The 144,179-nt window shown below is 33.8% G+C and overlaps 6 protein-coding genes, 2 long non-coding RNA genes and 11 other non-coding genes across 20 annotated transcripts; 12 read left to right on the plus strand and 7 right to left on the minus strand.

Annotated features, from left to right (window-relative positions):
* Positions 1-14,329: 14,329 nt before the first annotated feature.
* Positions 14,330-15,777, minus strand: LOC135130320 (2-acylglycerol O-acyltransferase 2-like). Its single transcript, XM_064057684.1, has 3 exons — positions 15,590-15,777; positions 14,560-15,415; positions 14,330-14,500 (listed from the first exon to the last, which is right to left on the minus strand). The coding sequence occupies exons 1-3, from the start codon at positions 15,596-15,598 to the stop codon at positions 14,343-14,345; spliced, it is 1,023 nt and encodes a 340-aa protein (XP_063913754.1). The 5' UTR covers positions 15,599-15,777; the 3' UTR covers positions 14,330-14,342.
* Positions 15,778-16,194: 417 nt separating this feature from the next.
* On the minus strand, positions 16,195-17,923 carry LOC135130581 (2-acylglycerol O-acyltransferase 2-like). Its single transcript, XM_064057984.1, has 3 exons — positions 17,593-17,923; positions 17,380-17,525; positions 16,195-16,332 (listed from the first exon to the last, which is right to left on the minus strand). Exons 1-3 carry the CDS (start codon positions 17,921-17,923, stop codon positions 16,195-16,197), a joined length of 615 nt encoding a protein of 204 aa, XP_063914054.1.
* Positions 17,924-22,306: 4,383 nt separating this feature from the next.
* Positions 22,307-23,765, minus strand: LOC135130623 (uracil phosphoribosyltransferase homolog). The gene is made up of 5 exons (XM_064058024.1): positions 23,659-23,765; positions 23,406-23,588; positions 23,045-23,357; positions 22,839-22,994; positions 22,307-22,781 (listed from the first exon to the last, which is right to left on the minus strand). Exons 2-5 carry the CDS (start codon positions 23,522-23,524, stop codon positions 22,707-22,709), a joined length of 663 nt encoding a protein of 220 aa, XP_063914094.1. The 5' UTR covers positions 23,525-23,588; positions 23,659-23,765; the 3' UTR covers positions 22,307-22,706.
* Positions 23,766-23,813: 48 nt separating this feature from the next.
* On the plus strand, positions 23,814-25,108 carry LOC135130620 (SET domain-containing protein 4). The gene has a single exon (XM_064058020.1). It carries the CDS (start codon positions 23,814-23,816, stop codon positions 25,086-25,088), a length of 1,275 nt encoding a protein of 424 aa, XP_063914090.1. The 3' UTR covers positions 25,089-25,108.
* Positions 25,109-30,770: 5,662 nt separating this feature from the next.
* Positions 30,771-93,825, minus strand: LOC135130104 (radial spoke head protein 3 homolog B). Of its 2 annotated transcripts, XM_064057428.1 has the most exons (8): positions 92,835-93,825; positions 62,738-62,825; positions 62,483-62,533; positions 38,513-38,812; positions 38,092-38,458; positions 37,940-38,026; positions 31,350-31,596; positions 30,771-30,906 (listed from the first exon to the last, which is right to left on the minus strand). In XM_064057428.1, exons 1-7 carry the CDS (start codon positions 93,548-93,550, stop codon positions 31,370-31,372), a joined length of 1,836 nt encoding a protein of 611 aa, XP_063913498.1. In that variant the 5' UTR covers positions 93,551-93,825; the 3' UTR covers positions 30,771-30,906; positions 31,350-31,369. The 2 variants fall into 2 exon arrangements, with proteins under 2 accessions (XP_063913498.1, XP_063913499.1); XM_064057429.1 differs by lacking the exon at positions 62,483-62,533.
* Positions 44,490-44,560, plus strand: Trnag-gcc (transfer RNA glycine (anticodon GCC)). The gene has a single exon. It is a non-coding gene; the product is annotated as a tRNA-Gly (tRNA).
* Trnag-gcc (transfer RNA glycine (anticodon GCC)) lies at positions 51,050-51,120 on the plus strand. Its single transcript has one exon. It is a non-coding gene; the product is annotated as a tRNA-Gly (tRNA).
* On the plus strand, positions 51,185-51,255 carry Trnag-gcc (transfer RNA glycine (anticodon GCC)). The gene has a single exon. It is a non-coding gene; the product is annotated as a tRNA-Gly (tRNA).
* Trnag-gcc (transfer RNA glycine (anticodon GCC)) lies at positions 52,212-52,282 on the plus strand. Its single transcript has one exon. It is a non-coding gene; the product is annotated as a tRNA-Gly (tRNA).
* Positions 52,347-52,417, plus strand: Trnag-gcc (transfer RNA glycine (anticodon GCC)). Its single transcript has one exon. It is a non-coding gene; the product is annotated as a tRNA-Gly (tRNA).
* Positions 55,320-55,390, plus strand: Trnag-gcc (transfer RNA glycine (anticodon GCC)). The gene has a single exon. It is a non-coding gene; the product is annotated as a tRNA-Gly (tRNA).
* Trnag-gcc (transfer RNA glycine (anticodon GCC)) lies at positions 55,456-55,526 on the plus strand. Its single transcript has one exon. It is a non-coding gene; the product is annotated as a tRNA-Gly (tRNA).
* Positions 56,639-56,709, plus strand: Trnag-gcc (transfer RNA glycine (anticodon GCC)). Its single transcript has one exon. It is a non-coding gene; the product is annotated as a tRNA-Gly (tRNA).
* Trnag-gcc (transfer RNA glycine (anticodon GCC)) lies at positions 60,447-60,517 on the plus strand. The gene has a single exon. It is a non-coding gene; the product is annotated as a tRNA-Gly (tRNA).
* On the plus strand, positions 62,236-62,306 carry Trnag-gcc (transfer RNA glycine (anticodon GCC)). The gene has a single exon. It is a non-coding gene; the product is annotated as a tRNA-Gly (tRNA).
* Trnas-aga (transfer RNA serine (anticodon AGA)) lies at positions 63,344-63,425 on the minus strand. Its single transcript has one exon. It is a non-coding gene; the product is annotated as a tRNA-Ser (tRNA).
* Positions 75,452-77,811, minus strand: LOC135130207 (uncharacterized). Its single transcript, XM_064057563.1, has 2 exons — positions 77,639-77,811; positions 75,452-77,589 (listed from the first exon to the last, which is right to left on the minus strand). Exon 2 carries the CDS (start codon positions 76,789-76,791, stop codon positions 75,463-75,465), a length of 1,329 nt encoding a protein of 442 aa, XP_063913633.1. The 5' UTR covers positions 76,792-77,589; positions 77,639-77,811; the 3' UTR covers positions 75,452-75,462.
* Positions 93,826-125,384: 31,559 nt separating the features above from the next.
* On the minus strand, positions 125,385-125,987 carry LOC135130269 (uncharacterized). The gene is made up of 2 exons (XR_010280716.1): positions 125,867-125,987; positions 125,385-125,812 (listed from the first exon to the last, which is right to left on the minus strand). It is a non-coding gene; the product is annotated as an uncharacterized LOC135130269 (long non-coding RNA).
* Positions 125,988-130,922: 4,935 nt separating this feature from the next.
* Positions 130,923-131,433, plus strand: LOC135130691 (uncharacterized). The gene is made up of 4 exons (XR_010280832.1): positions 130,923-130,971; positions 131,024-131,128; positions 131,177-131,332; positions 131,381-131,433. It is a non-coding gene; the product is annotated as an uncharacterized LOC135130691 (long non-coding RNA).
* The last annotated feature ends 12,746 nt before the right edge of the window (positions 131,434-144,179 follow it).

The raw sequence follows: 144,179 nt of genomic DNA on the forward strand, positions 1-144,179 counted from the left end.
GATTTTTGGTCCAATCTACACTCCAGACTATGCATCCATATTCAAGAAATGGACGACAATATTGACAGAAAAGGCGAACAAATGCGGCTGGGGATAGTGTTTTAAAGGCCTTTGAGATTAGAAATAGCATTGATCTTGCTTTCTTACATATTGAAGTTATATGTAGTGACCACGACATATAATGAGACATAGTGACACCTAAATCACAATAAGAATCGGAACTGGTTAAAATTACAGAATTAATGGTATAATTCAATTTAAGATTATTCTTTCCCAAATGTAGGAGCAAGCATTTAGTCTCATTTAGTGGCAACTGCCAACTAGCACACCAGAGGGAGATCTGATCCAGATCGTTTTGCAACCGTGCATAATCGGAAAGTGGATTACCATATAATTTACTATCGTCCGCAAAAGAAGAAATTTTGCATTTAACGCCCAGAGGAAGGTCGGCAACATAAATTAGAAATAGTAATGGTCCAAGGACGGAACCTTGTGGGACCCCACTAGAAACCGCAGTAAAATCTGAGAAATGATCCCCAACACGTACACAAAATTTACGATCAGAAAGGTATGCTTTAATCCAGGATAAAAGTTGGCCACGGAAGCCAGTATGATCAAGCTTAAGCAGCAAAGCAGCATGTGGGACTTTATCAAATGCTTTCGAGAAATCTAAATATATGACATCAATCGGATGATTATTGTTGAGAGCAAGGGTCCAATCATTAATGCAGATTAAAAGATTAGTAACGACTGATCTGCCTGGCATAAATCCATGTTGCGTTTTAGGTATTATATTATGTTGAGCGCAAAATCTATACCTACATATTAGTAACAATTATGCGTTCCATAATTTTAGTAACAATAGGGGTTAAACTAATGGGTCTATAATTATTAACGTCAAGTTTATCACCTTTCTTAAATATAGGAGTGACTGAGGCGGTTTTTCAAACAACTGGCAAACAACCCTCATTAAAAGATTTTTGCATGATTAAAGACAGTGAAGGTAATGACAAGGATCGAGAGCAACTCTTGAGTAGTAGCGGCGAGAGAAGATCAAGCCTTGGAGATGTTGATATTTTTATCTTATTCAAGAGATCTTCAACCGTTTTGGAATCAAAGATTATTGAAGTAAGCGAGTCAACAATTCTCATAGATAAAATGTTAGGGTAACTCACAGACTTGGAAATACTGGTGTAAGATTTGGTAAATGCGTCAACAAACATATTATCAATGAGGGCCTTATCATCTGTAACCTTTCCGTCATTCGTTCTAAGTATAGGATGAGAAACTTTGGAACTTAAAGACGACCTCACATACTCAAAAAATTTGTTTTTGTTATATGATATGAGATTTTCCTCGTATGTTTTTTTTTTATTAAAGATCGTTTTAGATAATTCATTGGAAAATGCTCTGTGAGCTCTGTAATCGACTACGGAGCCAGTTTTTTTTAATTTGTGCCATAATTTGCGTTTAACTTTAATGAGGTTGAAAACATGATCATCAATCCAAGGTTTAACAGGGTTGTAGGTAAATGGTTTTAGCTTATTGTTGGAAATAACAGAGGAATTAACGATACTAACAAAATACCACCAGCAATGAGGAAGAGTCTGTTGTGAGAACGAAGTCTCCCAGCAAACCGCTTTATATCTCGCTCCACTTTAGGAAAATGTATCACTCGTTTATACCCAGTCACTTTCTGTTTATTGCTATAGCTGATGGTCTGCATGGTGGCTTTAACGACAACATGATCAGATTTACCAATAGGAGGATCACAATCGAGAGTGGAAATCAAATTGGGATCACTAGTTAGTAATAAATCAAGAGTTGAGGGAGTATCTCAGTCTCTGTGTCTAGTAGGTCTGTCTATAAGTTGAGATAAATTGTTATTATGAAGAAATTCAATAAATTTAGAAGGACCTACAGAATCCGAACAGGTACCAGTATCCCATTTAATCATAGGGAAGTTGAAGTCTTCAAATATGAAATGATTATGACAATTTGACTGTAATAATTCATTATGGATGTTATTATATAAAATGGCGTCATCTTCAGCAGTAGCGTATTTGGGACGATAGACACAGACAGGGTAGAAGATTTGCATAATATCGATAATGCTTCAGTAGCAGGTGAGGAAATATTAACAGTTGACACCAAAAAAGACGAGATAATATCATTATTCAAATAGGCACAAACACCACCACCATACTATACCCAGGAATGGTTATAATTGGATCAGTATAATCAAGATGAAGCCACGTTTCGGAGATTAGAATTATTGAAGGTTTAGAAAGTTGAATATATGCTAGAAATTCGTTATATTTAGCTGGAAGAGAACAAAGATTAGTATAAGTAAGTGTCAATTCAGTAACACTAACAGCAGTTAGTTTTTTGGAATATTAATAATTTTGGGAACACCCTTGATGAATTTGATAGTGATATCGTTTTCACTCTTTTCCTGACGACTCTTCAGTTCAGTTCTCAGAGATTTAAGGTAAGATAATTGTTTTGGAGTTTTATCAACTACGAATTGCAATTTACAGAACTCCATATTGGATTAACATGTCACCCTCTTTATCAGAATGGTTCTAGCCACTTGCGAGTTGGTAAACATTATTTTTAAAGCTCTAGGCTTCTTAGCTGACGTGGAGAAATTGCCCATCCTGCTAAAAGAGGCGACGGTAGAAAGATCGATGGCAAAACAGTCTAATAGTCTGGAAACAACTGCCTTGTCAAGCTTGGTGTTGTCTGTATCAGTGATACCATAGATAATAATGTTATTGGATCTGCGAGCTTGTTGATTAAATGATTCCAATGCGTCAGTGACACCATCAACACGTACCAAAAGGTCTTTATTGACCGACTGAAGGTCAGCAATTGATTTTTCGTCGACAGTCAGTTGCTCAGTATGAGTTTGTAAAATTTTTGTTTGCGCTACAAGTGTTGCATTGCATTTAGCAACATCATTAAATAGTGCCCGATCTTATTCATGATAGTATGGAAATGAGTAGTATTTAACGGCTCAGGTGTTGAGGTCTACGAATGCTTATCTCCAGAACCACTATCGGAGCACTTCTTACAAAGCCATGAGGAGTTACCATCAGTGAATCTTTGGAAATCAAATTTTGCGATGTTGGCACAGGCCGCGTGAGAGATTTTTTTACAAGCAAAACATGTTATTCGCGCCTCCCGAGATCCAAATTTTCTATTACAACTAGAGCAGTTATCAGCCATTGCAAGGAAACAAAGAGAAACAAAGTAAACAATAATCCGTGCTAGCAAAAATTACAGGAATAGATCTAACGTAATACAAGGTACTATAAATTACACGTCCCTCGTATAAGGTGTTAGAAAAACAGCTATATAGGCTATCAACTGAACGCAAGCAAAGAAACTAATAGTGGAAGGTAAAAAGCCTCAAGGCTGAGGACAATAAACACAACCGATCTAAACAAAATACACTTATCTTGAGCAAAATGGAAAGCGTAGTAACTTCAACAGACCATCCAGACCACGATAGTATATTTCTTCAAGAAATTTGATTAATTTTCGTAAGATAACCAGCAATATAATCACAAAATCACAGAGCACAAAATCGCACGTCTACGCACTCTCAAACTCGGTGAGCAGAAATCAAGAAATATTGCACACAATTTTTTTTAAATAATTGTCACAAAAATCAAAGCGGATTCATAAATCACTAGTATGGAAATATTTTATAAAATGTAAATAGGAGTTACTATAAAAAAAAAATAATTTACGTCATTTAATTGTTAGTCGGAATGACTAGACAAATTTTGGCTAGTGTTTTTATTTTACCATCTGCACGATATTCTTACACCAAACATAAAATTTGACAGCAATCGGTCTAGTAGAGTTTCGGAGATAACAATCCAACAAAAATCGACACAAACAAGCGACAGAGAGGAATACGCAAAAAGAAGACCTGCTTATTCGAACTCTTGAGATCTGGAGGTCATGAAACGTCGGCAACATATGACTACCCGTCCGATGGTCCATATTACAATACTTCCATCACTTACCTTTATAAAGTAAAAATTGATGTTATACAATGCTTGTCTGTTTATACCAGGTCAGGTCAAGACAGACTGAATCAGGTCATCTTAGTAATTTTTTTTTTCTCTTTCTTTTTGTGTATTGTGTGTATTTTCTATATTTAAGGACAATAGTTGCTGCGATTTCTTTGGTTGTTTAAGAGACACATTGCCATGTTGGAAGAAAGGGAGCAAAAAAAGTAAGATACAGTAATAAAATACAGGATGTTAATTGATAAAACTGAAATATCGATCTTTGAAAATCGTGAAGTTTTTGAATTTTTTTATAAACACGCTGTGTATCGAAATTTCATTTAATTTAATTAACAACCCTATTGCGAATTTTTTTATCGTGGCAACGTCACGTCGGAATTTAAAAAATAAACTGCTGTTATAAAGCCTAGGAAGAGGCTGATGAGATTATATAAAAATCAAATTTTATAATTTATATCAACTTTGAAAATTTACTGATGTCCACATTATGATGAATAAGTAATTTCCGAATAGTACGGCCAGATCTGATGAGTCATCAGATCTGGCCGTGATTTCCAGAATCGTCCATTAAAATATGGAAATTTTTAGAAATCGTCAAAAATTTACATTTCGTCCAGATTCTTTCGAAAATGTTGCTCCGTGACCATCACCATGCTATATTTTTAGAATCAGCATGTCGAGATCTACGTCCTTGAATTTATTCAGAATTTTTAGACAACTTTTGTAAAAGTGAAATTTTTCCAATGGTCCCCCCTTCTTCGAATTTCGACCAAAATTTCACATTTTCGAAACTTAACTAAATACATTTTCTTGTGGATTTCGAACTCTAGAACTGATTTCCGGCCTCGATTCTTTGATGACTTCAACCGTTTTTCCAGAATCGTCCGTTAAAATATGGAAATTTTTAGAAATCGTCAAAAATTTACATTTCGTGCAGATTCTTTCGAAAATGTTGCTCCGTGACCATCAACATGCTATATTTTTGGAATCAACATGTCGAGAGCTACGTCCCTGAATTTTTTCAGAATTTTTAGACAACTTTTGTAAAAGTTGAATTTTTCCAATGGTCCCCACTTCTTCGAATTTCGGCCAAAATTTCACATTTTCGAAACCTAACTAAATACATTTTCTTGTAGATCTCGAGCTCTAGAACTCATTTCCGGCCTCGATTCTTTGATGATTTCAACCGTTTTTCCAGAATCGTCCGTTAAAATATCGAAATTTTTTGAAATCGTCAAGAATTTACATTTCGTCCAGGTTCCTTCCAAAATGTTGCTCCGTGATCATCAACATGCTATACTTTTGGAATCAGCATGTCGAGATCTACGTCCTTGAATTTATTCAGAATTTTTAGACAACTTTTGTAAAAGTGAAATTTTTCCCACTTCTTCGAATTTCGGCCAAAATTTCACATTTTCGAAACCTAACTAAATACATTTTCTTGTGGATTTCGAGCTCTAAAACTCATTACCGGCGTTAATTCTTTGATGATTTCAGCCGTTTTTCCAGAATCGTCCGTTAAAATATCGAAATTTTTTGAAATCGTCAAAAATTTATATTTCGTCCAGATTCTTTCGAAAATGTTGCTCCGTGACCATCAACATGCTACATTTTTGGAATCAACATGTCGAGAACTACGTCCCTGAATTTTTTCAGAATTTTTAGACAACTTTTGTAAAAGTTGAATTTTTCCAATGGTCCCCACTTCTTCGAATTTCGGCCAAAATTTCACATTTTCGAAACCTAACTAAATACATTTTCTTGTAGATTTCGAGCTCTAGAACTCATTTCCGGCCTCGATTCTTTGATGATTTCAACCGTTTTTCCAGAATCGTCCGTTAAAATATCGAAATTTTTTGAAATCGTCAAAAATTTACATTTCGTCCAGCTTCCTTCCAAAATGTTGCTCCGTGACCATCAACATGCTATATTTTTGGAATCAGCATGTCGAGATCTACATCCGTGAATTTTTTCAGAATTTTTAGACAACTTTTGTAAAAGTAAAATTTTTCCAATGGTCCCCCCTTCTTCGAATTTCGACCAAAATTTCACATTTTCGAAACCTAACTAAATACATTTTCTTGTGGATTTCGAACTCTAGAACTGATTTCCGGCCTCGATTCTTTTATGACTTCAACCGTTTTTCCAGAATCGTCCGTTAAAATATCGAAATTTTTAGAAATCGTCAAAAATTTACATTTCGTCCATATTCCTTCAAAAATGTTGCTCCGTGACCATCAACATGCTATATTTTTGGAATCAGCATGTCGAGATCTACGTCCCTGAATTTTTTTTCAATTTTTAGACAACTTTTGTAAATGTGAAATTTTTCCAATGGTCCCTCCTTTGAATTTCGGCCAAAATTTCACATTTTCGAAACCTAACTAAATACATTTTCTTGTAGATTTCGAGCTCTAGAACTCATTTCCGGCCTCGTTTCTTTGATGACTTCAACCGTTTTTCCAGAATTGTCCGATAAAATATCAAAATTTTTAGAAATCGTGAAAAATTTACATTTCGTCCAGATTCTTTCGAAAATGTTGCTCCATGACCATCAACATGCTATATTTTGGGAATCAGCAGGTCGAGATCTACGTCCCTGGTCAGTGATGAGGCTTTATAGGATTCAGAAGTTTCAGAAAAATGAACCAGCAACATCTTCAGAAGAAACATTCTTAATACCTTTGTCCTCACACCACTTCAAAAATTGTTAATGAGCCTTTTTATACACATTTTTCGATTTCTCTGGAACAAATTGGTCGTTATATTTTTAGCTCTTGCAGTAATGGCCAAAGGTACATCAAACTCTTCTGCAGTGTTCATTTTTTCCATGTTTGAATGATTTTATTCATAAAACTAACTTCAATTGAATATTTCGAGTGTTGGGATTTTTTTCAAAAAACATCGAAAAACCATAAATATAGGACATGACGATTTATAAAATTTAAATAGTGTTTAGTAAAATTAGACGTCATCAAATTGCTGATGGGGATGATTAGACAAATTTTGGTTAGTATATTACTCAATCAAAATTCGGCTATAGTCTTATAAAAATGTTTCTTATTTTATCTTTTGTTTCTGTAACCTGAAATGTGTTAAGAGCTGCAAATAATTTAACTAATGTCTAAAATTCCAAGTAATGTAATCTTGAATAACAAAAATACATACTTTTTACCGCTGCAGTTTCAGATAATTGTTCTCTCCAAGTTAGAATTTAACATTAATAAAAACAACTTCTAATAAACTCCTGTCATCATGATCCCATTTGGCCTTATATTATTAGAAATTATACAAACACTACCGAAAAAGGCAATTTGTCACCGACCACATGTCGTAATTTCCTCCAAAACCGCGTTAATACGAATTGATGAAGATGTAATGCAAATTGGTCAATAATGCGATCTGGCAACAAAATCCAAAGCAAACACACCTCTAATCTGGGTGTACACATGCAAGCTGCTAACCTCCCGCTATAAATAAATCGCATTAAGATTAAAATTAGGAATCAATCGAGCTTGAACTAGTTACCCTCAGAACGAGGGGTACGACCGGACAAAGACTCGTCGGCATGAAGTGTGGCTAAATGAACATTTAATATGGGGTGAATTACAAAGGCAAGTGTTCACCATTCGTACTGAATGAGATACTATATTAAATTATGCTGCATTGTCGGCGAAATTTGGTTGTAAGCGAGAGCAAATTGATTGAAGGATGAGTTTTGGGCTATTTTTTAAACGGTGTGGTTGGAGTGTGAAGAAGAGATTTCAACGATGAGGCAAGACGCAGAAAAGTTGACTCGATCTTTATATAGTAGGGTTGGTCATGAAAATCTAGTGTTTGTTGGTATTCGATGCAGATGAATAAAAATTCCCTGAACTTTTTTCATTAGGTTATGTTTCATTGAATTAAAACAGGTATTCGACTTTTTGTAAGTGTTTATTTCATATGTAAGGAACAAACACTAAAATTTCACTTAAACATTGTTTTTATATGAATGGGGGTTCTACATACGACTATTGTCGCATGTCACATTTAGCATCTCATTTTTAATTCTCAATCATCAGTTCGTTCTGCTCGCCCACTCTTCTTAGAAATGGAAATTTAGACCTTTGTGAATAACCTATTTCCATATCTTCCAACTTTTTTTTCACTTTTCTAAGATTACTAAAAGGGTTGGTAAAAGACAACAACCTTGTTCTAGTGCTTTGATGGGTTTAGCTCTTCTGAAACATTTTTCCGGCCTTAAATTGAATGATTTATCTATATAGCTATTACTAATGCTTACGTAAGTGCTCTTTATTTGCTTTTACTAAGTACTTCCAAACGCTTATTAATAAGAACGTTACTATACGCCTTCTCTAGGTCCATGAAGAGTCACAAAAAAAAATGAAAATGTTTAAAATTTGGTGCAAACTAACAACGTGGATGATCTAACTAAAATTATACTTATTTTGTTGTACGTCAGGTAGTTTTTCACATACTACCTTGGTAAATTTAGAACGAAAGATGCGTAAAAATATCACTCCCCGACAGGCTACAATTCACTCCATTTCTATTATTTCGCTATGAAAATCTATATCATCACCGTCGTTTTCAAATTCAGATTCTGAATCAGATTCACCTAGCGAAATAATGAATGGAGGTATAGATTCGTACGAAAGATTTCCCATATTTTTTTCTCAATCTGCTAAAATAAGTTTTTCACAATGTTTACAAAAATTTTGCCACATGCTTGGAGTACATTTAGAAAGCGCCTCAAGCCATAAATTCACCACCCTACTTTTTAATGAAGGTTGAGCATTTATATGCTTGTTGTAATAGTTCTTACAAAATCCCCACGCCATTTCAATTGGATTATATTGACAATGGTACGGAGGTAATCTAAGAACTTCATGGCCACTTTCTCTTAATGTCTTGTCTACCAAATATCTTTCTTTTCTATTATTTCTGAAGGGTTTAATTAAATCCCACAACCGTTTCTTCGAATATTTTTTGTCAAATTCAACACTATGTTTAAAGATCCATTCCTGCCTTTCACATTTTCTACTAGAAAAAGTGGGTGGTTTACCCAACTGAACCGAATGATACGGTGCATCGTCTAAAACCACCACACATTTTTGGTTCAACTTTGCCAAAGCAGGAATGAGCTGATTAACCACCCAATTTTGAAAAATTGTCCCGTCCATCGTTTTATGATAGTCTCTATTGTTATTTTTTGAATTTAAAAAATTGTTACAACCATCCAAGAACCCCGTTGAACAACTCGTGTGGAGAATAGTAAACCTTGATCCTTCACTTTTAATTTTGGTGGGATTGCTTTTTAGATCAGTATCGTGCACCCAGCGTCGAATGGACGAACCATTTTGATAGATCCATGTTTCATCCAAATACACGAAAGTCAAATTTTCACAAGAATTTAGAAACTGTAAATATGTTCTCAAAAAAGTAATTTTGGATGCAACGACAACAGACTGCTGACAGACAAAAAACTAAAGCATCAAATCAGTTTATCCAACTCAAAGAAAAAATATCACTGCCTACTTTACTATATAAAGATCCTGAATGGATAATACTGGATGATGGAAATCAAAGAAGAAAGACTTTTGCAATTAACTTGTGCATAATCCTGTTTTACAATAATTAATATCAAACAAATCCGTCCGCGCACCATATATTTTTTCGCTTATTATAAACTAAGCAGATTAATTTAACCACTCCATTCACATGTTAATTTTGATTAGCTCCTCCGAACTCATATTTTGCTCTCTTAAATCACAACAATGGACTCAATTACGGCTTACACAATCTCGAGCGTCATCTCGACGGGTCAGCAGGGCATGAAGATATCACCGATTCTGGGGGAAGCACCTGTAAGTTTCCGAGTGTGTCGAGGGGCGGCGCATCTGGCATCTGTCAGCGGCGCATTGCATACACAAACAAGAGTAATGGCAATGGCAATATCGTCTAATATCGCCCTCGAATCTGCGCGGACCACTGATTGTGGGGGGCGGAGTGCTTTGGGAAAATGACACGTGCTAGGGAAAGACCGCACGTGCCGCAGAAACGCCGCAAGGTGCTGACACCATACGTCGACAAGTGTATAATGTAATGGGACATGGTGTTGGGAGGGATTTAGGAAGCTGGACGGATTATGGAATGGTTTAATAAAGTGGAACGGGCATTTCGGCTTTTTTTCGAAGTTGGTAAAATCCAGATAGCCAATAATAAAAAATACATGATTCTTAACGTTCTTAAGGTCACTAGAGGTGTTGTTGTAATTTAAAAGAAAAGTTTACTCACTTTTCAAACAACTGTTGGTCTAACCGTATTTATATTGCCAAAAGTTTTGAAAAGGTACCTATTACACAGTCTTACATTTTGCCCTCCTTGTAACAAGCAAGATGGAAGACTAGAAAGTAACGGTTTCTTGAATTCTGAGGTATTTATTATACTATTAAATTGTGTCTGGGCCGTCAATAACCCACTTGTTTGGTGCGGTTTTGTTCAAAGAATACCGCAAATATGATATTTGATCAGGAAAGTTAAGGTCAGGTCAGGTCAGGTCAGGTTAAGTCAAGTCAGATCAGGTCCGGTCAGGTCAGGTCAGTTCACGTCTGATCAGGTAACGTCAGGTCAGAAAATTGTAAATGTCTTTTCTAACTACTTGTAGTGTTCATAGTTGTTCAGAGTGTAACAAACAAAAATGGTGTTATACTTGGTAATGTTTTAAAGTTTTGTGTAAGCGATACTGAGGTGCCAAAGTACAGGTAAAGAAACATATAATTTTACCTCCAAGGTTTCAAGTGACTTTTTCCATGACAAAATTTGTTTATGACGTTATCAATATTTTAGTAAGAACACGTAACATCCAGTGACGGCCAAAATAAAGTTGGACTCCTCTTTAAAGGAGAGAATGACACTTAAACGTCTATGCAAATTTGAAATTTACACAGAGGAAAGAAAGTGTCCTACTTTATTTTGACTGCCACTATATATCAATTTCAGTAGATGCAGTGTAATGATGATGATAACAATAATAATAATAATAACAGTTCTGTATTCTCAAATTTTCGGAAAAGTGTATTGAAGCGTTTTTGATTTAACTCATATTTTTGAGTCTTCTAATACAAGCAGTTCTAAATTTACAAACTTCCTACAGGGCTTTCATAAATGATTCTAATAGCGTAGTTGGTCATGGAATTAAAAAATCCTGCTTTGCTGAAATTATGCCCGTGATTATGCATCATTATGACAGTTCTCACTTGTCACGTTAATGTCTAATGTCGTTTGTAACCTGTCACTTAAAGTCGTCGTCTTTATTGTTTTAATGTTTTTCAAGTGATCAATTCTCGTTGATCCAAGCTCAAAATAACGAAACAGTCATTTTCAGAACTCTTGGTGGTTGCGTACGAAAATTTTGTTTTTGTGCTAGGAAGCGAAGACTGTGAAAATGGTTTATTCTGTTGAACAAGACACTTTCATCCTTATGGGACCTCGTAAACGAAGAGTGTGTGTATTCTGTAACCACTTCTAAGCAATTAATAATTCAAGAAACATCGTTAAAGGCTCACATTAGAAATGTAATCAACAGATTTGTTCGAACTGGCAGTATCAACAAAGAGAAATGTCGTGGAAGACTTCATCTGAGGAAATTGTTGATGATTTAAGACGACTTGAGCAGAATTGAACAACTGAACAAACTACACGTTTTTGTCTTTAACTAATCTGTCATTGTACATTAAACGTGCATTTGTGAAAACCATGAAAGATGATAATTTGTTAAGTGTCCGAATCAAAGGTAAATAATATAATTGTTGTTTGTCAGTTGTTACAGCGCAATGGAATAGAAATACTTACCAATACTAGAGAACCAAGATCTTCAGTAGTCAAGATTATCGTGCCATTGAATTAATTAGTTGTTCTTCAAAATATTAAACATTTTTGAAGAGGTAAGTGTTTCCTTCAGATTTTTTAACGGTAATATTTTTGAATACCACAATTTTTTTTTATTGTATTTATATGCTGTTTGCTAGTTACCACGGTTGGATTCTATATTGTTTATACAAAATTAACCAAATTTTTGTTATCCGTAAAAATTGAAGCTGTCACTTCTGTAGTCCTCTCTTTGTGTTTTACCTACTACAATAATTTCAAAGAAGTTACATTAACAAAATTTTTAAGTGACTCTCTTTTTTTTGAGAGAATATAACCAGTGGCGTAGCTAACTTTCACTGCGCCCCCTCGGAATTTATAGTAAGCGCCCCCATACACCAAATTTAAAAAGTAGTACTCGTTTGGACATATTAAAAAAATATATCGGTTACGTTACGGTCTGCGCATTGCGGGGTCTGCGGGGGTGCTATTTATGCCACTGAATATAGCATATTACATATTTTTCTAAAACCTATCGTTTTCCCCCAAAGTCACAATTTTATATCGTAAAGTGAACATAAAATTTTAAGTCATATTTTTTCTACTCATAATCCTGAACTTTTTGTTTACAGTGCTTTGCGCAAAAAAAAAAAACTCATTGTCTGTTTGTATAATTTTTCCGCAGGCTTAATTATTTCTTTGTTCTGCGAAAACTGGCAAGTGCTAGTTTTCGAAAACTTTGTGTTATCATTCATTTTGATAACTGAAAATAACGGAAATTGTAAATTAGCAACCGTATGTTCAGTTCTAAAAATATGTATACTAAACTCACTTGACATACGCCTATATTGTAAGCTTTATTTGCTCTAAAAAATACTACCCTTTTAAAAACATATCTCACATGGTAATTTATTATAGAAAAATAAGTATTTTACAATTAAGCTCCGCCCCTCGGCTTACGACGAATAAAAGAATTATCACAATTGTAATAGGGCGGGCGGGCGGGGTTTATATTTTGCCTTTTTTTCTTAATATACATAGCCATCTTACAAGAAACTTAAAACATGATTAAATGGTTTTTGCCCAGAAATATGGATTTTGCAATTATGGGGCAAAATCGATATTTCCTTATACAATTTTTCCATTTTAAACACATTTTAAGTTTCATGTTACGAAAAAAAGTCTATACATATTAAAACAAAAAGGCAAAATATAAGCCCACCCACCCGCCCTATCTCGATTGTGATGAATTTTTTTTTTTTTCGCCGTGAACCAAGGGGACGGAGCTTAACTGCAAAGTACTTATTTCTTTACAAGAAACTAAAAGCATGTTTTTAAGTACCGTATTGTTCAAAGAATACTATATAAATTAAGAAAAAAAAAATATAAACCCCGTCCACCTACCCCATCTCAATTGTGATGATTTTTTTATTCTAAGAAACTTAAAACACATTTAAAATGGTAAATTTTTGTAAGGAAAATTGGATTTTGGAATTAGGCTCCGCCCCTAGGTCTGCCAACGAAAGAAAACTTCATTACTACTTAGATCAGGCCTAAATGTTTGGCTTTAATTTTTTCTTAATATACGTAGTATTCTTTGAATAACACGCTACTCAAAAAATGCCTTACATGGTAATTTCTTGTAAAGAAACAATAAGAATTTTGCATTTAAATTCCGCTCCTTTGGTTCTCGACGATTAAAAAAAATCATCACAATTGAGATAGGGTGGGTGGGCGGGGCTTATATTTTTCTTTTTTTCGTAGAATGTGTAGACTTATTTTGACAACAAGAAACTTAATCAACACTTTTTGAGCAATCAACTTAAATCCTCTATTTTTCTTCTACAACCCCTTTAAGTACGGCAAAAGTTGAATACCAAAGTTACTATCAACGGCAACGTGGCAACGGAGTTTATAAATGACAATTTTCAGCTCTAAAAGGAACGTAAGGGGAACTTCAACGTCAACAGCAAGGTTATAAATCCCACGGCTAACGTCAGCAAAAAAAGATGTACAACTGGGGTAGTTCCAAATCTGACAAAAATCTACGATGAATTTTAGTCTAACGTGTCTAAGATTCTTCATGTGAAAGGAGCTTTTCGAAATTAAAATTGATAAAATTGTGCTTTAGGTCCACAATGATCTAAGCGCGACTAAACAAACTTTCCATTTTGTCAATTGAAAAAGAGAGGAAAGTAAAGTTTGATAACGTCATAGAATTTTTTGCCAAAGTAAAGACCCGTAAGAACGTTTAGTATTAGTTGTTTAACTATAATATATAGGTATGTTCCCTCCCAATGTACATAGTATTTACAGTGCTTCAAACGAAATTTCAAAGATACGAGTAAGTACCAAAAAACGTATAATTAAATAGTTATTTATTACTTTTTAATACTATGGATATTCTTTAGTATTTTAAAAGATTCATTCTAACTCTAGAATTTTCGCTTCTGGATTCACCAAGTAGTCATATTTGTACGTGTCAAAAAGATTTACTAATTGTTTTATGAATTTCTGATGTAACTCGTCAATTTCTTTTTGAGTTGGATTTTCGACCCTAGCAACATCTATCGGTTGTCCCACTAAAAAAAAAAAATAAATAAATAAAAGTACTTTAACATAGCAGCCTACACCAACTTACCAACAATGAAAAGTGGTTTTCGTCGTGGAATCAATCCAAAAGACGTCTGAAAAAATCCACTTCCAAGAGGCAAAGCAACAGTAAAACGGAATAGTTTTTTGACAAATAGCTGAAACCTACATATTAAAGGATTTTGAACTTGATCAAACAGGTCTACTTCTCCGAATGTAAAAACTGGTACCAAAGATGCCCCAGTTTTCAAAGCTAGTTTAACAAAGCCTTTTCTGTTTTTAAGCACTAGTCTATATTGCCCTGGTCGTGCGTATATTGCTTCAGCTGCTCCACCAGGATACAAAATAACTCCATGTCCTCCTTCGGGTTTAGTTAATACGTGAGTCAAAGATTTAACCGAGCAAGAAATCCATCCTTTACCCAGGCCTATTTCTCTGGAAATAGGTAACCTGAAGTACATATCCAGTCCTGCAATTTTCATTCTCAGTTCTGGATATAGTTTTTGCAATATATTTCCTGGACATAGTAACGATGAGAACGGAGCGCAAGGTATTACACCATGAGGGAAGCAACAAAAAAGAAAATTTTTGTTTGGATTTAGTTTAAAACCTGGCACTAGGACGGTACGTGTTGGGAAGTAATTCCGTAAATGCCGCCACCAACTCCATTTTTGCATCCAATCGGAGGTTCGCCCGCCATTTTCACAAGTTTTTCTGTCCAAGTATACCCAGCTTATGTATACTAAGGTTAGCCACCAAAACCGTGTAAACAATAGATATACACCAAACAGTGCACCTAAGTACCCTCCATAAGAAAACGTAGCGAAATATGCCGCAGCAGCCAAAGCTTCTTTCCGTCGGGTTAAAGGTTCAGTTAAGGGAATTAACTCAATTCCTAATATTTGCTGCAAAACAGCCATAGTATTAGTTTATTTGATTTTATTTGTGTTTCTGAGGGCTTGATTATTTTAATTTTGCTATACATATACCCCAAATTAATAACGTAGTTTAAAATATATCTCAGGACAACTTAACGTTAGTTTTACGAAAGGCTGACAACTATTTATAATTGTGCTTACCATTGTCATAAGCAATTAAAAGAAATATACTTTTCTAGGACTTCACGTTAACGCGGTACTTTACTGTCGGGTTCACCGCACTTAAATGATGTTGAAGAATGAGATACTACACGTTTTTGTCTTTAACTAATTTGTCATAGTACATTATAAAGGTAGTTTGGCTTGAGCTGCTTCAGTTAAAAAGTTGTACTAGGTGTATGTCAAGTAAATTTAGTATGCACCATTATCAGAATTTGAGTGTTTTAAATGATGTGACGTAAGTATTTAAAACTATGCTAATTGTTGTAGACTGCCTTATTTATTTGGAGCATTGTTTTATATTTATCAACATGGAAAAAGTCTAGAGTCACATTTATACTAATTACACGACTTAAGAAAGATACACAGTATCCCTATCCGTGACTAGAATCGTACTTGATTTTTTTTTATGTGGCTACTCGTGTGCTTTGTTAAATGCCCATGATAAATACTGGTTGACTTGAACTTGTACGTAAATGAACTTGGTACTGACATTGTTTCAAACAAAATTTCAAAGATAGATACTAAAAATCATATAATATATTTATTATGTTTTCAATACTCTATTCTTTAGTATTTTAACAGGTTCATTCTAACTCTAGAATTTTCGCTTCTGGATCCACCAAGTAGTCATATTTGTATGTGTCAAACAAATTTACTAATTGTTTTATGAATTTCTGATGCAACTCGTCAGTTAAAGGGATTAATTCCATTCCCAATATTTGCTGCAAAAGAGCTATACATTAATAAATTCGTGTGGTTTTATTTAGTTTTTCAGAGAAGGTGGCTATTCTAATTTTAAAGAAAATTCTAGCGTCCTTTTCTGTGTTCTTTCCTTGTCGTAATCATGAATAAATCCTTAATGACGCACTGAAAGTTGTTGACTTTAGTTCAGACAGTTATTATCTAGTAGATAACTACGTCTAGATAACGAACACTAAAAATTCATTTCTAGTATCAGTGTCGCAAAAAAATACATCCTGTTGTTTATGTCATGACAAAGCAAAAAAATAAACAAACACCCAAACATCAAATCGTTTCTCCTAAATTTTGTCCTCCAGCAGGTTGTAACTCTTCTATTACTAGACACATCAAAATTACTGTAAAAGTTAAATTTAACGAGATGTAACGCCTGTCTCTAATATTACAAATATCTATGACTATACATAATTTTATTTCAACAAATCCTTTCGTAATCCCACTCCAGACACGACTCAAAGTTGTAAACCACTGGTTTTCAAGATGCAGTGCATAAGATAATAATTATTGATGTTATCTACAATTTTACTTACCATTTTTTTCGTAATCAAGACAGATACGTTGACTTCGGACTTCAAGTTGATATTGTGGGATTTTATTTCTGGGTTTAGCGTTTTTAAAAGTGTTGAACACTGGGTCATGTACGTTTATTCCTTTATTACTCAATTTGTTGTTGTACATTCAATGTGCATTTACGAAAACGATAAAAGAGATTAATTTATTTATCCGGACCAATGGTAAATACATATGTTAATTGCTGTTTACTTCACTTCTTACTTGACTTGACATAAACAAATTGTTTTGTAAAGAAGAAAGAAATCAAGTAGTTGTTCTCATTAACGAATCCAAATTTTGCAGTTTTCGTAATTTCTGCTGGATTTCGAGTTTATTTTTGACCATCTTCTAATTTAACTGGAAGATTTGTAAAACACAACTTTATTTCTTCATGTAATAAACAAACCAACAATTTTAGTAGTACACTTGGAAATATATATCATAGCTTACATTATTACCAAAGAGTCGTCATCCGGTTTTTCCAAAAACTTGTCCTTGTGTAAATCAAACAAATCCTTCAGTTCTTGGACAAATTTCGCATGCAGGCTGTCAATTTCTTCATTCGTTGGATTCTCTACCTTTTCAACCTCGATCGCCTTCCCCACTAAATGAACCCAACGTTAATAAAAATACAACTGTCAACGGTACCTTTCTTGGAACCAACCCATAACGAAAAAGGAACCCCGTTCCGTAAAAAATGACAGGTGCAATCCCGACATACTTCCTTATAAACTCTTGAATAGATCTTAATTTTTCGCATATAACTTGTTCAAAAAGGTCTGGTTCACCGAACGCTATAACCAGTACTAACGGGGATCCATGTCTTAAAGCCATCTTAATAAACCCCTTTCGCTCTTTTATGAGAAAAGTATACTTCTGAGGACGACCATAATACGCTTCCATTGCTCCTCCAGGGCTTAGAACCACTATCCTGCCACCTTCTGGTCTACTCAGTATATAATTAAGCGATTTGGCTGTACTCGATGTTAACCCCATCCCCATAATGACCTCCCTCCAGAAGGGGGTGAAGAGAAGAATGCGCAAAATAACTAAGTTGTACTTGGAATTGAGGATAGAAGTGCTGAAAATCGCTCACACCACTCGTGAGCCCAATATAGACGGCATTTGGTATAATTCCATGTGGGAAAAAACAGAAAAGGTAGTTAATAATGTATTTTAAAATATAATACGAGTGTGGCGATTAAAATTAAAAAAGTTTTTTCCACCAACTATGGACTTCCTGTTGAAGAAAATGACAATGACAATGACAACTTTCAAACAAGAAATAATTTTAAAATTTTTATCTAAAAATTTGTATTTACAAAATACAAAATCTATTCCTATTTTACGTGAAAGATGTACCGTATGAGTCATAAAATCTTTCCCCTAGGTTAGCAATAAACATAAAAGAGTTGATTAATCTATACTATTTATAGAAAAAAATCTTGTTCAACTTTTTATGATTTTTAAGTTTCTACTGTATAGGTATTTAACTTGTGAAATACATACCTGCTTATATAAACGCAGTATTCTAATGAACAGACAAATTTTCAGATTGATAAAATCAGCACAAACTGTAACCACTTGTATATTGCTACAAATACAGCAACTAAACTAAATGTAAAATTTTCAGTTGCCAACTTATTTTATTAGGATCCTATGACCAATCACTGTGTAGACCAAAGGTAAATAAAATCTGCATTTCTGTGAAAATTAGCTAAACAATTTCTAGTAAAAGCATCTTTTGAATCATAGCAGTTGGCCTTTTCACTTTAATGCCTTTATTTATGAGTGATGGCGTTAAGCTCTTTAGGCCTATACCTGCTCTTATCCCCAATAAACCAGAAAATTACTCAGCTTGAAAAATATTTCTGAATCTATTTTTTCGGCATGTGTTTTAGAGTTTATTTATTATCCGATTTTGATTTTTCAAAAACATACCTCCTCCAGAGTAAATTTCCTACAGATGCCTGTAAGTAAAATTTTGAAATTTTCCTTACAAGTCGTAAATAATAAAAACACTCAAAATTTCAGGATTTGTAAAGCTTAAAAAGTATGTTCAAATATAGTTTTTTGAAAAAACTAAAAAGCAGATCTATAGAGTTTTTTCCGTAGATTATTGTTATGATTGGACCAATGGTTTTCCGTAAAACACGTGCCCCGTTTTACATTAATTTCCCTATGCCGAAATCTACTTCAGCTCCCCCTTAAATGATGTTGAAGAATAAGGTACTACACTTGAACAATGGGTCCAAAGTATTGACGAAAGAATGTTACAGAACATTTTTGAAATTAAAAAGAGAGTGAACATGTGCCTTGAACAAAATAATGAACATTTTCAACATTTACTGTGATGTTTAACCGCAATAAATTTGTTTTTTTTTATCGTAACGAATTAGTTTTATTTTTTAAAAACATAAGAAGCATTTAGGCAACCAGTTATACACATGTGTGTCAATTTATATGTAGTATATAATATAGGAGTAATATGTATAAAATAATATAATTTTATTATCCTTTATAAATGACGACGTTCAAAATTTCAGGTCAGGTCAGGTAACGTCAAGTCAAAAAAATTAACTCTTTTTTGTACCATGCTGTTAGATACCTGAAGCCTAATTAATCCGACGCGAGGTTCAGGTACTGGTTTGCCGCTTTACGTGCAAGAATCCGTTCTCTAGTAATTACATTTTTTGTCGCCTTTTTTTGTCGCATTTTTTGTGGCCTTATTTGAGATAATTTATTGTAGCTCTCTTTATCCTTTTTCTGTGGCCCTTTTTGCGTTGTATAGGCTTTTTGCGGTCGTATTTTAATTTTGTTTTTTTCTCGCCGGGTTTTTATTTTTTTCTGGATCGTTTTTTGTATCTTTTGTCTCTCTTTCATTACCCTTATTTTTGTCGCTTTTCAGTACCCTATTTTTTATTGTCTTGTTTCATCTTTTTTGTCGCATTTTTTGTTACGTTTTTTTTATGCAGGTTTTTTGATAACTTTTTGACGCTTTTTTGTGGTCTTTTGTGCTTTTCTATGTTCTTTTTTTGTTCCCTATTTTTTATTGTTCATTCTCATTATTTTGTTGTGTTTTTATCACGTTTTTTCAACTACATTTTGGCGCTTTTTTGTTGTCTTGTTGTTTCTTGTAACTATGTTGCATTTATTATGGCCTTTTTTAAGTGTTTCTGTGTTGGTTAATATCTGCTTCATTGTCTCATTTTTTCATGTTGTATTTGTGCCTTTGCCAGAGTTTCTTTTTGTTTTTTTTTACATTTCTTTGTCGACTTGTTTTGGTGCTTTTACGTTTTTTGGCCATTATTTAAAATAGTAATAAGTAGTTTATTCTATGCTTGAGCCTTTTTACGGGTAATTAGTTTTTGTAGCCTTTTTTATCGCATTTTTTGAAATCTTTTGTCGCTTTCTTTAGCCTTTCTTTATTCCCTTTTTTGTCGCCTTTTTGCGGTTTTGATCCTTTTTATTATATCCTTTTTATAGTCTTACTTCAGCTTTTTGTTGTTCTTTTTCTCATTTGGTTTATGGTTCTTTCTCACGCGTTTTTTGTAGAATTTTTTCTCCCTCTTTCATCAACTTTGTTTTTGTCACGTTTTTGATCCCCTATTTCTTGTTGTTTGACATTTGTTGTGGTCTTTCTTGTGTTTTTTTCTCGCTATTTGTGCGTCTTATTTTTTTTTATTTTACTCCCGTGCCATTTACAGTTAATTATAATTTTTTCGCATTTGTTTTTTTTTTGAGAATTCTGTTGTCGTCTTAATTTTGCTTTTATTGTCTCCTTTTTATAATAATCCTTTTTTTTTCGTGTTGTTTTTGTTCCTTTTTTACTTTCTTTTTGTCTCTTTTTGTCGCTTTTTTTTAAGATTTTTTTTTTCGTTTTCTTTCCTTATTTTAATATTTTTCTGTGGCCTTTTTGGTCTCTTTTTGTGGTTACCTTTTCCGCTTTTTAACGCCTTTTTTAACTATTTTCCACTTTCCTTTTGATCTTTTTCCCGCGCATCTTTCGTAGCCTCCGTCTCTCATAATTGTTTTCACGATTTTTAAATTGCCATTTTTACTTCTCGAGCGTAAACTAAGGTAATCGAGTGAATCGGACGAATTGCCATTTTTATATATTCTCGACGTTTCATGGCCCCTAGAGTACAAAAAAAAATAGTCTCCAGTTTCCGTTTGTCTGTCTGTCTGCCTGTCTGGTGTCTGTATCCATTTTTATTAGGTAATTTCCGAAACTGCTGGACCGAGTGATATCAAATGTTGTCTGTATATTAGAAATACCATATAAATGGTTAGTTACTAACCGAAATTCTGCTAATCATTTCCACCAAAAATTTGATGACCTCATTTCAAAACATTCAATGTTTATTTGATTTAACTGTTATACAAAAAAAAAAGAGTGCGTCTACCCAGGGACGCACGGATGGAGTTTTAACTCGTTGTCAATTTACACATAAATTAGACATGTATACGCGGCCGAGTCATTAATTGTCTCTTAAAAAATAACCAAAAATATGTTGCATTTGTATTTTTATTTTTTAATTGTTGTTTATTATAAAATATACTTTTTTTATTTATTTATCATATACAGTATGTTCCCGGATTTAGTTCACAAGAGGAAAAAAAGCTGTATTTTCTATTTTACAAAAAAATGACATAAACCTTCTCGGGGCTTCCATTTCTTTTTGTTTTAAGAAGGTGAAACCTCACGAAAAAGTAAAATTCTGCAAAATCAAATTTTATCATTTTTCAGAAAAGCGGGGGAAGTTCTGTCGAAACAACTTTCGACCAATTTCTTGTTACTTATTTTTTATTTTTCTTTTTTCCGGTTTTTATTTTGTTATACTTTATCGTCTCATTTTAGTCGTGTTTTTTTCGTCTCGTTTTTCTGGCTTTTATTCGCCTTTTTTGTTATTGTCTTTTCTTTTTAACATTTTTTCCGGCGACTTCCGTTTGACTTTGATTTATTAAATACGACACTGCTAATATAAAACTTTAAAAATCTGGATGTCTACTCGGGCAAAATATTAAAGAGTCTTTATAAACCATGTGGAAAGTATTTTATTTTATAAAAGTTAAGTAGTATTTACTATGCAACATTTTCAGATGACGTCACCAAATTATTGGGTGAGGATGATTAGACAGATTTTGGTTAGAATTCTTAAAATACAAAATTTCACAACCACCAGTGTAGTTTCGGAGATTATGTGTCGAATAAAATAGGCAACAAACCAGAGACAGATGATAAACGACAACAGAGGATAACGAGTGCATGAAACGTCAAGAAAATATGAAAGTGCCACTACAATACTTTCCCAGCTTACGCTCTGGAAATTATTACGGCTTTTACGAGCAAATAAAAAGTCTAGTCTACTTTTTTTAAATGCTTTATTAACATAACCTATTAATACAGCACATCTTAACTTAAAGTAATATCTACATGAACACAAAAACACAAATAAATTAATCACCTGGTTTGATTCCACCAATCTACGTCTCAATTAATATTGCCAAAAAATAAATTAACTTCATAAACCACACAACTATGGTAGCAATATAAACAAATAGGTACCTACATATATAAAAAAAAAAATCTTATTAAGTACTGTTCCAAGTTAGAAATGTTATAAAAAGTTATGTACGTTTTCTACAATGCGCGATGTTTTAGAATAAAATGTTTAAATAAATTAGAAACCATCTCAGTATACTGACTTGTTAATGAAATGTACACACTAATAATTTAATAATCACATATGTTCAAGGTGGTTTGACTGTCACTGGATTGGTTTTAGTCGGTACCAAAGTACTTCTGTCCAAAATGGTTGGGCGCCACTGGATGGACCTCAGACGTCAGCATTTTCAGCTGAAACAACGAAAAATAGGGTTATGATTTTTAAAAACTATACAACCAAGTACATACCTTTGGGAAAGATTCTAGGACAGTTTGGACAGCAGCAGGCGTGCAAAATAAATTACTTAAAATAATATTATCTTCTTTGACCTTATGCTCCTTTAATACTGTTACGGCCTTACTGACCGTGTTGCCCGTGGACATAATCGGGTACATTAATAATACCTGTCACAAAAAAATTAGAACCTCATTTATACCTCGGTTGTAGTACTGACGTGTCGTTGAGCGATGTCCTCCGGAAACCTAGCATAAACCACCTTCGCTTCGTGCGTGTCGGCGTCCGACTCCACCAAGATCTTCCCTATCCTAATACTGCGACAACAGTCCCTCAACCCCTGCTCCATCGCCTCCCCGGACCGCACAATCGAAACCCCACAATTCCCAGACTTATACTTCAACCCGTCATAAGTAGCATTAGTAGGCGTTTTCACCTTGCAGTCAGTAAAAGGCAACTGATTTAGGCTTTCCTCAATAACCAGACGGATTAGTCGATCAGCCGAAAACTTAAAATCACTTCGAGACGTCTCCCTTAAGTAAACAAAGTCAGTCAAAGTCATTACACGAAATCAGCTAAACCTGTCACGGAGAATCGTTTGAAGCTCTTTAATTTGGTTATTGCAGTACAAGATTTTTAAGTTCTTGTACTGACTAATGTACTCAGCCCCATCAATCAAATCCAGTTCTACATTGCCCATGCTTTATTATTATGATGCTCTACACCACTGAAAGTGAGGTTAGGAAAGCGTGACACAGAGAATGCTGAAAGTAGAGATTATCCGAGTTTTGTGTCTAGTTAATGATGGAAATGGGTAAAAGCGGTACGGTTTACCTTTACTGATGAAAGTGTGTGTTGTGTGACGAAACGTTAGCAGGAAATGTGTGAAATGTGCACGGCAAGCGGAAAGTGAGGTTATATCTAGACGTCAAATACGGAAAAAGCAGTGGCGGCGCACTCGTTGGGGGTAATCAATCGATATTGTGACAATGGGCCGGACTCAGCGCACACGTTCCAGAAAAAAATCGTCCCAATTCGTCCAAAACATGGATCACGAGGAAACTCTAATTAATTTAAGGAAATTCTTGGCACGCAATGGTTGTAACGACGAAGTCGATTTGAAACTGCGCAATTTCCCACAAACGGGGAGAGGGGTGGCCACCACGAAGAACCTTCACGAAAATGACATTTTAATTAGAGTCCCTTATGACTTAATGATTACTTACACCACCCTCAAACGTCTGAATTTTTTACAAATTTTCACCCCCTCGAGTAAATTAACAATTCAAGATCTATTGACCACATTTCTAATCTTTGAACGCCACAAAAACGATTCTTTTTGGAGGGATTACATCACTTCTTTACCGTCCCACCCACCCTGGTTGCCCGCCCTCTTGTCCGAGCACCATTGTGAATTGCTTCCGGTTGATCTAAGATTAGCGGCGAAGAAATCACGGAGACTTCTGGAAGAGAGTTGGTCAAGAGTAAAAGGATCGATAAAGCAGGGTTGGACTTGCAGTTGCTGTGGTATGAAGGTGGATCGCGTGTTCGACTTGCATTCATTTACTTGGGGGTTTATTTTGGTCAATACCCGAGCCGTCTACGTCGACCCGGGGGTTGTCGGTGAGGGCGGCGGCGGCGTTTTATCAGATGAACCTTGTATGGCGCTTTGTCCATTCCTGGATATGTTTAATCACAGCGACAAGGCCAAATGTTCAGCTGAGTTGAAATACGAAGAAGGGAAGTTATTTTACCAGCTGACCACTCTGACGAGTTACAAGAAGTATGAGCAAGTGTTCATTTCGTATGGAGGTCATGATAACGTAAAGTTGTTGATGGAGTATGGGTTTTTTATTCCTGGAAATTGTAATGACTGTATTTCGATTCAAAGCGAGGAGGTTTTTAGAGTGCTAAGGTTAGGACTTGGCGAAGGACAGTATAGGTTTATTAATAGGCATGATTTGAATAAAGAGTTGTTTGTAGGTGAATCAGGGCCGTCTTTTAATTTAAAAGGGTTTCTTTTTGTAGCTTCAAGTAGTGCGAGTGAAGTGAAGGACTTTGCTTCTGTGGTCTATACGGACAGTTATCCAGAGGAGTTCTTGAAGAGTGAAATGAAAGATATGTGTCGTAAATTACTTTTGTGTGAAATGGCGAAGGTCGAGGAAAGTTTAAGGGGTTTAAAAGTGTTGAAAGTGAATTCTGTTATTATTGATTTTTTAAATTGTAGGCATGATTTTATAAAGAAACTTTGTGAAATGTTGTGATAATACATTTATTAACGTTTTTTCTGTTCATTTTGCATAAATCTTAATTTTAACGGCGTACTTAATCAAGTTGTTACCCACGACAGTCACGCTATTTATTGCAATCATTATAATATTCGTTTTTTAAGAAAAGTCGTGACAATACTTTAAATTTTAAACTTGTTTTAAATAATCACAGTAAGACCATTTTTTGGATTATCATAAGAATTTTTATCTTTGTTTTAACTCCAAAATATGTGGGAAAGTTCTAAAGGTAATTAGACTGAAATTCCCGTGCCCCTGAAGAACTAACACCAAACAGATATAGTTTATTAGATAAATTATAAAAATCGATTTTGCGAATTTATTTTATTTGTTGATAACCTCTAGAAGTTAAAATATTTTGTGGATTGTGGATAGGGGACCAAATGAAAGTGGATAAAACTAGCGTGAAAAAAAGCGTTGAAAGAGGGAGGAAAAAAAAAGGGTGCAGAAAAAGCAACAAAAAAAAAACAAAAAGAAGATGAAAAAGACAATAAAAAATCTGAAAAAAGGCTCCAAAAAATGCAAATAAAAATTATAATTACCTGTGAGAACGCTCGAGCCCACAATAACTACTTTTGTCTTAAAAAAAGCACAGAAGTGACCAGAAAAACAGTCATAAACGGCAACAAAAAAAATCTAGAAAAAACGCAAACAAAACAAAACGAAAAATCACGACAAGAGGAAGGGAAAACAAGGCGACAAAAAAGGGTCAAAAGAAAACTAAAAAGAAGGTGAAAAAAGAAGACACGGAAAAGTTGACCATCAAAAGGGCATAAAAAAAAACAATTATTTATACAAAAGCTCCGAGCGTAAAATAAACTAATATTATTTTACAAAAGCGTCAAATAAAACATAGAAAGGCGCCAAATGGAAGTTACCAAAAAAGAATGTTAAAAAGAAAAGACAATAAAAAAAATCATCAAAAAAGTCGAAGAAAAGGGAGAAAAACGAGACGAAAAAATGCGACTCAAGAAAGACAAAAACAAGGCACAAAAAATGAGAAAAAAAAATAAGAAAGAAGAAGAAGAAAAAACGCGACAGAAAAAACAGCACAAGAACGGGAAAAAAGTTGACAAACAAAAGCTAATGATATACCTGTAAAATGGCAGAGCGTAAAATAAAGTAAAAATCGTAATGATAAAAACGAGACGGACACGTACAAGAACAAAAAGGTAATAAAAAGATAACAAAAAATTGCATAAAAAAAAAGGCACTCTAAACATCGTGGAAATCAATAATGAGAGAAGGAGGCTACAAAAGACGCGTCGGAAAACGACTAAAAAGAAGATGGAAAAAAGTTAAAAAAAGCGTCAAAGAAAAGCAAAAAGGTACAAAAAATTGCTAGAAAAAGGCGATCAAAACACAAGCGAAAAACGGTATCCAAAAAAAAACAGACGAAAAAGGTCACAAAAAAGTGATAAAAAAGGGAAAACAAAGCTAAAAAAAAAGATCTCAAAAAGGCCACAAAAAATGCGGCAAAAAAGGCGGTAAAACAACAACTAATCACTTCTAAAAAAACTGTGAATAAATACCACAAAAAGCGCCAAAACAAGTCGACAAAAAAATGCGAAAAAGAGACATAAAGAAATGTAGAAAAACGCGACAAAAACAACGCAAAATAAGGATCAAAAGAAGAGACAATGAAAGCAGAAACAAGGGGACAAAAAATATCAAAAAACCATATACTTATATTAAAAAAGTGCCAAAAGCGACTACAAAAAAAAGTCGAAAAGCATGATAACGAGACGAACACGTACAACAACAAAAAAGGAAACAAAAGGTAATAAAAAGATAAAGAACAAAAAATTGCATAAAAAAGGCACTCAGAAGGTCGTGGAAAATAATGATGAGAGAAGGAGGTTACAAAATACACATCGGGAAATGTTAAAAAAAAAGGTGTAAGAAAGTTAAAAAAGGGGCCAAAAAAATATAAATGTAAAAAAATTGCTAGAAAAACAAAAGCGGACAAAGTAACCAAAAAAAAGAGACCAAAGAGGCAACAAAAAAGTGATAAAAAATGGAAAACAAAGCAAAAGAAATCTCAAAAAGGCCAAAAATACGACAAAAAAAGCCGGTAAAAAACTAATTACTTCTAAAAGAGCTCAAGCATACAATGAATTACTATTTTACAAAAACTGCTAATAAAGACCACAAAAAGCGCCAAAACAAGTGCACCAAAAATGCGAAAAAGGGCAAAAAAAAACGTTAAAAAACGCGACAAAAACAACACGAAAAAAGGGATCAAAAAAAGGAGACAATAAAAGCAGAAAGAAGGGAGAAAGAAAATATCAAGAAAACCACATAACAAATGCGACGAAAATAAAATTAATTGTAAATGGCCTGAAAATAAAAAATTATTTACAATAAACATGACCACAAAAAACGAAAAAAAGAATAAAAATTAGGAAACGAAAAAGGAGGAAAAAGTACAAGAAAGACCACAAAAAATGGGAAAAAATTTTTACAAAAAAATATAACAATAATTTTTTTTTTTAAAATCGGAAAAGATCGATACAAAACAAGATGAAATAAAGCAATAAAAAATAGGGGACCAAAAAAAATCGCAAAAAAGGTGATGAAAGAGGAAGAAAAAAAGGCTACAAAAAAAAACGAATTAAAAAACGAAAACAGGCGAAAATAAGGCTACAAAATGTTTAAAAAAAAGGCGACAAAAAAATGCAAAAAAAGGCGATAAGAAAAGGGATAAAGCAAGGCTAAAGAAAACGACAAAAATACGCCAAAAAAACGAAATCCATCTAAAAAGGCTCAAGCATAGAATAAACTATCACTATTTTCCAAAAATGACCGAAAAAGACCACAAAAAGGGTCAAAACAAGTCGACAAAAAAATACAAAAAACAGACAAAAAGAAACGGAAAACAAATAAAAAACACGACAAAACAACACGAAACAAAGATTAATAAAAGAGAAAATAAAAGCAGAATAAGCGAAAAAAAAAAACTCAAAAAAATCATAACAAATGCAACAAAAATATAACTAACTGTAAATGGCCCGAGAGTAAAATAAATTATTTACAAAAAAACAACAAGACAACAAAACGAGCGCAAAAAAGACAATTGAAAAAACAAGATAAAAACAAGACAAAAAGAGAACAAAAATAAACGGAAAATGGGAATAAAAATTAGAGAAAAGCAATGGACAAAAAAAAAAGCACAAGAAAGACTACAATAAAATGTCAAAACAAATTTACCGAAAAAAAGTAAAAAAATCGGAAAAAATCGGTACAAAGCAAGATGAAATAAAGCAATAAAAAATAGAAAACCAAAAAACGACAAAAACAAAGGTGATGAAAAAAGGAGAAAAAAGGCTACAGAAAAACGCATTAGAAAAAATCGAAAGTAAGCAAGAAAACAGATAACAAAAAGTTAAAATAAGGCGACAAAAAAGCTATGAAAAAAGACTACTAAAAAACGCAAAAAAGCGACAAGAAACTGGATAAAGTAAGAGTAAAGAAACCGACAAAAAAGATTTCAAAAAAAGGCACAAAAAATTCAACAAAAATAAAACGCAAAAACTAATTATCCGTAAAAAATGCTCGCATAGAATAAACTCAGTATTACTATTTTACAAGAAGGACCAAAAAAGACTGCAAAAAAGCGCCATAACAAGTCGACAAAAAAATGCAAAAAAATAGACAAAAGGAAATGGAAAAATAAAAAAACGCGAGAAAAACAAACCTGAAAACGATTGCAAAAAAGCGACAATAACAGCAGAAATAAGCCGACAAAAAAGAAACTCAAAAAAAATATAACAAATGCGAAAAATCTATAATTAACTGTAAATGGACCGAAAGTAAAATAAATGATTTGCAAAAAAGCATGGCAACAAATAAAGCACCAAAAAGTAGTTAAAAAGGGGTGATAAAAGCAAAACAAAAAAACTCAACAAAAAAAAAGGGAAAAAGGAATAAAATTAGGAAATAAAAAGGGCAAGAAAAGAAGCGGACAAAAAAATGTCAAAAAAATTTTACCAAAAAGAAGAACAAAAAAAGTAAAAGAAATCGAAAAAAATGGCTACAAAACGAGATGAAATAAAGAAAAATAAAATAGGGGACCAAAAAAACGGCAAAAAAAAGAATAAAGTGCCAAAAAAGATTAAAAAAGCACAAAAAATGCCACAAAAAAAGACAGTAAAAAACAAATTATCTGTAAAAAGGCTGAAGCATAGAATAAATTACTAGTATTTTAAATAATGGCCAAAAATACAAAAAAGCGCCAAAACAATTCGACAAAGACAGTACGAAAAAAACGAGACAATAAAAGACAAATCTCCAAAAAGGGCCATAAAAAATGCTACTAACATATTATAATAAATTGAAATGGCCCGAGCGTACTTGCAAAAAAGACAACAAAAAAAAGCACCAAAAAGTAGTTGAAAAAACGTGATAAAAATATAACAAAATAATGAAAAAGAACAATAAAAAGTAGGGAACAAAAAAAGATATAAAAAAAGTACCACAGACCACAAAAAAGTGACAAAAACATCATGAAACAAGATAATAAAAAATAGGGGACCAAAAGGTGACAAAAATTTAGGTAATGAACGAGAGAAAAAAAAAGTCTAGAACAAAACGCCTCACAAACAACAAAAATAGACGAGAAAAAAGACAATAACAAAAATTAAAATAAGGCGACACAGAAAGCTATAAAACGCAAAAAGTTCGACAACAAGAGGATAAAGAAAGACTCAAGAAAGCGACAAAAAACGATCTCAAAAAAGAGGATAAAATGATATAATCACCAGAAAACGGATTCTTGCGCGTAAGGCGGCAAACCAGCAATTGAACCTCGCGTCGGATCAATTTACATTCAGGTGGCTAACAGTACTATACAAAAAAAGGTTAAAAAAGACAACAAAAAAGCAACAAAAAGTTCCAAAAATGAGGTAAAAAAAACAACAGAAATCAATCAAAAACGACACAAACAAAAACAACAAAAACAAATAAAATACGAATACACTGATTTAGATCTTAAGTACTTTGTGTATTTTAGATACGATTTATACAGCAAAATTTTGAAATAACGTCACGAGCAGATAAAAAAAAATTGATTAGCGATTTATCAACGATCACTTTAAAACATTTTGTGGATTTCAGAACAGCCGGTTTTATTGTTTAATAGTTAAATTGATAAGTTTGGTGCACTTTTTTTTTCCAAAAATGTATAAATCGAGGTATAATATATAAAAATAAGGGCACACTAATAAATCATATCTACAGAAGTATGAAATTCAATTTTAGTAGGATTTGCTTACCAAAATTTTTAGATGACGCCATTAAAGTATTGGTGGGGTTAATCAGTCAAATTTTGGGTAGTGCTTCATCATCTTACACGTTATTGCTATAACACACCAAAAATTTGGGGGGAAATGAGAGTTCTAGTGTTCCACGCTCTAGAGAATATAAAACATCTAGGAAACCTGAAATTAACAATATGTCAAATGGACTTAATTTTACTCGGGAGTTCAAGGAGAGAAAATCAATTTTGAAGAAAATAGATTTTTTTAGAAAAAAAAGACTTTTATTGGTGTTTTTGATGCAGAACCCATATTTTTCCTCCCAATGTACATTTTTACCACTATTTCTTTTGTGTTAAAATTATAAACACCCGATTTGTAAGATTATTTAAAACCACCGACCTAATAAACAATAGATTTATTGATCTCCAACATGTACAATAGTATTTATACAGTAGTAAAACAATAAGTGTAAAGTGTGCATCTAATAAATCCAAAAATTGAAACTTCATCCGACCTCCAAACTACCCCCGGCATTCCTGAAACCAAAACACAAAAATCAAAACACCAAATAACAACCACCCTTACTACGATTTCAATAACAAAACCGCACCGCTGCGCCCACTTGTCCCGTCGAATTAAAACTACCCGAACAGAAGAATTTAATATAATCAACCCCTCGTGTTTTCAATCACATCAAGGGTGGCTCTGCGGATCACCGCGCGACTGAAGCGGGTGTGCATCCGAGGGGTGATTAGACGCGCTTGCACAGGTGTCCCTCGACGGTTCCAGTGGTCCCCGAGTTTCCCCTTGTCGATGTGGCCGCACCCCCGCATTTTTGGGACCGCAGACGGCGCGCGTGCATGCAGGAAATGTCACGGTTCGCGAAAATCGCGGAACGATTCTCGGGTGTTGTGTAATAATAATTTGTTTTGAATGGGTTTGTTAAGGGTGGTAATGGGGGTGTTGTGGTGATACCCACCGTTAATTAGTTTTGGATTGTCACTGTTGTGGTGGTTGTTGTTGTTGCTGCTGTTGTTGTTGTTGTTGTTGTTGTTGTTGTTCAGCAGCCACTTGTTCGGATATTTCTTTTTGTAGTTTGAGATGGTCGGCGAGGAAAATATCTCCTTGGGTTGGGCCTTCTTCTTCTTCGCTGGGTGGAGAACGCGGGGTCTTGTTCAGGGCTTTGTAGATTTCGGCTCGGTTTTCGAGGATTTCGCGGACGATGTCTGTAAAACGAACGAAAAATAATAGATGAAAACAATTTTTGAACATTTTTTTTAACCAAACTGGAATTTTTAGATTTTATTTTGAGTTGCCAATACGAAACATACCACATACTAAAGTATGTAGCGGAGGTTCTAGCTCACTTTGTGGGAGGAAAATATGATTTCGTACAATTACTCGGCTTTTGATCACATGATTCTGCGCATGTGTGGCTTAAGTACTCAGAAAAGTTAGGTTATAAATATAACCTTTTAATAATAACAATGAAAAATTCTGATTTAATTTAAATGTCACTAGCAACTACGTCAATTTCGACAACCGGAAGTACGGTGAGATGACGGTTCTACCAACTTCAAGCAAAATTTATGGATATTTGTTATCTTATTGGTATAACGTCAATTTTTTTTTTAATCGGGAAGCTAAATTTCAGGCCATATTGGAGGAAATTTTGACGAGGTTAAAGTGTTGTCAAATTCGTTTAAATGTAAAAGAACTTGAACGTCGTATTTATACGTAAAAATGAAATTTAATATTTTTTCCGATAAATAAATAAATAATAATAATAATAATTAAAAAACGTCAAATCTAGTTACTGCCAACGAATTGATATACTTTGACAAAGTAAAAAAAAATTCTAACAGTTTTATATTTATGTTAATTTTTATGAGGCATACAACCTCCGAAACTACTGGACCGATTGTTGTCAAATTATATGTGTATGTTAGAACTATCGTGTAGATGGTAAACGCTAACTAAAATTTGCCTAATCATCCCGACTCAACCCCTAACAATTTGAGGACATAATCTCAACTTCTCTTGGTAAACATCATTTAAATTTTATAAAATAACGTACTCCTATACATTTGGTTTATGAATTCGTCTTGATTTTTTACCTTAGACATCTAGATTTTCGCAAAAAAAATAAGAACTCTTACGTGTAGTAAACTCTGTGGCCGTGCCATAGACTAATAAATGTCCCTTTTTTCATTTCTCAAAATTATTAAATTTCTAAAAAAATTCTCGAATTTTGTTAAACATACACTAGAATACAAGAAAATTTAAAATTTTCGTAATATTTATTGTCTTCTCAGGTTTCAAATTTTTAAAATTTTCATTTAATTTACACTTAACTCATATTTTTTTTAATTTTAGAGCTTCACATTTCTGTGACATTCATATGTAAGATAAATATTTTAGAAAATTTAAGCTTTTCAAAATTTTCGTCTGTAATTAAAAAAACACTTTCGCCGTTAAAATAAACACAAAGTTCAACTGAATTCAAAGAAAATTTTGATCTTTAGTTAGCAGTCTTCAAAATCGTGAAGATGAAAATTTTTGAATTTTTTAAATATGAAGTATAACAGAAGAATTTACGAAAGAGTCAAATTTCCCTAACATTCGTATTCAACAGATAAATTATAAATTATGAGAAATGAGTGATTACGAAATTTTTCGATGAAATAAAAAAACTTTGAATTTTATAAGTTTTCAAAATATCTGAACATTTACATATTTTGGTTTTCATAGTCTAAGCATTGTTGTTTTTCAAATTTTCAAAATTGTCGAAATTCTCATAAAATTTTTAAATTGAAAAACCTTCTTTTAATTAATTTCTTTCACTTTTGGAGCTTCACAGTTTCGTAATATTTAAATGCAAAGGTTTCTAATCAATATTTCAGGAATCTTTGACTTTCAACATTTTCATCAAATTTGAAAAAAAAAACGCTTCCTTTTATGAGCAGCACAAAGTTCAAATTTGAAGAAAGGTCTTTTTTGTTTTCAAAATTATGATTCATAATTTTTTAAATTTTCGTAATATTTATTATCTTATAAATTTTGGGAAAATGCGATTTTCAAATTTTCAGAATTGCCGAAATTGTCACGTTTCAAATTTTTAAAATTTTTGATTAAATTTACACCAAACTCATAAGAAATGTTTTTAATTTTAGAGCTTCGCAATTCTGTGACATTCATATGTAAGACAAATATTTCAGAGAATTTAAGCTTTTCAAAATTTTCGTATGTAATTAAAAAAACACTTTCGCCGTTAAAATAAACACAAAGTTCAACTGAATTCAAAGAAAATTTTGATTTTTAGTTAGCAGTCTTCAAAATCGTGAAGATGAAAATTTTTGACTTTTTTAAATATGAAGTACAACAGAAGAATTTACGGAAGAGTCAAATTTCCCTAACATTCGTATTCAACAGATAAAATATAAATTTTGAGAAATGAGTGATTACGAAATTTTTCGATGAAATAAAAAAAACTTTGAATTTTATAAGTTTTCAAAATATCTGAACATTTACATATTTTGGTTTTCGTAGCCTAAGCATTATTGTTTTTCAAATTTTCAAAATTGTCGAAATTCTCATAAAATTTTTAAATTGAAAAATCTTCTTTTAATTAATTTCTTTCACTTTTGGAGCTTCACAGCTTCGTAATATTTAAATGCGAAGGTTTCTAATCAATATTTCAGGAATCTTTGACTTTCAAAATTTTCATCACAATTAAATAAAAACGCTTCCTTTTATGAGCAGCACAAAGTTCAAATTTGAAGAAAGGTCTTTTTTGTTTTCAAAATTATGATTCTTGATTTTTAAATGTTTTGAAATTTTTAAAGTACGCGTAAGAGAAGTTTTGAAAATACTTGAATACTTGCATATTTCGCCTTTCGTAGCCTAAGCATTATTTTTTTTTTAAATTTTCAAAACTGATAAAATCATCAAAACATTTTTAATTTTTGGAATCTTCATTCAGTTATTTTTTTTCTTTTAGAGTTTCACAGTTCCATAATATTCATATGCAAGGCTTTCTGACAAGCATTTCAGGAATCGTAACGTTTTCATTTTATTGGAAAATTTATGGCTTGCAAATTTTCTGATGAAAATTAAAAAAAAGATATTTTTGTCTTTTAATTAGTGAAAAATTTAAAGAGAAAATTTTCAAACTATAGGAAGATTTACATATTTTGATTTGCGTGACCTAAAAGCTGTTGTTTTTTCAAATTTTCAAAATTGCTAAAATTCTCATCAAAATTTTTAATTTTTAAAATCTTCATTGAAGACTTTCATAATTCCATAATATTCATTAAGCAAGGTTTTCTAATATATATAATTTCAGGAATCTTAAGAATTTCAAAATTTTCATGGAAACAAAAAAACTTCGTTTTGTGAGCAACACAAAGTTCAAATTTGATGAAAAGTTTAACATACAAGGTTTGAAATTTTTTTTAATTTTCATAATTATGACTCTTAAATTTTTTGAAATTTCTATAGTGATTCTTAAAAAAAATCATATTTTCGTAATATTTGTCTTCATTATCATAACTTATAATTTTTTTCTCAAATTGCCTCTTGAAATTAAAAAAAAAAACTATTTTATTAGCCTTTTAATCAGGATAAATGTAAAATCTGAAGTGAATTTTGAATTTAATAAATTCCCAAAATACATGAATATCTGCATATTTTCCACTTCATAGCCTAAGCACTGTTGTCATATTTTCAAAATTTTCGAATTTCCCATAAGATTTTCATTCAATTTAGACCTAAGTCTTTATAATTTTGTCACTTTAGAGGTTCACAATTTCATAAAATTCACGTGAAGGTTTTCTGATAAATATTCCAGGAGTATATTAAGATATTCTAAATTTTCATCGAAAATCAAAAAGTGTTTTCTTCCAACTTTTACAAGGTTTAGTTTTCAAAATTGATTCTTCAAATTTTTCAAATTTTATAACAATCGTGTTCGATATCATAAATTTTGTGCATAACAACATGTTTGCCCTTTAATTAAATTAGCGCTACTATAAAATCTGAAGACAATTTTAAACTTTAATAAGAGTTTTCCAAATGTCTGAATATTTGCAGATTTTAATTTTTTTTTTAATTTGGAAACAAATTTTCAGATTTTCAAAATTTTTATATCCATTATAATGTAACAAAGTTTCGTATTTTTGGAATATTCGTCTTCATTATTATCGAAATATTTTGAGAAATTTATGATTTATATTTTTTTATGAAACAAAAAACACTTTTTGCTTTTTGATCAGTGGTTAGTGCAAATTTTAAATCTGAACACGATTTTCAATGTTTATCAGTTTACTGACTTCATCTGTATTTTTTCCCATGTTTTCAAAATTATCGAAATTTTCAAAAATAAGTATAAATTTTTTTTAAATCTTTAAAATTATTCCAAACTAATAAGATTTTCTTTGGCATTCGAGGTGTTAACATTCCATAATTTTCATATATATTGAACGAAGGTAACGATGAATTCGAGAGTTTAAAAAATTTCAAAATTTGCGAAGAAAAAATCACCAAAAATTACTTTTATCATATTTTCAAAATCGTCGAAATTTTCAAAAATATTTCAATTGTTAAAATCTTCTTTGAAAATAAGCCAAAATGATCAAATTTTCTCTGATTTTTGAGTTTCAAAATTCCGTAACACTCCTAAGTTAACAAAAATAAAAATGTGTTTTCTTCCAACTTTTTTTACAAGGTTTAGTTTTCAAGATTGATTCTTCAAATTTTTTAAACTTTAAAAATGCACGCCGAAATGTAAGAAATTTTCAGATTTTATAATTGTAACATTCGTGTTCGATGTCATAAATTTTGTACACAAAAAACATTTTTTGCGCTTTAATTAGCGCTACTTTAAAATTTGAAGATAATTTTAAACTTTAATAAGAGTTTTCCAAATGCCTGAATATTTGTACATTTTATTTATTTATTTTTTTAATTTGGAAACAAATTTTCAGATTCTCAAAATTTTCATAGAAAGTAAAAAAAATGTTCGTTAAACCTACACTATATCTATTAGAATGTAACAAAGTTTCGTATTTTTGGAATATTCGTGTTCATTATTATCTAAAAATTTTGGGAAATTTATGCTTTATATTTTTTTTATGAAACAAAAAACACTTTTTGCTTTTTGATCAATGGTCAGTGCAAATCTTAAATCTGAACAAGATTTTCAATGTTTGCAAGTTTACTGACTTCATCTGTATTTTGTCCCATGTTTTCGGAATTTTCAAAAATATATATATTTTTTTTAATCTACGTTAAAATTACTCCAATCTAATAAGAATTTCTTTGGTATTCGAGGTTTAACATTCCATAATTTTCATATGTACTGCCTTGCAAGGTAACGATGAATTCGAGAGTTTAAAAAAATCACAATTTTCGAAGAAAAAAAAAACGCCAAAAATTACCTTCTTCATATTTTCAAAATCGTCGAAATTTTCAAAAATATTTCAATTGTTAAAATCTTCTTTGAAAATACGCCAAAATGATCTAATTTTCTCTGATTTTTGAGTTTCAAAATTCCGTAACACTCCTAAATTAACAAAAAATTCGGGAAAATTTCAAAAATTACAAAAAATTACATCGGAATTTTGAAAAACATTAAGATTTAAAAATTTTTTCAAAGATCCGCCCCATTATTTAGATTTTCTTTAGTTATAGAGTTTCAAATTTCAGTAGTGTTCATATGCATTATCTAGTAAGATAACCACTTTGGGGTTTTAAAATTTTCAAAATATTCTTTGAAAATGTAAAAAAGCCCTTCCTTTTGAATTCTGAGAACAACTTTGGTTTTTGTTTCATAAAGACTTCCTACACAAGAAAAATTGGTCGAAGGTTATGTCGACAGAACTTCCCTCGCTATGGAATTTTTTTATACTTTAGAGGTCATGACACGTCGCGAAAAGTTCCGCCTATGGACTCGATCACCATACTTCCTTGGCTTACGCTCGGACATTATTTCTACATTTTTTATAATTAATATTGCACGTGTACAACGTGTCGGAATTGACATACGTGTCTCTGCTGAAATATTAATCCAATGGGAAAACTCACTAGAAATATTGTGATTTTTCAAAGACAGTTTTCAATTTTAATCACCTGGGTAAATAATGTTGGGTTTTTAATAGGGCTATATTAAATGCATAAAGGACAAATTTCTAGCTATTTTACTTAACCTTAAGTTAAGTTTCTGTAAAATATGAAATCTCCAACTCTAAACATGGTTGAACTATGAATTCTCAAATATGACCGTTCTTCTCACAAAAATGAAAATATTTGGAAAATTGCTGATGAAAAACGCTGTACTCTGAAAAAATATATAGGACATTTCATTAAATAAAAAACTTTTATATCAAATCTTTAAAATTCTGAAAAATTTAAGATCTTTTTTAATAGTATATTTTTTAATAGTATATTATAAATGCGTCATTTTCTGTTAATAAACTGTTCGCGCATCCTGTAAAACCCAAGAAGCCCAAATTATCATTACTCCTCCTTCTAAATAAATTCCATCAAACTACATATAATTGATCTGATTACCTGTAAGTACGTCCCTGCTGCTCACGATCTCCTTCAGCTCGTGCGTGACCTCCTTCATCAACCACGGCATGAACGACTCGTCAACATCTAAAATTAAGGACAAATACACATAATCTATCATCAAACTTTGAAACTTTCCCCATTAGTTATACCTTGTCTGATGTTGCACACAAGGAACCCTTCGTCCTCCAGTCCCTCCAAAACGGACGGAAGCAAATCGGCAATATAACCCTGCATCAAAACGGACGCCGCTATTCTTTCTTCCATTTCTTTCTGCAACCTCACTCCTTCTTCGTACTCTTTCATTCTCCTCTCCTTCTCCTTCTCCAATCGCTTTTCCCGTTCTTCCAGCCGCTGCGTCTCAGCTGTCTCCACAGACCTGATCTCCAAGAACCGCCTCTGCTGTTCCCTCAAAGCCGCCAATTCTTCTTCTTCCAACACTTCGATCAAGGCTTGTTCGATCGTCTTCCCGACGAGGACTTCCAGGATCGGCGTTACTTCCATGTCGAAGTCGAAGAGCTGTTATATCAAAAATTATTTATTCATCAAAGAATAAGATAATCCAGAACTTACATCCCCTGGATCAATCTGCGTCGTCGCATCGATTCCGATTTTTGCAGGGACGTAATAAGGAGACAGAGGCCGCTCGTACAGCAGTTCCGTCTGCGTGCAGATATCCGACGTCGGCGGATTCTCGAAGATCTCCTCCAGGTACTGTTCCGTCTGGACCGGTTCGTGTTTTCTCCCTGGCACCGGGGGCGGCGACCCGAGACGCAGTTGGGCGGCTCTGACTTGTTGGTTCTTGGCTTTCCTGCGGGCGAGGGCTCGCCGCCTCGCTTCCGCCGCCCGAGCCGCCGCTGACTCGCCGTCCCCCTAAACGGACGGATTGTTTTAATGATGGGTGACTCGTTCTATTTTTAAGTGGTGTGGCGGGTATAGATCGAACAGAAGCGATGGGTTTGTGGGGATTTTCCTAAAGCTGTGGAGGCGGGGCGGCGGCGGTTTTTATTTACAGTGGACAGTAGAATGTCGATTAGTTGGGTTGATGATGGTAATGTTGTCTTGGAGGAGTTTATTGTGGGGTTTGATGTGTGTGAAGAGTTTAAAGTAGCGACTGGGCAGCCATTAAAGTAGTTGTCATAATGGAAGGGAAATCGATAGTGGTGGATATTTACAAAAGCATAAACGATAATATTTTAGGAAAAATTGATGTTTTGACAAAATTTTCTTGTTGATCGTGGACTATTTATAGGAACTGGTAGAAGCCACTATAAAACTAAAGACACTAAAGTTGAATTATGTTAACATTTAACAAAAAAGAAGTAATCTAATAGTATTAAATTACAAATTGTATTAAAATAAAATTTTATAAACTACAAGTTACAAAGCTCATAATCAAAAATTATAGACCTTCTGTCTAAGCTTGGAAGTCGGCAAACGATGAACAGGGGTCGATTCGCCTTAATTTGTAACGATTTTAGCTGAGATGGGTATAAGAGTGACGTCCAGTAAAACAATATTAACTTGTGTTTTTAGATCGGTATACATCATGAAATTATTTTCTGTCAGAATTTGGTCGAGTAAATACAATTAGTACAACCCTGAAATTTACGCAGATTTTATTTAAATAACCCAAATATATTTTGTTACATCAACGACTAACGCACTTTAAAAAAACTTAATTTGACTAAAATTATTTTGACAGAACTTTCGTGGCTTTTGAAACACAAATTTTGAATTAATTTTACAGTTTAATAAAGGTTTATTGATCAATGTTTCAGGAAGACAAACATTTATTTTTACTATATTATTTTGTTCTGTGAGTTGAAAAACAGCTTTTTCAAAAAATTATAAACTTTTTTATAAAGAAGCGTGCTAAGCGTATGTTTCAAATGAGTTTTCCTTTTAGTAAATTTTTTCATGAGGTTATCAACATTTTTGCAAGGATATGTATATCAATTTGGGTAGGTGTAATGTAATATTTTTAATAATAACAATATTTCCAAATTTTCAGCAAAATGGAATTTCTCATTTAATTAATAAAATTTTCATTAATTTTGTGGGTCACCCTGTATAAGCAATTCTAAAAAATATTAATGTAATGATAAATCACAAGTATAGAGTCATCATATTTTGCAAGACTTCAGAGCGTTCAGTTTTACAGTTTCATCAGAATTAAATTGTAAAATGTTATTATACAATTTTGATTTTTTTTTCAAAACTCTTGAAATCTCGGGTAAAAAACGAACACGCATTCATAAACTACACGTGTAGGACTATTATGTTATTTTATACAATTTAAAACCCATTTACAATGTACAGTTTTTGTGAGAATGATTATCGTTTTACCAGCTACATGATGTTTATATTGCACATATAAAATATGACAACGATTGGTCCAGTAGTTTCAGAGATAATCTGTTTAATAAAAATTGACACAGACGATGGACAGACAGACAGACAGAGAGACGGATGTTTTTGTACTCTGGGGGTCATAAAGCATAGAGAAAATCTAAAAGTAACCGGCGTAATTAAATGTAAAATCAAAAAAATTAGACAGAACTTCCCTGGCCCCTTAAATACAGGCAAAAAAATACAGATTCTTTGAAAGTAATAAAATTTAATGTTGCAAATTTAATTTTTTGTTATTATAACAACTATAATTTAAATCAAGATATGCGTGGACTGTTGAAGTATAGCTAAAGAGCATGCTTTGTGCATTTTTCAAGTGAGTTTTTCCATAAGAAAATTTTATAATGACACTTTATCAAAGACCATAAATCCATTTTAATAGTTGCAATGTAATACTGTTATTGGTATACAGAACTGTATACACAAATTTTCGAGAAAATGGAGTCGTTCAATAAAATAAATTTCCTCATTCATTAGTTTTTTCAGTCACCCTCTATATCTAATTCTTAAAAATATGAATGTATTCATAAAACATACGTATATTTTTTATGACGTCATCAATTTTTTGGGAAGAGATAAACAGATAAATTTCGATTAACGATTCATAATTCTTATGATAATCTTACAATGTTTGTAATATTTTACAAAATTCGCATTAACGGTTTGAAAGTTGTTATACAATTTTCATTTTAGCATCTACATGATATTCCTAACATACATATAAAATCGGACGACAATCGGTCCAGTAGTTTCATAAATTATCTGTCCAATAAAAATTGACACAGACAGAAACGCAAAATCACGTTTTTACAGTCTAGCGGTTTGAAATGTCGAGAAAACATGAAAATGGAAAATCACAAATACAAAAAATTGGTCGAAGATTATTTCAACAGGGCTTCCATCGCACTTCTCTGAAAAATCATCTTTTTTTGCGATTTTTGTTTTCTGATAATCTCTATAAAGTAAAAAGCAGTGGCGTAAATAATGCTCTCACAGCTGATTTGACTTGAATTTTTCCTTCAATTTTTTATTCATTTTTTCAAGTTTTCAATTTTGAATTTTTCCGTTTGTAGTTTTTCTTTTCAATTTTTTATTTTCTTTATTTTTACAATTTTCAATGTTCCGATTTTGTAATTTCTTGTTTTTATCACGCTTTTATTAGCTTGGGTTGTATGTATCTATGTATGTATGTATGTAACGGAATCTTTGAGCTTAATTTTCATCGGTTTCTAAAAGTCTGATCATCTTGAAACTTTGCACACGTCTCAAGGATCGATGACAATGCAATAATTTGATAACAGTTTCCCATTATCCTTATTAGGACCGCCAGGATCCTCGATCCTACGGAGACCACTGAGTGGTTCTTTCTAGAAAAATCTAAATAAGTAATTAATTCCCCAATTTATGAATTTGTCGCAGACTAAAAAATGAAAAATAAATAATAGTTTAAAAAACTAAAAAAACACGCTTTTATTGCTAATCGAACTAAAAACTAGAAAATAATTTTTAATGACAGAGTTTAATATTACAGTAGTAGAAGATCAAACAATCAATCATAATAAATCACCTCAAATTAAAATTATAATAAAATTTAAGTTATTAACAGAAAAATTCAATTCAGAGTAAAAAGCGTGGGGTGCATTTTACTGCGGTTCATAACCATCCTCTCATAGATAGTTGCCAATAGAATGATTGTAATATTTAAAATATCAAGCACCCCACGCTTTTTACTCTGAATTGAATTATTCTGTTAATAACTTAAATTTTATTATAATTTTAATTTGAGGTGATTTATTATGATTGATTGTTTGATCTTCTACTACTGTAATATTAAACTCTGTCATTAAAAATTATTTTCTAGTTTTTAGTTCGATTAGCAATAAAAGCGTGTTTTTTTAGTTTTTTAAACTATTATTTATTTCAATTTCACTTTTTTACAATTTATCGTTTCGTCAGTTTTTCATTTTGCAGTTGTTCAATTTTTCGTTTTTTTTTTTAATTTTACGATATCTTTTAATGTTATCATTTTTAAATTTTCCAGTTTTCCGATTTTCCAACTTCTGAACGTTTGAATTTTCAGATTTTGCAATTTTTGGATTTGAAATTTCACGAGTTTTCAATTTTAATTTTGAATTTTTAGATTTTTCAGTCTTTCATTTCTTCAGTTTTTCGAAAAAAACCTGCCAAAATTATTGAATAATAGAGTGACTTTATGTTTTTTATGATAATATCTCTCGTTCTTTGCGCCAAAAATTTGTTGAAAGAAGACTACGTATATAAAAAAAAAACAAAAATTAAGCCCCACCCACCCGCCCCAATCTCAATTGTGATTAGTTTCATATGGTAATTTCTTGTAGAGAAATGAGGATTTTGCAAGGAAATTCCGCCCTTCAGTTCACGATGAATAAAACATTCATCACAATTGAAAAGGGGTGGGTGGGCGGGGCTTATATTTTGTCCATTTTTCTTAATATACGAAGTCTTGTTTTCCCAACAAGAAACTATTGAAAGAAAGCTCTATATATTAAAAAAAAACAAAAATAAAAATAAATACACTTTTGTGTGATTTATTCACAACAAGCTTTACACGCACATGCATAAAGTTAAAAAGTACATTACTAGGGCACAAATACTAAACTAGGGTTAATAATGCTACTTTGGGTATTTAAATAGGATTAAACAGGCCACATGCTGTAAGATAGACGGAAATGGGAGACCTACTTTTACATCGACAAAACACAAATTTGGTTATTTATCAAATCGATCAAATCGATCTTGTTACATTATTGAGTTTAAAGCCAACTTTTTTCCTTTTTTACGAGTGGAAGAAAGTTGAAATCTGTAGTCAAAATAATTTGACAATAATCCAAAAATACCACGAAAGCTATAATTTGTATTTTCTCAATATTATAAAAATCAACAGTAATAACCAAAAACGTTGACTTTTTCTAATTTGGGTAGCGCATCTAAATAAAGTACCTACTTCTTTAACTTCTCAAGTGTAAGCTAATTGTTGCCAAATTTTATACGTATCGTGTACGTGGTAAAACGCTAAGCAAAATTTGTTTGAACACACCGGTCCCACCAACAATTTGATGACGTCATTTAAAAATTTTGCATGGTAAATGCTATTAAACTTTATAAAATAAGGCATCCCGAGTTTCGCAAATAAATCAAAATTTAATAATAACAATATTTTGTACTAATATAAGAAGAACTTTCAGCAAGCGCTCAGATCTCACTTGTTACCATGAAACAAACATGTCTATAGGGGGATACAAATTACAGTTCATAACAGTTAAAGCAAAAAGCCGCATTTCGTAGCCCACTACAACCTGAAAAGTTTTCGAGCACACGGTACTCCTTGACATGAATAACTCAATTTCGCTTAATTTAAGATATATACGTAATATACATACGTATTATACTCGTATATGGATTTTTGTATGTAATGGGAGAATCATTTTTTTTTATTACTTACTGAAATAGTACGTTAAGTGGAAGAAACTGACAACACGGTCAATAATAATGTCAGTAATTGAACAGAAACTCGGTTTGTAGGACACAATGTTTAATCGAAAGGAACATTATTTGTTGTCTTGAACACAAAATACGGAGTCATACCAGAAACTAGAACAAGGTTTTTCTCTATTATCAATAACAAGGCTTGCCAAAAATTTTTTTCCTAATTACTACATAGACACATTTTTCCAGAAGATAATTAATGCTTTTTAAATAAAATTAATGATATTTACACGTTCTAGTCATCCGAAAATGATGAAAAAAGAGAATTTATAAACTAGCCCCTTTTTCGTAAAACAATGTATTAAAGAATCAATAAATGCGAAGGTGATTTATAGACTCACCTACTGCGTAGTCAGCAAAACTAAAATAACTCCGTTATGGACATGACAAGACAAAATTAAATTGATAAAGAAGAATGTAGATGACACAGACTGATATGCCGTAATGCATAAAAAGAGTTTATACTTCACAAGTTTATTATTTATTAAAGCTGAATAAAGCGTCCGGACAAGCCAGACGTGTATGGGTAAACGAACATAAATCAGTTAACTGGTTGTCCTAGATTCTTGAACAATTATTTGCGCGAAGATGAGCGATGATCAATGTACCATCAGCATCGGTGGTTCAGTGGTAGAATGCTCGCCTGCCACGCGGGCGGCCCGGGTTCGATTCCCGGCCGATGCAATTCTTTTGTACATTTTTACAATCTATTCTATACTTATACAGGGTGCCGCATCCAAGTCTGGATATAGGGAATTAACATGGGAATTTGTTTTTATTTTTTGATATCTCCCCAGATCACTTTAAAGCTATTATTGAGTGATGCATTTGTGGAGGTCGAAGAGGACTATCGGCCAGTATTTTTTTCAAATCGTTGCATTGCGCTCATTCACTGTAAAAAGGTTTTAAAAATCGTATTTTGAAATTCGCGCCCGATCCGATTTCTCACGAAATGTTCCGTCGCACCGTCGAAGTTCGGCGATCGCGTCTTTGGAATATCCATGCAAAATTCAAATGTCAAAGTGAAATTAGAAATTATTCTCAGAAATCAACGAACAACTCAAACTGAATTATTTTATCCAGTGTGATGATTATTGTAGGACAAATTAAGCGGAATAAATGAACAAATTGATCCATTCATTCGTCATAGTGCGCGACCCCGTCAAACGAGCCATCTCGAACTACACTCAGACCGTATCCAAAAAGCCCGAGATGAAGACTTCGAGCATCTGGTCTTCCTCAAAACCCCATCGGCAGGATTGTAACATGTCCTGGGAGCCCTCAAGCTAGGAATGTATTCGCGCTGCCTCACTCAGTAATCACTGAACGACTCAAATTGAATTATTTTATCCAATATGACGATTATTGTAGGTCAATTTAAACGGAATAAATGCACAAGCTGCACAGAATATTTTATTAGGTTATGTTGCTGGTGCTGGTCGAGTCTTTATTACTAAAATCTCATTAAAATCCCATGTTCTACTGAGATTAGATGAAAAAGCGAGGGCCCGCTTTTCTTATTGTGTGATGATAAGATTTACCATCAAAACAGCTGGCGCTTTTGAAGAGAACCTTTTAATGAACCATTTAGATAACTACAAATAACAAAACTTAACAATTGTTGATGAATGAAGTAATGAAACATTGTACGAATCTGGAGAAGTATTGCACTATTTTCAAGAATTGCTCAAAAAGACTGCTCTCAGCAGCTGTACAGTAAGTAAGCCGATCTTCAAAACTTCTACGCGTGTTGATCAGCATTTGCGTTGCAATCTGAAGACAATATTTGCTGGACTGCTTGTTTCAGCGCGTCTCTGTTTGTATAGCTGGTATTGTTTGAATACAGATGGTCATGAAGAAATCTCAAAAGAAAAAATTCCCAGGGATTTAGATCCGGCGAATGCACAGACCAATGGGGCGGTGCAAACTTTCCATTCCAACATTGCGGGAAAATACTGGTTCAAATAAACGACATTTATGCGTGCTGTATGGCTGGAGATTTGGTCCTAGATGTAAAAGACTTGCTGCAGATGCCGCACCCTTCGAGTAGTTGCTGAGCTAGCATATTGTCCCACTTATGAGCATTCAAACTAGATTCGATGAAAAAAGGTGCAATGACATGATGTCCTAGAAGCCCCAGTTATACACTGACAGTTGCACGCCATTGATAACGATAGTCATGGACCACGTGAGGATTGTGTTATGCTCAAATTTGATCGTTCTGACGATTATAACTTCCGCTGACCAAATGAACATTCGTCAGTAAAACAAATGTTCCTCAAAAACTCTCCATCAGCCTGGATTCTCTTAAGCATTCCTTCGTAAAACTCCCAACGTGGGAAGTAGTCCTCAGGCTTCAATTTTTTGTCATGATGTTTTTTGAAACTCTTCTATCCAATCTCTTTAAGATCCCTAGAAAACGTTGTGCCCACCTGATTTTATTGACTTTTTATCACCTTTGAAAATAAATGTAACTTTGTTTTGTGAAATATTATTTTTATTTTTGTTGTTGTTAACACAATAAACTAATAAAACAGTAACACAAAAGTTTCTGAATCCAAAAACACATTCGTAATAGAGAAAAATACTTTAAAATGTTGATGAGTCAATGTTCTAGATTTCTCTCTCAAAAATTTCTTGTAACGAACATGCTTCCAGGTGGCAAAAATTCCAGCCCTGCTTAACGAATGTAAACCCAATTGACTTCCAATCTTTAGTGATTCGAAAAAAAAGTGTGAAATTTTCCCAAATTACCTACTAATTAAATTAACCGTTGAAGAACAAGCAGGCCCTCGCTTTTTCATCTAATCGCAGTAGAACATAGCATAACCTAATAAAATCTTTTGTACAGTTTGTGCATTTATTCCGTTTAAACTTACCTACAATAATCATCACACTGGATAAAATAATTCAGTTTGAGTTGTTCGTTGATTTCTGAGAATAATTTCTAATTTCACTTTGACATTTGAATTTTGCATGGATATTTCAAAGACGCGATCGCCGAACTTCGACGGTGCGACGGAACATTTCGTAACAAATCGGATCGGGCGCTAATTTCAAAATACGATTTTTAAAACCTTTTTACAGTAAATGAGCGCGATGCAATGATTTGAAAAAAATACTGGCCGATAGCCCCCTTCGACCTCTACAAAGGCATCACTCAATAATAGCTTTAAAGTGATCTGGGGAGATATTATAAAATAAAAACCAATTCACATGTTAATTCCCTATATCCAGACTTGGATGCGGCACCCTGTATAACAAAGCTGAAGTGTTTGTTTAATTCAACGCGCTAATCTCAGAAACTACTGGTTCGAATTCAAAAAATCTTTTTGTGTTGGATACTTAGTCCATTTATCGTATCTACATATAGGCTATATAACATCACGCTACGATCAATAGAAGCGAAGTAGCAATGAAAAATTCGGAAAAACGGGAAAATTATTCCTCCTTTGACAGCTTCCGTTGTTTACGCTGCGGTTAAAGTTACGTAAAAATTATGTATGACGAAAATGTGCTCCTCTAAAAGTTCTAAAGAAAAGTCCGCGACAGCATATTTCTGGCTTTTAAGGTCGACTCAGTATAACTTTTTTTATGGTAATGAAATTTGTTCTAAAGTAATAATGCATCTATATTAATAATAAATAATAGTTTAAAAAACTAAAAAAACACGCTTTTATTGCTAATCGAACTAAAAACTAGAAAATAATTTTTAATGACAGAGTTTAATATTACAGTAGTAGAAGATCAAACAATCAATCATAATAAATCACCTCAAATTAAAATTATAATAAAATTTAAGTTATTAACAGAATAATTCAATTCAGAGTAAAAAGCGTGGGGTGCTTGATATTTTAAATATTACAATCATTCTATTGGCAACTATCTATGAGAGGATGGTTATGAACCGCAGTAAAATGCACCCCACGCTTTTTACTCTGAATTGAATTATTCTGTTAATAACTTAAATTTTATTATAATTTTAATTTGAGGTGATTTATTATGATTGATTGTTTGATCTTCTACTACTGTAATATTAAACTCTGTCATTAAAAATTATTTTCTAGTTTTTAGTTCGATTAGCAATAAAAGCGTGTTTTTTTAGTTTTTTAAACTATTATTTATTTTTCATTTTTTAGTCTGCGACAAATTCATCAATTGGGGAATTAATTACTTATTTAGATTTTTCTAGAAAGAACCACTCAGTGGTCTCCGTAGGATCGAGGATCCTGGCGGTCCTAATAAGGATAATAGGAAACTGTTATCAAATTATTGCATTGTCATCGATCCTTGAGACGTGTGCAAAGTTTCAAGATGATCAGACTTTTAGAAACCGATGAAAATTAAGCTCAAAGATTCCGTTACATACATACAACCCAAGCTAATAAAAGCGTGATAAAAATGAATCGCCGAAATGTATGTACGCCCATAACTTCAGAACGACTGCACCGAATTGGACGATTCTTTTTTTTACGTATTCCTTATTGTCAGGACGAAGTTTATATGTAAGAAAATTTATAAAAAATAAGACGGCTAAAAGATAAAAAAATTGTAAAAATTTTGCATGGGAATCGCCACTTCGAATGAATTTGAATAGTTGGCGTTCCTGACGGACCTGTCGCCTAACTGACGTGTCATACAAAACTATTTCTTCCGTGCGATTGTGGAAAGTATTATTGCATTTCAAGTCGTTGTTTGTTTTTTCGTAACAAAAAACGTCGTTTATTTTAAGAAAAGTGTTCGTTAAAGTGAATTTAGTTACGCATTGCGAAAGTTTCTTATTAATTTTGATCTGCCATTCTATTTACGTATATTCACTTTGTTGGTTTCGACAAAACCTCAAGCTTTACCGTTATTCGAGGATTTAATTTGAAATTTTCAGTATTTTAAAATTCTCAAGACAAAATTTACAGATTTGATTCAAAATGTCAAAATAATTCTGTGTCGTTTTATGAAGTTAATTACAATGCCGAGAAGACGACAAGCTGACATAGGTCCACGAAGTCAATCAAATGTGCGACGAACTACCTCAGGTGCAAACCGCAATGATTTATTTCATGGGTAATTCGGATATGGAAGTTGATCAGCGTTGTGCTCATAATCAACATAATCAAATATTGAAGTGACACATTGGGTGGTATGAATAAAACTGAGTGGATACTCATATTGGAAGTACGAAGTACCTACTTCATTATTACTCTTATATACCTGAGCATCTGCTCTATGTACTGAGTACCTACTTGGAAACATTGCATCTCCCCTGACACAAATTGAACATCTACGCGTTTTGTGTGCATTTAATCTAAAAATGAGCATCGGCGTGGCAAATGACTGAGCTATCTGTAAAGCAGCTTAGAAAACGAGTAGGATCGTTGTAAGAGTGAATTTTGACTAAACATGGCGACTTTCAAGAACCTGGAACGTCGTCAAAAGGTGCGTTCAGTTTGAAAAAAACATTAGGAGCGGGAATATCGAAAACTTTTCAGGTAATTAACTTTTATTTATGCATAAAGTGTGCAGTGCGTTTTTTCTAATACTGGTCATAGAGATTCCCATCTCAAGGTGTCTACCCCATACCAACTTATATTTTGGTGACTCGATTTTTGCCTTGATGGTAGAACACTGTCACTGCTTTCCTTTTTTGTTGTATCGAGATGCCATTTGAGCATCAACTGTTACCTAGTGAGGTATTAGCATCATCTAGAAAAACTAGAAATATTTTGATTTGATATTCGAGTAGATACTTCCTATTTCGAGTATGAGCATCTACTCAGTTTTATTTATATCAACCATTGTCAAAAAATTGATCGAACGTTGTTTCGACAGAACTTCCTTCGCACCAAAAGTATAATGAAACATATTCAGCATTTTCAAGTTGAGTCCTTTCTTCACACAATTTTGTGATGACCTAATCAACTTTTACGATCAGCACGTATACCACCTTGGATTGGTGCACTGTAATACTAAAAATAACTGTATTGTATTCCCAAAATTATCTGCAGAAATCGAGTGAGCCGTTTCATCAATTTTTTGGGGGGAATAAATAAATATTCTTAACAATTTACCATGCTCACAATAACTTTGAAAGGTCTGCAAGATCTCAAAATATTTATTTATGCAACTCTTGAGTTATTCAATAAAATAAATTGACCGATCCATACATTTTTTTGAGTCACTGTAAAAGCCAATCTAAAAAATATGAATGCAATGATAAATTACGAAAATATACTGATGATATTTTGCACATTTTAGATAGGATTTATTCGGCAAAATCTTGACGTCAGCAAGTTTTTGGGCTTGATAAACACATATATTTTGATTAAAAACCTACCATGTCAAACAGGAACTTCAAAACGTCTGCAATATTTCAAAATTCAATTTTGCAATTCTTGATTCAATCAATAAAATATATGGACTCAGTGATTAATTTTTTGAGATACCCCCGATAAGCAAAACTAAAAAATATGAATGGAATGATAAATCACAAGTATAGTCTCATCCTATTTTGGACATTTTAGATAGGATTTATTTGGCAAAATTTTGGGCTGACGTCATCAATTTCTTGGAGGGGATAAGTAAATTATTTTGAATAAAAATGTTTTATGCTTATCATATGTTTAAAACATCTGCAAGATTTCAAAGCATTGGTTTTGCAGATTCAAAATTAAATTGTAGGTGAAACGAAGTTCACTGGGTCAACTAAGTGCTAGTATTAAAATAAAACTGTTCCGGAAGATTAGCGTTACTATGCACATCGGTTATTCATCTGATAGTTTTCAAGTTCAACTTAACCTCACTTTTTCGTATAATAAAATGAATAAATTGATCAATAAAATACATGCGATTTTCAATACATTTTCTAATTTTTCAAGTGAACACCCGCTATAGTTTGAATGTTCAAACTCACTGGTTCTACACTACCGTAGATGCAACTTCATTTCCGGGAAGAATATTTTATGATAAAATTTTATTCAAGCGCTTTTTGTTAACGAAATACTTAAAAGCAGAGTACAAAATCCGCTGTCCCATTATTTTTTTCTTGCTAAGCTGCAATAATAATTAATGCTTTCACTGCACTGGCGGCCTAGAATTTCCTCAATGAAAGTATTCTAATATAATAAGTACCGTAAGCAATTTGCGGAATGAAAATGAGTGATTGTTCGTGTACTATCAGCATCGGTGGTTCAGTGGTAGAATGCTCGCCTGCCACGCGGGCGGCCCGGGTTCGATTCCCGGCCGATGCAACTTTTTGTGCATTTTTACAATTTAAAAAAAATCTGTTCAGGAAGAGTAGTTCATGTACCATCAGCATCGGTGGTTCAGTGGTAGAATGCTCGCCTGCCACGCGGGCGGCCCGGGTTCGATTCCCGGCCGATGCATTTTTTTTTACTGCACTTTTACAATATTTAAAAACAAATAATTTTTAATTTTATCCTATCACGCCAAATCATTACTTTGGCAGATAAAAATATCCAATTCTATGTAGCCCTTAGTAGATTGTGCTAAAATAAATCCTTGTTTTACGACTACTAAAACAAAAACTGTCTGGAGTCTGCAAAGATCGGCGCGGATGGAAAGGAAATCAGGGTTTAAAAGCCAAGTGTGGCTATTAGGCTTTCTAATTCAATGTATATTTTGCTTTATTTCTTCAATTCTTTAATTCTAGATTCATATAAAAATACGCATATTAAGGGAGAAGTAGCTCCATTGTACAAATCGTTACTTAACGATGGAATAAAAATGTGTGTTTCAACAAGAACTCGAAGTAAACGTTAATGTCTCGCACGATATTTATTCTTTAAAACTGGCCTTTTCGGCTGAAATAATTTGGAATATCAAATAGGTTTTTATCAATGTTAGTTATTTAAAAATTAAATCCAATTTTGATTTTTACATCATTACGCACCGTCGTTACGTGTACACAAAGATTTCATGTATTTTTTGTTGCACTGAGTTTGTAGATGAAGATGAGGGGACTCGCTAAATTGTAGCAAATGAAGAAGCCTGAAGGTTAGAATTTTGCGTTAATTTTAAAATGGGTGTTGTGTTTTTTTTAAATCTTTTTTATCTGTTACGAAGGCCATTTTGATCGATAATTTTGTCTTATTTTTGTTTTATCAAAATTTTGTTCATGCCTTTGTAAGTATTTTATTTTATTTTTCATGCACTGTTTTCCTTCACAATTTTTCTTTTTGATTTTTCGTGTAGGAGAAAAAAATTACCGCTTTCATTGCACTGGCGGTCTAGAATCTTCTGAGTGAAAGTCTTCTGTACAATAAATACCGTAAGCAATTTGCGGAAGAAGATGAATGATTGTTCGTGTACCATACCATAAGCATCGGTGGTTCAGTGGTAGAATGCTCGCCTGCCACGCGGGCGGCCCGGGTTCGATTCCCGGCCGATGCATCTTTTTGTACACTTTTGCAATATTAAAAAAATCCGTTTAGGAAGCCTACTTCATGTACCATCAGCATCGGTGGTTCAGTGGTAGAATGCTCGCCTGCCACGCGGGCGGCCCGGGTTCGATTCCCGGCCGATGCATTTTTTTTACAATACATACTTAAAAATGGCACAATTTTTAATTTTATCCTGGTCAAACAAAATCTAATCCAAATATCCAATTTTATGTAGCCCACAGTAAATTGTGCCAAAATACTAATAAAACGAAAATTTTCTGGAGTCTGCAAAGATCGGCACGGAAGGAAAGGAAATCAGGATTTAAAAGGCAAGTGTTGCTATAAGGCTTTATATATCGGTCTATTATTCAATGTAATGTGCCTTATTTCTTCAGTTCTTTTATTCCAAATTCATATAAAAATACAGATGTAACTGATAAGTAGCTGTATTGTACAAATCTTTACTTAACGACTTAATAAATATGTTTGTTTCAAGAAGAACTCAAACGTTAATATCTCGTCAGACATTTATTCTTTAAAACTGGCATTTTCGGTTGAAATATAATTTGGAATATCAAATAGGTTTTTATCAATGTTGGTTATTTAAAAATTAAATCCAGTTTTGATTTTCATTTCAGTTATCGTTATTGTTTGTTGAAACATTTAAATTTCAGAAATGTTTTGAACAGATTTTTATGTATATGGGACATACTTAACTACAACTACGAGCCCTAACAACTAAATATTGGGACACCAAAAAATTTTTATAAAAAAATCACCAAACTTTTTAACAAAAATGTAATTTATTTTAGATAATTAAAATTTTAAAATTACTTCGTTTTGCAAGACTGTTAATGTTTACAGCACAACAAAAACTGATTTCTAACTCAAACAGTGACATAAAACTCTAAAACAACGTAACATTTTGTGACACATAAATATTGGGACACAGCAAATTCAATAACTGGTTATATCTCCTTTTGCCTTAATAACTGCAGGAATTCTTGCCATCATACTTTCAACTAATTTTCTGCAATACACAGGAGTTGTTACCGTATCCTACACTCGCTAAATTTCTTGTTGAAGATTGACAATCGCTTGTCATGGATGATTTCCTAAATATTTTTTTATTTCACGCCATACCGTCTCTACTAGATTAGGATCTGGGCTATTCGATGGTCAGGGCAAACATTTATATTATTATTCTTTGTAATAAGTGTTGTAGGTGTGTAACTTGAAGCATCATCCTGTTGAAAAATATAAATATCAACAGGATAGACTGCTTCAGTAGTTGTTAATATTTTTTTACAAAGTCTCTTGACATTTGTTTGAATTTGTAATTTCCTTTCCATGAACGTTGTTAACTGGTCTTTAAATTCTGTTAATAGACATGCACCCCCAAACCATTTTTCCGCTTGCAAACTTGACTGATTGTTTAAGATAATCCATATTAAAATTCCTTTTTTATTTCAATAACTCTTTTTCGACTATTATCTCACCCATACATCAAATTTGGACTCAGCGTTATATATTACTTTTCTCCAATTTTTATTTTGGTCATATTAACCAATTTTTCTTATGGGCAGTTTTTAATTGTGGTTGTACTTTAGCCTAACATAATATAAATAAATAATAAAGTCAATCAAAGATAGCTTTATTTAAGATTTACAATGTAAAAACCAAGGCCTGATTTGTGTATCCATTCGCGACAATATTGTCTTGAAACATTTAATTGGTTATCGCTATTCCAGCAAGTAGTAATTTCTCTTGAAGTACTCCGTCGTCCACTTTTATAAATTTTTCATCAGTTGTCGTTGATCACGCGGCTTCACAAGTGGTGGCCTACCGGGAATTTTACCTTTTATTCCTATGGTACCTCTGTCTGCGTAATATTTTACGATGTTTACCATCGACGACTAAGCTATTTAAAACAAATCTTCACCTTTTTTTTATCGATTTTCCCACGCAGTACTGCGAAATTATTATTTTCAGAAATTTTACTAAAACTAGCCCACCACTAACTATTTTCTTCTAAGTGAAACCAACACTAGTATGAAATGCTACGATCCCTATAATAATGGCAGCATTTACCAGCCACTACGTTTGTATTTCGATGGTATACTTAGCAAATTTTCTCGGGTGTCCCAACATTTATGTGTCAGCAAAAATGGCACATTTTTTATTTAGGTGACAATTTTTGCGCTCTAAGAAAATTTATTAATTTGCAAAATACCTCACTCTCTGTCAAAATAGATGCCCATGCAAAATTTGCATTTAGTCCAGACGAATTGAATGATATCAAAAATATATACCGGATTTTTTTGAGAAATTGTCTGTGTCCCAATATTTAGTTGTTAGGGCTCGTATAAGAATTTCACCAAATCAGCAAAACCTTTCAGACAAACATTTTAATTAAAAAAGTGGTCTTTAATGTTTAAGTTTATTGAAAAGTGTTTATCGAAGTTTCGGTTAAATTTCACTTTAGAATGTTCTTAATTTCCAAACGTAGTGTAGTAGCGTTATTTTGATTAAATATTCATTTCGTTTTTTCTGGACATTCCCCAGTTTATGGAGTGCAGATATCGATTTTCCGTTTCCGTCTAATTAGGCAATGGTATTTTTCCTTATGTACGCAAAGATGTATTTTTTGTTACACTGGGTTCCTAGATGAAGATGAGGGGATTCGCTAATTTGTGGCAGATGAAGAAGCCTGAAGGTTAGAATTCTGTGTTAAATTTAAAATGAGTGTTGTTTTTTTTTTATTTTTTTTTATCTTTCATGAAGGCCATTTTGATCGGTTATTTTGCCTTATTTTTGTTTTATCAAAATTTGTTTGACGTCTAGTTACATATTTTGTAAGTATTTTATTTTATTTTTACGCACTGTTTTCCTTCACAATTCTTTCCTTTCGATTTTGCGTGCAGGAGAAAAAAATTAACGCTTTCACTGCACTGGCGGTCTAGCATCTTCCGAATGAAAGTCTTCTGTACAATAAATACCGTAAGCAATTTGCGCAATGAAGATGAGTGATTGTTCGTGTACCATCAGCATCGGTGGTTCAGTGGTAGAATGCTCGCCTGCCACGCGGGCGGCCCGGGTTCGATTCCCGGCCGATGCAAATTTTTGTATATTTTTATAATTAAAGAAAAATCTGTTCAGGAAGTGACAGTTCATGTACCATCAGCATCGGTGGTTCAGTGGTAGAATGCTCGCCTGCCACGCGGGCGGCCCGGGTTCGATTCCCGGCCGATGCATTCTTTTTACTACATTTTTGCAATACTTATTTAAAAATAGCTCAATTTTTAATTTTATCCCAATTAACCAAAATAATTATTTGGCAGATAAAAATATCCGTTTTTTTAATAAATCCATGAATTATATAGCTCTCAGTTGATTGTGCCAAAAAAATCCTTCTTTACGATATTATAAATAAAAGCTTTTTTCTACTCTGATTTTGTAACAGAGCTATTAAAGCACCCAAATGACGTCAAAGCGGTTCGTTAATAGCGGAAAGTGGTTCTGAAATAGATCTGGTGTAATTTCCGTCGGTAAGGTTGGCGGCCATGACCAGAAATGTTATTGGCAAATGTCAAATTAATAAATAAAGTAAATAAACGTCAAAATAAAGTTAACGAGATTTGTTTGGCAATAAATTTTGTATACTATTCTGTATAATTTCCCGTATTTCGGGAGGCGTAAGGACTTCACTAACTTCTTCACAAAACATTTTAACCAATTTTAACTTACAAAAATTCGAATTGTTGTAAAATTCTAACTTCAAATGTTTCGTGCATCGTGTCATACCAACCCATACCAACCAGGACAAAATTCTCCAGATTTAAAAAAACGCAAATTTCAATTAAATTTTGCGAAAAAAACACAAATATACATTGTTATTTAATAAAATATAGGTTTGCGTCGCGACGCCGACGTAAAGTGTGCATTGTATTTACGGTGACCTGAATTAAGGTTTCCCCTCCAAGCTAAAAACAATGACATTTACAGAATTTGAATACCCCTATATTCCTTCTCAAAATATAAGTCCGCTTAAAATGGTCACCAAATACACATAGCAGTGTATTATAAGTTATCTAATAAATTTAAGTACGAGTAGGTAAAATGAATTCAAATTTACACACGATCTTTGTTAATTAATTTAAATTATCACATATAACTCAGAATCCTCTGTTATTAAAAAATAAAAAAGGAGGTCTTCCACAAAAGTTTCAGTAAGTCTTGCGACATCTTTGATTGTTTTTGTCAACAAAAACCTGATTAATCGAGTGAAAGTCGATGATCACGAACGTTAACCTCGATTTGTGGTAAATCCTCTGGGCGAAGATGGGCAATGGTCAATGTACCATCAGCATCGGTGGTTCAGTGGTAGAATGCTCGCCTGCCACGCGGGCGGCCCGGGTTCGATTCCCGGCCGATGCAATTTTTGCCACATTATTTATCGCAAATATATATATTTTTTTGTATAAAGAGTTAATTATTTGGACATTCTGGCTAGAAATTAGTACCTGGGGAATTTCAAAATAAAAAAACTGTCTGAATCATTAATATTTGTTGTGCGATTAAATTAATAGTTGTTATAGTGGAACATAGGTATAGTCGCGGAAATTTAAAGTGGTGGATCTAACTTTTAAAGCATCCATAAGATTACCATAAAAGTATTAACTTTTGGTAAATAACGTTTATTACCGCCTATTTGTAGAGTCAAGGTAAAAAGGGTCAGACAGAAAATTTCTTATCTATGTACTGAATATCATGTAAATGATGAGGACAGTGAGTGACATTGATTTTTAATAAATACGTTTTGTGTAGTTATTTTTATTCTTTCTTTATTTCCAATATTTTGATAAATAACCAAAATATCACTTGTTGTATAAATATATAATTTTAAAACATAATAAATATTAGCAAATGTTTATTATCTCTATAAATAGCAAATAGTTTTAGTCGCTACTCAGTAGATGTTTATTCGTAAACAAATCTTATTTGACAGAAATTAATGCTGTTATGGTAATCCTATGAAGCTTTAAATGTTAGATCTGCCACTTTAAATTTCCCTGACTATAGCAGACTATTGCTCACCCAGTTGAATAATCACTTGAGAATGTGCTACAAAATGAAAGTTTCGTCACTTCCACAAAAGTTTCTAAATGTTTGACGGAGAAATTTCAGACGGATCGACCATATTAAGTCTACAAAATAATGAAAATTTACACAAGATATCAATTTTAGGTATCAACACAAAAAAGAGGGAGAATAAAAACAGTAAGGTGCAATAATAAAATAAACAGTGTTCTGTGTGAAAAATCTAGATATGATATTTTATAACTTATAACATTTTAGAATACCTTTATAAAAGTTCTGTATAATAAGAATATTGTGTTAGGATTGTATAGTCATGGAAATACCCCAGGTAAAACATTTTCTTTTTATGTCATATGCACTTTGTGTGAGACAAAAAAAAATACCATATTCTGAGTACGTATGTCGTAGAAATTTTTTGTCAAATTTTGAAATTTGTCATCAGAATTATTTAACGTTTTACTACTCTATTTAATAATGAAACGATTTAGTGATCAAACAGAACAAGTTATATTAAATGTGTTGGATTATTGAAAAAGAAACCATGATGTTGTGCAATTTAAGAAAAAACGAAAAACAGAACTGGCGGCCGAAATGTTAGACAAAAATTTCTGAAAATCTTTATACCGGGTGCCCCACGTAACACTTTCGGGCGCAATAACTCAGATATTTTTGAACCGATTGTTATGAAATTTGAAATGTTGCTATTTTGATAGGTGAGGATTAATATGAACTGGTGAGAATAATCATTATCTTGAGAAAGTAAATTTTCCATGCCTTAATTTAATTTTGAATTAATTAAGTCTTGCATCACTTGATTAAACATGACAAATAAATATTGTATGGAAAATTTCATTTCCGAAATACGTCTGGTTAGACAAAAAACGAAAAATTAGTATGCAAATAATTCCAAAAAGTATTAAAGGATAGGTAGCTATGAAACAAAAAAACTGCATTCCTCGCCGGACTTTAAAGTTTGACTCAGGAGACTAAACACATGGATTAGAAAAGTGGGTTTTATAAAAATAATAATCGATTGTTTCTAATGGAGAGACCATCCATTAAGCTAAGAAGAGCAGAATTTTTGGGTGAATATCAGCACCACAAAAAAAAACAAAATGACACAAACCCTTTTTTCTGGATAAAACATGGATGTTCAGTAAAAGTAGTATACAGGGTGTTCATTTTATCTGTTCACGCCTGAATATTTCTGCATAGGCAACCCATTTTACGTTGCACAAACAGCTTTGATTAATTTTTATTTTCAAATAATGATGAACCAAAGCAAGTTTTAAGTAATCAGAACCAGAATTATGACAAATTATTTCTAACAGCCAAATATTTACAATTTTCGTTTGCTTTAAACGTTTTCGAATTCTGAAAAAACAGACATGCTATTAATATTGGGAAAGTGTGACAAAATTAAATTGGACGAAGTCGTCTCTGGGGTGTATAATATGTTACCTATGCAAAAATTGTCCTTTTTCTCTATGTTGGAAAATGCTTTAGCTCACCCTTAAAATGATGAAGAGCTTATGTATATTACGGTTACCTGATGTCTTAATAAATTTTGTGCTAAACTGGTTATAGATTTTGACTTTGGGTTAATCTTCTCTTTTTAGAGACGAACCAGGTATAATAATCCCACGTCAGGTAAACGATTCGTACAGAAAAACAAAACAATATTTTAAGCTTAATTTAGTACACTGGAAATATGACGGTTTACAACGCAAACGTCCATTTTTACTTCCCGAGCATAAGCGAAGGAAATATTGTAGTCGAGTCTATCGGACGAATGGCCACTTTTACATTTTCGCGACGTTTCATGACCCCTACGGTACGAAAAAAATAGTCTACCGTTTCCGTCTGTCTGTCTGTCTGTCTGTATGCATTTTTATTAGACACGTAATCTCCAAAACTGCTGGAGAAATTGTTGTCAAATTTTGTATGTGTATTAAAAATATGTAGTAGGTTAAATGTTAACCAAAATTTGGCTAATCATTCCCACCAACAACTTGATGACGTCATTTCAATGAATGGTATTTTAAAATGAGTTGAATGTTATACAAAATATACTCCTATAGCTGTAGTATACGAATCCGCTTTCAGTTTTTTCGCTAAAATTTACCGGCGATACTCCGTCGTGGGTTCGACGCCGATCTTGGCGCTTTTCGTTTTTTTTTTTCTTGAATTGGTATAGCGCTGTGGCTAGAATTATCCATGTTGATGACTTCATCACAAATTGTTTATTGGTCAAATTAAGAACGATTCACCCCATTTTCTCGAAAATGTCGCATGTCTGTGTATAATAATGATAACATAAGAATTATAATATTCAGAACATTTTGTTCGATTGTTGTTTAATTAATAATTTTTAATACTGAGAAGACAATTGTCATTAAAATCAAACTAATTTCTACGTGTCATTCTTTCGATGTATAAACATAAATAAACACTTGAGCGTCATATTGCTATTGACAAGTGTTGAAGGACAAAGGTTGTTAGAGATGACTTATTTATTTTAAGTTCAACATTATGAATCATCAGAATCTGACAACGGACTGTCAGTCAGTAACGTAACATGCACACATCAGAAGGGGGTGGTTGCTAAATTTATTTTTTTAAATCGCAAACAATAACACACGGAAACAGTTAAAAACAATTGCATTTATAGAATTTCAAAATCCCTACATTCGTTCTCAAGATGTAAGGCCGCGACAATTTAACCGGGACACCTACTTAAAGCACGTTACGTTTAATTAAATTTAAAAATGGTCACCAAATATACACAGCAGTGTATTGTAGGTTGTCTAATAAATTTAATTACGAATAAAATGAATTCAAATTTACAACACGATCTTTGTTAATTAAATTAAATTTTTATAACAAATCAACGTCACATACTGAATTTGATAACTCAGAAATCTGTATTATTAAAAAATAAAAAAGAGGTCTTCTCCTAAAGTTTTAGTAAATCTTAACATCGAGTGAAAGTCGATAATCATTGATCACAAACGTTAACCTCGATTTCTGGTAAATCCTCTGGGCGAAGATGAGCAATGGTCAATGTACCATCAGCATCGGTGGTTCAGTGGTAGAATGCTCGCCTGCCACGCGGGCGGCCCGGGTTCGATTCCCGGCCGATGCAATTTTTGCCACATTATTTATCACAAATATATATATTTTTTGTATAAAAACTTAATTATTAGACAGTTTGGCTACAAATTAGTTGATGAGGGAATTTAAAAACAAAAAAAGTTGTCTGAATCATTAATATTTGTTGCGCGATTAAATTTAATATCTGTTATAGTGGAACATAGGTATAGTCGCGGAAATTTAAAGTGGAGCATCTAAATTTTAAAGCATCCATAGTATTACCATAAAAATATTAACTTTTGGAAAATAATGTTTATTACCCGCCTATTTCTAGAGTCAAGGGAGAAAAGGGTCAGACAGAAAATTTCTTATCTATGTACAAATAACATACTGAATGTCATGTAAATGGTGAGGACAGTGTGTGATATTGATGTTTAATAAATACATTTTGTCCAGTTATTTTACTTCTTTTTATATTTCCAGTATTTTGAAAAATAACCAAAATATCACTTGTTGTATAAATACATAATTTTAATACATAATAAATATTAACAAATGTTTGTCAGTGCTGTTTCTCTTGACTATTTTCACCTCGCTACTCAGTAGATGTTTATTCGTAAACAAATCTTATTTGAAGGAAATTAACACTTTTATGGTAATCATATGAAGCTTTAAATGTTAGATCTGCCACTTTAAATTTCCCCGACTATAGCAGACTATTGCTCAGCCAGTTGAATAATCATTAGAGAATGTGCTACAAAATGAAAGTTTCGTCACTTCCATAAATGTTTCTAAATCTTTGATGGAGAAATTTCAGACGGATCGACCAAAATAATGAAAATTTACAGAAGATATCAATTTTAGGTATAAAAGCAAAAAGAGGGAGGATAAAAACAGAGTAAGATGCAATAATAAAATAAACGGTGTACGGTGTGAAAAATCTGAGATCCGCTAATAATTTCTAACTTATAATATTTTGGAATGTCTTTATAAAAGCTCTACATAATAAGAATATTGCGTAAGAAAATGTTAAATTTTATTTTTTTTTTTTTTGGAATAATCAGGAAACGCCGCATTAAAATTTCAAAAACTAAGTTGTACAGTGGTGAAAATACTCCAACAAAAAAACCCGAAAAATTTAGATCACTAGGTATGCTGAAGAACATGGATATTGTGGCCTAAAACTTCCGCCATACCACTGTCATTTTAATGCAATTGAAATTGTATGGTCAGACGGTAAACAAAAGTACGACACAAGTATTGCAAAATCTAATACTTCTGCTGTTGATGTACTGAAAGCTTGGGAAAATTTTTAAACTAAGTTCCCAACATACACTGAGAAAATTATATTAAGCACACGGAAAAAATCACAGATTCGGCATGGCGAACGGAAAAGATTCTGGACAATTGTGAAACAAATTAAGTCATTATCAGTCTTAAGTCCGTTTCAGATTATAGTGATAGTGAAGATAATGACAGTAGTGTTGATGATTTAGAGCTGTGTTAAAAATTAACATCTAATTAAAGAAAAAAACTTGAGGTAATTTTGGACTTCTGCTATATTAACTCACTCCGTATAAGTTGAAGAACTGCCGACAATCCTTTAAACTTAATAAACTACAGAACATATTGTTTTAAAAATTCTCCTCTACTCATGTTATAAAATTAACTGTCTTGTTTTACATTTTTAGAGAGTCATTTAATCAAGCGCTGACCTAGATTTTTGGCGAATCCTCTGCGCAAAGATGAGTGATGGTCAATGTACCATCGGCATCGGTGGTTCAGTGGTAGAATGCTCGCCTGCCACGCGGGCGGCCCGGGTTCGATTCCCGGCCGATGCAATTTTTTTACCAAAAATTGATTCCAAACCAAAAAACAAAGTACAAAACACGACATATTTTTATATAAATTGATAGTTTCGTAAAGAAATAAATAAACTGCTGTTTATAGTAAAGTAGCTCAAGCACAGAAAAGGAATTCTATAAATTTCAGACGACGATATTGCCTTAATACGTACCTGATCCGACGACAGAAGTTTAGCGTATGCGAAATTCGGATTCCATTTCGGCTGCGTTGTAATGATTACAATTTAGAAACTCTCTATCTTACAAGTTTTACAGACATGTAGGACAAGAACTCTATTCAACTACCCAAAAAGTCTAAAGCGCCCAAAAAGCAAAATTTAGAAAAGAAAACTGGGCCAATTTTAGTTTTATGTGAGCGTACGTTTGGCAAATATCCTACTGACAAAATAAACCCAAAAATAACTCACCATGTGTCCAGACAGCGTGGGCGCGAAGTTAGTCCCTCTACAAATTCTCTTTTCGAACATGAGGTTCGCATAGGGCAAAGGCACATCTCTGAAACACAAAAAAAGAAAAATATAAATGAACAGCGTCGACGCTGCCATCAACACATAAAATATTTACTTTATTTGTCTGAACTTGATCAAAGTCAAGGGTGAATCCAACAAAATCAAAACAAAACGTTTAACCTGGGCGGTCACGCAACCAGATTATTTTGTCTTATAGAAATCTGTTCAGTATTAATGTTTGATTGGGTTCTTACAGGGTTTTAATGTGAAAGTGTCACCTTGAACTGGTTTTTTCGTGATTTTGAATAAGTAATTCGTTATCGATGTAGGCTGCCATTACGTAGTTATTGCCGCACCCTTACGTATTATAAATTTGTGCTAAAAATAAACGAGCTCATTACATGTAATCAATCTTCATTGATCATCCCGAAATTAACTTTGACGTTATCTGTTTGATCATTTTGGCGGAACGAGTGACTTTAAAAATGAATGGTTTGTCATTTATAAATAAATTTAAAGTGGAAAATGAAATTATTGACAAATTTTGCAAAAAAAAAGTGTACTCGCAGTCGGTAGGATTCGAACCTACGCTCCCAGAGGGAATCTGATTTCTAGTCAGACGCCTTAACCGCTCGGCCACGACTGCTTGTTAAAAGCACAGGCTGCTTACAGCGTAATAAGTAGCAGACTGTTATTCACTTTTGACATTTGTTTTGTTACCGAATTTCTTATAGAAAAAAAAAAAACGTAACAATGATATTTTCTTATGCATTTTTAGGAAAATACTCTTTATTCTATTGACATTCCAAAATTTTAATTCATTTATGACCAAGTTAGCCTTTAATGTTGTTTTATTTTAATTTATAATGTATATGTTTTTAACGATTATTCGTACAACTTTAGTTGGTTTCTGACTTTTTTTAATGGCTTATAATAATTTACTGAGATATAGGGTATTACCTACTTGTTAGCACCGACTTTTATTCATTTGTAGAATAATAATAATAATAACTAATTAATGTTAAATGCTATAGTCTGTCCAAAACTTTGTTTAAATAATACAAGGGGAGTTTTCTTAAAAACAATTTAAAAATCAATACCTCAATTACTTATGGAAATTTTGGAACGCGGCTTGAGCAATGTTTTCAGCTAATAAAACTCTACAAATTTTACTTTTTTTTTAAGATAAACTTAACTTTTAAACTAAAAATTTTATTTTAAACGTTGAAATGATCCTTAGAAAAGGACACCGGGGAAACACTGAGGTCGTAAACTTAGCATTGCAATTTCTTTCATCATTGGCTTATTCTTCGGTTGGGGTTCTAGTTTTCCGAAGATTTGGGTCAAAATAGTCACACTTTTCGGCTTGTGCAGATTAATTTTTATTATCATAATACTTAACACATTAATGTTTGCGTTTCGTTCTACTATCATTACTACGATTCCTGCTGTTTCTAACTAGGTTAATCTTTCCCAAAACTAAAGAAAACAAGTAAGTTATTACAGCGCCAACACTTGAACGGTGTTTTTTCCATTCTTAACAACGTCTTGGCATGCCTGTAGACCATAACTGCGTTTCAGTCACGAACACAGTATCAATAAATTTTGTTAGAGCAAAGTGAAACCTTTGAATTAGTGGTATACGTTGGCGTAAAATTAGAGCCAGTATTAAATCAACTTAAACACCAACTAATTGTTTCATATTTTAGTCAAATGTTATCTTCAGACTGCTCAAAATTCATAGGTTCCATTTATTTTCACGCTACTGTAGAGAGGGTTTTCGTTAAATTAAGGAATCGTTTAATTATTCTGAAAACTAATTGTTCCAGCAGGTGGTGCTTGAAATTGTCCAACACTTGAAAAAATCAAAGCTTCAGTTCAGCGCTTCCACCAGTAGTAAAAATGTACCATCGAAAATTTGAGCTTTTTTGTAAGCTATATTTTTCAAGTGTTACAACTTTGTAAACTAAAATACAACAAATATAATTATTTGAACCACAATCTGAACAAACAAAAACGGTCCATACGTATGGTGGATATTCGAAATTCGTTGGATTTTAGAACCATGAAGTTCTATAGAAGATAATACTATTTTTAAGTAAATTAAGTGTTCATACAATTAAACAGAGTATTCTTTGTTAAAATCCAGCATAAAACCTTTTTTTTTTAGAATACCCTATTGTCATCGTCAAAAAAACCAGCACGTACAGATCTACATCACAGAATTTTCTGCGAATTTTTAGGCAACTTTTTCAAAATCTCAGTTTTTCTATACATCCTCCCAATGAAAATTTCGACCTACCTTCGATCATTTTCGAAAATTACCTAAACACATTTCAACCTGTAGAAGTTACTTTCGGCCTCGTTTCTTCCATAACTGCTACCACTTTTCCAGAATCGCCCATTGAAATATGGTAATTTTTAGGATTTTCAAAAAAATGAATTTCAGGCCGAATATTTTGAAAATCGTGACCCGAAACCTCTAACTCGCTATATTTTTCGAACCAGCACTATTATTGGTAGTGGTATACTTAGCGATCAAAAAGAGAACAAAAAATGCTATAATATAACTGAGAATTAGATGTATATATAGTACTTGCTAAGATAAGACTGATTTTGGCAAATGACTTCCCTCTAAGAAAATAAAGGGTATGCCATTTGGCAAAATTTAGCAATTGGCAAGTACTGGCCCCGCCCACCCACCCTTAATTTCCTTCAAGAGTGTGCCATTTGTCAATATCAGTCTTATCTTGGCTAATACCATTTTTTGCGCATTTTTAAGGAACTTTTTCAAAATATTAATTTTCCTGTACGAAAATTTCGACCCATTTTCGACCATTTTCAAAAATTACCTAAATACATTTTCTTGCAGATTTAGTTCTCTAAGAGTTACCTTTGGCTTCGTTCCTTCGAACACTCCTACCATTTTTTCAAAATCGCTCATTTTTTGTGTAAAAAAAAAATAAATTTTAAGTCGAATATTTCGAAAATCGTGATCCGAAACTAAAAACGCCCTATATTTTTCAAATCAACACGTCGAAATCCATATCTTAAAATTTTTTGCCGATTTATAGACAATTTTTTCAAAAATTTATTTTTTCTATGTCACCTTTTTATGAAAATTTAGATCCATTTTAGACCAGTTTCGAAAATTACCTATACACATTTTCGTGGAGACTTTGACCTGTAAAAGTTACTTTCGACCTCGTTTTTTCTACAGCTCCTACTATTTTACCAGACTGTTTTAAAAAAATTGAATTCAAGGTCGAATATTTCGAAAATCGTGATCCGAGACTACAAATACGTTATATTTTTCGAATCAGCACGTCAAAATTTATATGCCAGAAATTTTGCGGATTTTTAGACAACTTTTTCAAAATGTCAATTTTCCTATATACTCCATTTATAAAAATTTTGATCCATTTTCTACCACTTTCTAAAATTACTTCAACACACTATCTTGCAGATTTCGACCTATAGAAGTTACTTTCGGCTACAGTTCTTAGATAAATCCATTGAAATATGGCAAATTTTAGAAATAAAAAAGGTATCATAATTTCAAGCTGAATAGTTCGAAAATTGTGATTCGAGACCACAAACGTGCTGTATTTTTCAAATCAGCACGTGGAGATCTATATTCCAGAAATTTTTGCGTATTTTTAGGAGATTTTTTTCATAATTTTAATTTTCCTTTACGAAAATTTCAACCCATTTTCAACCATTTTCGAAAATTACCTAAACACGGTTTCTTGCAGGTTTAGGCTTCTAAATGTTACATTTGGCTTAATTTCTTGGATAACCCCTACCATTTTTTCGAAATCGTTCATTGAAAGATGGCATTTTTTTACTAAAAAAAAAAATGAATTTCAGGTCAAAAACGTGCTATATTTTTCAAATCAGCACGTGGAGATTTATTGTCCAGAATTTTTTGCGGATTTTTTTAGCAACTTCAATTATCTCAAATTTCTTATATCTATGTCCTATATCTACGAAAATTTCGGTTCATTTTCTACCATTTTCGAAAATTACCCAAAACACTTTTTTTTCAGATTTCGACCTCTAGCAGTTACTTTCGGCCTCATTTCTTTAACTCCTACAATTTTCCCAAATATGGCAATTTTTAGAATTTCAAAAAAATAATTATTTCGGGTCGAATATTTCGAAAATCGTGATCCGAAACTAAAACGTGCTATATTTTTCGAATCAGCACGCGGAGTTTATATTCCAGAATTTTTTGCGTATTTTAGGCAACTCTTTCAAAATCCTAATTTTTCTATACTCTAAACATACTTTCTTGTAGATTTCAATCTCTCGAAGTTACTTCGGCCTCGTTTTTTCGACAACTCGAGATCTATATTCCAGTTTTTTGCGCATTTTTATACAACTTTTTCAAAATCTCAATTTTCCAGTACACCCCCCTTGTGAAAATTTCAACCCATTTTCGAGCATTTGCGAAATTGGCTAAATAGATTTTCTTGTAGATTTCGACCTCTAGAAGTCAGTTTCGGTCTCGTTTCTTCGATAACTCCTACAATTTTTCCCGGATCGCCTATTAAATTGTTGCACTATTTAAGATTTAAAAAAAATTGAATTTCAGGCTGAATATTTCTAAAATCGTCATCAAAGACCACAAACACGCTATATTTTTCGAATCAGTACGTCGAGATCTATATCCCAGATTTTTTTGTCGATTTTTAGGCTACTTTTTCACAATGTTAATGTTAATGTTAGTTTCTTCAAATTTCGACTCATTTTCGACCATTTTTCAAAACCACTTAAACACATTTTCTTGTAAATTTCGCCCTCTAAAAGTTGCCTTCGATGTCATTTCATAGATAACTCCTACTATTTCTAGAAACACCCATTGAATTCGCTATATTTTTCGAATCATTATTGGTCGTAGTAGTAGAAATTTACCCAAAACATTAAAATATGGAAATTTTTAAGATTAGAAAAGAAATAATTTCGGGTCGAATATTTCAAAAATCGTGAGCTGAAACCACAAACACGCTATATTTTTCGAATCAGCATGTGGAGATTTATATTCCACAATTTTTTGCGAATTTTTAGGCAACTTTGTGAAATTATTAATTTCCTATACCTACAGGGTGACTGGGGTATATTGTGGCAGATTTTAAAGGGTTACAATATGCATTATTTTGATTCTAAAAGCCTAATAACATTTTGGTCTAAAAGGTATGGTTAAGTCAGAACTTTATGTGTCTCCACCGTTTGAGAACCACTGTACTATGTAATATTAAATTTTACTAAGTAATTCATTCTCACACAAGCATTGGCACGACGAATCCATTGCTCCTGCACTCGTTGGAACATTTCCGGGTCCCCGCGAATGATATTGGTGGCTTCATGGATTCGTTGTCTGAGGTGATCTTCTGTTCTGATCTCTTCTGTATAAACCAACGACTTCATGTGGCCCCAAAAGAAAAAATCTAGCGGATTCAAATCGGGAGATCTGGTAGGCCAATGCTGAGCCCCGCCTCGCCCGATCCATTTTTCAGGGAATTGAACATTTAAAAACTGTCGTACCAGACGGCTAAAATGAGGTGGCACCCCATCATGTAGAAACCACATGCTTTCCCTGATATGTAGCGGCACTTCTTGCAACAATTCCTGTAAATTTCTTCTTAAAAATCGCCAATAAATGGCACCCGTTAACCGCGGGGATAGTTCAAAAGGTCCTATAAGATAATTGTTTACAATACCGGCCCATAGATTAATTGAAAACTTCTGCTGAAAACGGGTTTGTCTTATGGCATGCGGATTTTCATCTGCCCAAACGTGAACGTTGTGATAATTAAAAATTCCCCGACGCGTAAATCCTGCCTCTTCTGATGCCAAAATAATACGAGGAAAGTCTGGATTTTCTTCTACCTTTCGTAGAAACCAACTACAAAATGCAAAACGAGGTTGATAATCAGCTGGAGATAGAGCTTGTACACGCTGAACATGGTATGGATATAACAACTGTTCTCGTAGTGTTCTCCAAATGGTCCATTGAGACACATTAAATCGTTTGGCAAGGCATCTTGTACTAATTCCAGGATCATCATATACAACATCCAACACCTCTTCTTCAATGTTGACAATTCGCTGAGAGCGTTGTGGACTTCGTTCGACTCTTCTAGGTAACAAGGATCCCGTTTCTTGGAGTCGCTGGTGCAGATCTTGAAACATTCTTCTTGAGGGTAACCGTCGGTGAGGGAAACGAGTGCCATACAAACGCACTGCCACACGGGCTACTCCGCGTGCCTCTCCATAAATTAAATGAATGTCCGCTAATTCTCTAAGTGAATACCCATTGACATCCATCTTAAATTTATTAAAACATGTTCACAGATACTTTGACAAATTGTCAAACAGAAGTATTATTTTATTATTGAATTTATTGTCATGGTTTCTAATAAAACAACTGTAAAAATTTCAATATATCAGGTGAATTCCAGCGGTTTTCAACCGGTGGGCTATGAAATTTGTGTATTCTATAACTCTTTTGGAATAAGTCTGAGCTGTAAATGTTATTAAGGTTTTTTACTCAAAATAATGCAAACTATCACCCCTTAAAATCTGTCACAATAAACCCCAGTCAGGCTGTATATGAAAATTGTGACCCATTTTCGACCATTTTCGAAAATTATTTAAACATATTTTCTTGTAGGTTTCAATCTCTAGAAGTTATTTCGGCTTCGTTTCTTCGACAAGTCCCACCATTTTTTAACAATCGCTCACTAAAATATGGCAATTTTTATAATTAAAAAGAAATATATAATTTTAGGGCAAATAAGTAGGTATTTCGAAAATCATGAACTGAGACCATAAAAACGTTAAATTTTTAGACAACTTTTTCAAAATCTCAGTTTTCCTATACATCCTCCCGATGAAAACGTACTATTTTGTACCATTTTCCAGAAATTGCCAAAATTAATTTTCCTAGAGATTTAGACCTATAGAAGTTAGTTTCTACATCGTTTTTTTGATAATTTCCTCCATTTTTCCAGAATCGCCCATTAAAATATGTCAAATTTCGAACATCGGGATCTGAGACCACAAACACGCTATATTTGTCAAATCAGCACGTGGTGATCTATATTAAAAACATTTTTTGCATGTTTTAGGCAGCTTTTTCAAAATATGAATTTTCCTATACGAAACTTTCGACCCATTTTCGACTATTTTTGAAAATTACCTAAACACATTTTCTTGTAGATTTCAATCTCTAAAATTTATTTCGGCCTCGTTTCTTCGACAACTCCTATCATTTTTAGGATTAAAAAAATTATTATTTTAGGCCAAATATTTTGTAAATCATGAACTGAGATCATAAACACGTTATATTTTTCGAATCAGCACAACGAGATCTATAATCTAGAATTTTTGCGGATTTTTTGGCAAGTTTTTCAAAATCTCAATTTTCCTATAGGTAGATCCTCTCGATGAAAATTTCGACCCATTTTCGAGTATTTTTGAAAATTGCCTAAATACATTTTCCTGTAGGTTTAGACCTCTAGAAGTTAGTTTAAGCCTCGTTTCTTTGATAACTCCACCATTTGTAAAGAATCGCCCTTTAAAATGTGGATTAAAAAAAATTGAACTTCAGGCCGAATATTTCGAAAATTGTGATCCGAGAGCACAAACACACTATATTTTTTGAATCACCAAGTCAAGATGTATATCCCAGAATTTTTTGCGATTTTTTAGACAACTTTTTCAACATCTCAATTTTCCTCATGAAAACACATTTCCTTGCAGATTTAGATCTCTAAAAGTTACCTATGGCTTCGTTCCTTCGAACACTCCTACCATTTTTTCGAAATCGCTCATCCAAATATTGCAATTCTTTATTAAAAAAAAAAAATTGAATTTCAAGTCGAATATTTCGAAAATCGTAGTCCGAAACTAAAAACGCATCCATATCTTCGAATTTTTGGTGGATTTTTTGACAATTCTTTCAAAAACTTAATTTTTCTATGCCACCTTTTTATGAAAATTTAGACCCATTTTAGACCATTTTCGAAAATTACCTATAGGTTGTTACCTTAAAACATCGTCTCTGCTATAAAAGCGAGGGAAGATACACTTGCCCGTGCTCACTTCCGGGAGAGCCGGTAGGTGGATCCGAGGTTTTAATTCAGAATGAAAGGCTAATTATTTTGGCGAGCTGTATAATAATTAAAATATTTAGGGCTTTTAGTACAAAAAAAAATATTATCTAGGTTAGTAAAAGGTAACAAAACTACAACTAATGTCAGTAACGAATTACCATAACAAATGAACTGACGAACTACTACGCAACAACGGTCTACTAGCTAGTTACAGGAAATGCTGACTATTTCACAAATAAAAAAAATTGGGCGCCATCAAATTTATGCGGGTACGTGAAAATTTGAAAAAACGTTGAAAAGCATGTAAAGAGTGAAAGAGAGAGACGCAGAAAAAAACGGTTGGGTCTGGCGACAAACGATAAGAAAATTTCCGATCGCGATAAGGCGTGTTCTTTTACTCGTAGCTCAAAAAAACAGGAGTCTTCCCACAGGACGACGGCGACGCGCTGACCAAGTCCTGCCGCGGCCTGGATCCCCCGATGTTCAACTCACCAGGTCCGCGTCTTCGACGTCGCGATCATCCAAAAACTCCGGGTCTCCTAGCTGGCGCTACGCCCAGCAAATTTCCCTCGTTTCGCTGCCCTCTACGTCGCCTCTGTACGGCTCCGAAACTTCGCCCCTGGCGTGGACCCTACAGGTGGAGCAATAAGCCTACATGCGGCAAAAGGCACGAAATTTACCTTATACAAGGGATACGCCTCACTATCAATCTATGGAACTGAGTACTCTCAAAAAAGAAAGGAAACCATCAGGTCAAACCTCGCCAAACTCAAATCACCTCTTCTCGGCACCAACTCTCACTCTTCTCTCACTTTGCACCCCCACCTCTCGCTTGGCCGTCTCCGTCCCCGCCAGTACTATTTCGTAGAGGCAAAAAAAAACTCAAAATTTGGCGGAGCTGCCGGCGACAATCCGCAATAAAAAAAGAGGTCGAGATCGGTGACAGGCGTTCGCTACGACCGATTAAAACCATCGAGCGAGACTTCGTCTAAGCCCCTTTCACCCTCGACTCCAAAAAAAAATCGTAACACGGCCCCTCTCCGAAAAGGAAAGAAAAGACGACGGCTTTTCTTTTACTGCGCATCCCTACCTGGGGTAAAAAGCGAACAGATTAATGGCTTCTAAAATTACTTACTGTCAAAGCCAAACCCAATCAACAACTCTCGAGATTTTCTGATTACTAATAAACAGGACCAAGAGTACCGACAACGAGTTGTAAGGAGTCGTACGTTCGAGACAAAATGCTGCATGTGCTCGTGTACTAATCGCTGCTTCCGGAGGTAGAAACTCGTTCCTCGTCTTCAGAGGAAGATCCATCTTCTGTATCGGTACGGTCATAGAAAGGCTTCAGATCTTTCACGTGCCAATTTCCGGCATCCGAGCCGTCCTCATTTCGCACACGATACACTAAATTGGAAACCTTCGCCGTAACCGTAGCTAAGACGTACTTGGGCGCAAGTTTCGCCATAAAACGCTGTCCTGCAGACGACAACACTTTGTTTCTCCTCCAGACCCTATCACCCACGTCATAGGTTATGTCCTTCCGAGAAGTACTATAACGTAGTGACTGTCTCACATGGGCCCTGTGGAGGTTTCTTCGGACTTCCTGGAAGACGTTCTTCAGCTGATCCAAGTTATCCGCGTAATCGCGACGGTCCGCCACGGTGAAATCGATTTCGTCGCCTTCGTCTGCCGACAGGGCTCCATAATAGTCTCCAGACAAAGGAACGTGCCTTCCAAAATTCAAAAATGACGGGGTGTAGCGTGTGCTTTCGTGGCAAGAGGTGTTGATTGCACACTGGATCTTCGGTATCTCTAGATCCCAATTATCATGTTCTTTCACATACATACGCAGAGCCGTTCCCACTGTGTCGTTGGTTTTCTCTACAAAATTGGCCTGTGGATGGTATTTGGCGTTATACCAGATTTTCTGGACGTTGTAGGACTTCGCAAAATTCTTGAAAGCGTTTCCAATGAATTGTTTCCCATTGTCCACAATGATGCATTGCGGTACTCCGAAGACGAGAAAAACCTTTTCTTCTAGAAACTTTAAGACGGGACGGGCAGTGGCTCTCTTAATCGGCAGAAGAAGAGTATATTTGGAAAACCAATCACCTACCACTAAAATGTATTTATGGCCAGAACGACTACGGGGGAAAGGACCTTTGAAATCCAGGGCTATAATTTGCCAAGGAAAACGCGCTATCTTTTCTCGGCCATGGAGACCAAACGGGGCAGCTCGGGGAATCTTCTGGGCCGCGCACGGGCCGCAACCTTTCACATACCTGCCCACATCTCGGCGCATACCGGGCCAATAATACTCACTTCGAGCTCTCTGAAGAGTCTTGTAGACCCCAAAATGTGCTGCCGTTGGCGGGTCATGACAGGACCTCATTACTTCGCTTCTTCGAGACTTCGGCACCACCAATTTCCACTGCCTCTCGTTGGCTTCCAAAGGTGCTTTGCTCGGAATAAACTTCCTCAGTTTACCATCGATGACGTCCCAGTTCGAGTAAACGTCGCCGTGATCGACTACTCTCTGTAGCATGCGACGATACCACTGGTCACGCTCACACGGTTCGAGGTCGATAAGGGCGACGTCGGGTTCTTGGTATCGACCTCCCTCCTGGGGCTGTGTACTACGTGACAGGGCGTCGGGGACGATATGAAATTGTCCCTTACGATGTGCGATCTCAAACGAGAATTGTTGTAATCTGAGGATCCATCTGGCGAGGCGACCTGTTGGGTTTTTCATGCGAAATAAGTATAGCAGCGAGTGGTGATCAGTAACGACAGTGAATTCCGACCCCTCCACATATGGCCGGAACTTCTCTATGCTAAAAATGACGGCTAAACACTCGCGCTCCGTAACCGAGTAATTCCTCTCCGCTTTAGATAGCGATCGGCTCGCAAAGCAGATTACCTTCTCCTCACCGTTTATTACCTGTGTCAACACACCACCTAGACCCGTATCCGAAGCATCACATTGTACTGTAAAAGGCCGAGAAAAATCTGGAGGCGACAAAACTGGGGCTGCAATTAGAGCTTCCTTGACGGCGGTAAAAGCTTTCTCCGCTCGGTCGTCCCACAACACTTCTTGTTTCTTCTTCCTCCCTTTTAACAGGTCGTTCATCGGAGACACCAGCGACGAAAAATTGGGGATGAAGCGGCGATACCAACTACAGAGTCCCATGAAGCGTTTGATCTCCGTAGCATTCCTCGGACGGGGATATGAGGACATGGCGGAAACCTTCTCGGGGTCGGTACGCAGGCCTTCCGCGTCAATGACATACCCAAGATAGCGGAGGGAGGTTTGGAAAAATTTACTTTTTTCAACGTTAATCGTTAATTTGGCTTCTCTAAGTCGTCCTCTTATTTCCCCTAACAGGCGACAATGTTCTTCAAAGGTGGAGGTGACCAAAATGAGATCATCCAGGTAAACGAAGATGTTTGGTTCAAACTGTGGACCAAACAATGCATCCATCAAACGCTGCTGGGTCTGGGCGGAGTTTCGTAGTCCAAAGGGCATAACACAAAATTGGAAAAGACCTCGACCGTGTACCGCAAAAGCCGTCTTCTCTTTTGAGGCTTCATCTAATGGAATCTGCCAGAAGGCCTTCTTCAAATCTAAAGTAGTGATCCACCGCGCATCGCGTAGAAGATTCAAGATCCGGTCTATCCTGGGAAGCGGATACGAGTCGTGCTTCGTCACGCTGTTTAGTTTCCGACCGTCAAAGCAAAAGCGATATTCCCCGGACTTCTTCTTAACTAGCAGCACTGGCGAACACCATGGGCTCTGGGACGGCTCAATGACGCCAAGATTAATCATCTCGTCAATCTCTTTGTTCAAAATGCCTTGAAGATAGGGTGACAGAGGGTATTGGTACTGTTTAAAAGGTGGTGAGTTGCCTGTATCGATGGACAACGACAGCTTATCTGTTCTTCCTAATTCGGGGCCGCCAATTTCTCCAAACATTGTGATAGCCTTCATCATGCGGGCCTCATGAGTGGTATCTACTACCCCCGTGTCAGGTCCAAGAGCGCATATTTGGGGTAACGATTTTACCTGGGCACTACATGTGTGGGTGAGATAATCTATTTTTACCGCGAATTCATCACAAAAATCATTCCCTAGGATCAATCCTACCGCTAGGGAAGGAACGTACAAAGCCGATAAACTTCTGGTGACGGAATCAAACAAAACATCCAGTGACAACTCACAGTCAACAACATGTGGTTGTCTGTCGGCAGTGCGAACAAACCGATACCTAGATTGGCGCTTTACTACGCGAGGGTGGTCTAACAAGAAGGAACATCTCGCACCGATGACAGACTTAGTAGCTCCCGAGTCTAGAAGGGCGGTCAACGCTGTCTGGCCGAGACGTACCCCGATACGTGGTCGATGATCGTCCTTGTTGTCCAGGCAGACCGTATTAAGTTGAGTCATTGTCGGCGACCTACAAAAAGCTCTGACAAAATCGAGCCAACGGGTCCACTGTCGAGGTGATTCGCTGGTCTTGATAAGGGGTGCGTGGTTACGACCAGCCGGAACGGCGCCCCTACCTAGTTTTTTGGCTGACAATTAGTGCAGTCCGCAGTGATAACACCTTTAGTCCCGCACTTGTAACAAAAACGCGTACGCTCCTGGGTGCAATACGCATGGAAATGATTAAGTTCCCCGCAATTATAACACCTCACTCGTTCTTCAGTCTGGGAACTGACTTTCGCAGGCCTACCTGCTTTCCGGAAACGATGTTTGCCCTCATTCTTCGGTTTATCTAACTCCTCTCTAGTTGACGACGTACTCTCAGGCGACGCTGAAGGACCTACTGCATCCACCAGTGATAACCCTGGTCTTACAGAAGAAATTGGGGTTTTCGATATCTGTCTCGACACGGGGTGGGAAAGAGAGGATGATTCCAGCTTCTTACACAGGTCACGAAGTTGTTGTACCGTCCCGACATCGTGTAGCGCCAACGGAGTGACGTACTCGGGCCGGATCAAACGTCGTAGCCACCGAACTTTCACTTCCTCAGGAGGGGTCTCAGACAACCTACCGAAGTAGGATTCCATTAACGCGAAATAAATAACGACCTGTTCATCGTTTCTCTGAAACCGCTGTCTAATCTGGGCCCACAACACATCGTCATAGTCGCTAGGTAGAAAGTCTTTCTTGAGAGATTTTTCTAAGGAATTCCAGTCCGAAAGTCGATCACGCACAGAGCGGTACCATATAAGAGCATTACCAGAAAAGAGATCTACAGCATCACGAAATAAATCACGGGAAGACACGTTCCTGGCAACCGCTAATTCTTTAACTCGTTCAAGAAACGCACACAAATCATCGGAAGCTTCCCCTGAAAAAGTAAGGCCCCATTTGCAGACCGGAACTACCTTCGATGTGCTTTCCTTTGAAGAACCAGGAGAGCTAGGAACCCAAAGCAGAGATAAAGGACTGTAACCGGGCGAAGTGACGATGCGATCTCGCAAATCCGCCTCCAAAGTCAAACATGTCGCATACAACTCGTCTCGCACCCCCCTTGTAGTATCTAGGTCTGTCTCCGAAGTAGGCATCCGCATAATACGACCACGAACATGGTTCAATCGCGACGCAATCCGCCGACAAAGAGAGTCGGTGATGGATCCTGACTCAAATTCCAAAATCAATGTCGTTACTGACTCCAAAGTGGTCTCAATTTCGCCCCGATCAGTTTCAAAATCTAAACTCTCCACACAGATATTAAGAGGAGTACTTTTTTCTTTGAGGAACTCGTGCTCTAAGAGTCGCCGCTTTTCCTTCACGGGCCTACTAGTCCTAACACGCCTAATAAGCAACTCATATTCTACCTCGTAGTCTGACAGATAATCTACAATAATTCCTAATGCTTCCATCGCCAAACAATAGTTTGCTCTCTCTTTCAATTCGCGAAAACGCACCAGCTAGCCAAAATAATTTTAAGAACGCCCCACGTTTGAGCGCCAATTGTGTTACCTTAAAACATCGTCTCTGCTATAAAAGCGAGGGAAGATACACTTGCCCGTGCTCACTTCCGGGAGAGCCGGTAGGTGGATCCGAGGTTTTAATTCAGAATGAAAGGCTAATTATTTTGGCGAGCTGTATAATAATTAAAATATTTAGGGCTTTTAGTACAAAAAAAAATATTATCTAGGTTAGTAAAAGGTAACAAAACTACAACTAATGTCAGTAACGAATTACCATAACAAATGAACTGACGAACTACTACGCAACAACGGTCTACTAGCTAGTTACAGGAAATGCTGACTATTTCACAAATAAAAAAAATTGGGCGCCATCAAATTTATGCGGGTACGTGAAAATTTGAAAAAACGTTGAAAAGCATGTAAAGAGTGAAAGAGAGAGACGCAGAAAAAAACGGTTGGGTCTGGCGACAAACGATAAGAAAATTTCCGATCGCGATAAGGCGTGTTCTTTTACTCGTAGCTCAAAAAAACAGGAGTCTTCCCACAGGACGACGGCGACGCGCTGACCAAGTCCTGCCGCGGCCTGGATCCCCCGATGTTCAACTCACCAGGTCCGCGTCTTCGACGTCGCGATCATCCAAAAACTCCGGGTCTCCTAGCTGGCGCTACGCCCAGCAAATTTCCCTCGTTTCGCTGCCCTCTACGTCGCCTCTGTACGGCTCCGAAACTTCGCCCCTGGCGTGGACCCTACAGGTGGAGCAATAAGCCTACATGCGGCAAAAGGCACGAAATTTACCTTATACAAGGGATACGCCTCACTATCAATCTATGGAACTGAGTACTCTCAAAAAAGAAAGGAAACCATCAGGTCAAACCTCGCCAAACTCAAATCACCTCTTCTCGGCACCAACTCTCACTCTTCTCTCACTTTGCACCCCCACCTCTCGCTTGGCCGTCTCCGTCCCCGCCAGTACTATTTCGTAGAGGCAAAAAAAAAACTCAAAATTTGGCGGAGCTGCCGGCGACAATCCGCAATAAAAAAAGAGGTCGAGATCGGTGACAGGCGTTCGCTACGACCGATTAAAACCATCGAGCGAGACTTCGTCTAAGCCCCTTTCACCCTCGACTCCAAAAAAAAATCGTAACAAGGTACATATTTTCGTATAGGCATTGACCTGTAAAAGTTACTTTCGACCTCGTTTGTTCGACAGCTCCTACTATTTTTTCATACCATTGAAATATGGTAATGTTTAGTATACTGTTTTAAAAAAATAGAATTTCACGTCGAATTTTTGGGGGATTTTTAGACAACTTTTTCAAAATGTCTATTTTCCTTTAAACCAGATTTTCTACCATTTTCGAAAATTACTTCAGCACATTATCTTGTAGATTTCGACCTCTAGAAGTTACTTTCGGCTTCGTTTCTTCGATAGCTCCTACCATTTTTTCGAAATCGTCCATTCGAATTTGACATTTTTTTGGATTTAAAAAAAAAAATTTCAGATCAAATACTTCGAAAATTGCGACCAGAAACAACAAACTCGCTATATTTTTCGAATCAACACGTCTAAATCTATATTCCAGAATTTTTTGCGTATTTTTAAGCAATTTTTTCAAAATCTCAATTTTTTTATAAACGCCTTATACAAATTTCGATCCATTTTCTATCATTTTTTAAAATTACGTACGCACATTTTCTTGCACATTTAGACCTCTACAAGCTACTTTAGCCTTCGTTTCTTCAATAATTCCTAGCAGTTTTCCAGAATCGCCCATTGAATTATGGAAATTTTTGGAATTTTTGTTTAAATTGAATTTTAAACCAAATCTTTTGAAAATCGTTATCCGAAACCACAAACACACTATATTTTTCGAATCACCACGTCTAGATCTATATCTTAGAATTTTTTCGGATTTTTAGGCAATATTTCCAAAATCTCAAATTTTCAATATTGTTTTTATTTGACGTCTGTTTTTAAAAGATCCTGAAAGAATCTTGGAGATTGCTTATGTTTTATTTCAGCACGAATTTAAAATAGCGTCGAAAATTCCTGGTGTTTCGTATTTGAAAAGAATTAAAAGAGTCTTGGGTGATTCTGGTGTTTTGTTTTTGAAAAAATTCTCTTTCTCTTTTTATTAAGTGTTTTAGACACCTAAAATTGATGGTTTTGAAATTTTTGAAAATATCTAGGGAAACAAAACGAAAAAATTTGCTAAAATTTGAAAATAAAATGCTGAATGTTCTTTTTTGAGAAAACTGAGTATATGACTATTTGAAGCCTATGACATTTTAGAATATTTTTGGAATTAAACACATTTAATTAATCTTGTATTCTGAAAAAGAGAAATTTTTTCTTCCTTTGAAGCAAATACAAATAAATCTAGTAGTTCAGAAAGTTAGAAATTTATAGATAAGACTAGTCACAGTGTAAGAAAAAATAAAGTGGCCCTTGAGCAGATCGAACCCACGATAGAATCGAAGTCACAACATTTCTGTTGTTAGCACAATGTTCAAAACAAGTCGGATTCATAAACCACAAGTACAAGAATATGTCATTTTATAATTTTATGTAGCATTTATCATGCACAATTTTGAGATGACATCATCAAACTGTTGGTGGAAATGGTTCGACAAACTTTGGTTGGCGTTTAATTATCTACATGATATTCCTAAAATTACATAAAACTCAGACGTCAGGCGGACAACAGGCGAAGGACAGGCAGACGACAGACAAACAGACGGAAAGGGATAATTTACGCTCAGGAAATAATTAGATAACGCACACATCGTAAAAAAACACATTATTATATTTAAAATCGTTCCAAGTAATTACATTTCAAGGTGTTGTGGTAATAGTTCTCAAAATATTACCAATTCCATACTTTTACCCGCTAGAATGTATTCATTAATTCAATTACAAGAATTGCTCATTCCAAGTATGTCACGAAAGGAATAACCAATAACCATTAACAGCTTCTACACTGCTGTTTAGATAATACATCAAGTCAATAATCGAATTAATTCGTTTGGCCAGTGGCGTAACAGAATATCTAAAATAGGGGCGAGTGATAATAATAATTCTTATTATAACAAAAACAAACAAAATCGCTTTCCTTGGAATAGTTACGCCACTGTGTCCCATTAAGGTTTTAATTAATTTCAACGCAATACCAATTCTTGTCGTGTTTGTATACCACCACACAACTATAAATTCTGCACACATTTTCATTAGTCGCTCGATTAAAAATCATAAAATAATAAAATAATCATAACCCACATCTACGTTCGCCGCGAATGAAACTTTCAAGCTTAGCGTCATGCAGCAGACAGTGGAAAATATTGAATTCGCAATTTATTATTCATGAAAAGTGTATGAGGAAACATGTTGGGAAAGGTCGGCCTACTACCCTACCGCTTTTCCGCTTTTCATTAGATGACAACGATAGCATGCAACGAAAATTAGGTGAGTTTGAAATTATGTAGGTACACAAATAAAAAATTTCTGGGACGTACTTTCACAGGTGAACGCTCCCGTTGAGAATTTTTTTTATTTTTGGCGGAGGTGATAACTATAACGCTAAATAATGTATGATGGAAAAAAATTGAGGTCGATGGTGCCTGTGGAAACAACAGTTTCGCACAACACCGTAACCAAATCATATTTCTTATTTAATGTGGTCCTACAGTTTCTTTACTTACTTAACTACTTGTCTAGGAATTCAAAGTCAAAGTCAATAATAATGAATCATCGTAAAAAAATCGATTTGTCAAGCAACATGAAACGAGCAGGTAGAAACCCCTGACCTTTGCTTTTCCAAGCTTTACATAGAAGTATAACTACTCATTGATGTTTGACATTATTAATGAAGTTTTTTGTGAATCTCTAAAAAATGATAAAAAAAAAACGATATGAACTTAAAAGCGATACCTATAACATGTCTACCAAATTATTTTGTTTGTCTTAATACAGCAAGTTGAATTTTATGTGTAATTGTTTGACCAATCAGTATTGATTATCCACAAGACTTTAATAAAAAGCATGTTTATTTATTAATTAATTCCGGTGGATATTTATAGCTGAGACAAATTAATTCCATTCCTAGTCAGTTCGTCTGAAAAACCGATTCTTGTAAAAGCGAAAATTTTATTTTATTCATTAACAAGTAACTAAAATCAATACAGCGTTCAAAGTTTGTATTTTTAATAATTTCTTTTTTAGTTGGTTTTCCTAGTCATTTTTTTGTTTTCATTTGACCTTCTTTTTCTGTTGTAAACTTATCTGATGTTTTTTTTTTTGCATTACCCCAGCAACAGTATGCTAAAATTTAAAATTATATAGTTTTTAATCAGTGGTTGAATTATCGCCAAATTGTGCAAAACGTTTTTTTATTTGGAAAAAAAATCTACCCAAACCACGCGTGTATAAAACTGATCGAGATCATTTTGTGCACGCTAGCACAAGAAAACCGCATTTATTTATACAATTTTCATGGCATGGCTTTTACAGAATTATCGATAGTTTTGCTTGCACCTGCAGTTCTTTATCCGACAATCGCTTTTGTGAAAGTCGTTAGTTTTATTCAGCTAATTGAAAATTAAAATTAAATTTATGTATGACTTTTACTCTGATCTAATTTTAAAACACATTGCTCGTGATTAAAGATTATTTATTGATTATTGTTAAAAGGTTTCAAGAAAACTGGATTAACGTGGCAACGTCGCTTCGGGAGTTTAAAAATTAATCGTGGTTGTAAAGCCTAAGAAACGGTGAATACGTAAAAATATATAGGCTGTTCCACTTAAAGAAGCTAAGTTCCTCCATAAAACCAGAACAGTCTGTACACTTATTTAGGTATTTTCTACATCAAGAGGTAGCATGTTTTTCAAAGTGTGCATGTGATAGAATATGTTTTTTTTTTTTTATTTAGCATCGTTACGTCAGTATACTGATACAAAACAATTGAATCTTTAAATATTGTGTGACAGATTTGTTTACAGTAGGATCTAGTATCACATGTAACATGAACACGTGAAAATTAAATATTCAGGTAAATACTTACATAAAAAAACAAATTAAATCTCATCGATTTCTGTCACTATTTGTAATCACTGCTATAATACCATTCTTATTAAAAAGAAACTTAAAACACTTAAATATAAGCTATATTTGAAAGTTTTGTTCAAAAATTAAAATCAGTTTAGTGTCAGATTGTCAAAAGTTCATATTTTTTAAGTAATTACAAATTCAAATGCTTTACCACCAAGGTGAATCTTCAGTTAAACTGAAACATTAGACTAGACAGTTTATTGATTAATCGTTCTTTACATTGAATACGATACAAACATTTTTTTTGTTCAAGAATAATTAATATTATGTACCAACACATTATATAAAAAATTCCAGTTTGTCTTATTGTTCGAAATGTAATTTGAAATTTGGGTAAAATTCTAACATTAATTTTAGGGTTAAAATGTATTTATTGATTTCAGTTTGGACAATGATTCGTTGAAAAACTCCTTTGACGGTTTCTAATGGAGCTCATTTATGACTACAATTAGGTACTTATATGCGATTATTTTCAAATACCTACATTATATTTCACTTTACCAAATTTATTCTCTTTAGGTAAAACACCCTATATGTTTTTATATACGTAATTATTTCAAAAAATATATCAGATACAAACATATTCAAAAGTTAACAAATTCCCTCACTTTTCAATATGGAGCTTTGAGCAAGTTTAACACTCATGTATACAATATTATCTTATATTTTTTACATGGGACACCCTGTATACTTTAACATCATGAAAGAGTTTTATTTTGTCACCACGTCTAGTAAACGTAACAACTGTTGGACTAAGAGTAATTTCAAAAAAAATGTTAGGGTACAACTCAAAAATTTAGTATCAAAAGGAAACTTACTGATTGGAGATCTTATACGTGTGTCTATAATTTTCTAGTTTCAAATAAAACACTTTGTATATTTTAACTGTAGTCGTACATGAGTTCTATTATTTTTTTTAATAATTCACCGTTTGAAGAAACTGTTTGTACAGTGGAGAAAAAAAAATTTTTTTTTAATAAAACTCATTACGTGTTAGCCGGATTTAAAATGTATGACTTCAGAACACAGTAGAGGTTTAGTTATTATTAACACAGGGTGTCCCAAAATTCACGCAAAAGTTGGATGGTATGTTATAAAAGAGCTCTGAAGAAAATTAAACTTCAAATTGAAGAATTAACTTCGTAATTCTAAATGTTTTAATGTGAATTTAATTGACAGCGTAAAATTCCGATCAAAATTGTCACAAATGACATCTGTCAACAGTAAAAAATCTCGTTGCGGGTAGCTTTGCAATGTAATTTTTTTTAACTTTATACAAGTTAGCACGAAAAACATGCAGAATTAAATTTTATAATCTTTTTTTTTCAAAATAATAAAATCGCCATATTTAAAATATTGACGATTCTGGAAAGATGGTAGTAATTTAGAAAAAAAAAATGGAGCCGAAAATAACTTCTGGGTGTGGAACTACAAAGAAATTTCATGGGAGGTGAGGAAGTATTAAAAAATTGAACTTTTTGAAAAGTTGACAAGAAATCTACAAAAAATTCTAAAATCTTCGATGAAATGAAGACTGAAATAAGCCTAGGGTGTGATTTCTTAAAAAAAAATGTCGGGCTAATTTTCGAAAATCGTCGAAAAATGATCAAAAATTGCACAAGGTTGAAAATGTGAAAAATGCCCTAAAAATCCACAAAAAATTTTGGAATGTAGATCTCGGCGTGCTAATTTCTAAAATATATCGTGTTTATGATTCTTGAACAAAATTTTCGAAATATTCAGTTTGAACGTCAAATTCTAAAATTTTCCAAATTTCAGTTGGTGATTCTGGCAAGTGGTGGGATTTTTCCACGAAACGAAACCGAAAATAACTTCTGGGGATCGACATCTACACGAAAATCTTTTTAGATTATTTTCGAAAGTGGTTGAAAAATTATTATCAATTTATGAGTGGGACGGGAGTATTAAAAAAATTGAGTTTTTGAAAAGTCGACAAGAAATCTAGAAACAATTCTGAAATGAGATCTCAAAGAGCAAAATCGAAAAATATAAAGCTTTTATTGTTCCAGGAGAGTTTTGAAATAGTCGGTTTAAAAACCAAATTTTTTAATAATCCTAGAAAATTGAAATGCGTTCTGCAAAATGGTAGAAATCTTCGATGAAATGAAGACTGAAATAATCGTAGGGTGTGATTTCTTAAAAAAAAAATGTCTTTGGTTAATTTTCGAAAATCGTAGAAAAATGATCAAAAATTGCACAACGTGAAAATTGGAAAAATGCCCTAAAAAGCCATAAAAAATTCTGGAATGTAGACCCCGGCGTGCTGATTTCTAAAATATACCGTGTTTATGATTCTTGACCAAAATTTTCGAAATATTCGGTTTGAACGTCAAATTCTAAAATTTTCTACATTTCAATTGGTGATTCGGGCAAGTGGTAGGATTTTTCGACGAAACGAAACCGAAAGTAACTCCTGGGAATCGACATCCACACGAAAATCTCTTTAGCTTATTTTCGAAGGTGGTTGAAAAATTATTATCAATTTATGAAGGGGAGGGGAGTATTAAAAAAATTGAGTTTTTGAAAAGTTGACAAGAAATCTACAAACAATTCTGAGATGAGATCTCAAAGAGCAAAATCGAAAAATATAAAGCTTTTATTGTTCCACGAGGTTTTTGAAATATTCGGTTTGAAAACCAAATTTTTTAATAATCCTAGAAAATGAACATGCATTCTGCAAAAATGGTAGAAATCTTCGATGAAATGAAAACTGAAATAAATCCTAGGGTGTGATTTCTTCAAAAAAAACGTCTTTGGCTAATTTTCGAAAATCGTCGAAAAATGATCAAAAATTGCACAAAGTTGAAAATTGGAAAAATGCGCTAAAAATCCACAAAATATTCTGGAATGTAGATGTCGGCGTGCTGATTTCTAAAATATATCGTGTTTAGGATTATTGACCAAAAGTTTCGAAATATTCGGTTGGAACGTCAAATTCTAAAATTTTCCGCATTTCAGTTGGTGATTCTGGCAAGTGGTAGGATTTTTCGACGAAATGAAGCCGAAAATATTTCTGGGGATCGATATCTACACGAAAATCTCTTCAGCTTATTTTCGAAGGTGGTTAAAAAATTATTATCAATTTATGAAGGGGAGGGGTGTATTAAAAAAATTGAATTTTTGGAAAGTTGACAAGAAATCTACAAACAATTCTGAGATGAGATCTCAAAGAGCAAAATCGAAAAATATAGAGTTTTTATTGTTCCAGGAGATTTTTGAAATGTTTGGTTTGAAAACAAAATTTTTTAATAATCCTAGAAAATTGACATGCATTCTGCAAAAAGATAGAAATCTTGGATGAAATAAAGACTGAAATAAAGCCTAGGGTGTGATTTCTTAAAAAAAAAATGTCTTTGGCTAATTTTCTAAAATCGTCGAAAAATGATCAAAAATTGCACAAGGTTGAAAATTGGAAAAATGCCCTAAAAATCCATAAAAAATTCTGAAATGTAGATGTCGGTATGCTGAATTCAAAAATATATCGCGTTTATGATTCTTGACCAAAATTTTCGAAATATTCAATTTGAACGTCAAATTCTAAAATTTTCCACATTTCAATTGGTGATTCGGGCAAGTGGTAGAATTTTTCGACGAAACGAACCGGAAAATAACTTCTGGAGATCGACAACTACACGAAAATCTCTTTAGCTAATTTTCGAAGGTGGTTGAAAAATTATTATCAATTTATGAGGGGCGAGGAGTATTAAAAAAATTGAGTTTTTGAAAAGTTGACAAGAAATCTACAAACAATTCTGAGATGAGATCAGAAAGAGCAAAATCGAAAAATATATAACGTTTATTGTTCCAAGAGATTTCTGAAATATTCGGTTTGAAAACCAAATTTTTTAATAATCCTAGAAAATTGACATGCATTCTGCAAAAATGGTAGAAATCTTCGATGAAATGAAGACTGAAATAAATCCTAGGGTGTGATCTCTTAAAAAAAAATGTCTTTTTGGCTAATTTTCGAAAATCGTCGAAAAATGATCAAAAATTGCACAAGGTTGAAAATGTGAAAAATGCCCTAAAATTCCATAAAAAATTTTGGAATGTAGATCTCGGCCTGCTGATTTCTAAAATATATCGTGTTTATGATTATTTACCAAAATTTTCGAAATATTCGGTTTGAACGCCAAATTCTAAAATTTTCCATATTTAAATTGGTGATTCTGGCAAGTGGTAGGATTTTTCGACGAAACGAAACCGAAAATAACTTCTGGGGATCGACATCTACACGAAAATCTCTTTAGCTTCTTTTCGAAGATGGTTGAAAAATTATTATCAATTTATGAGAGGGAGAGGAGTATTAAAAAAATTGAGTTTTTGAAAAGTTGACAAGAAATCTACAAACAATTCTGAGATGAGATCTCAAAGAGCAAAATCGAAAAATATAAAGCTTTCATGGTTTCAGAAGATTTTTGAAATATTCGGTTTGAAAACCAAAATTTTTAATAATCCTAGAAAATTGACATGCATTTTGCAAAAATGATAGAAATCTTCGATGAAATGAAGACTGAAATAAATCCTAGGGTGTGATTTCTTAAAAAAAAAAAGTCTTTGGCTAATTTTCTGAAATCGTCGAAAAATGATCAAAAATTGCACAAGGTTGAAAATTGGAAAAATGCCCTAAAAATCCATAAAAAATTATGGAATGTACATGTCAGTGTGCTGATTTCTTAAATATATCGTGTTTATGATTCTTTACCAAAGTTTTCGAAATATTCGGTTTGAACGTCAAATTCTAAAATTTTCCACATTTCAATTGGTGATTCTGGCAAGTGGTAGGATTTTTCGACTAAACGAAACCGAAAATATCTTCTGGGATCGACATCTACACGAAAATCCCTTTAGCTTATTTCCGAAGGTGGTTGAAAAATTATTATCAATTTCTAAAGGGGATGGGAGTATTAAAAAATTGAGTTTTTGAAAAGTTCACGAGAAATCTATAAACAATTCTGAGATGAGATCTCAAAAAGCAAAATCCAAAAATATAGAGCTTTTATTGTTCCAGGAGATTTTTGGAATATTCGGTTTGAAAACCAAATTTTTTAATAATCCTAGAAAATTGACATGCATTCTGCAAAAATGGTAGAAATCTTCGATGAAATCAAGACTGAAATAAATCCTAGGGTGTGATTTCTTAAAAAAAAAGTCTTTGGCTAATTTTCGAAAATCGTCGAAAAATGATCAAAAACTGCACAAGGTTGAAAATTGGAAAAATGCCTTAAAAATCCATTAAAAATCTGGAATGTAGATGTCGGTGTGCTGATTTCTTAAATATATCGTGTTTATGATTCTTGACCAAAGTTTTCGAAATATACGGTTTGAACGTCAAATTCTAAAATTTTCCACATTTAAATTGATGATTCTGGCAAGTGGTAGGATTTTTCGACTAAACTAAACCGGAAATAACTTCTGGGGATCGACATCTACACGAAAATCTCTTTAGCTTATTTCCGAAGGTGGTTGAAAAATTATTATCAATTTATGAAGGGGAGGGGAATATTAAAAAAATTGAGTTTTTGAAAAGTGGACAAGAAATCTACAAACAATTCTGAGATGAGATCTCAAAGAGCAAAATCGAAAAATATAAAGCTTTTATTGTTCCAGGAGATTTTTTAAATATTCGGTTTGAAAACCAAATTTTTTTGTAATCCTAGAAAATTGACATGCATTCTGCAAAAATGGTAGAAATCTTCGATGTAATGAAGACTGAAATAATCCTAGGGTATGATTTCTTCAAAAAAAATGTCTTCGGCTAATTTTCCAAAATCGTCGAAAAATGATCAAAAATTGCACAAGGTTGAAAATTGGAAAAATGTCCTAAAAATCCATAAAAAATTCTGGAATGTAGATGTTGGCGTGCTGATTTCTAAAATATATCGTGTTTATGATTTTTGACCAAAATTTTCGAAATATTCGATTTGAACGTCAAATTCTAAAATTTTCCATATTTCAATTGATGATTCTGGCAAGTGGTAGGATTTTTCGACTAAACGAAACCGAAAATAACTTCTGGGGATCGACGTCTACACGAAAATCTCTTTATCTTATTTTCGAAGGTGGTTGAAAAATTATTATCAATTTATTCGGGGAAGGAAGTTTTAAAAAAATTGAGTTTTTGAAAAGTTGACAAGAAATCCACAAACAATTCTGAGATGAGATCTCAAAGAACAAAATCGAAAAATATAGAGATTTTATTGTTCCAATAGGTTTTTGAAATACATATTCGGTTTGAAAACCAAATTTTTTAATAATCCTAGAAAATTGACATGCATTCTGCAAAAAGGTAGAAATCTTCGATGAAATGAAGGGTGAAATAAATCCTAGGGTGTGATTTCTTCAAAAAAAAATGTCTTTGGCTAATTTTCGAAAATCGTCAAAAATGGTCAAGAATTGCACAAGGTTGAAAATTGGAAAAATGCCCTAAAAATCCATAAAAAATTCTGGAATGTAGACATCGGCGTGCTGATTTCTAAAAAATATCGTGTTTATGATTCTTGAGCAAAATTTTCGAAATATTTGGTTTGAACGTCAAATTCTAAGATTTTCCACATTTCAATTGGTGATTCTGGCAAGTGGTAGGATTTTTCGACGAAACGAAGCTGAAAATAACTTCTGGGGATCGACATCTACAGGAAAATCTCTTTATCTTATTTTCGAAGGTGGTTGAAAAATTATTATCAATTTATGAGTGGGACGGGAGTATTAAAAAAAATGAGTTTTTGGAAAGTTGACAAGAAATCTACAAACAATTCTGAGATGAGATATCAAAGAGCAAAATCGAAAAATATAAAGCTTTTATTGTTCTAGGAGATTTTTGAAATATTCGGTTTGAAAACTAAATTTTTTAATAATCCTAGAAAATTGACATGCCTTCTGCAAAAAGGTAGAAATCTACGATGAAATGAAGACTGAAATAAATCATAGGGTGCGATTTCTTCAAAAAAAAATGTCTTTGGCTAATTTTCGAAAATCGTCGAAAAATGATCAAAAATTGCACAAAGTTGAAAATTGGAAAAATGCGCTAAAAATCCACAAAATATTCTGGAATGTAGATGTCGGCGTGCTGATTTCTAAAATATATCGTGTTTAGGATTCTTGACCAAAAGTTTCGAAATATTCGGTTGGAACGTCAAATTCTAAAATTTTCCACATGTCAATTTGGTGATTCTGGCAAGTGGTAGGATTTTTCGACGAAACGAAACCGAAAATAACTTCTGGGGGTCGACATCTACACGAAAATCTCTTTAGCTAATTTTCGAGGGTGGTTGAAAAATTATTATCAATTTATGAGGGGGAGGGGAGTATTAAAAAAATTGAATTTTTTAAAAGTTGACAAGAAATCTACAGACAATTCGGAGATGAGATATCAAAGAGCAAAATCGAAAAATATGAAGGAGATTTTTGAAATATTCCGTTTGAAAACCAAATTTTTTAATAATCCTAGAAAATTGGCATGCATTCTGCAAAAATTGTAGAAATCTTCGATGAAATGAAGGCTGAAATAAATCCTAGTGTCTGATTTCTTAAAAAAAAAAAAATGTCTGGCTAATTTTCAAAAATCGTCGAAAATTGATCAAAAATTTCACAAGGTTGAAAATAACTTCTTGGGATCGACATCTACACGAAAATCTTTTTAGCTTATTTTCGAAAGTGGTTGAAAAATTATTATCAATTTATGAGTGGGACGGGAGAATTAAAAAAATTGAGTTTTTGAAAAGTCTACAAGAAATCTACAAACAATTCTGAAATGAGATCTCAAAGAGCAAAATCGAAAAATATAGAGCTTTTATTGTTCCAGGAGATTTTTGAAATATTCGGTTTGAAAACCAAATTTTTTAATAATCCTGGAAAATTGACATGCATTATGCAAAAATGGTAGAAATCTTCGATGAAATGAAGACTGAAATAAATCCTAGGGGTGATTTCTTAAAAAAAAAATGTTTTTGGCTAATTTGCGAAAATCTTTGAAATATGATCAAAAATTGCACAACGCTGAAAACTGGAAAAAGGCCCTAAAAATCCATAAAAAATTCTGGAATGTAGATGTCGGCGTGCTGATTTCTAAAATATATAGTGTTTATGATTCTTGACCAAAATTTTGAAATATTGGGTTTGAACTTCAAATTCTAAAATTTTCCACATTTCAATTGGTGATTCGGGCAAGTGGTGGGATTTTTCGACGAAACGAAACCCAAAATAACTTCTAGGGATCGACATCTACACGAAAATCTCTTTAGCTTATTTCCGAAGGTGGTTGAAAAATTATTATCAATTTATAAGTGGGACGGGAGTATTAAAAAATTGAGTTTTTGAAAAGTTGACGAGAAATCTACAAACAATTCTGAGATGAGGTCTCAAAGAGCAAAATCAAAAAATATAGAACTTTTATTGTTCCAGGATATTTTTGAAATATTCGGTTTGACAACCAAATTTTTTAATAATCTTAGAAAATTGACATGCATTCTGCAAAAAGGTAGAAATCTTCGATGAAATGAAGGCTGAAATAAATCCTAGGGTGTGATTTCTTCAAAAAAAATGTCTGGCTAATTTTCGAAAATCGTCGAAAAATGTTCAAAAATTGCGTAAGGTTGAAAATTTGAAAAATGCCCTAAAAATCCATAAAAAATTTTGGAATATAGATGTCGGCGTGCTGATTTCAAAAATATATCGTGTTTATGATTCTTGATCAAAATTTTCGAAATATTCGGTTTGAACTTCAAATTCTAAAATTTTCCACATTTCAATTGGTGATTCGGGCAAGTGGTAGGATTTTTCGACGAAACGAAACCGAAAATAACTTCTAGGGATCGACATCTACACGAAAATCTCTTTAGCTTATTTTCGAAGGTGGTTGAAAAATTATCATCAATTTATGAAGGGGAGGGGAGTATTAAAAAAATCGAATTTTTGAAAAGTTGACAAGAAATCTACAAACAATTCTGAGATGAGATCTCAAAGAGCAAAATCGAAAAATATAAAGCTTTTATTGTTCTAGGAGATTTTTGAAATATTCGGTTTGAAAACTAAATTTTTTAATAATCCTAGAAAATTGACATGCATTCTGCAAAAAGGTAGAAATCTTCGATGAAATGAAGACTGAAATAAATCCTAGGGTGTGATTTCTTAAAAAAAAATGTCTTTGGCTAATTTTCGAAAATCGTCAAAAAATGATCAATAATTGCACAAGGTTGAAAATTGGAAAAATGCCCTAAAAATCCATAAAAAATTATGGAATGTAGATGTCGGTGTGCTGATTTCTAAAATATATCGTATTTATGATTCTTGACCAAAATTTTCGAAATATTAGGTTTGAACATCAAATTCTAAAATTTTCCACATTTCAGTTGGTGATTCTGGCAAGTGGTAAGATTTTTCGACGAAACGAAACCGAAAATAACTTCTGGAGATCGACATATAAAAGGGGAGACCAAATCATGCCTCATTTAGACGTTTTGTTTACACTGTTGCCATGGAAACCGTGCGTCTAGTCGCTGTATTCAGCTGGAATCGGTTCCTGCTCGAACAGTGACCACTACCAGTAACTGAGTTGCGGGAATATATTTTCATTCTGCGCCAGTGAAATTGTTTGATTTTAAATAAAAAGAATGAATTCATTTGAATATTTAATAAAAAATTGTCCTCCATTTTACGACGGTAAAATTTTAGTGAAACGGCATCAAAAAATTCGACAGAAAAAAAAGTAAAATCAAACATTTGCTTAACAGGTCAGCAAATAAAAATGACGGTTAAATTTCTTGAAAGTTAACTACAACTTTTTGAAACTTTACACCCATGAAGCAAGATTTGTATTATGTTATATTTTATGCGATACAACTATCAAAAACGGTTATTTCGAGAGAACTTCTTTCGCCTTTGAAGAAAAACAAGCGTACATATCTAGCTTTTTCGAAAAATTATAAAATTCGATTTTATGAATTTAAATTTTATGAGATTTATTCGGCAAAATTTTAACATGATGTCATCAGTTTATTGCAGGGATAAACAAAGATATTTTTCTTAAAAATTGACCATGCTTACGATAAATTTAAAACGTCTCCAAGATTTGAAAGTATTTGGTTTTTCAGATTCAAAATTAAATTGCCAAATATTGTTATACACTTTTGATTTTTTTTCTAAAAATTTGAATGTCTCGGGGTGATGTTATCATATTGGTGGAAGTAATTGTACAAATTTTGGTTAGCGTTTTATCAACTACATGATATTCATAATACACATAAAATGTGAGAACCATCCGTCCAGTAGTTTCGGAGATTAGTTCTACAACAAAAGTCAAAAGAGACGGCGAACAGACCGACAGACAGAGGGAAATAGGGACCTATTTTTTCATACTGTAGAGGGCATGACACATCTAGAAAATATGTAAATAGTTTCGATACTTTATAGAAATATAGAAATAAAGTTGACCTGTTTCGCAGTATTTGACAAATATCAGTAGTTTTGTAATTAGTGAGAATTTCCACATTCTATAACTGCTTTGAGGCATGTCCATGTTACATAACCATTATTACAAAACAGGAACTTTGACATGTTACAAAAAATCCATTTAACTTTAAAAAGTACAGGAATGTAGTATGACGATCGTTGTAATCTACTTTTAATGTATGCTACTCAACTTGTCATTAAACTTATCTTTTGCCCCATATCTATATCTCCACTAATAAGACCTCTCCAAAATCTTTGATATCCAGTATAATTTTAAATATCACGTTATAAAAATATATCATACAAATAAACACGATTTTTTTTCACTTAGAATTTGGAGACAAACCTCAGAATCAGAAAAAACCGAACCACAATCCTCGTAATTCCCCGTCAATCCCCGCCCCCAAAACTTACGTCGCTCGTTTGCTGACATTGCTGTTAACATCCACATTATCAGTGTGCATCCCTGCCACCGCCGAAACGACGCACGCCGCCGCCTTGGCTGCCGCCTCGCACCTCGTCTTGTGCGCGTTCCTCGCCGGCGTCCTGTTCAGCACCCTCGGCTCGCTGGCGTAAGCATACAGCTTCTTCACCTCTTTCACCTTCGGCTCCTCCACCTTGATCCCGATCAGAGTGGCGATCTCCGGGGGCGGCTCCAGGAACTGCCCCTTCTTCACCGTCGTCACGAAGGGCTTCTTGCCCGCCTCATGGCTGGGCGCCTTCTTCGTCTCCTTCTGGAGCTTCCTCAACTTGGCGTCCAGAGTCTTCGTGAACTTGGCATCAATCTGCTCCTGCGGCTTCGTTTTGGTGGCGCTAGTCAAGTTGCCATGGGAAACGCTGAAGTTTTTCTTTAGGTTGTAGTTGTTCTTGTCCTGGGTGGTGTTGATGTAGCCGTTGCTTCTGGTGAAGGGTTTCTGTTTGTTGTCTTCGAGGTTGGTGTCCAGGCGTCTGGTTGGGTACACGATTCCGTTGGGTTTTTGTTTCTGGTTTTCGCGCCCGAAGGGTTTCAAGATGGCTTCGCCTATGATGGTGATGGGCAAGTTGTCTTGGTTGAGGACCTTGAATGCTACATCGTCGTCGACTTCATCCGAAGACATGGAAATCACCGGAGGCATCTCTATATCGGTCATGGGGGCAGCAAATCCAATTTGCTCAGAAAGACATGTCCAGTCTATTAATCAGTCGGTTTCGATCAGGCTTCCATTTTCTGACCTAGTATTGCCTACAATGCTCTATTCGCTAGACTAATTACTGAAGAATTGAGCTAAAAATAAACTCTTTGTGTGGTACGTTTCTATGTAAAAATAATTTCTTGCATCGATTTTATAGGTTCATGCAGGTTTAACTATCACATCGTTACGTTGGGACGTTTTGGAGCGGCGTCGCGACGCCGGCACAGGTGTTAACTGACCGGTCTTTCACAACTGACCGTTGTCCATCCAGCGGCGGTTTGAAAAGGCGGCAGCGCATGACCGATGGGTTTTCACCTGGGGGCGGCGATGGGAGACTCACCATATTTATGAATATGGTCGATATTGATTTCCAGCCAAGAAATTGGCAAATTATGTATTCGAAAAGGTTATTAGGAGCGAAAATTACCGGATTTCGCGTTACTTTAGTCCGAGAAAGAGTCGCAGCTAATTTGTTTCTTTGGAAGTAGGATATTGTGTTGCGTGGAACAAAGGTTTGACGTTGGATGTCCACACCTAGGAGTTTATTCACACAACACTAACACAAATAAGAACTAATCTATTGATGACTGATAAATAATAGAGAAAAAATTGATGTTTTATTCATTTACAAAAACGTGTTCGGTTTATACGAAAATGTAGCAACTGTCAGTCATTTTCTCAAATTGAAGAAATATTTTTTTTTTATTTTAAACCAGAATTTATTTTAGCAAAATTTAATAGTAATAATAAGGACGTCATTACACAGCGGAAAAACAACTTGCCATCTTTACAATCTGAGACCTATTTGTCATAAAACTTTCAATGTATGTATTAACATTTTATGATTGACCACCTATAAGCCAAGCCTTTTAGAAATCTGCATAAATTGAGTCAACTTCAATATCTTCTAAAAAACCGTTAACTATAAAATTTTGATATACTGGTAAATTTAATGTTATGGACTGACTGATCCTGGCAGAAATAATTTAAATAAATCATGAATAGAACTAGACAGAAATTTCCTCGACTAATAGATTTAATTTTACAAATTTTGTATTTTAATGCTAAACCCTAGTCAAATTAAAGATATGTGTGGACGTTAAAGTATAGGTAAAGAGCATGTTATGCGCATCTTTCAAGTGAGTTTTTCCGCAAAAAATTTTATAATGACGTCGTCAACATTTTATCAAGGACACGTGTATCAATTTGAATTGGTGCTGTATACTCATAACTTCGGAAAAGACGTTCTTGATTTGCAGTTTCGGAGATGATTTGTCTAATAAAAATCGACACAAACGACAGACAAAGAGACGGACACTTTTTCCCACTCTAAGAATTGTGAAACGTCGAGAAAACATGAAACTGGCAAGTCGCCCGATGGACTCGAATACTATACTAATATTTATTTTCTAATCTGTCGGGCAAATAAAGATTATTAAGACCTACCGCTGACCCGGAAATGACCGGCATTCAGGCAAAACTTCTATCTTTACGGGTACTAAGACCAAGTAATGATATGCATTGATTATTATTATTATTATTAAATTGTGAGTTTTTTCCAAAAATCTGGAGGTCTAGGGATAAACACTCAAACGGATTCATAAACCACAAGTACAGGAGTATCTTATTTTATACAATTTAAATAAGATTTACTGTAAAAATTTTGAATATGACGTCTTCCCATTCTTGGTGGAGATGATTAAAAAATTTTTGATTGGCAAACTAACTAACACACATACAAAACTTGACAACAATTTTTAAGCTTTTATTAATTAAGCAGTTTCGGAGATTATCTGTCAAATAAACATTAACACAGACGTCAGACAGATAGGTAGACCTACTTTTTCGTATTCTAGGGGTCATAAAACGTCGAGAAATCCTGAAAACAGCGATTCATCGTATGGATTTTACTGCAATAAGTACTTCCTTAATTCATTGTCAAGAAGTAATAAAATGACAAGAAATTCGATTCGAGAAAGTTTGAATGTTAAAGTCCATTGAACACATCTTCTGTTCTTAAAACTTGTAACTGGTTTCGCAGAAACATAATAATTTAATAAAGTCCATATTGTCCACCAGTTTACTGTAGACTTTTGCAAAATATTGTGTAAATAATGTTGCAAAATAAACCCATACGCCACCCCGCTACGACGCCTATGGGCGGTCGAGAGCTTTCTAGTATACATGGCAATGATGGGTAACTCATCGTCGGTGACGGCGCTAGAGAAAACCGTGGAAGTGGAAGTCGCAATGGGTACTTTAGAAAAACTTCGACAGCGAAACATCTAGAAGGGAAGTATGGGGTTAAATAGAAGCCATCGTCGGAAACGATTATTATTCAGCCAACGAGTCGAGTTCAATGAAGAGAGAATTCAGTCAAGTTGCGCCGGAATTATTTTGTACATAATAGCTGTGCAATTAGTCGTGTAAATTTGACTTCCTAGAACATGAATTGTTGAGTTTTACCCACGCCGATTTTTATTTATCGACCAACGTAACAATAAGTTCACTATTCCACTAGATTCCGAAAAAGATGTATTGTTAAACTTCAGATAATTTGAATAACTATCGATCCCGTTTTTATTTCTCCAGAATTTCTAAAGTGATTTTGGTTCAGAATTAAATCACATTCCCTTCGTCTTATATGTATATAATTACTAAAACATTCATGGAGTTTAATTTTAGACAAAGGTCTAGTTCATAAAAATTCAAGATAACAATTACTTGTGGTTTTGTATTTAACACGAATATTGTCTTTTTGACTATTCGTAAACAATTTTCTCAGTTCATTCGAAAACTATATTTAGAAAATTGAGAAGTTCTCAAACGTATGCTCAGTACATGCTTAAATTCGGCTATTTATGTTTATATTTCGAAAGAATTCAACTATTAAGCGCGTACGGATAACCAGAATCAACAGCGGCGGATCATTTGTGTCAAAAGAAAATGAAATTTGGTTAAATTTAACTTCTCAAAACAGAGAATGGCATTAATTAATAAGTACTTAGGCTATAAGTATTTTGAGTAAGTAGCTATTAGTATGAAAATTATTAGTTTATTATTATTAAAGTAAAGTAAAGCTTTATACCACATCACAAATAAATGTGTTTTACCAAAGTTGTCTGAAAGGAATAAGTCAAAATCATAAAATGCCTTGGAAAGAAAAATCTACAAAAAACGCTACAAGATTTCAGGCGATAATAAAATATAATAATTAAATTAAATTCAATAATTAATATTAAATATAGGTGCGCGCTACATTACTGTATTCCGTTTCAGTTTCACTGCTTATGTATATACGCGTCATAGTCAGTTGGAGTAGAAGTTTAAAAAAATATACTGTATTTTCGAGAATATAGGGTGAATCGTTCTTCATTTGATCAGTAAAGAAAAAGAACTGGAAATGCTCGAGGACCGAGTTCGAACTACGGCCAAAGTGAAACGGGGCGGGTGGGCGGGCTCACATCTTGCCTTTTTGTTTTATTATGTGTAGACTTCTTTTCAGAACATGAAACTTTAAACATGTTATTAGGCTCCGCCCCGTAACTACAAAATCCATATTTTCTCGCAAAAATGTACAATTTTAACCATGTTGTAAGTGTCTTGTTGTGAATCGATGGATATGTATATTAAGAAAAAAAAAAAGGCAAAATCGAAGCCCCGCCCATCCGCCCTATCTCAATTAGTTATAAAATCTGCGTTTTTCTACGAGAAATTACTATGTAATGTAATGTTTATTAACGGTTATACCTTTACATAGTTGTGAAATATGTTCTTGAGTGCTCGTGCTATACAAAGAAAACTACATGTATTAATTATAAAAGAAAACCAAAATACAAGCCCCACCCATCCGTCTCGATCTCAATCGTGATGAATTGCTCATTCGTTGTCAGACCGAGGGGCGGAACGTAATTGCAAAATTGATATTTCCCTATACAAGTTGATCATTTTAAGTATGTTTCTTGTTGTGACAAGATGACTACACATTACACATATTAAGAAAAAAAGGCAAAATGTTGCCCCACCCACCCACCCTATCTCTATTGTGATTATTTTTTTATTTGTCGTGAGCCAAAGGGGCGGAGTTTAACAGCAAAATCCTTATTTCTGTACGAGAAAGTAAAAAAAAGTTTTTGAGTATCGTGTTGTTCAAAGAATACTATGTATACTAAGAAAAAATTAAAGCCCACCCATACCTGCCCAAATCTAAATAGTAATGAAGTTTTCATTCGTTAGCAGACCTAGGGGCGGGGCCTAATTGCAAAATCCATGTTTGCTTACAACAATTTACCATTTTAAACGCGTTTTAAGTATCTAAGAATAAAAAAATCATCACAATTGAGATGGAGTGGGTGGGCGAGGTTTATATTTTGTCTTTTTTTCTTAATATAGATAGTACTTTTTGAACAACACGATACTCAAAAACATGTTTTTAATTTCTTTGGAAAGAAAGTAGTATTTTGCAGTTAATTTCCGCCCCCTTGACGCACGGCGAATAAAAAAAATCATCACAATTGGGATAGGGCGGGTGGGCGGGCTCACATCTGGCCTTTTTGTTTTAATATGTGTAGACTTCTTTTCACAAGATGAAACTTAAAACATGTTATTAGGCTCCACCCTGTCTTGTTGTGGAAAGATGACTACACATATTAAGAAAAAAAGGCCAAATGTATTATGTATTATCTAAAGTGGGCGAAGAATTAAGTAAATTCAAGAGGGATTCATAAACCACTGCAAATTATTTTATAAAATGTAAGTGTCCTTTACTGGGCAAAATGTTGAGCTGACGTAATAATAATATATAAAATTTTGGATGTGATATCATTGTGGAAACATACAGACTGTATAACGTTTATTATTACTTAGAGCACTGGAAATACATACTGTTACGAATGAAACCCATACGCTGCCCCGGTACGACGCCTAGTATGTACGGGGATGATGACTCATTGTCGGTGACGGCCGCCGGAGAAAAGCCTGGAAGCGAAAGTGGCAATCGGCAATCCAGAAAGACCTAGACTGCGAAACTTTTACAAGGGAAGTATTGCCTTAAATAGACACCACCTTCCGGAACCATTATTATTCAGCCAGTTCAGTCAGCAAGTCGAGTCCAGTGAACGAATTCAAGTTGCACCACGGAGTTATTCTGTACATAATCGCTGTAATGGTTAGTCGTGTAAATTCGTAAAGCGTTGAGTTTAACCCACGCCTATTTCAAATCACCGATCATCGTAACAATACAAAACTACAAAAATTGTCACGCGTTTCGCCAACCACGTGGGTACTGTCTAGATGTTAAGCTTTCTTTGTATTTCAAGTCAGACAATGTTAAGTTTTCTTTGGGTTTCTTTATTGAACAAGAAAGGCGCCTTGTAACTAAAGAAACATCCCTGACAATTCACATACTAATATTAAATGACGGACCCTCACAGACTTTGCTTTCAATACCTTCAATTATATTACGAGTCTCGTTCTTCGAGATTACATCGTAATACCGCTACTTTGACTAGATCCAACCACAATCTTTAGAGAATAAATCTAAAATTTTGGCTTCCGGCCGCCTGCTCCTACGCCGCACCCTAGCGCCTAATCGTCATAACGTTTTTTGTGCTAGAATAAACCACATGTTTGAGGATTTAATTCTATCAAGAAATTAATTGTTTATTCAAGAATTATTGTCCTTTATTGTCTTTCGGACGAAGATTACACAGGGGGAAAAAACGCAGCAGAGAAAGAGATGAGGAGAGCAAGTGCGAGAAGCGGATTAAGAGATTAGAAAGAGTGGTGCAGTGTCGGACGGACACATTTATAAAATCACTCGATAAAGGTAAATTAAATTATATTATTAGAAATGACCTAAAAAATAACACGACGTCAGGACTCTAGGTATAGGATGAGACCTTGACGGGCGTCCAGGCTGGTGAATTTTGCACGTAGGAGGCAATAATAACCAGTGCATTAAATTTTCATCTGGGATTAGGGGAAAAATTAATTAATTATTTTTCCTTTCAGATGGAAATCAGGTTGACCCTGGTAATGAAAATGAATCCGTCAATCCCCTAGTCGGGGATCCCGGGTTCAAAGAGTCAGTCAGGTGTACCTCGGACTCAGACAAGATCCTCGAGGAGATCGCGCAGATGCAGGCTGAGGAAGAGGGCCTAGTAGTAAAGGATGATGCCCAGTCTACTGAGGCAGCTGAGTCTAAGTAGCTAGATAACGAGGTGGAACTGCTTCTAGGAGATGATCCAGGGGCTAAGAAAAAAGATCAAGTAGAGCTGCATGAGAGCTTGATGTCGCGTTGGGCATCTTGGCTGTCTGACGGATTGCCGAAAGAGATTAAAGTCCAAGTAGTGGACAAATATCCTCGAAAGGGGAATATTTCTCTCGAGGCCCCAGAATTAAATGAAGAAATAGCAGCTACTCTGAACTAAACGGGTGCCAAGAGGGATCAGCTATTTACCCAAGAACAGAACTTAGCTGGTTCAGCCTTATCAGCATTAGGACAAGGCATCACGATGATTTTAAAAGATGAGGAAGAACCCCTAGATCGTCTGGAGTTACTAGAAAAATTAGCGGATGCAGGAAAACTAATTACGCAGCTACATTTCCAGGTCTCTTCAGCTAGAAGAGCGTTTGTCTCTCCAATATTGACCAAGTCAATGAAAAATCTGTTACAGACGACCAAGCCTGAGTCTCTGTTGTTTGGAGAGAAGCTAACTGAAAAGATAAAAACTGCAAAGTCAATGGAGAAGATCGGCAAAGAGATTAAAGCCTCTCCTCTTCCATCGACCTCTGGTACTAGCAAGAAACCAAGCAAGCCAACCCCTAGACGCACTTTAAACTGGCGGGGCCCGTATGCGAGACAGGGGAACTCGTATCAGGGCCCAAAACAGTATCAGACGAAATTCCCCCCATCTCAACCGGTCAGCAAGAGTACATACAGCAATGTCTCGAAGTCAACCAGCAAGCCGCGGCCACTGAGGGATGCAAAGAAATAAATAATAAGGTGAGATTAGTAGCAGGACGACTCAGTCAGTTCCTTTCGCAATGGGAAAAAATCACCAGGGATCCCTTTGTCCTGAATTGTGTGAAAGGGTATGAAATTCCCCTTCTTGAAGGACCACCAGGGTCCCTGAGCTTTAATAAAGAATTGCATTTTTCGGCAGAAGACGAAAAACTGTTAGAATACGAAATAACAAAACTGGTAGCTATGGGGGCAATAATTAGATGCGAAGCTGTAGAAGACCAATTTTTATCACCGTTTTTTCTAGTGCCAAAGCCAGATGGCTCTAAGAGATTCATACTAAACCAAAAATGTTTAAATCACTTTATAAAGACCAGTCATTTTAAGATCGAGGATATGAGAGTAGCCTTGAAATTAATTTATAAAAATTATTTTCTATGTAGTTTAGACTTGAAAGATGCATATTTCTTGGTAAAAATTGGTCCGGGTAGTCGAAAATTTTTAAGATTTAAATTCAAGGGTCAAATATTTGAATTTCAATGCTTGCCCTTTGGACTTTGTACAAGTCCGTATGTATTTACAAAGTTACTAAAGCCAGTCCTGAACTTTCTTAGAGAAAGGGGATGGTTATCGACAGCGTACATAGATGATACGCTTTGCATCGGCAAATCTCGGGCCGTGTGCAAGAAAAATGTAGCAGTCACGAGGAAAACTCTAACGGAGCTTGGGTTCATTATAAATGAAGAGAAAAGTAAAGACGAGCCAGATTACAAATGTAAGTATTTGGGTTTTATTATAAACTCTAAGGACATGACTCTGTCTTTACCCGAGGAGAAAAAGTATAGGTTAATTAAAACAATTCGAGAAATTTTAAGCAGAGATTCTTGTTTTATTCGCGAAATGGCGGGTCTAATTGGTGGATTGGTTGCAGCATGCCCAGGCGTACCGTATGGGATGCTGTATACAAAAATGTTGGAAAGAGAAAAAATGAAGGCGCTAATCCTAAACGATCAAAACTTTGATCGAAGGATGATCATTCATTCATATGTAAAGAAAGATCTGGAGTGGTGGCTGAAGAATATTCCAGTAGCAAAGAATCCGATTAGGTCATTAAATTATAGGTTAGAGATTTTCTCGGATGCATCGCTCACAGGGTGGGGTGCGCACTGCAACGGAGAAACTACTCACGGATTTTGGTCTCAGGAGGAGAAGAAGTTACATATAAACCAGCTGGAGATTATAGCAGCGTTTTTGGCGCTTAAGTGCTTTGCTAGGGAAGTCCAAAATTGCGAAATCTTACTTAGAATTGACAATACTACGGCGATTTCGTATATCAATCGTATGGGGGGTGTACAATACGTAGAACTCAATCAAAGGGCTAAAGATATTTGGACTTGGTGTGAGAAAAGAAGAATCTGGATCTTTGCTTCCTACATCCCCTCGCGGGAAAACACAGACGCAGACAGGGAATCTAGAAGAGTCAATGTAGATACTGAATGGGAGTTAGGAGCCCCCTTCTTTCAGACCATAGTAGAAAGGTGGGGGTTTCCAGAAATAGACTTGTTCGCATCAAGGAGTAATGCTAAGACCGAGGTGTTCTGCTCCTGGAAACGAGACCCAGAAGCTCGGTACATTGACGCTTTTACAGTTAATTGTAGTAAATACCTTTTTTATGCATTCCCGTCCTTCGCGATGGTTGCTAAGGTGCTACAAAAAATCAATTCAGATAAGGCTCAGGGAATAGTGGTGGTCCCTCACTGGCCTACCCAGCCTTGGTTTCCCTTATTTAAATCAATGCTATTAGAAGAACCGTTGTATTTTTCGCCCTCACCTAAGCTTCTGTTATCTCCTTGCAGGTCTCTAATTCACCCATTAGCGTTTCATATTTCCCTGGTTGCAGGGAGGCTCTCCGGTGATCGTATCAACAGAAACTAGTGCCAGCAGAAGCAATAGAGATTCTAATCTCTTCACTAACGGATTCTACTCTGAAACAATACAACACAGCCCTTAAAAACTGGTGGAGTTACTGCCAGAGTGAAAAGAGAGACCCCCTACAACCAGATATTTAGCTAGTTTTTAAAATACTTAACATTTCGATTCAATCAGGAGGCATCATACGGCACACTTAATTCAGAGAGATCAGCGATTAATCTGACAAGCACGATAGACTCGGGTAGTGATCCTGCAATTAGTCGTTTTTTTAAAGGAGTCTTTAAAAACAGACCACCGAAGCCTAAATATGACACCACCTGGAACACAGAGGCAGTTCTAAACTGGGCAGAAGCACTGGGACCGTTGAAAGTCCTGGACCTAAAATCTCTCACCTTTAAGTTGGTATCTTTATTAGCCTTAGCTATAGCCCATAGGGTTCAGACATTGTCCCTAATCAAAATAAGTGACATGACAATTTCGAAGAGCAATGTTATCATAAAGATATCGGAGCAAATTAAAACATCTAGAGTCGGAGTTGCACAACCCTCGTTCAGTCTACCATTTTTTAAACAGCGAAAGGGCGCTTGCGTCGCCAGGGTGTTGTTGAAATACATAAAAAGAACCAAAGTTCTAAGAGGGAATGAAGACTACCTGTTTATTACATTTAAGAGGCCCTACCATAGGGCAACTGCGCAATCAATAAGCCGTTGGAGAAGGTGCTGTCTCGTGGAAGCCGGAATAGATCCCAAATATACTGCTCACAGCACGAGACACGCAGCCGCGTCCGCTGCAGAGGCGAGAGGTTTAGATGTAAACATCATAAAGAGTACAGCTGGATGGTCAGCCAGCTCACAGGTGTTCGCAAAGTTCTACAAACGCCTGATAGAACCAAGAAAAGAATCGTTTGTAGAGGTGTTATTCAATCAACAGGGTGAATAAGTCTAAAAGAAGTTTAGCTTGAATAATGTTATTATGGCATTAAGCTCTGTAACAGGTATTAAGGAATAAAGACTAAGTTGGTTTGCTCTAAACATCTACGATGTAATCTCGAAGAACGAGACTCGTAATATAATTAAAAATCAAACGAACTTACCTTAAGTGATGTTCGATTATAATTATATAAGAGTCTCGTTCGAGATGATTACATCCCTCCAAAAATTTTTGTCCTGAAAAATTTTTCTCCCACCCATAAAGTTGATAGTTTGGTTACAGTTTAATTCCATAATTTTGGAAGGAGCTTTAAACTGTATGACGATTAGCCGCAAGGGTGCGGCGTAGGAGCAGGCGGCGGGACGCCGAAATTTTAGATTTATTCTCTAAAGATTGTGGTTGGATCTAGTCAAAGTAGCGGTACTACGATGTAATCATCTCGAACGAGACTCTTATATAATTATAATCGAACATCACTTAAGGTAAGTTCGTTTGATTTTTAATAAATATGAAGACTACATCGCCAATTTTATTACTCATTTCTATCTGGTCCTCTCACTCACCTACAAACATACTAACCACTAGATGTATATATAAAATAATTAATTTCAACACTAGACAATACTAACCCAAACTGGAATTACAACTAGACAAGCTTATAGTTTGTGCCTAAATTAAAATATTAGACTACCTGCTGATTTGAGTTGGCCAAAAAAAGCTCCAATAGTGATTTTCATAATTTGAGAGGTAACGTCGCAATTTTCATAATATTGCAAAATTTATTGTGATATAAAATCCTGCCGCTCCTTGAATTATTACACGTCTGCTCTGACGTACAATTTCCATAAATCTTAAAATTGGAATTTTACAGCAAAATTTTAATTTAAGTTTATAATAGATGCGCTTATCAGTTTGGACGGGAGTTAAGCCGAGGGATTAAGGCACTCCAGGTACTAATATAAGGAGATATGACCTTGGATCGGAATTTATGACCGCCCAAAACTTCTTCTAACCAAGTGAATGATAAATTAAGTAACTAAAAAAAGACCTAACAATAATCACAGTAGTTATAATCCAAACGTTCAAAGTATTCAAATTTGATTGGTCTAAATTTATAAAACCCGATATTCTCGGAAATTTTTATAACCACTAGTCAGCCCACCCCCTCTGACGTCACACCTACCAAATTACTTTCCCAGCCCTTTTCTGCCAGTATCCGCTCATTAATTCTTACAGCTTTTTATAATAACTCGACCTTAGAAACAACGGGGGTGCGTCACCCTTGACCCTGAGCGTGAATAGCTAGCTATAGGTGATTGCGTCCACTGATGACCAACAGATATGCTAATATGGTACTGCGGACTTTTCACAAGTCACGATATGTTAAAAGACGATTGTTAAACGCTTTTTTATTTCTTGTAATCCGTCTTTTAATGGACGTCTAGGTACCACGAAAGGAAAATATTCGCTTTACGGGGAAGACATAAAAAGGAAAGTTCAATGAAACTGGAAGGACGGCGGGAGGTAGTCGATAAAAGCTTCTTTTAATCGCGGGGTAAAAACGGGAGGTCAAGATACACATTTGTTTAGTGGCGGAGCACGAGAATATAAATTGTGGAGAGGAATGTTTTATGGTTCGGTGGTCGTGTTTTCGCAACATTTTTCTTGCATTTTTTGCAAACTGGAGTTTAAATTTTATGCTATTGATCGCTAGTATTTTATTACTACTGCGTAGTTTAATCCTAGAATATGAAAAAGTAGGTACCCTGCTTCCGTCTGATAATAATCATTTAGTTTCTTACACTGTTACTGGTAACGTCTACAATTTATTAATATTGTTTGTAATTTTTTAAAGTGGGTTTTGTAATCTCTATAAACATAATAAATATTGACTTGAGCTACCACTGTTGGATGGCCATTTCCGTCTGGAAAATAAATAAAATCGACTTAAATATTTTACATTCTAGTACTGTTACGTAAATAAATTTGACCATACATTCAAATTGTTAATATTTTCTTTGTCTATTTTTGTATGAACTGAGGTCTACAACCCGACATCATAACGAGCTTTTGACCCCTAAATTTGTATTGTCATTATCTGATCGATTATATCAGCAATTAGATTATAGAAAAATTGTCGTTACGTACGTCTGTTGATAAAACTTTGTAATCAATATGTCTACGTAAGCTTAATGACCACTTTTCTCTTTAAGTTAGTTTAATGGATTTATTAAACATTAATATTTTCCCAATACCAGTTACAAATAAAAATGCAAGTTTACATGAATTTGTAGCTAATCGCTTTATTTAAAAAATTAATGTTACACCTACCTACTTCTTTTGACCTGATTTGAATGAACTTTAGTACCCCGAAGAGAATCGATTCACTTTTTACATAAAACTAGATAAAACATTAATGTTGTGTGACACAATTACAGGAAGAAATTTTACATTCACCGCAGCCTGTTGACAAATGGTTATTGAATTAACGTGAAATATTGACTGGTCTAATTCATTACCAATTTTCTATAGTTCACAAAGTGATAAAAATAATGAAAAGGGAAATGAGCATTTCGAATGCCGGAAATAATTATAGAGCGATTTAATTTTCATTATATCCGTAATTACGTCTCGTCGTATAGTGATAATATATATTTTACAAGTGAGACCACTCGGGAAAAGTTTACACACATGAATTTAAATTGTTCATGTAAAAATGTTAAACTGACGTGAATAAGGTAATGTATACTTACTTGCACCTGTAGAACATCCTAAATTATCTGGCAATAATCAATGCATTGTAGTTATTTCCGGAACAAGTCACAACATTGAGTCGTTATATTAGGAATGAATACGACTGACTCACGAATACTCCATTAAAAAAAGAATCCAGTGATTTATAATGGCTATGTTTATTATAAATCACTTATTGTCTTTATTTACTAACATAGAGAAGGTAGAAAAAGTGTATGAAAGCTTCAAAAAATAGTTATGTGAGAAGAAAATGGTCATAACTGAAAAAATCTTGGTGGCTTATTTTGTTCAGAGAAGCTTAAAGCTGAAGTGTCCTGAAAGCTTTTGGGCAAAGTATTCTATGCTTAAATACAAATATTAACAAGGTCACAAACTTCCACTTTTTTTGTCTTACTGGGTAATTGAAACGAAATAGCGTAAATTGATATTTAAAACTGGTTTCGATATGCGTATTTAATGCATCAAGTTATATGCTGACGTAAAAATGCATCCTCTAATTTATTTATATTTTTAAAATTCCTTAGAATACCAGCTGCGATAAAACTTTGCCGGATAAGGATTCAAGTAAATCATTAACAAACAATTTAAATAGGACAAAACCAGATTTGATCCCTGTGGAACGCCAGAAAATGCTGCACAATTTAACAAATCAAAACCATTTTAACACACATAAATAATTAAGTCAGTTATTTAAATCGTGACGACATTCCGAGTGAGTATAATTTATTATTAATGGGATAATGGCATACCTAAAATATTACAGTAGCTAATGTTATTTAAATTTTATGAAGAAAGATATTTCTACATATGTGATTTATGACTCCATAGTGAGTTTTGACCCTAAACGTGTTTACAAATTTTTGAAAAAAAAAAAAAACACAAAATTTTGCAACTTAAACTCTAAAACCGAATACTCTGAAATTTCGCAAACGCAAAGGTTATCATAAGCATGGTAAATTTTTCGATTTCTCAGTTGTGCGGATTTTAATCAATTTTTCAATAGACTTTTCAGTTTTTCGATTTTTAGTTTCTGAGTTGTTTCTAATTTGAATTTTACAACTTTTTCTATTTTAAAGTTTTTATTTTTCATTTTTTGATTTTACAGTTATCAGATTTTTCAATTTCTTGATTTTTCGACTCAGTGATGTTGGAAATAATCTCCGCTTAAAAACCTGAATCATCTGAACAATATTAAAAACATGCCTTAACGTTTCCAAGGAAAAATTAAGAATTTTACTATTTTACCTTTACCTATTCGATTTTTCAATTTTCTAATTTTGCAATTTTTCATTTTTACAATTATCCAGTTTTTCAATTTTGTAATTTTATAAATTTTCAATTTTTATTTCCCGAGCGTGAGCGAAGGAAGTATTGTAATCGTGACCGTCGGCCGACTCTCTACTTCTACGTTCTCTCGATCTTTCATGACCCTTAGCCGATAGTTGTCACATTTTGTAATTACATTAGGAATATGAGTAGATGGCAAAAAGCGAACCAAAATTTGTCAATCATTCATACACTAATACGACGACGTCACTTCAAAATTGTAAGTAAATGGGTTTTAAATTGTATAAAATAACTTTTTTGTCTGTCCGTCGTCTGTCTGTCCGTCTGTCTGTCTGCTGTTCCGATTTTTATTAAACTCCTCCGAAAGTACTGGGTGGATAGTTATCATTTTTTATATTTATATTAGGAATAGTAGAGGGTAACCAAAATTTGCCTAATCATCCCCACCAATAATGTGATGACGTCACTTCAAAATTGTTTATAGTAAATGGGTTTTAAATTGTATAAAATAACAGTCCTACGCATGTAGTTTGAGACGCCCTGTTCAGTTTTTACCCGAAACGTCCAAATTTTTGGAAAAAAAAATCAAAAATATAAAACAAAATTTGAGTTTTTCAATTTTTTAATTTACAATTTTTCGATTTTGCATTTAGCCCTATTTGTCAATTTCTAAATCGTTTATTCAGTTTTTGGTTTTTCCAGTTTCCTCATTTGTGAATTTTTGTTTCTTCAATTTTTCGACTTTACAGTGTTCCGATTTTAGGTTTTTTAGTTTTCAATTTTTAATTTTTGAATTTTAAAAGTTTTGGAATCTTTTATTTTTTGATTTGCAATTTTTCAATATTTCAAGTTTGTAATTTTTCGATTTGTAGATATCTTAATTATTGCTTATTTCAAGCAATCGAGATTTCAATTTTTAATTTAGGTTTTAAGTGTGAAACTTCCCAATTTTTAATATTTGATATTCCCAGATTCTAACTTTTAATCTAAATAATTCAAGAAGAGCAAATTTATTAAAACTGAAATTTTCACGATTTTACAGTTTTTGGATTTTTCAATTTTTATACATATACGTATAAATTCTTCTTAACTAAATAATCTTTAACTGCTTTCACCGCGCTTATTCAGATTCTGTTGACTGAACATTTTTTTAATAGTACTCGTTTTTGAGTTTTTAAAAATTCTTTAGTTTTCAGATTTTACAATTTCTCGATTTTTCGATTTTTGTTAAATTTCGAATTTGTTTTGAGTTTTTCAAAGTTTTTGCTTATCAACCCGTGAATTTTTCAATTTTTTTTAGTTTTTCGATCTTGCAAATTTTCGTTCCTTCAATTTTCCGATTTGCAATTTTTCGTTTCTTGGATGTTTCGATTTTTTAAGTTTCCGGTTTTTCAATTTTTCGTTTCTTCGATTTTTCACTTTGTATATATTTTAATTTTCCTTTATTTGAATCACACAATAATTCAAATTTTCATGTCTTCAATTTTTTGGTTTGCAGGTTTTCTAGTTTTCAATTTTTTGTTTTATTCAAATTTTAGCTTTTCAATAATAAAGTTTCCGTTTTTGCATTTTTAAATTTTGGACAAAAAGAACAAGTTTACTTCAAAATCAAATTTTGAAAAATAGTAAAGCAGTATTTTTTTTCATGTTGCTCTTCTTCGAAAAATATCTTAGCAGGTAATAGCCCCAGCCGCCCACGTTCTTTTTTCTTAAATGATATGTAATTGGTCAAAATCAACCCCGCCCACCCACCCTCTCTTTCCTTAAGAGTGTATTTCATTTCCCAAAATCAGTTTTATTTTTTAATTTTGAATCTGAAAAACCGAATGCTTTGAAATCTTCCAGATGTTTTAAGGTTATGATAGGCATGATAAATTTTTAATCAAAATATATTTACTTATCTCTTCCAAAAAATTGACGACGTCAGCTCAAAATTTTGTCGAATAAATCCTATCTAAAATGTACTTATGATTGATCACTCCATTCATATTTTTGAGGTTTGCTTATACAGGGTGACTCAAAAAAAAAAAATTAATCAGTCAATTTATTTTATTGAATAAATCAAGAATTTCAAAACTGAATGCGTTGAAATCTTGCAGGCGTTTTAAAGTCATTGTGAGTATGGTAAATTGTTAATCAAAATAAATCTGTATATTCCCCCCAAAAAACTAAAGACGTTATCTCAAAATTTTGCCGAATAAAATTTATTAAATCAGGAACTCCAATATCCCACAAAATTTTGGGAATACAATACTGTTATTTTTAGTATTACACTGCACCAATCCAAGTTGAAATACGTGTCCTTGCAAAAATACTGATGACGTCATCACTCAACTCGAAAATGCTGGATGTGTTAACTTTCGACCAATTTTTGTTATTTTTAATTTTTCAAAATTTCAGTTCTAATTTTCAACTTTTTGTTTTTGAGTGTAATTATTTTACGATTTTTCGTTTTTAAAAGAACCCGATTTTTCATTTTTTGTTTTTTCAATTATGCGAAATTCATTGTTTGGATTTTCTAATTTCTTGATTTTTAATGTTTAAAAATTTTGATTTTAAAATGATACGATTTTGCAGTTTCGCAATTTTTCAATTTTTTGATTTTTCAGTTTTATATTTTCACAATCTTTCAAAAGTTCTCAGTTGTCGGTTTTTACTATATCAGTTTTTCAGTTTTTGATTTTTCAGTATCAGATTTTCCAATTTCTATCTTTTTGAATCCTTCGAGTTTTCAATTTTTGGATATTTTATTTTTTAGACTTGTTGCCTTTTTACCTCCCGAGCATAACTAAGAAAGTATTGTAATCGAGTCGATCGGGCGACTGGCTACTTTCATGTTTCTCGACGTTTCGCGACCCCGACAGTACACGTTTCCATCTGTCTGTCTGTCTGTCTGTCGGCTATGTCAATTATGATTAAACAGATAATCTTCGAAACTACCGGACCGATTGTTGTCAAATTTTATACGTAAGTATGTTAGGAACATAGCAACATAGAACAGTAGCAAATGTTAAGATTATCGAAGCATGGTAAATCGCTATGGCTCCCTCCTCCCCCAAAATAATGACGTCATCTTACAATTCTGCCAAAAAAATATTCTTGAAATTTGAATACTTTAGACCCTAGACATAGAGTATTTTGGCGAAAAAAACTAGTGTGCTTAGTTAATTAATAAGTTATTTTTTCTGCGTTCAGAAGACAAAATCAATAAAACTTTATTTTCTTTTAAAACAAACGCCGCCGCCGAGGCTTGTTATCTGAACGTGGTAATAGTAATATTCTTTCGAAGTATAAACATAAACAATTGAAGTTAAATATGAACTGAAAAACTGAGAATACATTTTTCCCGTTGGTTACCTATTTTAAATATATCATATGATTTGAGATAATTTACCCTTCGAAATTGTGGTGCCAATTTTGTAGTGTTACCGTAGGATGCGTACAATTCCACAAATCACAGAAATTTTATTAAAGGTGTTCGAACGTTTGGAAGAGATGCAGGTTTTCCAGTCAAGAAGACTTTAAAAAATAGTTCAAATCCAACCGATGAGACAAATGGAGGTTACGTCTAAACAAAAATTGAACGTAAAGATGTATCTTTTTCAGAAAATGAATTTTCAAATTGTCTCAACGTAGACCGTTATAAAGATTATCAAAAATTTCTGTTACGAAAAATAATAATCGAGAATGAAAAAAACAAAATTTCTAAGAAACAAAAATTAATTTGCCTAGGAAGAGGAAAATGTCATCAGAGTCAGGATATATATAATAAGAAAGAAGATATTACTAAACTACATAACATTAGTACGCAAAAACTCGGCGAGGATTACACAATTCGAAAATCTGGGTTAAGAAATCCCGTGATAAAAATTGTCGGTTTAAGCGAATCATATAATGAAGAGTCTCTAAAAAGATGCATAACTAGAGAAAACAGTACTTTGAAGGATCTTATAAACACATGGAAACTTGTTATCTGCAAGAAAATGAAAAAAAAATATATGGCGATAGTAGAAGTCGATCCAAAGTCATTTTTAGAATTTATCAAATTAAAAACAGTTCTTATACATTGGGATGAATGTCGAATTTTAGAGCATTTTGGAATAATTCGGTGCTACAATTGCGGTGGTTACAATCATACAGCGAAATATTGTAAAGAAGGGACAAAGATTTGTCTAAACTGTGACAGTCGTGAACACGTCGAAATTGAATGTGAAAAGGGAGAAACGTCGTGTATTAATTGCATCAGAGCAAATAAGAATTTGAAATTAAACTTAGACATTAATCACTCACGTTTTGTCCCAAAATGTGAAGTACTTAAAAAACAAGTGCAACGCGCCCAGGCTAAAACAAAATATAACAATATATAGCAACCACAGCAAAATCAAGAAATATCTGACTTGAGAATTTTGTTTTTAAATATACAGTCCATCAGGAATAAAATTAATCTGCTAGAAGCTATTTTACATAATCATAATTTTAGTGTCTTGTGCATAAGTGAGCACTGGTTAACCAGTGATGAAACAGAATGCGTTACAATTAATAATTTTAGAGTGGCTGATTCTTTTTCGAGAGTGATTCACACTCATGGTGGCGTGGTTCAGTGCGTAGATCCTTCCCTACAGTATGAAAACCTACCACAACTAAGTAATATATCCAAAGAAATTCATTGTGAGTTAATCGGCATATATGTACACTAGCTGACCCCGTGAACTTCGTTTCACCTACAATTTAATTTTGAATCTGCAAAATCGAATGCTTTGAAATCTTGCAGATGTTTTAAACATATGATAAGCATAATAAATTTTTATTCAAAATATATTTACTTATCCCCTCCAAAAAATTGATGACGTCAGCCCAAAATTTTGCCAAATGAATCCTATCTAAAATGTCCAAAATAGGATGAGACTATACTTGTGATTTATCATTCCATTCTAATTTTTTAGTTTTGCTTATAGGGGGTGTCTCAAAAAAATTAATCACTGAGTCAATTTATTTTATTGATTGAATCAAGAATTGCAAAACTGAATTTTGAAATATTGCAGACGTTTTGAAGTTACTGTTTGACATGGTAGGTTTTCAATCAAAATATATCTGTTTATCAAGGCCAAAAACTTGAAGACGTCATCTCAAGATTTTGCCGAATAAAATCCTATCTAAAATGTGGAAAACATCATCAGTATATTTTCGTAATTTATCATTGCATTCATATTTTTTAGATTTGCTTTTACAGTGACTCAAAAAAATATATGGATCAGTTAATTTATTTTAGTGAATAACTCAAGAGTTGCAAAAATGAATACTTTGAGATCTTGCAGACGTTTTAAAGTTATTGTAAGCATGGTAAATTGTTAAGAATATTTATTTATTCCCCCCAAAAAATTGATGGAAGGGCTCACTCGATTTTCGCAGATAATTTTGGGAATACAATACAATTATTTTTAGTATTACACTGCACCAATCCAAGGTGGTATACGTGTTGATAGTAAATGTTGATTAGGTCATCACAAAATTGTGTGAAGAACAGACTCAACTCGAAAATGCTGAATAGGTTTCATTATACTTTTGGTGCGAAGGAAGTTCTGTCGAAACAACGTTCGATCAATTTTTTGACAATGGTTGATATAAATAAAACTCAGTAGATGCTCATACTCGAAATACGAAGTATCTACTCGAATATCAAATCAAAATATTTCTAGTTTTTCTAGATGATATTAATACTTCAGTAGGTAACAGTTGATGCTCAAGTAGCATCTCGATACAACAAAAAAGGACAACAGTGACAGTGTTCAACCATCAAGGCAAAAATCGAGTCACCAAAATATAAGTTAGCATGGGGTAGACACCTTGAGATGGGAATCTCTATGGCCAGTGTTAGAAAAAACGCACTGCACAATTTATGCATAAATAAAATGAAAAGTTTTCGATATTCCTGCTCCTAATGTGTTTTTCAAACTGAATGCACGTTTTGACGACGTTCCACGTTCATGAAAGTCACCATGTTTAGTTAAAATTCACTCTTACAACGATCCTACTGGTTTTCTAAGCTGCTTTACAGACAGCTTAGTTATTTGCCACGCCGATGCTCATTTCTAGATTAAATGCTCACAAAACGCGTAGATGTTCAGTTTGTGTCCGGGGAGATACAATGTTTCCAAGTAGGTACTCAGTACATAGAGTAGATGCTCAGGTATATAAGAGTTTTATTCATACCACCCAATGTCTCGCTTCAATCAGTTCAATGTTTGATTATGTTGATTATGAGCACAACGCTGATCAACTTCCATATCCGAATTACCTATGAAATAAATCATTGCGGTTTGCACCTGAGGTAGTTCGTCGCACATTTGATTGACTTCGTGGACCTATGTGAGCTTGTCGTCTTCTCGGCATTTTAATGAACTTCATAAAACGACACAGAATTATTTTCACAGTCAATCAAATCTGTAAATTTTATCTTGAGAATTTTAAAATATTGAAAACTTCAAATTAAATCCTCGAATAACGGTAAAGTTTGAGGTTTTGTCGAAACCAACAAAGTGAGTATAGGTAAAAAGAATGGCAGATCAAAATGAATAAGAAACTTTCGCAATGTGTAATTAAATTCACTTTAACCAAGACTTTTCTTAAAATAAACGCCTTTTTTTACAAAAAAACAAAGAACGATTTGAAATGCAATATACTTTTCAAAATCGCACGGAAGAATTATTTTTGTATGACACGTCAGTTATTCAAAATTTTTAGAATTTTTTTATTTTTTAACTGTTGTTTTAAGTTATCCTTATTTTTTTATGTATAAACCATCCCCGTAATATAAAAAAAATCTTCAAATCGGTCAAGCCGTTTTTGAGTCTTAGCGAGACTAACAGGAACAATTGATTTTTATTTTATAGACGATTAAAAAATGGGGGTTGGCGGTAGAAAGGTGAAAATTTAGGGTTATGTGTATTTTTTGATGCCAAATCTTAAAAAAATAAAAATAAAAAAATGTGTCTAAAAAATAGACAAACATTTTTTAGGGTGGGCCACCCTTATCAATTAGGGGTTTAAAAAATAGTTTACAACTTATTGTCAGACCTACCGAATATACATAAAAAATTTCATACAAATCGGTCAACCCATTTCGGAGAAGTTTGGTTACAAACACTGTGACGCGAGAATTTTATACATAATGCATTATTATTTTAGAACAAATTTCATTACCATAAAAAAGGTTATACTGAGTCGACCTTAAAAGATAGACATATGCTGTCGCGGACTTTTATTTAGAACTTTTAGAGGGGAACAATTTCGTCATACATGATTTTTATGTAACTTTAACCGTTTAAGCAGCGTAAGCAACGGAAGCTGTCAAAGGAGGAATAATTTTCCCGTTTTTCCGAATTTTTCATTGCTACTTCGCTCCTAATGATCGTAGAGTGATGTTATATAGCCTATATGTAGATATGATACATGGACTATCAAACACAAAAAGATTTTTTGAATTTGAACCAGTAGTTTCTGAGATATGCGTGTTCAAATAAACAAAAGCTTCAGCTTTATTATATAAGTATAGATAAATTTGATGTATTGTTAATATCATTGTATAGATCACCCAGTGGTGATTATGATGTTTTTATTGAAACTTTAGTTAAGTTACTTAATATCATTATTATAAACAGAAACGTATACTAATTGGGCGTGACTTTAACCTTCATTTTAATGAAAACGACGTAAAGGCGCAAATGTTTTGTGATTTTTTACTTAGTTATGGTTTCCAACCTTTAGTGACTATTCCAACAAGAGGAAGTTCCTGTATTGACAATGTCTTTTGCAATTTCTCAAGTGAAAACATAAAGGTGAGTGCTTTTGAGACCCATCTGTCAGATCATAGAGGAGTAGCTATTAATATTTCTCAAATTTTTAAAATACAAGAAAAACAATTCAAACTTACAAGACTCCTCACGAATCATGGTAAATTAATTTTTTTCAATCTATTAAGTGCAGTTAATTGAGATTTTGTAAAATCTGATATTGATATTAACAATAAGTTTAACATGTTCATTAATACCATCTTATATAACTATTATATTGCATTTCCTGTAATAACTATAGTCTGCTATAATAGAAGCAAAATTCCAAGTAATAATTGGTTTTCAACAGATCTTCAAAAAATGAGAGAAACATTAAAATTGCTTTCCGAAGCTTATAAATTGCATGGAACTTTAGAACTCAAATCGTTGTTACTGGAATTTAGACGTAAATACAATATAGCTATTAAAAATGCAAAAAAACAAGCTAATGATAAATATATTAGAATAAACAAAAATAGTCCTAAAGCAATGTGGAAATTGATCAAATGTAAAAATCCCAAAAAACAACCTAAACAAACTTTTGCCATAACACCTGATGAATTTAATGCCTTTTTTGCAAATATTGCTACAGACATCATTTCAACCTTGGCTCCCCCAAAATTTGATCCCATTAGCTTAATGACAAATATACCTAATATAAATACCTCATTTAATTTTAAACAAGTAACTTATATCCAAGTACGAGATGCTTTTGTTAGCTTACGAAATAATAATTCGAAAGACATTTATGGATTTACAGTACCACTTATTAAATCCCTTAAAGACATTAATACAACCGCTTACCAATCTGATTAACTCCTGCATTGAAGTGAATTTATTCCCTGATTGTCTCAAACGAGCCAGTGTGGTTCCTATATACAAAAAAGGCGATCCTGATGATATTGGCAATTACAGGCCAATATCATTATTACGAATTTTTTCGAAAATTTTTGAGAAACTAATGCTACAGCAGATTACGGAATATCTAAACAAATATAACCTTCTGACATTACAACAATTTGGTTTCCGTAAAGGCCTCTCTACTTCTACAGCCATCAGTGCACTAGTCGATAAGATAATCCAGAGCTTTGAACGTAAAGAATATTACTCAACCCATTTCTTAGATCTCAGTAAGGGTTTTGATTGCGTAACTCACGATATTCTGTTAAGAAAATTATATTACTATAATTTCCAACCACCGAGTATAAATCTTATTATGAGTTACCTTAAAAATAGAACGCAAAGCGTATCCATTGAAAACAGATCATCTTGTACTTATTCTGTTAATTATGGGGTTCCTCAAGGGTCCATTTTGGGACCAATATTGTTCTTGCTATATACAAACGATCTTCCAGACTACCTTAAAAAAGTTGATATAACTCTCTACGCTGATGATACTTGCATTGGTACAGCAGGAGTAACTGCCGACCTTGCCTTCAACGCCAATCAAAATTCTATGAAGAAAGCCGCAGAGTGGTTCAGTGCAAATAGACTCCATTTAAATAAAACAAAATGTGTCTCAATGCTCTTCACATTAATAAGACCCTGCGAATGTTCCATCGACTGTGTGGAATATACAAAGTACTTAGGAGTCATTATAGATAAGGAACTTACTTGGAGTCAGCACGGTAATTATATGTCAGATAAAATTTCAAAAAATACCTTCCTTTTAAGAAATTTGGCTAATAATCTTTCTTTAAACTGTTTATGTATGGCCTATTATGCTCTGATACACTCTCTTCTCAATTATTCCATTTTAGTCTGGGGGCACTCATCATCTTTATCACGGCTCTTTAAACTACAACGAAGATCAATCAGAATAATAGCTAATATAGGATACAGAGAAGATTGTAGAGCGTACTTCAAGTCACTAAAAATACTCACACTTCCTTCGCTTTATATTTATCGATGTTCGGAATTTATTACTCGGCATACAGAATTATATCCCAAAGTCAACCTCTATCACAACTGCAGGACTAGACACGAGGATATTTGTTTCAGAAACTTGCGTCTCACTAAGTCGAGGGATGCCATTAATTATTTTTGCATACAATTTTTGAACACTTTGCCTGACGAAGTACGTAGATACAACAGTCATGATTTTCTAAAAATTGTGAAACAATATTTGATACGAAAGGCATTTTATTCATTAGATGAATACCTAAATAATAATTTTAAGGACCTGGTGTTACTATCTAGTGGTGCTTAATTTATTATATAGTAGATCATATATATTTATAGAGTTAATTCTAATTTGTTTCTTTTAAAAATTGTTATTTATTTTTATAAAATTATGTTCGATGTATTTACTAGCTTCTTCTGACGCGTGTAAAATTTTTTATTAGCACAAATAAAGATTTATTATTTATTATTTATTATTATTATTATTATTATATGTGTAGTTTTTGAGATCCTCTAGTTCGATCAAAAGAATCAGAATGAAATTCTTTTCAATGTAAGAATAATTAATATTGTTAATAATATTCATGAAAGAGAAGATGTAAAATTAATCAGTGACATTGTTAGTTTAACAAAAATCAAAATTATAACTTTTTTTAGAAGCCCAAACCAGACTAAACTAAATTGCAGTGTGAGCTATCAAAACTTTAATGGAAAGATTTATAATAATCATAATCAGTCTTCGGCATGGCCAAAGTGATGCTAAATGCCGTCCGATCGCCAGCGCTATTGCAGTCGTGGCTTCGCGAATTTCTCCTAAGAATTACTACTTTTTCTAGGTTTTCCTCAGTTATACGAGTTCCCGTAGATGTTAATATTGTTTTAAAAATTAAAAACGACTGTGCAACATCACAGTTTTCTTGATCAAATAAACCCTGAGGATGAGAGTGCATATTTGGCCAACCAAATTTATCGCCTAACGTCGCGCCGTCGTATTTAATATTTGTCTGATTGATTCCTCCTCACTTCCGCTATGCCTTAGTCTGTTTATAATATCGAGAGAACAATAAAAACATAATCAAAAATACGATGGATTTCTGAAAGTTTGTCTTAATTGTTGCATTTTCGACACAAACTTCCAAATTTACGGTAATCTGAGATGCTAAAAATTCTATCAAAGACAAATCTTCAAAAATCCATGGATGTCTTTAATCGTTTTTTTTTTGTCATTAAAAGTTAATCAGCAGAACTGTAAAGAAATACTATTGGATCTTCTTATTTCCAGTAAAGATAGATTATTCATATTACACCATTGTCGAATTTTTTCCGAAGCCTGAGACAATCCTTGGGCAGATTTATGTCATTTGAAAATATCTGTCTGACGGTAGAACCGGAAATGACACCAACTTCATTATTTTTATATATATTAATACAAAAGTACACGGCCACGATATTATAAGCCGAAGGTCCTCTTTGATTCTACTCCCCTTGGCATCGCTCTGGAAGTAAAAATAAAAAACCAATAGCGCCTTTATTAGCATATAAAGAAGATTCGTGCCGGGCCACCCCTTCCAAAGTCCCAAAGCCGCCGCCGCCACCCATTCCACGTCCGGCAAGTAACAGGGTGCGTGTTACGCCGGACACAAATTTCCCAACCACTCTGACCTTGGGCATCATACCCTGCCGGTGCATTCACCCCGTAGACCTATCGATTCAAGACAGGCGTAAAATAGTCTTTCTTATTGACTGAAAGCCTCATTATCGAAATGAAATATGCAAGTAGGAGGTTCAAGTGGTGGCAGCGCAAAGACGGCCACTAGGTGAGAGTTTCGTTGAAAATAAATAATTTAGCCGTTCTTCCTTCAGTCGATCGAAGATCGAGTGACTTGTATGTAATTTCAAGAAGTATTGTTATTGTTGTGGATTAAAGCGAAGAAGTTATCCGTCGATCTAACTTTTCATTTTCAAGGGTGATTTTTATCGCTTTTTTTGTTGCTTTGTTCACTTTTCGCTTTTTTTTAATGTATTATAAAGAATACAGTGACATGCAACATGCAATCCTTGTTCTTGTACAAGTTGAATAATAAATACAAACAGTAATTACCAATTTGCATGTTTTTGAAAACAGTTTAATTTTCGCATAGTGTGCAGCTGACGCGTATTAGAAAAAATAAAAAGACAAATCGTGTTTTGCGTGAATAAAATAATAAAATCGTGTATTTAGTGGCCGTTTTCACACGGTAGATATGTGAACGGGTAACCGACCTATTATGGATGTAAACGTGGGGTCGTTTAGTTTATTACGATGACAACATCTAGTAGTAAAAATACAAAACAAACACAATGGACTTCTGTTATAAAATATATATTTTTAGAAGCTAATACTCTCAATTTTCGTAATACCATCTGACCGTAAAAATTTAATACATACAGGTTTTAGGATTAAATCGGAAGAAGCATTTTTACTGTCACTTGGTACAAATGGAACACGATATTTGAACTCTTTGTATTGTTAAAAATGTATAAACAGATTCATTGTATTGTCACCCTGTTCTTCATATCTTAATAATGCGACTATTATGTGGGGTTACAGGAAATCAATGGTATATCGAACTCTAACAAACACAGTAGATCTGGAGATGAGAATTATAAATAACTCTACCTGTTGTTTTCTCTACAATAAATGTCTCCACAAAAATTCTACATCAATTACAACCAGGAGGTCGGAAGAATCAAGAGCTAATCCCAATACCAGAATATCAAATGTAACGTCACAATCAAAATAAAAAATCAATTTTTAACTGAAGAATTTTTTATTCAGTCGTAGATAAAATAGTGTGTTTTACTCGCATATAATGGACTATTATTACTCGCATTACATGCTCGTTTAATAATATTCTATTCACACGTAAAACTTATTTTATGCAAAGGGCGAAACGCACGACCGGAACTTCCCATAATCTTGGCACGTCTTTATATAATCCAAATCCTTCAGGCAGTCGAACGGAGGCCACAAAGTCTTATTGACTTTTCCGTCGCTGTCTATACCACCTATTTCTTCCATTTGACACTTCAAAACACACAACACATTTTCTGGCAGTTTTTTTGGATTGCTTGTTATTTCATTTTCAAATTCGTTTAGCTCAAGATTATATTTTTGTAGGCATTTGTCATATTTGTTTTTTTCCAGTTGCGCATCCTGAAAAATGACAGACTAGACTTTTGGTCATACGTTAGATTAACTTACCTACTGTTATAAGGCAGCTCCAGCCTATCAACAACGCTACAACAAACAACATGATTTGATTTGACGATGTCAAACACTGGCTCAGTTTATATAGAACTTCCGGCAATTGCCAGGTCATTATCGCCTTTCGGGGTTTTCCATTATTATGCAGATTGTTCGTTGTTATTAATGCGTGTCGTTTATTTGTCGTAATGTAAGAATTTTCAATTTATGAATATCAATTACCAGAATTAATTTTGTGTGATTCTCATAATTGTATATTTAGAAAACCTAGAATAAGTTTATTGCACAACTAATGAAACTGTACAAAAAGTTAGACTGTAGTTTATTTATTTATGTTTAATAATATTTCGTTATGGGTAGAGAGAATCGATATTCAGATGATAAAGAAAATAATAGTAATAATAAACAAGATCAGGGCGGATTCATAAACTACAAGTACAGAAATGTTACCCCATTAAATATTTTGCGAAAAGGAGATGATCGGGGATATTTTCCATTTAACCAATAGTTCTTTTTCGGCATGTGCTCAATGCGTATAGACGTTCAGAATTTTGAAAACAGGCCGAAGTACGGCTTAGATTTAATATGTTGACAAAAACGTTATTTCTATCTAAAATCTGAATTTTTCGTGGAATTTTAGGACACACTGGATTCGGGAAAAAACGTCAGAAATCGCAAAAAACTTCAAAAGTTATATGACATTGTTATGTTGAAAATCAGCGGTACCCAGAAGAACGCAGACCCGCGATATAAATGTTGCCCAGATCTCATAAATTTTAACAGAAATGTAATTTCTACCTAAAATTTAAGGTTTTTTAGGTATTTCTCTAATCGTGGAGTGCAGAAAACGCTAGAAATCGCTGTTCAGTACTGCAGATTTTCTCTTGTGTAGTTAATATAACAAATCTATTTATGCAAGCAGCGATACACATGAGCATGAATATTAATCCTAATCCGAAAGATAGCTTAGAACTCATAAATTTTGATAAAAAACATGATTGCTAACAAAAACCTGCAGTTTTTATAACTATTTGTGAGCCTAATAGATGTATGAACGCCAGAAAATACAAGAGGAAAAGGATAAAGGACGAAGAGGACCAAAAAAACGAAGGACGAAAAGGACGAAGGACCAAAAGGACGAAGGACGCAAAGGACGGAGGACGAAAAAGACGAAGGACGAAAAGGACGAAGGACCAAAAGGACGAAGGATGAAATGGACAAAAGACGACAGGGACGAAGGACGAAAAGGGCGAAGGATAAAAAGGACGAAGGAATAAAAGGACGAAAAGGACGAGTGACGAAAAGGATGAAAGAGACGAAGAAGGACGAAAAGGACGACAAAGACGAAAAGGGCGAAAAAGACGAAGAGGACGAAGGGCAAAGGACGAAAAGGACGAAGGAAGAAAAGGACGAAAAGGACGAATGACGAAATGGACGAATGACGCAAAGGATGAAAAGGACGAGAAGGATGAAGGACGAAAAGGACGAAAAGAACGAAGGACGAAAAGGACGAAGGATGACAAGGACGAAGGACGAAAAGGACGAAGGATAAAAGGACGAAAAGAACGAAGGACGAAAAGGACGAAAAACAAAAAGGACGAAAAGGACTAAGAACGAAAAGGTCGAAGGACGAAAAGGACGAAGGACGAAAAGGACGAAGGACGAAAAGGGCGAATAACGAAAAGGACGAAAAAGGACGAAAAGGACGAAAAAGACGAAAAGGGCGAAAGGAACGAAAAGGACGAAGGGCGAAGGACGAAAAGGACGAAGGGCGAAGGACGAAAAGGACGAAGGGCGAAGGACGAAAAGGACGAAGGAATAAAAGGACGAAAAGGACGAATGACGAAATGGACGAATAACGAAAAGGATGAGAAGGACGAGAAGGACGAAAAGGACAAATGACGAAAAGGATGAAAAGGACGAGAAGGACGAAAAGGACGACGGACGGAAAGAACAAAAAGGACGAAGGACGAAGAGGACAGAAGACGAAAAGGACGGAGGACGAAAAGGGCGAGAAGAACGGGGGACGAAAAGGACGAAGAATGAAAAGGACGAAAAGGACGAAGAGCGAATAATGAAAAGGACGAAGGACGAAAAGGGCGAAGGACGAAAAGGACGAAGGAATAAAAGGACGAAAAGGACGAATGACGAATAGGATGAAAAGGACGAAAAGGACGTAGGATGAAGAAGATGGAAAGGACGCGAAGAACGAAAAGACGAAAGACGAAAAGGACGAAAAGGCAGTAAAGGACGAAAATGATGAACAAGACGAAAAAGACGAAAAAGACGAAAAAGACGAAATAAACGAGAAAGGACGAAAAGGACGAAAAGGACGAAAAAGGACGGAAAAGGACAAAAAGGACGAATAGGACGAAAAGAACGAAGGACGCAAAGGACGGAGGACGAAAAAGACGAAGGACGAAAAGGACGAAGGACCAAAAGGACGAAGGATGAAATGGACAAAAGACGACAGGGACGAAGGACGAAAAGGGCGAAGGATAAAAAGGACGAAGGAATAAAAGGACGAAAAGGACGAGTGACGAAAAGGATGAAAGAGACGAAGAAGGACGAAAAGGACGAAAAGGACAAGAATGATGAAAAGGAGAAAAAAGGACGAAAACAATGAAATGGACGAAAAAGGACGAAAAAGACGAAAAGGGCGAAAAGGACGAAGGGCGAAGGACGAAAAGGACGAAAAGAGCGAAGGACGAAAAGGACGAAAAGGACGAAGGACGAAAAGGACGAAGGACGAAAAGGACGAAGGACGAAAAGGACGAAGGACAAAAGGACGAAGGACAAAAGGACGAAAAGAACGAAGGACGAAAAGAACGAAGGACGAAAAGGACGAAAAGCGAAAAGGATGAAAAGGACGAAAAGGACGAAGAACGAAAAGGTCGAAGGACGAAGAGGACGAAGGACGAAAAGGGCGAACGACGAAAAGGACGAAAAGAACGGAAAGGATAAAACGGATGAAAAGGACGAAGGACGGAAAGGACGAAGGACGGAAAGAACACACAGGACGAAGGACGGAAAGAACAAAGAGGACGAAGGACGAAAAGGACGAGAAGAACGGGGAACGAAAAGGACGAAGGATGAAAAGGATGAAGGACGAAAAGGACGAAAAGGAAGAAAAGGCCGAAGGACGAAAAGGACGATGGACGAAATTTAATCAAAAGTTGTTAGAAATTTTCAAGTTGAAAAATTCTATTTTTGCAACCAGTGACGGTATGAATAATGCTTGTTCCACAAGTTAGAGTTCAAAACTCATAAATATCAAGAGAAATATGATTTCTCACTAAAATTGAACTAAATAATTCTTTATATGCAACCAGTGGTGACCGAATTTGAATTAAAATTTAACAGCGGCGCGAAATAACATTTGAATAATTTGAATTAAAAAAAAATATTCAATCAAAAAAATCGTTAAACATAAGCAACCATGTGCACGTTAGCGCTTTTTGGGTAGTTGGTAGTCCTGCTGGGGATTTTAGTTAGAGGGTTGGTAAGGGCAAAGAGGGCTACTTGGTAGAGGAAGGTGAAAGCCTTACTTTTGATGTGTTTGTTGTGAGTGTGACCACGTGGTGAGTTAGCTTGGTTAGTTAGTTGGTTTGGTAGTTAATAAGGAGAAGGCTTTTGTTTAACGAAAATTAAACGTAACGACGACGACGACACAGTTTCACCAACACGCGCGGTTAAGTCTTGCGGCTTTCTAAGCGAAAAAATGTGAATTTTTGACCGACGATACACGTGTAAATTTGATTCAGTGTTTGGAAATTCACAGTTCAAGTTAGGAGTTTAATCGTTAACTGGTGCTAACACAATTTAACAGACCTTAGATTTATCTAGATAAATCACTTACTAGGAAATTTCATGAAACTTACTTAGTAAGGATTCGGAATAACGTTTCTTCACTTCTTAATTCTTCACACCAGATTGCTAACAGTTCATTTACGTCAGTTAAATTAACCTAACGTTGCGCCATTGTGGAAAAAGACCGTAGAAAAGTCCAGCAGAATTCAAAATATAATATCGTGGACTGACGGGGGGATTAAAGATTTCTCTCCATAGAATTATTTGTTGTTTAAAATTTCACAAGATTGTATGGCGAATTTAAATGTTCTTTATTGCTCTTTTTGAAACTTTGACACTTGCTCAGCTGTAAATTACTATCAGAGTTATAAGAATTGAACATTTAAATTTCTTATAGCGCTCTGATACCGCTGCCCCTGCATAGTTTGTTGTTGAAAAACGTACATCAATTGATAGGCTACACACATTGGAAATTAAAATAAAAATATAAACAACAAATGTGACTGGTTGTAGCAAACGACTAATTCTTCTCTCTAGATTTTTTGTTACAAAAATGATCATAAAATATGTCATATTTGTGATTGAAGCGATTATACAATTTAAAAAAAAATTAATAATGGAGAATTATAATGATGATACGTGTTAGGAATAGAATAATCAAAAAATCACACAGGATTATTAACTTTATTACATTTGCCATTACGTAGTGGGATGTACCGTAAAAACGTGTCACACAATACGTCATAGAAATAAACACATGCAGAATCAACATCCTTAAATTCCTCTATTCTAGACCAATTCTAGAAAGTTGAAACTTCAATACTAAGGCAAGGATGATATTGATCTTCTTTAATTAAAGGATGTTCATGTTTATAAGTATATGCTAGTAGAGATGTCACTGGTAAAAGGACAAGATCTAAAAGTCGTCCTGGTTCCATTTAGACAGTCTGCAAATTCCGCAATATTAAAATCCCCAGGCTGAGAAAAATCAATTGTCGATTTTTCTTTATCTGGAGTTTAACTTGAATTACCAACTTCACAGCAAAAAATTTTAAATTGAATAGTAATGTTGCATCTCCTTGCATCAATATTACTAACTGCTTACATCACAATCAGTTTTGGAAACTAAAAAATAAATTTTCAACAGCAGAATTTTTTATTGAGTCGTAGGTAGAAAAAATAGTCTTCTACTCGCACGTAATGAGCTATTATTACACATCCTAATGTGATAATAGCCTTCATTACATGCCCGGTAAATAATATAATACTCATACATATAACTTATTTTATGCAAACGGCGAGACGCACGACCGTAACTTCTCAAAATCTTGACACGTCTTTATGTAATCCAAAGCCTTCATGCAGTCAAACGGAGGCCACCAAGTTTTATTGACTTTTCCGTCGCTGCCTATGCCACCTGTTTCTTCCATTTGACATTTTAAAACACACAACACAGTTTCTGGTAGTTTTTTAGGCCTGCTTGTTACTACATTTATAAATTCGTTTAAGTCAAGATTATATTTTTCTAGGCATTTGTCATATATGGTTGCTCTAATTTGCGCACCCTGAAACGTGACATAAAGTAGACTTTTAGTCATACGTTAGATTAACTTACCCACTGTTATAAAGCAGCTCCAGCTTATCAACAACGCTACGACGAACAACATGGTTTGATTTGACGATGTCAAACACTGGCTCGTTTTATATAGAACTTCCGGAAATTCCGAGGCCATAATCGCCTTTCGGGGCTTTCCATTGTTATGCAGATTTTTTTGTTATCAATGCGTGTTGTTTACTTGTCGTAATGTAAGAATTTCCAATTTATGAATATCAATTACCAGAATTAATCTTGTGTGATTCTTATAATTGTATATTTAGAATTGAATAAGCATATTGCACAACTAATCAAAGTGCACAAAAAGTTGGAGTGCGAAAAAACGCTATAAAGCTTGTAAAATAGGTATACCCACTCATTCTTTTCCCGCATAGCCCCCATTGCATATAGACGTTCAGAATTTTAAAAACAAGCCGAAATATAGCCTAGAGGATGCTTATTTCGTAACCAGCGATATAAATATAGCTCAGAACTCATAAATTTTAACAGAAACATGATTTCTACCTTGGGTCGTTGGGTGCAAAAAGTGTTAGAAATCTCAATTCAGTAGCTCAGATTTTCTCTTATAGGTATGACACGAAATGTATTTATGCAACCAACGATACACGCAAGCATGAATATTCCCTAATCGGCAATATAGCTGGTAAATATTGTTAAAAATATTATTGTTAACAAAAATCTGAAGGTTTGGAACTATTTTCAAGTTCCTGGATATATAAACACCGGAAATAACAGGAGAAAGCATCAAAGGTTGTTAGAAATTGGTAAGTTGAAAAATTCTATTTTTTATGCCACCAGTCCATATCAATTCAAAACAAATTTCAAGAGAAATATGATTTTTATCCTAAAACTGTAGGTTTGATTAGGATTTTCAATCTACTAGGTTGCTCTTGAAAAACAGTATCTAAATAAAGTATCTAGATACATTTTTGGGTATCTAGTATCTGTATCTAGATAAAATCGAATTTTAACACAAAATATCTGTATCTCGATACAAAATTAATGGCGCAGATACCGATAGATTTTTTACTTCACTTTTTTTCAGTAGTTATTAGTTGAGTTATACTAGTAGTAATTTTTGATATTTCATGTTGGTGATTTTGGTCACATAAACAAAAATAGAGGTAAGAGGTCCACTATAATAGTGTTCTGTCACGGAAATTTTCATATCTTAAATACCATCGTTTCCTATATTGTAGCCTTCAGTACTTATACATCTTTAGATATAATCCTAAGGGGTAATAAATCTAAGCTATGGTAAGATGGTATTTTAAAAACCTTAAACCACAATTCATTATTGACTGCGTTTTACACTTGTCGGGGCAATGCATTTTATCTGTGTACCTGAGGAACCCGGGTCCGGTAGGCCCGCTGGTTGTATTTGTGTTATTAAATAAGAGTAATTTTAATAGTAAAAATATTTGTTTAAGGTATGTTATTATTTTTAGACAATAATAATTGCGTGTTACATAATGATTAATTTTTTCAGTTAGCACAAATTAGTTTTGTAATCGACTAATCGAATGTTCAGTACATACATTTCTCTCGCATAAATCGCATATTTGTTACTGTTTTATACCTTTATTTTTCAGAAAAATGTAGCATCTTTACCTATTGCCACATGTGTCATTTCTTCACTTTTTCATTTTTGGACCTAACGCGAGGCGGGCTTGGTAGGTCTGTTTTGCCCTAGAATGTGCCGATTATGTTTAACTGCAAATCTTGGGCAATAAAATTAATATCTTTACAACCCTCGGTAGAATAATTTATCGTGATATATTCTCAAAAATCGCGAAACCAAGCATTTAATAAAAAATTAACAATTCAAAAGAAGTACGGAATAAAATTTCATATAAATATGAAGGAAAGAATGTCAGCGTATTTAGAAAATAATGGCGGATATTAGAATTTAAACACCTATTTAATGTTTTGTACACAGTGATATTTTAAATTTCTGCTCTAGTTAGTCATGATGCTTACGTCAACCGTTTCACTGTTAAAGTAAGCATCATAGCTAAGTTAAGTAGAGAAAAAATTTAAAGAATCAGCCGATATAAAACAATCAGGAATTTAATTAGTTTTAGGCGAGTCTACTGGTTTTTGGTTTGTATGAACAAAAGTGTTAGTTCTAGACTTAATGCCCAAGTTTATGCAACCAGTTAAACACTTAGCTACAACAAGTGAGACGGTTACACAGCCCGAACTTAATAAATGGTTTAAGACAGTCCATTAATTCACAGACGTTCAGAAAATCATTACTAGATTATATACATGGTGTTTTAACGAATTAATTCCAAATAAATCTGGCACCAAGTCGTCTTCTATGAAAAGCTAACGAGTCAAGATTGTGTGTATCTAAAAGTAGATTATAGTCAGTAGCACATGGTGGATAACTGCCAATAGTTTTAATAGCACTAGACAGCTCACACATTTCAAAAACTGCCTGTATAATTACCTAAAACTTTATTATTATTAGTTCACGATCTTTATAGAGTAGGGTTGGCCATGAAAATCTAGTAAGTTTGTTGGTATTCGATGCAGAAGAATAAAAATTCCCTGAACTTTTTTCGTTAGGTTATGTTTTATTAAATGAAAGGTTAAAAAATATGCCAGAAATATAAACATTGTTGCCGATACTTTCAGTTTTCAGTAGCAATGACCAAGTTAACGGCATTCATTTCTTAGAAAGCATAAAACTATACGCTATTTAAAACAGTTATTGGGCTTTTTGTAAGTGTTTGTTTCATACGTAAGAAACAAACACTAAAATTTCACTTAAACATTGTTTTTATATGAATGGGGGTTCAACATACGACTATTGTCGCATGCCACATTTAGCACCTCATCTTTAATTCTCAATCATACGTTCGTTCTGCTCGCCCACTCTTCGTAGAAATGGAAACTTCGACCTTTGTGAACAGCCTATTTCCCTATTTTAAGCAATTTCTACATATCCACTATTAGTTTACTCGCATACAGTGCAGCAATACTTATTCTGATCTATGCACATCTGATGAAATTTACAGAGATCCATTTACGAATTTTAACTTCAAATTTAAAAGAGTTGAAATCGAAAATCGATGGTTTAGACGAAAATTCTCTGACTGAAAACTCTGATTACCAAAATGAAGTGTTCCAAACTTTAAGAGGCTATATTATTCGTCATTCTTTGTTGAGAGCGTAAGAGATTTAATTCTATTGAGACAACATATTCACCTTTATTTTTAAGCTGCGCGAAAAATTTCAATTCTATAATTTTCTTTCCATGGATTATTTCTTTTCATTTGGGCATGATTTATTTGATCGGGATACTGTTTTGTTTCTTCTCCCTAAATATGGTAACACTTGAATACACATATGCATTCGAACAACGTCCTTATCTTTTAGGTGTTGTATGTACGACACTAATGATTATTCAGTGACAACAATTTTAGCGGCAGCTATGAGTTTATAGATATCAATTCTCTTCTTTTAGGTTTTTAATTTTCTATTATCTGCTTGTAGATTTTTCAGTACGATGAGTAACAGAAAGGACAAGTAATTAAAAAAATAAAATAAAAAAAAATATACAGTTTTCTTGTATTTAGGTATATTATTGAAATAAAACTATCAATGGTTTACAAATTACAACTTTTTTATTTTTGTTGCTTTTATCGATAATACATTTAATAGTTTTTATGGTTCCAACTACTGACAACCAACTATGAGAAATCCATAGCTTGTCGAAGTTTTGAAAACAATAGTAGTTATTTACAGTAAAAAAGTTATTAGGCCTACTAAATTATTAACCCATTCAGTATGGGTGACCGTACAGTATACCAGTTGATGGCGTGCTAAGAACACAACAAATTTTTGGTTTACACGCATTTAGTATATAATTCCAATATCTTGTTTGAACACTCTGTTTTAATTGTAGTGATGAATTTGAAGGGATTCATCTTTGGTAAGAACAGAAATATTCGTTTTAGAATAATATATCGCTGTAATTCGTAAAAACATATGGAAGGATGGTTTATCATTAATTTAGAAAATTTTTTATTATTATTTAGACATGCTTAACAAAGAACAAACAAAATGGTCCAAGAGGATTTTCGTATTTATAACGTTGTATTTTAATTGTGCAGCCGGAATAAAAAGTTTGAAGAGATACATCTTCGGTTAAAACAACAAAATTCTTTTTTCAGTAACAACTTGGTATATTTTAGATGACCCTATAGAAGGATGGTATTTGATAACATTTACAGTATTAAGAAGCAAAGTGTTTAAAATTTTTGGATGCATAGTTTTATCCCTACATGGAACTTTACAGTCAATATTTGTGATAAATTTGTTGTTAACATTTGACAGTAAGTTGCTGATTCGATGTTTTACAAATGTTTGTATCGTATGTAAGGTAGATTGATAGGCCTCGATGTACCTCTATAATAAGCAATATTTTACAGACTGTAGTAGAAATTGCTATTATATTAGTAACAACTGAAAAGCTTCACTCGGTTTATCAAGAATTACAAAAAATCGGTTGTTTAAAAAAAGAAGAATTTATTCTAGAACTGCGAATCTTGCTATGGAGTGATTTAGCCCACTTAGTGGTGAATTTTGTATGCGGAATGTGTCACACAGTCAAAGTTCTAGAATCTCCTGAACGCTATTACGAATATTCGCTTCTTGCATTTTCCATCCCGAATGAAACAGTTTCGGTAGTTTTAAGTAATTTCTACATATTTACATTCAGTTTTCTCACATACAGTGCAGTTGTACTCGTTCTCATTTATGTGCATCTGATGAAGTTTCAGGAAATCCATTTGAAAGTTTTAGCGTCAAATTTAAAAGAATTGAAATCGACAATAAATGGTTTGGAAGAAAATTTCCTAATTGAGAATTCTGACTATCAAGATGAGGTGTTCAAAATTTTGAAAAGTTTCATTATTCGTCATTCCTCCTTGAAAACGTAATAAAATTAATTTTCTACTTTAGACAACATTCATCTATTTTATTTCTAGCTGTATCGAGAAATTCACCTCTACGATTTTTATTCCAGTGATTATTTCTTTTTATTTGGGCATGCTTTTCGTAATTGGAATAATATTCACCTTCTTCGCTATAGATATGGTAAAACTTGCCTGAACTGATGCCCTGAACTAAATATATTGTTATATTTTAGGCAATGTATGTCACAAGTGATTATTCAGTAATAATCACAACACTTTTAGGAGCAGCTATGACTATTTTTATGGCTTTTTCTGGTGGTCAGAAAGTACTAGATGCGGTAAAAAAACTCAACCAACGTCGCATAATTCAACATTTCACTTTTCAGTCCATGTACGTTTCTCAAGCTACACTAGATTGTCCATGGAATTGCTGGAACACAAGCAACCGAAAAATGTTTCAAATATTTTTGTGTAATTTACAAAAACCCATGCATATTGGAAGCGGAAATATAGTGCCCCTGGAGTACAATTTTTTCGTGAAAGTATGCTACATACGAGTTGTTGATCACATAAAACAATTTTTTTTTCAGATTTTTAACTTACTTTTTTCTGTTTGGAGATTTTTCGACACAGTGAATAATAGAAGGAATAAGTAAAATATAGAAAAATAAAATATCCTCTTTTCACAATAACAAGTTCAGTGTATGTATTATCTTGACAATAAATTTATTACTCTCAAATTTGCTGTGGTTAAATTTTTATATCAGTAAAACAGTTTCATTTCATAAGGATTTTTTTTTACAATAAACAGATCTAAACGTCTGAAAAACTTTTTCACCCATTTTGCCTTGATCATTGGATAGTTTTTGAAAACAATTTGTTGGCACCTGAATGGAATCTACCAGTGCTGAATTGTTACATTCAAGTTTTAAAATTGTATAAGCAACTATGGAAAAATTAGCTAAAATAAATATCAAAAGAGGTGGCACTTCTGTTTTAGCAAAAATTATTTTAGAGCTTAACCATGTTCCCCTCCTAGTTAAAGTATTATAGTTTCCTCAGCCACTATTTATACCATGAGCTAAGTATGTAACATGGATAAAGCGAGGAAAAAAAGTATGCATGTACAGCATCTTCTCTTTATGCGAACGGCGCCCCGCCGCCGTCACCGATGATGAGTCACCCATCATCGCCGCGCATACTAGAAAACTCTCGACCGTCCATAGACGTCGTACCGGGGGTGGCGTATGGGTTTATTTGGTAACAGTACTAGTAAATGGAATATCTCCAGTTCGGATCAGGAGGTCTTTATTGCTGGTTTTTTCAGGTAAAATTTCTACCGAAATGTCTTGGTATTTGCTGAATAAAAGTGCAATCTGAAAATATCGGTTAGTGTTCCCATTGGTTAAAAAAGAAGTTACACCTATTTTTCGTGCATATGCCGCATTTTTGGCAATATGCATTTCGTATACAAACATACAGTATCAAAAAAAAAGAAGTTTTTTTACAAAAATACTTGTAAAGCCCTTTTATTTCCTTATCGTCAGCTAAATGTTCATCAAAGTTTGTCTAATCATCCGCACGAAAATGGTACATAGTAAATGTTATTTATATTTCAAAATACACCTACAGGTGTGATTTATGAACCCGTCTTGACTTTGTACGCTAGACGTCCAGATTTTCCGAAAAAAAAAACAATATTTTCCAAATTAACTCAAAAGTTAGCAAGTTCTTGATTTAATCGATAAAGTAAATTTTTCAGTATTGTTACGAAATAAACCCATACGCCACCCCGGTGCAACGCCTATGGACCGTCGAAAACTTTCAAGGACGCACGGCAATGTCGGGTGACGCATCGTTGGTGACGCGGCCCGGCGACGTTCGAAAAGTCTGGAAGCGCAAGTATGGGTTTTGGGAACGGATTATTATTTAGCTAGTTCAGTGAAGAGAAGTTGCGCCGGAATTATTTTATCGCAGTTACTCGTCTAAATTCTAGTTAGAAAGAAATAATTTGTTGAGTTTTCCTACGCCGATTTTATTCGCGCGCTCATCGTAACAGTATTAATGCTTTGATAAACCATAAGTCCCATAAGACTCGTAATATTTTGCGCAATTTAGAGAGCATTTACTTATTTGAGGTGCCGTCAAAAGTTTTAACTAGCTAAGCGTTTCAACAGTCTAGACACAATTATAATTAATAATGAAACAGCCACCACTAACTATAAAAGTTTATAACGATAAAACGATGTTAGTCCTGGAGGGGAAAATAAAGACTATGCTGAATTATTAAAGGTTTATTAATTTTCGTTTAGTGTGCCCACAAGTATTCAGTAACTGCTATACTGTACAAAAACTACAACACAGCAGTTTTTTGGTTTAGACGTAATATATAAATCCAACATGTTGTTCCATCTTATTTGTGCAGGCGGAATGAAGAATTTGAAAAGAATCTTCTTCGGTAAGAGAAGCACTATTCTTTTTATAGTAACAGCTTGATAAATTTTAGACAACCCTATTGAAGGATGGTATCTGATAACATTTTCAATAATAAAAAGCAAAGCGTATAAGCTCTTTGGCTGCATAATTTTAGTCCTTCATGGAACTTTGCAGTTAATATTCGTAATAAATTTGTTAGCAACATTTGACAGCCAGCTATTGGTTAGATGTTTTTCAAATATTTGCATTGTAAACAAGGTAAATCAAAATGCAGTGACGCACGTTAACACTAAGCAATCTTTTACAGCTTGTAATAGAAATTGCTATTATATTAGTAATAACCCCAAAGCTTCACTCGATTTATGAAGAACTGCAAAAAATCGGATGCTTAAAAAAAGAAGAATTTATCTTCGAACTGCGAATACTACTATGGACTGATTTAGTCCAGTTATTAGTTGCGTTCGTTTCCGGAATGTGTCACACATTTAAAGTACTACAATTTCCTGAACGCTACTACGAATATTCGCTTCTTGCCTTCTCCATCCCGAATAAAACACTTTCATTCGTTTTACGTAATTTCTACATATCTACGATTAGTTTTCTTACATATAGTTCAGCAATACTTGTAATAATCTATGCACATCTGATGAAGTTTCAGGAAATTCATTTGAAAGTTTTGGCTTCAAATTTAAAAGAGTTGAAGTCGAAAATTAATGGTTTGGAAGAAAATTCTCTGGTTGAGAATGCTGATTATCAAGATGAAGTGTCTAAAATTTTGAGAAGTTTTATTATTCGTCATTCTTCTGTGAAAGCGTAGTAAAATTAATTGTCTTTAGATATCATATTCACTTTTTTTTCTAGCTGTACCAAAAACTTCAATTCAACGATTTTTATTCCAGTGATTATTTCTTTTTATTTGGGCATGCTCTTTTTAATCGGAATAATATTTAGCTTCTTCGCCCTAGATATAGTAAAACTTGTCAACACTGATGCCTTTACTATTATATTGTTATATTTTAGGCATTGTATGACACAAATGAATATTCATTAATAATCACAGCAATTTTAGGAGCGTCTTTGAATATCTTTCTTGCTTTTTCTGGTGGTCAGAAAGTACTAAATGCGGTAAGAAATATAAAAAAATATTGTATACCTCAACATTTTATTTTTCAGTCTGAGTGCGTTTTTCAAGCCACATTCGAATGTCCTTGGACTTGCTGGAACTACAGTAACAGAAAAAATTTCCAGATTTTTTTATGTAATTTACAAGCACCCGTACATATAGGGAGTAAAAATATTGTACCCCTTCAATACACCTTTGTCGTGAAAGTAAAATAAACGCAGGATGTTGTTAACATAAAACAATGTTTTTTTCAGATATTTAATTTACTTCTATCTGCTTGGAGATTTTTCGATAGAGTGAATAACAGAACGAATGAATAAAATTAAAATACATATAACTATGTGTTAAAATAACATGTTCTAATTTCACTGTAAAATGTTTACAACATGACTTTAGCTCTGTACTGTTGTCATAACTTTAACCTTTTATGTATCTTTGCAGTTAATAAGTATTCGTAATAAATTTGTTAGCAACATTTGACAGCAAGTTACTGATTTTCAAATATTTGCAACGTAAACAAGATAGATCAAAATGGTGTGATATACCTGAACACTAAGCAATGGCGCTGAATTGTTGAGTATTTCAACAGTTGAACGGTTGCTGAAATATATCGTAATTACAATAAATAATGAAAATGTGATTATCGTTGATAATAATTTTTAGCGAAACAGTGATGTAGTGGTCGAGGGGAAAACGGGAGACTGTGCTGAAGTATTAACTGTTTATTAATTTTCGGTTCATACTGCTATACTGTACACAAATAATAACACCGCAAGTTTTTGGTTTAGACGAAGTATATAATTCCACCATCTTGTTTTTCTACAATCGCTATATGTATAAAGTCTACATTTTGGTTGTCATTTTAATTTCGAAATGGCACGTTGTTAAACACAACTGCGTAAAAGTGACATACGAGTGCATAAAAGTATGTTAGTTCTCACTTTTACGCACTCTAACTAAACAATAATTTAGAAAAACGTTTTATTTAGTATAAACATTTGGAGTACAATTATTTAAATTATTTAAATTAATTAATATTATTTGTTGACGAAGATGAGAATACCTTGTGAATATCTATTGCAAATAACGGTAATGCAAAGTTCTCGACGGTCCATAGTCCATAGGCGTCATACCGAGGTGGCGTACATGATACAATAAATACTAGGTATGATATTGCGCACGTACGGAGTGGGGGAGTGACGTCACTGGGTGAGTAAACACAGGCATTTCGCGCGTATTCTGCAACGTTTTTCTGTCTTCCACGTATTTTTCAGAAGGTTTAGTGGCTGCACGTTATGTTTTAATAATTTGATAAAGTTACAACGATGCGTTGTGGCGTTTTTGGGTGTAATAGCGATAAACAATCAAGACATTTTCAAAAAGACATACAATTTTATTCGTTTCCAAGGGACAAGTATGGGTTATTTCTTGTCGTTCGGACTCATTTATAGTAAAAAATGCAAGAGTGTGTTCACAGCATTTTAGTGAAGACGATTTCGAGCGAAATTTGCAACACGAACTTCTAAATTATCTTCCTAAAAAAGGAAGAAAAAAACCTAAAATTTGGAGATCAGCCAAGTTAGTTAAAGACATTTGTTCTAGGGATGAAATCTCAGAAATTAAGTAGGTTATTTTACTTGAATATTGATATAAATCAAACAAATTCAATTAAAACAAAAAGTTCCCAAAGAACATCTTGTAGTACTCTTTTTTTAGCAATTATTTTATATTTTCATTTATTTTATAGCACTTAAACTAATGACGCAAATGCTATTTCGGATGATAAAACAGAATCTACAAGTAAATCTGTTGGGTATATTGAACATTTATTGTATTTACTCAAGGATTCTTTTTTTTTGCACAATTACTTTTATGTTTGCACGGTTTTTTTTGCATGATGTATATTTCTTTCTCAAGGGAAACGATTATTTGTATATTTAATTATGTTTTTTACGTAGTACATACAAATACAGATCAAGATATACAGACAGAAGATCTAGAAGCAAAAATTGCTTATCTTAAAAAACTAAACGACGAACTTTCAAAAGAAAATCAAGCTATGAAAACAATTTTCACTCCAAGACAAATCATCGAAAAATTGTTAATTAACATGTAGGTTACAGTTCAATAGTACATTGCACTTATTTTTAGTGGTTACTTTTTCTTGTACTCAGTTTTTGAAAGATTAGAACAGAATTTCTAAAGTAGATTTATATTTAAGATTATTGCACTCACATGTCACATGATGTCAACTGACCAATCAAACGCGTCAATATTTGTAAATTCAACCAATCAGCATACAATTACGTGATAATTGCACACTGTGCAATTACCACTACCGATAATTATCACTAGCCAGATGTGCCAACTATAAGATAAGCAAGTACCAGTTAATTGCAAAAAAAAACAAGAGGTTACTAACCAAATATTTAATTATGAAACTAAGAATTGTAATTAATTATGGTACAGTTGTAGTAATTTACAGGGGTTTGTGTGCTTGGTGAAGTAGTAACTATATTTTTAGACATTTGTACCAAAGCAGACGGTGCGCAATTTGTGGATTTGTTATTAGACTCTTCCATAGCCGTTGAGTTGGCGCGTAATTTGTCAATCATTTGATAATGATGATCTCCATCGAGCTGAAGGTATGGTTTGATGGAGAAAGTATTGGCATGACCGGTAATCTTTATAAGCTGTTCTTCACCGACTCCCGCTTTTGCAAGTTGCGACACTGCAGTTGACCGTAATGAATGATTACTAATCTTCTTTTTCTTTATGTCGATGCCTATTTCTTCTGCGGCGGTTCTTGTCCATTTCCCCATTTCATTCCTTCCAACGGGTGAATTTTTGAACCATCCTACAGAACTAGGTTCTCTCCATGCAGGATTTGGCGTTAAAAATAAACGATCGGTGGTTATATGTTTACCTCTCTTGCTCAGCATTTTTTTGTAGAGCCTTAAATAATAAAATAATTATTATTTTGTATTTGAAACAGTATTTAATTACCTAACAGGGCAAATTCTAGGATCTGTGGTGTTTGTTGCAAGCCATTTGCTGTCTGTTAATTTATGGCTACCTCCTTGAGCTGTTTTGGAAAAAATACAATTGTATTCTATTCGCCCCGTAGGCAAACCACAATTATCACTTTCTTCCTTAAAATGTTTGATAGTAACGTTAACACCTTCACATCCCCTCCAAGCTAATTCTAATCCAGCCACATAAAAAAACATTTTCTGTAAACCATCTGGCGTGTCTTCGTTATAAATCTTTAGAATCTTGTTGTATTCTTCTAGAGTCAAAATTGAGGAACTAGTTTTGCGTTTTTCCGGTTGTATTTGTAGGTTCCGGCGTTTTGCGTCGCGTGCATTTCTACTACCCTTGAATTCCAGGTCAACAAAAGGATCAAACTTTATACCAAATTTATTGAAATACAGTTCTTGCAACTGCTTTGCCGTTACATTCCACATCGTTTTTATTACTGCTTCTTTGTAGTCATTACCATCGACTTTTTTCATATTGTACCCCCAATCTTTGAGGATGAATGCTAGTTTTTCCGTGGAAGTGTTTCCATCAAAAACATATTTGCGTTCACCGCAAAACTTCTCAAATTGCCTCCAGATTGAATTTCGTGAGTTCTTCGTATTTAGCGGCGTAATGTTTGTAATAGAATCATCAATTTCTTTTGGCGTGTTACGACCAAAACGAAAATTGGACATGGTTTTTTAAACCCACACAAATTTTGCAAAATGGCTGTTCTTATTTACTTGCGTCGCCATAGTATCGCACACCAAACTACTTCGTAAATCATTATAAAATTATTTTTAAAATGTTTGTTCTTGCAATAATCTGTTGAATATATTGCGTGCATCACAATGAAATCGATAATTTTGAACAACAATAATCTCTCATGCTTGTTGCCTAAGAAAAATGCACTCGTGCTAAAGCACTCGTGCGTTTTCAATGCAACAAGCATTCGAGTTATTGTTGCTCAAAATTATCGATAACATTGCGATGCACTTAATATATTATAACTGATAATTATGTTCACGTTAAATGTGCATAATTACCATAACAACAAGTCTGTTCATGATAATCAAATAAAAACCTAAAAAAGCAAAAAATGGATAATTCTGAAGATCTTGGCATTTTCAGATAACCTGTGCGCTACTAACGAGAAAAATAGCACTTTTTTTATAATTATCTTCAAATTAAAGCCGCACTTTTCTATTGAGTACACGAAAAATAAAATTAAACGCGAAATTTTAATTTGATGCACACAATAGAAATACGTATCAAACTCCGTTAAATTCGTTTTTACAATTTAATTCAGATAATTCACGTAAATTTAGTTTTCAGGTTGTTTAATGCAGCATTACAATTATTATATTATAATATAGAGGTTGTACAACACATTTTTTTAAATATAAAATAAATTATAACAATAAAAATAAAAAATATTAGCGATTCTTCGTGCTTTTATGTTGAAATCCCAATAGTTCTACTCACCGAGTGACGTCACTGCGCGAACTGGTTTCATTTTGAGCCGCACGAGTATCATACCTAGAGAATTATTATATCATGGGTGGCGTATGGGTTTATTTCGTAAAAATAGCAATGACCAAGTTAACGGTATCCATTTCTTACAAAGCATAAAACTATACGCTATTTAGAATAGAATAGAATAGAATAGAATATTTATTAACGGGATACCCCTATTACAATATTAATTAAATTATTAATAACACAAGAAACAAAACTTATAAAACTAAATATGTATACTAAATATTAAATAATAAATAAATAAATAAATAAATACGTGCAAAATAAAATTAAAAATTATTAATTAAGAATTTACAAAATAGCTTAGATTCCTGATCAAATTCTTAAACGCAGTTTTATTAATATTAAATATGTTGAACCTCTGGTCCACTGCGAGTGTGTTGGCTGTGTTCATCATTCGTCTAATTGGATGGTTTTGCGATCTTTTTGTTATCGACAAAGGAATTCTGAAAATCAGTTGACTGCGAGTCAATCTGCTATCAGCAGGCAACACAATGAAAGATAGTTTTTCTAGTAAGCAGGCATTGTCTATTTCACCATTAATAAGTCCTCGAAGAAATGAAATATCGGAAATTATGCGATGAGTTTCGAGTGAATTAATATGAAAATTACACATTACCCAAGTGTAATTACCCTGTATATGAGTTCGACCAAGTTTAAACTCTAATAAGCGAAGGAATTTTTTCTGTACTCTTTCCAATAAATCACAATCTGTTTTATAATTAGGATACCATATGGAAGAACAATAAACTAGGTGAGATCGAACAAGAGAGAAGTATAATATTTTAAGGGTCGAAATCGAAAAATGTTGACAATGCCTCCAAATGAGCCCAAGAGTCCGTATTGATTTATTAAAAATAAAATAATAATGATTCTTAAATGTTAATCTAGAATCGAAAACCACACCTAAATCTTTGACTTCCTCAACACGAGACAAGATAGAATTACCCAAATAATAGTCAAAGTTCACCCTCAGTTTGATATTAAGAAATGATATAATAAGACACTTGTTAACATTCAAAGGCAATAAGTTGTTTTCTGTCCAATCGTATAATATATTAAGATCTGATTGTAATTCAAGTGCATCTTTCACGGAACTAACAGTTTTAAATACCTTCAAATCGTCCGCATACAACAGAAAATTGGAGTAACGAAAGCCACTCATTAAATCGTTAATGAACAGTAAAAACAAAATTGGTCCACAGTGCGACCCTTGAGGTACGCCTGATGGAACCAAATAAGGAGACGACATGTAACTACCAATCCTAACTTGCTGTGATCTTTCCGACAGGAATGATGTTAACCATTTAACGGTATTATTGTTAAACCCTAAGTGACGCAATTTACAGAATAATAACCTATGATTTACCTTATCAAAGGCTTTTGAAAAATCAGTATACACGGAATCCACTTGTAGTTTTTTATCAAAAGCTTCATTTAAATAACAATAATATTCCATTAAATTAGTACAAGTAGATCTTTGTTTGCGGAAACCATGTTGTTTGATGGAGATGATAGAAGAAGAAATCCATTCCAATTGTTTGGCTACAATGGAATCAAATATTTTAGGAATGGTAGACTGATTGCAAACACCTCTGTAATTGTCGATCTTATTACGATCCCCAGATTTAAAAATAGGTGTAACGTAACTATTTTTCCAGGCCTTAGGAAATTTACCCTGAGACAAAGACACTTTGAAAAGTTCACACAAGGGCATTGTAATTGTGTAAATGCAGTTCTTCAGCAGAACGTTTGGAATGCCATCAGCTCCAGGATGGAAAGAATGTTTAAGACGAGCGATATTTTCAAAAACTTCTGATAACTCAACTTTCAGTCCAGAATCAGCTACTTCATTTATACCATCAAATTCTTGATCAAAATCATTGTTGGCGTCTTCTACGTAAACCGAGGAAAAAAACTCCGCAAACAAATTGGAAATTTCAGTGCCAGTTTTGGCAAACTTCTGGAAATATTGCATTTCACAAGGAATACCACTACTTTTTTTCCTATCATTAATGAATTTCCAGAAGAACTGTGGATTATTTGTAATGCTGTCGCTGACTTTAGAAAGGTAGGAATTATATAGATTTTCGTTAAGTTCTTTACATTGGGTCCTTAAGATTTTAAAATATTCATAGTCATCATATCTGCCAGATTTCTTATAGACTGAATGGGCAATTTTCTTAAGGCGACACAAATCTTTTAACTCTTTATTAAACCATCGGGGATAAGTTGATGAAAAATAATGTACCCTTTTCTTAGGAATATATGTGTCCATTCCAAAAAAAACAACATTATAAAAAGCAGTAACCATATCATCTAATTCAAGACCAGAAAAAAGATTGACCCAATTAATAGAGGCTAAAAAGTAATTTAACTGTTGAAAATCACCGTTAGCAAAATCAAATACATTGGCTTGTGAAGATAATTTTTTTGAAGACGGAACATAAAAAATGGACCACGAATAAGGAATATGATGATAACTTTCAGCAAAAATAGGATCGACTGCGGATGAAACTTGCAAATCAAGAATGTTCGTAAAAACGAGATCTAAAAACACGTTTCGATTATTTGGAATATTGTTTACTTGATTTAGGTTTAAAAATGAATAAGTGTTATTAATCACATCAAAATAATCCCTCGAAGAACCCATTAATTCAGTATTGGTACAACTGTTATTATTCCAGATAAGTTGTGGAAGATTGAAATCACCGGCTATAACATATGCAAAATCAGGAAATTGATTAAATATAGATTCTAAATCGGCCACGTGATTCCGATAAATGTTAATATCAGATGTAGGGGGAATGTAAACTCCTCCAACAATTAAATTTAAATTGTTAACCTGTATCTTAATAAATATACTCTCAACGTTATAACCAGAAAAAACACACGATGAATTAAAAAGTTTATTAACCGCTACCAGTACACCACCTCCCCGAGATTTCCCACTAGTGTTAATAGTGCGATCAGCACGGTAAATATTGTAATTACTTAGCAATAATTCTTCATTACGTATTTTGTCACATAACCAGGTTTCCGTGATAATAATAATATCATAAACACAAGAATTAACCTTTAAAGAGAAATCTTGAAGTCTAGTCCGTATGCCACCCATATTTTGAAAATAAAAATTGATTACTTTTTTGAAGTAGTTCCTCTAACTTTTTTCTTTTCAATACATGGAGTGTTATTTTTGTACTTCAAAGTTATATCGGTTTCGCCATTTGCAACTCTGTTATTAAATTCTTTTCTAATACGGTTATTATACTGGCGCTGCATTAACGTTTTTAAAACAGTTATTCGGCTTTTTGTAAGTGTTTATTTCATATGTAAGGAACAAACACTAAAATTTCATTTAAACATTGTTTTTATATGAATGGGGGTTCTACATACGACTATTGTCGCATGCCACATTTAGCATCTCATTTTTAATTCTCAAACATCAGTTCGTTCTGCTCGCCCACTCTTTTAATAATAATAATAATAATAATAAAAAATAATAACATAAACATAATTCCGAGTATAACTAATTTAAATAAAAAATATCAGCCACATGTCTGTCAGCACATCCACACATCGTGGTAATTGGCGAACGACGAAGGAGATTAGTTCGAGCAGAGGAGATGTTAAAGGTGTTGATATATCTCGATGCTAGCCGAGGAACATTAAATCTAACCTGTGATAATAAATCTGGACAATCAATTTTGTTATGAATAAGCTTACACAAGAAGTTAGCCGCATGTACATCCCTTCGAATCGACAAAGAGGACACATTGTGTCGTTGGAGAAGACTTTCCATCTCAACACCTCTGGCCGGATAATTACCACTAATTTTGAATGAAAGAAACTTGAAAAATTTCCTGTATACTTTGTCAAGAAGCATGTGCTGACACATGTATATGGGATACCATACTAATGACGCATACTCTAATTTAGATAGAACATATGCAAAAAAGAGAGATTTAATCACATCTATATTGTGAAACATTTTGACGTTCTCATGACAAACCCCAAAGATTTATTTGCAGCATTGCATATATTGGTAACACGAATATCAAAAGTCAAACAGCTATCAAAAGTAATTCCAAGATCTTTAATTGATGTTTTTCGTTCTAACAGTGTACCTCCTATTGAATAAGAAAAATCAATGATATGAAGTTTTGGACAAAATGAAATGTAGCAACATTTAGTACTATTAATAATAAGTCTATGTAGATAGCACCACGCAACGATTTTCGTAAGTTTACCTTGTAAAAACTCAGCATCATAAAGACTTGATATTATGGAATAAATTTTCAGATCATCAGCATAAGCTAAGAAACAGCAGTTTAAAGATTCAAGCAAGTCATTAACAAACAAATTAAAAAACAGGGGTCCAAGATGAAAGCCTTGTGGAACCCTAGAAGTCGAGGTGAAGGGAAAAGATGAGAAACCATTATAAAAAACATAGTTGGTGCGATTGGTCAGATAGGATTCAATTAGCTTCAGTAGAGTTGATGAAATTCCATATCTATTCAGTTTCAGTAAAAGAATGTCATGTGGAATAACATCAAGAGCACGGGAAAAATCCGTGTAAATTACATCAACCTGCTCCCGTTTATCAAGTGATTCGCTAAGATCCTGTTACAGAACAGTAAGATTCGTCACTGTTCTAAAGCCATGTTGCCCCCTACTAATAAATGAACGAGTGTTATCATAAATAACATCATAGAGTACAATCTCAAAAATTCTTCCAAAATTACTTAATATAGATATAGGTCTATAGTTTCCTAGAAATGAAGAATCACCTTTTTTACAAACTGGACCAATTCTAGCCGTTTTCCAGCGATTCGGAAAAGTACTAGTCTTAAGCGCAAGGTTTATTAGTACAGACAAAAGTTTAGCAAGCACAGTTCTGCAATCCCGTATCAGAAAACTGGGAATCAAATCATCTCCACTAGTATGCTTATTGGGTAGTTTCGCCATTACAGCTGACAACATCTCAGGAGTTACAGATGAAATTGAGAAACAATTGTTATTCAAAGCAGACGTCACCTGTCCAGCAAGGGAGGTATTGTTACTTTTACTAAATACACTAGCAAACGTTCTAGTAAATGCATCAACTATTTCCTTGGGGTCTGAATAAAGCGTTTCATCATCATCAGATAACTGACTAGGAATCCTAGAAGTACCATTCTTGGAATGTAAGAATTTCCATAAAGAAGCAGGATTAGACTTAATTTCCTTTTGCATACGATCGAGATATTCATTATAAGAGTTTGTTAAAA

Source organism: Zophobas morio, unplaced genomic scaffold, assembly GCF_036711695.1.
Source record: "Zophobas morio isolate AGI-343-1 ecotype UQ-CSIRO unplaced genomic scaffold, CSIRO_AGI_Zmor_V1 ptg000017l, whole genome shotgun sequence".
Lineage (NCBI taxonomy): Eukaryota > Metazoa > Arthropoda > Insecta > Coleoptera > Tenebrionidae > Zophobas > Zophobas morio.

Excerpts from the sequence above, each read along its gene's own strand:
- LOC135130320 (XM_064057684.1), bottom strand. Across the intron at positions 14,501-14,559 it reads AAAACCACTTTTCATTGTTG|TGGGACAACCGATAGATGTT; the intron begins GTAAGTTGGTGT and ends TTTTTTTTTTAG.
- LOC135130581 (XM_064057984.1), bottom strand. The coding sequence starts at position 17,923 with ATGGGGATGGGGTTAACATCGAGTACAGCCAAATCGCTTAATTATATA. Across the intron at positions 17,526-17,592 it reads CGGAACGGGGTTCCTTTTTC|TGGGGAAGGCGATCGAGGTT; the intron begins GTTATGGGTTGG and ends GGGTTCATTTAG. Across the intron at positions 16,333-17,379 it reads AACCGGATGACGACTCTTTG|CAAATATTGGGAATGGAATT; the intron begins GTAATAATGTAA and ends GCTCTTTTGCAG.
- LOC135130623 (XM_064058024.1), bottom strand. The coding sequence starts at position 23,524 with ATGGGCAATGTAGAACTGGATTTGATTGATGGGGCTGAGTACATTAGT. Across the intron at positions 23,358-23,405 it reads CAAACGATTCTCCGTGACAG|GGAGACGTCTCGAAGTGATT; the intron begins GTTTAGCTGATT and ends TGTTTACTTAAG. Across the intron at positions 22,782-22,838 it reads TCCTAGAATCTTTCCCAAAG|CTGAAAATGCTGACGTCTGA; the intron begins GTATGTACTTGG and ends TCGTTGTTTCAG.
- LOC135130620 (XM_064058020.1), top strand. The coding sequence starts at position 23,814 with ATGGGCCGGACTCAGCGCACACGTTCCAGAAAAAAATCGTCCCAATTC.
- LOC135130207 (XM_064057563.1), bottom strand. The coding sequence starts at position 76,791 with ATGGAAGCATTAGGAATTATTGTAGATTATCTGTCAGACTACGAGGTA.
- LOC135130104 (XM_064057428.1), bottom strand. The coding sequence starts at position 93,550 with ATGACCGATATAGAGATGCCTCCGGTGATTTCCATGTCTTCGGATGAA. Across the intron at positions 38,459-38,512 it reads CGCAGATTGATCCAGGGGAT|CTCTTCGACTTCGACATGGA; the intron begins GTAAGTTCTGGA and ends TTGATATAACAG. Across the intron at positions 31,597-37,939 it reads CAGCAGGGACGTACTTACAG|ACATCGTCCGCGAAATCCTC; the intron begins GTAATCAGATCA and ends TTCGTTTTACAG.